A 144,179-nucleotide genomic window follows, 5' to 3' on the forward strand; every position below is an offset into this window, starting at 1 on the left:
AAAGTCCTCATTCCATTCCTCTGATACCAGGTGGAAAGAGCCAGCTCCAGTAGATTACATGATCACACAGCTCACCTTGCACAGATGAGCAGCTGAAATTCGGGTTTTTCCCCAGCGCCAATGTGGATGTGTTCATCTACATTAATTGGAGCTTCTGAGAGTTCTCAGACTTCTGTTCCAGCTCTCACAACTAACTACCCCTGTCTTATTTGTTTGCATATTTAAATCCCTACATCAGTCTGAAGGGAGCATATATGACTTGCTTTATATATGTTGTCCCTGTGTTCAAATAATGTGTTTTGAATGAATGTGTGAATAACCCAAAGTATAAAATGACTACCCAAGGGTCTACACTGATACAAATACAAGGTAGAATAAATAAAGGAGCCTTTGCCACATACGTACCGGAATATTTTATTTCTAGATATCCTGAAGCATTTAACCACCAATATTTCAGTAGATGACTACATAAAATGTTATTATGCCTTCTATACATGTATACCTATTATAAAAGTAAACAATTCATTATGCACATTAAGTAGTATGCTTTTTTCATACACACAAAAAATGTGGTTACAAATACCTTTTGAAGAGAATTGGTCATATTTTGTACCTTTTGTGAGCAAAATGAATGAGGATACTATTAAAAGTTGATGGACTGAGCCTTTCATTAATCAAATAAAATCCTCAGCCTAAAGCCAGGCTCCACAACTAGCTGGGGGGGCTTGTGCAAGGCTGCAAAAATTGCTCACCTATAAAATAGGAATAATAACTTCACAGGGCTGTTGGAAGAACAAAAGATGTGCAAAATGTGTGCCTGAGTGAACATAAGCCTAGTGGCCAGCTCTTTGTTTCTAACAGCATTCTCCTCAGGGTGGGGGAATGGCTGATAACAGGACCTGGGCACCATATATACAAGAGGAGCCTGGAGCCTCATTTAGCTCCAGAAAGTAAGAGAGAGAGAGAGAGAGAGAGAGAGAGAGAGAGAGAGAGAGAGAGAGAGAGAACAATAATAGGGGATAAATCAAAAAAGCACTTCAGCAACTGCAAGAGCTCTCAATGACCAAAGCTAAAACAATTTGAGTAACAAAATTTAAAACTTTGATTTGGATTATAACCCAAAATGTAAAGTAACTATCCATGAGTCTACACGGTTGTGAATAATGGATAGAGTAAATAAATGAGGAAGAAGAGAGAAATCTCCTACTCTGAAGAATCCAAATAATTTATGGACTCACTGCCCGCTCAAGGAGGGTTCCATGGCTCACCCACCCTTAAAGTGTGAGCTGCTTACGGTGACTTCCACCAAAGAATACAGTATGGGGCAGGGGGGTGGGGGGTGGGGAGAGAGGAATAACTTTGCAGTGGAGAAACCTGACAAATACTGTCTTCTGCCTGATGATCAAGGTCAACATCAACAGCGATAAGTCATGTTGACAGCATGAGATAACAGGTTATGTTATGGCACTTTACCCCGGTGATGTTCCTCCTCAAAATGCATAATTTCAGTCTGGTAATGAGAAAAACATCAGACAAAACCCAATAGAGCAGTGGTTCTCAACCTTGGCTGCACATTAGAATCACCTGGGAATCTTTTTAAAATCCTGATTTCTGGGCCTCATCCCCCTGAAATTCTGTTTCTTTGTTATGGGGTGGGGCCACAACATTAGTAACAAAGAAACAATTTCCAGAGGATGAGGCCCAGAAATCAGGATTTTAAAAAGATTCCCAGGTGATTCTAATGTGCAGCCAAGGTTGAGAACCACTGCAATAGAGGACATTGTACAAAATACCTGATTAGTACTCCTCAAAACCGTCAAAGTTGTTAAACACAGGAAAGTCCGAAGAACCGTCACAGCCAGAGCAGCATAAGACATGAAAACTATATATATTGTGGTGTTCTTGGACAAATAAAGAACATTCAGTTAAAACTAAGGATAACTAGAAAAAATATAGACTTTAGTTAATAGTAATTTATCAATATTGGTTCATTAGCTGTGATAAATGCACCATACTAATGCAAGCTGTTAACAATGGGGGAAACTGGATTCAGACATAAGGAAACTCTCTGTATTATTTTCACAATTTGTCTGTAAATCTAAAACTATTCTAAAATAAAAAGTTCATTCTTTCCACAGCAGTGTGAATACAATGTGTTTGTTACAGTAACTGGGAACTACCTGCTTTAATTTTGTAGCATCCCCACCTTTGTTCATCACCTTGTTAAAATGCTAGAAGCCACCTGGATGGCAATGTCAGGATTTAGATCTAGGTTAATGGTATACTGGCCTGGGCTTTTCAGAACCGACCAACCTTGGTTTAGTGAGGTAACTCTGCCCCCTATGGGCATAGTATTTAATCTACACTTAGTGGCAAAGGACAGCCCACGTGCTCCAGTCACTTTTGATGTTTCAAAGTCTGGGCAAGAGTCAAGATACACTTGGAACCCCTGATCTGCTGAGAGCATACCCCACTTTGTTCATATGCACAGAACTTTACCTCCCCAGGGTGTTCTCTAAAGAAAGACGCATCCATGTGAGGGGACCGGCTGATGGAAATGTAAATGGCATGGCTCACTTATGCTAAGTGAAATAAGCCAGTCAGAGAAGACAAATACCATATGATTTCACTTATATGTGGAATCCAATGAACAAACTAAATAAACAAAATAGAAACTGACTCATAGATACAGAAAACAGACTGGCAGCTACTAGAGGGGAGGGTGCTGGGTGAAAAAAGTAAAATGGTTAAGCAAAAACAAACAAACAAACAAAAAACTCATAGACAACGACAACAGTAGGGTGATTATCAGTGGGGAAGGGGATCAAGTAGGAGAGGGTAAAGGGGGGACAAATGGTGAAGGAAGGAGACTCGACTTTGGGTGATGAACACACAATACAATGTACAGATGACGTATCATAGAATTGAACACCTAAACCCTATATAAATTAATTAACCAGTGTCACCCCAATAAATTCAATAAAAAATGTTTAAATGAGATAAAAGAGAATACAGGGTATAATACCTATAAACATAAAACATGTTAATCAACTCTTTATGTTATCGTTGGGTCTCCCAAGCAACAGTAGGCTATTAGTAGTTAAGTTTTGGGGGAGTCAAAGTTATATGTGGATTTTTGAGTGAGCGGAGGATTGGCACCATTAACTATTGTGTTGTTCAAGGGTCAACTGTATACACATAAACAATAATACATATTTCTTAAGTCACCATGTGCAGAAAATGTAACATATTTTTACACTCTACTTAATTTTTTAAAATAATTTTTCCTTATTATTAATCACAGAAAATTAATCTAGTCAACTATAAGGTAGTTCAGTCACTGCAGGATATTTCCACCACTTTCTGTTAAGACAGTCGAGTAAGGATTTCCCCCTTCCCTCTTTCTTCCATTGAATTGGCATCCATGGTCATTGGCTTTGTGCATCACAGAGTGAGGAAAGACTGGCTTTTCCCCATCCTCAGTCCTTTATTGGCAAAAAGTTGAGCTATCACTTGTATTTGCATATCTGGTCATTTGCATTTACTCTGCTGCCATTGAGACATCTGTGGCTCCACCACAGATTTTGTCTTAGCTTTCTCTCAGTCCTTCTCCACCACCTTTGGGGCAAATGAAACTACTACACATTCCCAATCCTCCTGGGTTACGGACAACATGGGGTGTGGTCTCTGGCTAGACTTGCCCCACTTACTCATTTCTTCTCCACTACTACTAGGACATGATAGAACTTCTCTGTCAATATCACTAACCCAGGAATCAAGATACAGTTCTCTGCTGAGGCTCCCCGCCACTCTGGGACTTCTATCATTCCCCAAGATATGGGAGCATCGCTGAGACCTATACCAGCATCGAACCCAATTATATCAAATCTCTCTTTCCTCAGCTGTGAAATTTTTATCAAATCCATGGCAGGACAACTGGCTCTTACACCATTCATGTTGACAAAGCATATTATTTACAAAATAAAAATTGACTTTTGTACACAAAAATCAGAATTTGAGACTCAGAAATCCAATAGTCTCTTCTGTAAATTTCTAGTCTATTTAGAAAACATAAGTGCTGATAATTAACTTATTTCTTTCTTTTTGCATTCCTGCTGTCATCTTATCCTGTGTGCACATGGAAGAGGCTTGAGGGTGAATGAACCATCTGAGGTCAGAGGAGAGTAAAAAGGAATATATACATATATATTCCTGCACTCTCTCACAATCCGGAACCCCTCAGGGGATGTTGGAGAGCTGGTTTCAGCCTGATCCTGCAGGCCAGGCCAAGAGCCCCCACTGGTGCACGAATTTGTGCACCAGGCCTCTAGTATTTATATAAAGAATAGAGAAATCAATAAACAAAGGTTACAGTGTTTATTTATGCATTTTTCTTTTTTATGATTTTTCACATTTTCTAAATTTCTAGAAGGAACATGTTTTATATCATCAGAAAAAGAAAAGTATACGTGTATACACACACATGTATATTTGTATATACATATACATATATAGTCAGATAAAATATATATGTGGATGGTGATGCTGGGAGTCACTATGTATATCAGCATCACTGTAAAGAAGGGAGAGTAGGGAACCCAAGCCTTGTGTTGGCCACACCCAAAGCTGTCTTCTCCTCCAGTCTCTGTGTTACTTGATCTTTGACCCTATTGACCACTCTCTTCTTGAAATCCCCTCTTTCCTTGGCCTCTATATCAACATGATCTCTGAGCTCTTTTTCTAGTTCTCTAATCCATCGAAAATCTAGACCTCAAGTCAGAGTAATACTGTAATGGGAGAGACTTTGGGAGATATGGGGAGGGGAAGAGGGTGACTTGTATGTAGGAGTAATGTCAAAATATGTGGCCAGAGGGAGTTCTGTGGTAATATAAAGACTACAAATGTCTACTTGAATTTGACAGGCTCTGTGATTACTTTGACCATTGTGGCAGAAGTGAGATGAAAGGCTCAGACCTTAAAAGACCACAGCTTTCACTTCCTGTCACATAGACCCTTTCTCTGGGAGTCCTGAGCCACCATACACAAAGTGAGCTAGTCTAAGAATGCCCTCCTGTGAGGACCCTAAGCTAACCATGTGGATATGCCATTTGGTTGTTTTAAGCCAGTGGTTCTCAACTTTCCTAATGCTGCGACCCTTTAATACAGTTCCTCATGTTGTGGTGACCCCCAACCATAAAATTATTTTCGTTGCTACTTCATATCTGTAATTTTGCTACTGTTATGAATCATAATGTAAATATCTGATATGCAGGATGTATTTTCATTGTTACAAATTGAACATAATTAAAGCATAGTGATTAATCACAAAAACAATATGTAATTATATATGTGTTTTTCCGATGGTCTTAGGCGACCCCTGTGAAAGGGTCAGTCGACCCCCAAAGGGGTCGTGACCCACAGGTTGAGAACCACTGTTTTAAGCCACTAGTTTTGAGTAGTTATAGATAATTACAACAGATTCCTCCTGTGAGAGGTGCTTAATACTAACACATCTCTATAGAAGGAGGTGTAGTGAGAATTGCAACAAAACTTTTAATTATCTTCATAATTGGTTCCAGTATTGTTTAGGAAGAGACCTTGATACACCTATTAGGAGTAGAAGGTAAGACCCTAAGGCAGAGGTGGGAAAACTTTTTGACTCGAGGGCCCGAACAAAAGCATGGATGGAGTGTTTGTGTGAACTAATATAAATTCAAAGTAAACATCATTACATTGGTCTTTTTTTTTTTTTTTTAGTTTTATTCATTTCAAACGGGCCAAATCCGGCCCGCGGGCCGTAGTTTGCCCACGGCTGCCCTAAGGGAATGAGTTGGCACAAAGAACTAAAAAAATATAACTAACCCACTTTGAATTGAAATGGGTAGGAATTAGGGAGTAAGATAGAGCAGAGAATAGGAAAGTAAGTAAAGATGAGGGAAAAGAAACAGCACGTGCTAGACCCCAAGTTGCAGAAATGACTGAGAGGCTTTTGAAGAACATCGGCATCGAACAAATTTGATTTGGCTGCATATCCATAATGAAAACGTTCCCATTTCTCTAAAACATCTACCAAATTTCCTATTGGTATAGATCCTTTGGTGGTGTATTTTGTTTTTTATTTTGGAGGAAATTGAGAAAAATGTCTGAGTGCCACACCTCTGTTGACTTGGTTGAGAACGGGAACAGTAGGTACCAATTCCTGCCCTAGATTAATTTAGAACAGCGGTTCCCAACTGGGAGTGATTTTGACCCCCAGACAGCATTTAACAATGTCAGAGACTTTTTGGACTGTCATGACTGGGCAGTTACTGGCATTGAGTGGGCAGAGGCCAGAAATGCTGCCATAATTCCTACAATGTATGAGACAACCATCCACAGTAAAGAATTGATCAGCATAAAATGTCAGTAGTGCCAAAGTTGAGAAATCCTAATTTAGAGAAAGCAAAAGATCTGAGTCAGATGTGTCTGAGAACCTAAGGCTCCTGCAGAATTTGGAGACAGCTTGGATAACACATTGGACTCGCTGCAATCCGTGGAATGTAGTTTGAATCAACCCTATCCAAATCATCAGGTCAGGATGGCTCTCATCAACATCCGGTTGACACATCAAATGAGAAGATGAATCAGTTAAGGTTCTCATTGCAAGTTATAGAAACTAACTCTGAAGAAACTGAGCAGGAAGGAATGTATTAAGTAATAGTGGACAGCTCATAGAATCCATGGGAGGGCAGGAGATAAGCAGTCTCAGCTGCTCTCCATGTGTCCCTCTTTTGAGCTCAGAATGTCTATTGGACTCATTCATGTAGTTACATGTATGAGTAGTTCATTCCTCTTTGTTGTATTACTTTGTGTAAATTTGTGTAGCTGTTTTCTTGTTAATGAGCACTTGGTTTGAGCTACTGTGAATAAAACAGCTACGAGCATTTTTGGAAGAATCTTTTTAAACCTATGTTTTTATTTCTCAAGTAAATCCTTAAGAGTGGACTTGCTGGACCAAAGGGGAAGTGTGTGTTTAACTTTGTAAGAAATGCCAAAAATTTTTCAGTGTTTGTACCATTTTACATTCCCCCCTCTCACATCAGCAGTGTCTGACAGTTCTGGTTGCCCCAGACCCTCACCAAACTTGATATTGTCAGTCTTTTGAATTTTAGCAGTTTTAATGGAGATGTGGTGTATCTCACTGTGGGTTTAATATACATTTCCCTGATGACTAATAACATTGGGCATTTTGCATATGTGTTCTTTGGATATATATATATATATATATATATATATATATATATATATATATAATCTTCCTTTGTGCAATGCTTGTTTGAATTTTTGTGTTCATTTTTAATTGAGTTGTGTCAGTGTATTCAGGCTGCTAGAACAAAATAGCGTAAACTGGGTAGCTAATAAAGAGCAGAAATGTATTTCTCACAGTTCTGGAGACTGGGAAGTCCAAGATCAAGGTGCCAGCACGGCCTCATTCTGGTTAGTGAGAGCCTGCTTCATGGTTCATATATGAACGTTTTCTCTCTGTACCCTCACACGCCAGAAGGGGCTGGGAGCTCTGTGGGGTCTCTTTTATAAGAGCAAAATTCCCAACCTATTTGGCTTTGCTTAATTTTTTTGGTCTTGGTTTCTCTATTCCACTGGTCCAGGAATTTTCCTAGCTTCTTTCTATCACATTACAGTACTATTTTGTAACAGAACTGCTACTCCTTACTTGGTCCTCAGTGTGTATATATCTGTCTCCCCAAACCAGACTATAGTTATGTGAGAGCAGGAAATGGGATGGATATATATATATATATTCCCAGAGCATAATTCATAGGAAATGATTTATAAATGTTTGTTGGTGAGGACAGTGTCATGCATTTCTGAGTGGCGGGGAGAATGTGATAATGATTGTGCCAATATGTATGACTTAGCTAGTTTCCCCTGCCAGGAAACCGCAGAGGAAGGGTGATGTGTCAAGGGACTTGGGCACCTCCCAGGAAGAACTTTGCAAAAACTTCGATTGTAAAAATTTAAATATAAAATTTAAAAACAGCCCGGCCGGTGTGGCTCAGTGGTTGAGCATCGACCTGTGAACCAGGAGGTCAGGGTTCGATTCCCGGTCGGGGCACATGCCCGGGTTTCGGGCTCCATTTCCAGTATGGGGTGTGCAGGAGGCAGCCGATCTGTGATTCTCTCGCATCATGGATATTTCTACCTCTCTCTCCCTCTCCCGTCCATTCGGAAATCAATAAAAACATATTAAAAAAACAAACAAAACTTAAAAACAAATGCATATATTGAAGTTTCCACCAAAATCTCCCGCTATCTTCCTTTCTGAAGATACCTGCTTTATTGAAAACTCTGAAAAGTGTCTCTTTGCAAGTAAAAGTAATATGTTAAGAGTTTTAACTAGTAGACTGCTCAATTCCTAGCTGAACCTGCGAATTTAGTTTAAAATAGTAAAATTACTTCATGACTCCTGGGCCAGAAAAAATATTTTTAACATCCATTTCTTGAAGTAAATAAAAACCATGTTAACAAATTCAGAGTGTACACTACAGGGTTTACAATACAAGTAAGTCTTCCCTCCACTCATGACCCACCATCTTCAAGTTCTTGCCTACTTATCGAAGAAAATCATTCCTCCTGTGTGTCTACTTTCAATACTCTCTGAATACTCTGCTTCATTCTGACTCTTCTGCTCACCAAATGTGTTGGGAGTGGGCTGGGGGATAGATTCCCTCACACCAAGCAACTCTCAGGTTCTCCAGGTACCCATTGTGTGTCCTACAATTCAATTCAATTCCGACACTGTCTGTGCGGGGCTAGCCTCAGATCCCACAGGTTAAGGGCTCGGTTCCACAAGACTGGTCTCCTCCTCTCACTTGAGGCTTCAGTCACAAGTCCAGGCATTCCTGTATTTTTGAATGACTGTCTATTAATCAGAGGTTCCCATGACCCCCCTCCTCAGGTTTGATTAATTTATTGGAGTAACTCACAGAACTCAGGAAAACAGTGTATTCACTAGATTACCAGTTTATTACAAAGGATATTAAATGACATGAATGAATGGCTAGATGAAGACAAACTTGGGTGAGTTCCAGAAGGGTACCAAACATGGGAGCTTCTATCCCCTGAGTGCGGGTGCACAATCCTATCAGCACATGGATGCATTCCTGTTCACCAACCTGGTAGTTCAGTGAATTGCGTCCTTTGGGTTTTTATGAAGGATTTATTACTTAGGCATAATTGATTTAAAAATTGGCCACTTGCCCGGCTGGCGTGGCTCGGTGGTTGAGCATCGACCTATGAACCAGGAGGTCATGGTTTCATTCCTGGTCAGGGAATATGCCTGGGTTGCAGGCTTGATCCCCAGTGTGAGGTGTGCAGGAGGCAACTGATCAATGATTCTGTGTTATCATTGATGTTTCTGTCTCTTTCTCCCTCTCCCTTCTTCTCTGAAATCAATTAAAATATATTTTTAAAAATTAAAGTTGGCCACTGATGATTTATTCAACCTCCTCAGAGGTGAGGGTGGGGTTGATTCAATCCTTTAATCTGGTGATTGGTTGCCCTGGTAACTAGCCCCCATCATTAGTGGCTTTCCAAAAGTTGCCTCATTAATATAAACTCAGATGTTGTTGAAATTATGAATAATAAGACACTTCTTTCACATTTGTCACTTTGAAGATATGTCAGGAGGACAAAAAGCAATGTTATAACAGAAGTCCCTATTGCTCTGGTCACTTCTGAAATACCAAGGGTTTGGGGAGCTGTGAGCCGGGAGGCAGGACTAAGACCAAATACACGTTTCTTGTTATAAATCTCCATATTACTCTGCACTTCACCAGGGTGCATCAATTCAAAACACTTTCCTGATTCAGGCATGTAAGATGAATAATGTCCATGTGTTTGTTGTGTAATACCATCTTAACTTGTATTCTTTCAGCACCACATAACTTATGTGCATAATTTTGTTCTTTAGGTCTGAATAAAAAATGCTCTTTTTTCTTGTTTTGGAAACACCTGACCCTCTCAGTTTTTCACTTTTGATATAAAATAAATAGAGGTTCCCTTTCCTCTGATTTTACTAAAGAAAATAAAAGCACAAGCTTCATGATACATGGCAATTGATGAACTCTTCCATTTCAGGAAGACTTGAGGAAGGAATGTGAACTCCTGGACAGGACATGCATGTCTGAGGACATGCAAGAACTACTACCTGGCTCCTTGTTTCATCTGATTAATATTATTATTATTATTATTATTATTATTATTTTTGCATGTAAGCTTGATGTTGTCAGACCTGATACTTTAAGAAAAAACATATTTTTTTAAAACATGAAATTCCTTGTTTTTTAAATGTTGGCAAGAAACCCAATATTATTTTTAAAATACTGAAAAGGACAACACAAGCCAAATGAAACAGGTCTGCAGGCTGAATTTGGACCGATGGTGGCAGTTTGATTACTAATATTCTACCCTTTTTCCCTCATGTGATACTATATATTAAACACTGTTCCTCATCAGGACAAAGAGGTCTTACCTCACAGGCTTTCTTGGCTAGTGTGAATATAATGTAGGCCAGTGGTCGGCAAACTCATGAGCCAAAAATCAACAGTACAACGACCGAAATTTCTTTTGAGAGCCAAATTTTTTAAACTTAAACTATATAGGTAGGTACATTGTTATTAACTTAATTAGGGTACTCCTACGGCTTAGGAAGAGCCACACTCAAGGGGCCAAAGAGCCGCATGTGGCTCGCGAGCCGCAGTTTGCCGACCACAGATGTGGACGAAAGGGGCCACATGCTGACCTGACAAGCTCAGGGGAGGCCTGCATGGCAGTCTTGCAAACTCAGAGACCTAAAGCAACCACAAAGGATGGGCTGAAATTAAACTAACTAAAAGCAGTGATGGTGGGCAGTTACGGCCTAGGCCGGTATCTTCACTGACAAGGTCAACCTTTACCTTAACCGAGCCTGTCTGTCTTTTTGCATCTATGATAACATACCCTTGATGTGTCTGGGTAACTTGTGACTTCCCTTTTTCTGGACCCCTTGGGGCACAACCTAATGTGCCTGGGCTCCAAGACAGATACCAAATATTCCTTCATTATAATGTTAATTGTTCCTGCACCCACCTAAGTATGTGTCCATCATTTTACTTTTTATCCAATCCCAGGGGTCCCCCCCACCCCTGCTTTGCTTTCTCCCACCTATCTAGTCTATCACCAATGGATTTCATGTAACCTACCTACATCCCTTCCTTTGATTGCAATGTATAAATACAGATGTAACCCGCCATTCTCCGGAGCATTATCTCAATTCGTTGAGGTTCTGCTTCCCAGCATATGTCGACAGTTTGGCTCAAATAAACTCACAAAATTCTTTACAGGTTTCAATTCTTTACAGGTTTTTTTTACGTTAACAATAATTTATAGCTAGCTCTTAGCTATGGACATTTGTGTTGTTAATTAAACAAAGGGGCCGTTAGACAGATTGTTCTAATGCCGTGTCAGTCTACAAAGCATCCCAAAACCTGAGCTTAAAGTTAATAAATCAAAACCTGAGACAACCAATCACGAACAGCCAACTAGGCTTTCCCAAAGAAGGCAACCACTTAAGCTGTAGCCCATCAAATAATTTTCTTGCTTTACTTCCTTGTCATTAGAGAAGTGTTCCACCAGCTCCTGTTGGTGGAGCACTCCCAACCACTTCCAGCTTGTCATTGCCTGACTCAAATCAATACTTGTTTTAATCAAATAAACTCTTAAAGTGTTTAATTTGTCTCAGGGCATCTTTTAACTATTGATTCCAATCTTTTGCTATTTCATGCAATGAAGAAATAAACACCATCATGCATACATCTTTGCACGTACATGGGAGTGCTTCAGTAGGACAGATGCCTAGAGATATAGTCACAAGACAATGGTTTTGTATCATGTAAAGATGACCCATGTATGAAAGGGGTTGGTATTACTTGGTTTCTCTTATTCTTGAAACACACACACACACACACACACACACTCCCACAAACAACTAGAAGTAACAGAAACAAAGAAATGTTTGTGCAGCTCTACAATCCCGGAAAGATCTAGTTTGCACAGGTCATTATAGCAAGTTCCTATCTGGGCCTGTCTTTAACACAGTCACCGCAATAAACATAATAAAGAAAATCCCCCGAGTCCTGCATTTGGGAAGTTTGCTGTGACTGAGTCTATACCGGGTGCAGTTGGGAATGGATAGATACTAACTCAGGATTCTGATCTGAAAGGAAACCGTTTTGTGCTTTGTGTTTGGGGGAGGCGGGAGGGGGATGCCCTTGAAGTGGAGCAGGGACACAGGGCACTTTAATTGTGGCTATGCCACCAACTGCCGTCATTACCTTTCATAGGTCATATTCCTTTAATGGGTCCGTTTTCTCATAAAACCTAAAATGTAAGAGTTGAAGAGGGTAAAAAAAATAATAATCCCCTCAAAGTCTATTTGTGTTATTGCAAATGGCAGGATTTTCCCTTTTTTATGGCTGAATAATCTATTTTGTGTATATAAAAGACGGGTTAAAGCCATAGAACACTCTTAGGTTCCTTAGAAAAAGAATGCAGACAGAAAGGGGAAGGGGGCCCAGGATGCTGAGACCTGGGCCCCTCCACCATGGAGAGGTTTGGGAGAGGAGGACCCAGCAAGGGAGAGTGGGAGAAAAGGAGAAAGTAACGTCCCGGAAACCAAGAAGGGTGCTGACTCCGGAGCGGAACGCAGAGGGTCATGACCACTGACAGCGTGGGATTGTTAGACATCGACACGAACCATTTCCACAAATGGGTGAAATGAAAAACCGGACGGAGGCCGGCTGAAGACTGACTGCACGAAATCATTTCCGATGCCTCTATGAACGGCACAAGCTTATTCCAACCCCGTAACGGGCCTACTTGATCTGAGCCCCTTTCAGACATGACCTGCGGATCCGTCTGTGACTCCTGCCTCCCTGCGACGGTTCTAAGGGTCGGAAAAGGCTTTGTAAGCAAAGGCGCCGAAAGAAAGAAAGCCCGTGGCGAAGGAGCAGCCGCTGGTTTTTATTAGTCTCTTACTGTCCTCATTTGTACTCTGTAGAATTCTCCAGGCTCCCTCAATACCTACGTTTTCTCAAATTGGCACCAACTAGTGAGAATTTATCGATCCCGAGTCCCAGCCCCTCACCATCGTCCACCCCAGCGCAAACACCCACCCCGACTCCCCGCTCCCCAGCGCTAGCCTTCAACCCGCAGGGCTCAGAATTCCAACCCGGAAACCCGGCCGGCGGAGCGGGTTGGGGGAGGGAAAGTAGATGTGCCTGGGCTCCGAGCGCATGCGCGAACCCTGCCCGGACCGTTTGTGCTGCTCTCCCAGAAAGGGTGGGGGGTGGTGCTTTGCCTGACGGACCAAGTACGGGTGCCGGGCGGGCTCTCGCGGAAGTCCATGCGCCATTGGGAGGGCCGCGGTGGCTTCACGGTGTCCTTGTTGCCCAGGGCCCTTTCCTGGGTTATTCCTGGAGCAGGAGCCGGACTGGGACTGACACCCGGCTCCCGCGTGGCCGTCTCAGCGCCGGTGCGACCTCCTCGCTGGAGGGATGTGGCGTCTACGCCGGGCCGCCGTGGCCTGGTAAGTGCAGGCTGCGACCTGGCCCCGTTATTTCTAGGGCCTCTGGAAACCGGGTTTGCCCCATCATACTACCCGGCGTGCAGATGACGCTCAGCACAGGCGGTTGAGGATTCCGGGATGTGCTTGAGGGCCCGGAGGGACTGGAGCCCTCTCGGGGCTGACGGGAACTGCCAGCGCCGGCCCTGTCCTTGTCCCAGCTCCTGTGCCCCTAGAAGCGCTGGGCGCCTTTCCGCCTTGGCCTGTCTCGGTTGCCCCTGCCCTTTTCACCCTTCTGACCTCGCCGTCATCTCTGTCTCCGGTTGCTTCTAGGTTTTGCCCTCTCCCTCCCGGGTCTTTGGTTCCCTCCGTGCGCCACCTTGGCCGCGTCTCTCCTGACTCTCCTCTCTCCACGCCGGGCGCACCTGCTCGCGCGGGTCCTTGCGCTCGCCCCCCGGGTGTTGGGGCCTCTGCCTCTTGCCCCAGGCCCCGGAGGGAACGCGATTTGGGGGTCAGGTCTGCAGCAGTGACGCCGACGGCGGCGGAGATGGAGATGAGAGATGCCCTCTTCATAGCAGCCTTTTTCACAGTTTAGGGAAGGAGTCTTGGTTGGGGGTGCAAGGTGGGAAATGTGGCACCGCCTTTCCAATCACACTGTTACGGTTGCCCTGGCCTGGTTTAATCCCAAGTAGAAAGTCACGGAGGACTGTTCATTGAATGCGTTACTAAATGCATTTTAATGAGATTCAAATGACTATCTTTGCGTGTAGTTGTATTTTATCCTTAGATTCCTTTAGAGTTCACTCATTCTTGCAGGCATTTGATAAAAAGTAATATACTTCAGGCAAGGCTGAAAAAAAACACTTGGTTTTCCCGATTTAACTCAGCCTGTAAACCAGCGGTTCTCAACCTGTGGGTCGCGACCCCTTGGGGGGTCGAACGACCCTTTCACAGGGGTCGCCTAAGACCATCGAAAAACACATATATAATTACATATTGTTTTGTGATTAATCACTATAGTTTAATTATGTTCAATTTGTAACAATGAAATTGGGGGTCATCACAACATGAGGAACTGTATTAAAGGGTCGCGGCTTTAGGAAGGTTGAGAACCACTGCTGTAAACACTTGTCTTGAATTTTTTAAGAACGTGTAAAAATAGTTTAGATAACATAGTATTTATTTATAAAGAATGAAATCCATTTATCTTGTGAAGCTTATCTTGAGTTCAGAACTGGATGGCATACAATAGTTACAGTTTTGTCAAATAGAATAGTTGAATAAATTATTTCCAATTTCATTAAATTTTAATTTCTGAGTAAATCCACAGTCCTCAATACTAAAATTATTTACAACCTTTTTATTTCTACTCAGTATTTACTGGGGAAACATCTAATTTTCTTTAAAAAGAGAAAAGACTGCAGAAAATAGCATACTTGTTGAAGCAATTAATATCTGTAGGAAAAACTTTAAAATTGAATTTAAGAACAAATTGATTAATAACTGATATTTATTTATTCAGTTGCATGCTGTTGGGCTAAATTAATTCTAAAGTTACTGTGGACTCCATAGAGTTTTGGATCAATAATGGCATCTTATGTTGATAACACAATTTCTCTACCTGCAGAAGTAGAGATGTGAAAAGCCGAAACCCCAAGCTCTGGAATTTGTCTTTTGTTATGCAACATGCTTCCTCTGAATGTTATGAAGAAGTACATTCAATTTCCTGTTCTTTAACAGATGGGAACATAAACATTTTTTGAAACATATATCTAAGCACATACTGATGGACATGTAAGGAGATCAATGACCAACATTTATTTAGGTGCAATAAATATTTGTGTAAAATTGTTGAAAAAAATACATATTAGGGAATGATGTACAGATTAGAAGAGATGTCAGATGAGAGAGAACAGATGATTTCAGGGGGGAAACCTTATGTTGGTTCATGTTTGATTTTTAGTTTGGCTGAATATGGAAGTCTGTTCAAAATTCTTCAGGACTGTGAAGGCATTGCTACTTTTCCCCCCCGATCATTCTTTGTTATTAATACAAACTCTCAGGACAATCCCATTTTTGTGTTTGTAGGTATCCTGTTTTTCCCTTCATGGAAGGAAGCTTTTAGGATTTTGGCCTTATCTTAAAATTCTCAAGGCTTTGTCCAGGTGTGGATCTTACCCCTGTCCCACTCTTTACCCTCCCACTCCTAACCCCCAGTCATCTGGTCTGACACTCAGTAGGCCTTTCTGTTAAAAAGATTCTTTCTTCAGTTCTGGGAAATATTTCTTCTTTTGTTTCTTTATTTTTTTCCTTTTATTTTTCCTGGGTTTTTTTCAGCCCATCCATTTATCCATTCAATTAGTTACTCATTCACGCATAAACATTTGAGTATCTGCTTTGTTTTAAAAGTCTATGCTAGGTTGGGAAAAGAGTGTGTGTTTTTTTCTTTTCTTTTTAGATATCTTATTTTGTGAATATTGTTTTTCTTTTTAGACATGTATTATATGCAAATTACTCATGATTTCCAAAACATGATCTGTATCTATCATCTGTTGGAGAAATATGCATGTACCAAAATCTGTGTATATGCACACTTTTAAAAAAATTATAAATATACCTCTGTACTAATTAATTATTTACATTATAAATTGACCCTAATATAGTCTTGAAGGACAAGATACAAACAAAACAAAACAACCTGTATCTAGAAGCTTTGGTACTTTCTTCCTGAATCCCATAGATCATTTTGCAAATACCGGGTGCATTCCACACACACCCCATTTTGGATACCCCTCCCCTGAATCACTTAACTTTTCTCTTATGGTTTCTACTCATTTCTTTATATTCTAAGTTCTGGATAATTTCCTTAAATCATTGTCTGGTGTTGCCGTTCTTTATTTTATATTGGCCTTTACAGCTTTAATTTTCATGAACTCCTTTTTAACATTTATTAAACTCTTAAAAGATATGTAATTCTGTAACTTTTGTATTGTTCTCCAGTTGCTATTTTTAATACAACCTGCTTCTATTTTATGTCTGCAGTATCTTTAGGAAGCCCCCTGAGAATATTATTACAAATTTTTTAAAGGTTTTTTTGTTTTTGTTTTTTAAATATATTTTATTGATTTTTCACAGAGAGGAAGGGATAGGGATAGAGAGCTAGAAACATCAATGGGAGAGAAACATTGATCAGCTGCCTCCTGCACACCCCCCACTGGGGATGTGCCCGCAACCAAGGTACATGCCCTTGACCGGAATCAAACCTGGGACCCTTCAGTCTGCAGGCTGATGCTCCATCCACTGAGCCAAACCAGTTAGGGCTATTATTACAATTTTGTATCTTCACTTTTTCTAAGATTAACAGTGTTGTTTATCTTGGTCCTCATTTTAAGAGTTCCTGATTTTCTATAAGAGCCTAGTTTTCTAATCATATTTAAACATGAAGGACTAATGATGTATATAGATGCCTGTGTGGGTTACATCTGAATGAAAAGGCTGATTTAGCAAACTGTTTTAGGTATGCGATATGTCAGCGAGCAGGCTTCATTTTAGAGTTTTCAGGGAGTGGGCAGGCTATCTGTTGTTGTTACAAATACCAGTATTGTTGGGGCACACTCTGGGAAAACCCCTCCCTCCACTAATACTCTCCACACACCCCCCCCCCCGCCCCCCAAGACACACACACATACTTTCGTGAGTCTTAGCTCTTCCTTGCCAGATTGCTTAGTGCAGAGAAAAGTGTTGCTGTTAATACTCAGCTGTATTGGAATAGGGTGGAGGATGACCCAAACCACCTTTCCCCAGTTGGGGCTTCAGTAAATCTCAATTTCTTTCTCCTGTTTTCATTCTCTTACCCTTATTTCAAAAGGATGAAAAAGTCTTGTGTGCGCATTGATCTTTTAGATCATCCTTATGAATTAGAAGATAACTCTAGAAGTTATCTTTGAGGATGCCTTTTCAAGTACGAGGATTTTGCTTTGCATCAACTATCTCTCCCAGGGGACTAATTGAAGAACATTTTACATGTAGTTCCTGACTTGGACTACCATACACTCTATCTTTGCCCCCACCCATACATATTTCTGCCACCATTGGGAAGTAGGAATTTTAGGGGTTTGGAAATAAAGGATAGAGAAAGTACAGCAAGCTCTTGAATAAAGTCATTGAACAGTGTTGTTTCATTATAACATTGATGAGATGTCGTAGGAACTTAATTCTTGTTTAGTCTGTGGTAAAAACTGGTTTCATTATGCATCATTTGGCTTCAGGTTGCAGAACCAGAACCTATCAATGACATTGAGGACTTACTGTAAAATAAAAAAACATCTTAGGGATATGACTACTCAGTCCTGCGGTTCATCTGTTTTGGTTATATATTTGGACTAACTCTTTTCTAAAAACTGCAAATAATTTTTTAGGTTAAAGAGCTATTCATGCATTCATGGAGGTTAGTGCAATTAATATTGAATTGACATTTATTGAGCACCTTTTCTATGGTCTTTGCTAGGTTCTTTCACCTTTTAAAAAATTTTGCTACTTAATTACCCCAATAACATATTCATTAAGCAGATGTATTGAGTGTCTACTATTTGTGAGGCATTGGGCGAGGCCTAGAAATACAGTGGTAAGCAAAACAGACCTTACGGAGATTGCAGTTTAATGGTAATTCAATAATTATATAATATAAATTTTATAAGCACTGAAGAAAAATAGAGGGAGCCAAGAACTGTAGGAGGGGAACTTGAATAGGAATGAAGTTCAGGGAAAGGGGGAATGCTTGAGGTGAAACCAGTTCTAATAGAAGTAACAGGAGTTAAGTAGAAGAGTTTGCCCAAGAACAGCAGAAATTAAGGCCCTGGTGTGGAAGGAGTATGGCACTATTGAGGAGTATGGCACTAGATGAAAACCTGTCTGGAGATGAGAGGGAGAGAGATGGGCACCAGACCATGGAAGCTTTGATAGACTAGGAGTTTAGATTTTATTCTTAATGCAGGGGGAGGCATTTAAAAGATTTATGCAGGTGAGTGACAGTGATCAGATTTATATTTCAGAAGAGTGTTCTGGTGAAGAGAACACCTTGGTACAGACAATTGTAGTCACTCATGTAAGGAATGATAGTAGTGGAGAGGGGAGAAGGGGGAGATTTGAGATCTATATTGAAGTAGAATTAACAGAACTTGAGGGTGAGGGCGGATTAAGTATGATCCCCAGGTTTGTGGCTTATGTAACTGGATAGGTGCTGCTTATGCCATTTTCTGTGATAAGGAGTACTGGGAGAAGATCAGGGTTTAGTGGGGGTGCGAGGAGGGGGAAAGATAGCAAGGTTTTGGACATCTTGAATTTGAGGTATTTTTTGTATCTAAATAGAAATGTTGAGTAGGCAGTTGGGCAGCAGGATCTGGACCTTAATTATTAGTATTAGGCACAAATTTGAAGAACATGAGTATGTAGATGGTAATTAAGGAAATAGATGTGGAGAAGATTGCCTAGGAAGAATATATACAGTAAGAAGAGAAGTGGGTTTAGATCTTGGCCTTAATAAACTAATATTTAAAAGGTATGGTAGTTGGGGAGGAGGCAAGTGAAAAATAATGACCAGTGAGGTAAGAGTAAAACTACAGACTGCCAAGGAAGAGAGATTCCAACAGTGAGGAGGTGTCAACATTGTCAAATATTGTAGAGAGAATTAAAATGAGAATTGAAAAAACCAGATGTCCAGTGGAAAGCTTTTGGCACACTCTGTAAGTGCCATTTCACTGAAATGATACAAATGAAAATCAGGTTGATTTGATCTTAATGAGTAGCTAGAGAAATGAAATGGAATGGGGTCCTTTCCCACACTCCTTTAAGGCAAGAGAGACTTGACTTTTGATTCCTTAAAAGGCAGGAGAAAGAAAGTTTGAAATAGGGATTCTCTAGGGCAGCAGTTCTCAACCTGTGGGTCGCGACCCCTTTGGAGGTCGAACGACCCTTTCACAGGGGTCGCCTAAGACCATCGGAAAACACATATATAATTACATATTGTTTTTGTGATTAATCACTATGCTTTAATTATGTTCAATTTGTAATAATGAAATTGAGGGTCACCACAACATGAGGAACTGTATTAAAGAGTCGCGGCATTAGGAAGGTTGAGAAGCACTGCTCTAGGAGGCGGAGTGCTTGCTGTAATCTCACAGGGGCTGTAGGGAGCAGGGGAGCTAGAGGGTATAGATGTAGTTGCGGAAGGTGGATAGCATGTTTCCTTCTGATGACTTCCATTTTCTCAGTGCAGTAAGGGGCAAGTCATCTACAGAGAGTTGGAGGAAGTATGGGGAGATGTGGGAGGCTAGAGGAGAGTGGAAAATGTCTGAAATAGTTCTAGCACAGAGTAGAAGAATATGTTGACAAGAGAAATGAAATAAGACTGTCCGACAATCTTGAGAGCCTAGGTGACATGTCTGTCCACTAGGTGGGATATTCTTCAGTAGTGCTTCATTCCCTGGTCAAACAGGTAGAAAAGCTATATAACAAGGATCATTCAGGATTTATATTTTGCCAGTTAAGTAAAACAAAAAGTCAGGTGGCAAGGGAGTCTGGAGTATTTGCACAAGATGTATTGAAACTATGAATTAGGGGATTTAAGATGGGTAAGTCGGTAAATAGATAAGATGGAAACTAGTAGGTAAGAACTGATAGAAGTATCAGTGATTTGGTTGTTCCATAAGGTCAAAGCTTGTTGTAGTGAAAGGGAATTGTGGCCTGAGAATAAGATACTTGAATTAGTGATTATTGACTGCAGCTCTCTGATATAGCTGTTATTTCATTTAAATGGATTGAAAAACAGGCTTGGGTAAATTCATAATTTGCCTTTGATTGTCCAACTAGTAAGCAATGAAGCTCTGATTGGAACCAAAGTTTTATCCAATTCAAAAGAAAAGTGGATGTAGGAGTAGAGTTGAAATAAATTTGAGCTAAATGTTATGGAACCATAAACTATTCCCACAGTTGATTCACTTCTTGAGTTTTTTTATATCTGTTGCTCAGGTAAAACCTCATGGTTATTACTCTTCTTTCCTCTTCTCTTATATCCAGTCTATCCTTCTGGTATCCACCTTTCCCTTTCCATTCTCACTGCTGCTACCTCACTTTAATTTCTTCTTTCTTATATCTGGGCAACTAAAATATGATCATCATGCACCCTGACCGGTTTGGCTCAGTAGATAGTCGGCCTGTGGACTCAAGGGTTCCAGGTTCGATTCTGGTCAAGGGCATGTACCTGGGTTGCAGGCACATCCCCAATAGGGGGTGTGCAGGAGGCAGCTGATCGGTGTTTTTCTCTCATCGATGTTTCTTACTCTCTCTATCCCTCTCCCTTCCTCTCTGTAAAAAATCAATTAAAAAAAATCAATAAAATATGATCATCCTTTCTCTCCACTTCTGATCTAACATTTACTTATCTATCTTCTGATCTTGTATCTTTGTGATTTCGGGCTGCTATAAGAAGTTGCCATACACTGGGTGGTTAAGCACAGATATTTATTTCTCATAGTTCTGGAAGCTGAGAAGATCATGCTGTAGCAAATCTGGTATCGGATGGGGGCCTGCTTCCTGGTTTATAGACAGCCATCGTCTCATAGTTTCCTCACATGGTGTTTGGCCATATGTGCTTGCGTATGCATGTGTGTTTTCCCTTTTGTATATTGTTCTTTTTATCTCATTCCCTTTGCATTGTTACCCTGTCTGATCTTTCTCCCATACCCATTTTTCTTTCAGTGAAGTCTGCCAATCCTTAGTAAGACACAGCTCTGGAATAAAAGGAAGCCTGCCACTACAAAAAGTGCATCTGATTTCACGAAGTATTTACCATTCACATCATCCTACTTCAAAGCTTCAACGAACCCAATTCAGGACATCATTTCATCAGTTTTCCTCTCTATCTAACCATCCTTTACGTAAATTGAAACTTTCTCCCATTAAATATGGCTACCAGCCCCGCAGAAATTTTTGGCCAGCAAGATTAGCTGCAAGACTCTTAAAACTTCGATATCTCGTACTGGGATCTGCTGTTGGGGGTGGTTATACAGCCAAAAAGGTGAGTTTAACTTTCCTAGTGCTTTTCCAATTACTCAGCATGATTATTTTAAGGTTTTATAGCATAAGTAATTTTTCTTTAGACCAAGAAAATATAATTGGATGTTTAAATATTTATTGTGTCTCTACTATATGCCAGATTTTTATTGCTTGATTAATCTTAGAGATGGAGGAAGAAAGAGAAAGAGAAAGAGAGAGAGAGAGAGAGAGAGAGAGAGAGAGAGAGAGAGAAAGAGAAAGAAAGAGAGACATTGATGTGAGAAAGATATAACAGTTGACTATTGACTGCCTCCTGCACAAGCCCTGACCAGGATCAAACTGCAACCCAGGTATGTGCCTGACTCAGAATCAATCCCATGACCTTCCGGTGCACAGGAGGATGCTCCAACCATCACACCGCCAGGATTATGCTGGATTATTTCAATAGGCATTTTCCTATTGCCACCCAGTGTGTAGCAATAGGAAAATGCCTCCCAAATTTTAGTTACAAGTATTGGAGGTAAAAATGGCCCAGTGGAGCTCTGGCTGGTGTGGTTCAGTTGGTTGGAACATAGTGCACCGAAGGAAGCGTTGCGGGTTCGATTGTCTCTCAGGGCACATACCTAGGTTGCTGGTTAGATCCCAGGTCAGGGTGTGTATGGGAAGCAGCCGATGGATGTTTCTCTCTTATATCAATGTTTCTCTCTCTCTCTCAAATCAATTTTTAAAAAACCACATATCCTTGGGTGAGGATTTAAAAAAATAAAAAGCTTAGTAGAAGAAACACTGTGCTGGGAGTGAGAACATTGGTTTGATTTTCAGCTTTGCCATTTAGTGGCACAGATAGGAAACTTAGTGGTATATTCATGCAGCCACTTCTTGGCTGGCACCAGAGACAACATGTCCTGACCCCTGGCCTGTCTTCCTTCTATTCCACAGTGCGGTTTAAAGCCACATCATAAAACCTGTTTGAACGAGAATATATTTTGGATTTTTACATTTTTCTTTAGTGCAGAAAGAAAAGGAACATTTACATTGTTATATGCTTGCCTGCTAATTTGTTTTTAGAAGAGTTGAGGCCACTTCGTTGCTAGAACTTCTGAACATAATGTATCACTCTTAGTAGATTAGCATGTTTTCATTAAAATAGTTTTTCTTATATTTTTATACAGCATGCAGAACATTTGATTGGCATTCTTTCTTATCTTTTAGACTTTTGATCAGTGGAAAGATATGATACCAGACCTTAGTGACTATAAATGGATTGTGCCTGACATTGTTTGGGAAATTGATGATTATATCGATATAGGTTTGTATTGTCAAATTTTTTTTGTCATATCTATAGGACAAAGAACTACTAGTGTTGAGATAGTTTCCTAATTCTTGAATTGAATGTGTAGTAATTTTATTTTAATGATAAAAATAATAGAATAACAAAGAAAAATTTATGAGGAAAAGAAAAGTATCCTCTATCAGCGGTTCTCAACCTGTGGGTCTCGAACAATGAAAATACATCCTGCATATCAGATATTTACATTACGATTCATAACAGTAGCAAAATTATAGTTATGAAGTCGCAACAAAAATAATTTTATGGTTGGGGGTCACCACAACATGAGGAACTGTATTAAAGGGTCGCAGCATTAGGAAGGTTGAGAAACACTGCGTCTAGTTCATCACTTTAACAAAGCTGTCATTGTCTTTATGGAGCATTCTCTTTTAATTGTACCAGTTCTGTGAATATGGTTAATATTTTCGCTTCCTCTTTAAAAATTATAATCATAGTGAACATACACTTTGCTATCTTATCTTTTGCTACCTAACACATTTTATTAGCATTTTCCATACTGCCAATCAGCCTTCTCAAACATCATTTTTAATTTGTATGTTACCCAGAACTGATGCACCATAACCCACTTAACTAGCTCTTTTTGATTGGATACCTTGGTTACCTTTATTTTTGGTAATGAGGTTCTTTGAAAGTCTGCCAGTGTCCAGAGTAATTTCTCCCTGTTGTCAGCCACTGTCCCCCTTCTAACAATAGGTAGGTGAACAAAAGTATATTTGATAGTTGTGATTGTCAGTAAGTCATGGTGATCTTTAAAAAATTTTTGGATTAGGTTATTTTCCTCAGTCTCTTTTGTGAAACTGTTTAATTTCTTAGATTAGGTGTACATGGGAGTGGAATTAATGCCTAACTACACTTACTCACACCACTTCCTCAAAGATAAAATTGTGCTGTGTTGACAAAGGTATTTGCAAAAAAGTACTCTTTCAAGTTATTTTTCTAATATTCATGAGGATTGGTTTTTAACTCGATACATTTGCCAGTACCATGGTGTAGTGTCTGAGAGCCTGGATTCTGAACCTAACTCCTAGACTTAAACCCTGCCTCCCTCCCTTCTTTGCTGTGTGCTTGGGTCTAGTTACATAACCTTCGTACCCCAGTTTCTCATATGTAAAATGGGGTTGCTGATAGCTATTTTGTGAAGTTGCTCTGAAGAGTAAGCAAGTTAATGCTGTTACAGTACTTAGAATACTAGCTGGCATATATTCTTATTTTGAGAATATTTATGTGTTTTGGTCTTCTCCAGAGAAAATGAGAAAAGCCCTTCCTACTTCAGAAGTCTCTGTAAAGTTGTACCAGATTTGGACAAAGTTGTTGAATGTTTTTAAACAAAAATAAATGCTTTGACCATTTCATAAATAAAGCCAACTCAAAGAAAATAAAAGCTTCCCTTGGGCTCTTAATTATTTCCAGTTGGTAACAGGGACTATGAAAAGAGGGAGAGAAGTAATGGAAATTCTGTGCTTGAGCTTGAGCTGGAATGTGGTCACGGTTTTCGTTAGGCCAGGTACTGTCAGAGATGTCTTCCTCTTTTTTCTTTGATTCTTTGCCTCTTTGCTTAGACTTCCTCCCAAAAAGTACTTCTGATTCCAGTCTATTGTTAACATTGTTTATACAGTGCTTCTGTCTCAAGGCATTTAACTTGTAAATTGAAGGTCTCCATCTAAGCCATTTGTTTGGTGAGTCTTTTATTTTAAATTTTATGGCTTGTGGAATATCATTAGAATAACGCATTGTTTCAGATATATGTAGCAGCCATAGGTGTAATAGGGAGAAAATGGGAGTTTAAATTTATATGTGATGATATTTAAATTTTATTAATGTTTTAATAGTTAAATTATTACTTTGAGACTATGAATGAGGTTATTTGTGTGTGTGTGTGTGTCTCCTCCAGAGAAAATTATAAAATCCCTGCCTAATTCAGAGGACCTTGCAAAGTTGGCTCCTGACTTTGACAAGATTGTTGAAAGCCTCAGCCTATTGAAGGACTTTTTCACCACAGGTAAGGAAAGACCTATGTTCGATCTCATTTAAAATGTTAGGAACCACAGAGGAAAGGTGTATTCACTTGTTTATTTCTGTCTTTTAAATGAAAACATTTAGTACAAATGAAACAGTTTTTTGAAAACACAAAGTTTTGTTGTGCAGTGATTTTAATTTTTGTTTAGCCCAACAGAATGGAAGTTTGCAACAACTTAAACAAGCTAGGCCTAGACAGTGAGGGAAAAAATATCACTTGTTCTTGACAAGTAGATGAAACTTCCTATGTGCTTGCTTTTCATAATGGGTTAGAGTCAATTTGGTGATTTTAAAACAAATTTTATTATAATGAACCATAATGAATAGATTTACTAAGGATAATCCTGGTGTATTTGTTCAATTACTACCCTATCTTGATATACACCTGAGATCTCAGACATCTTTGCTTATTCCTGTTAAAGTTTTACATTTCTATTTCCCTTTTTGCTGATTTTTCACAGGTCACAAATTGGTTAGTGAAATCATAGGAGCTTCTGACCTACTTCTCTTGTTAGGTGTGTAAACAGACATTTTTGCTGATCTTAACATGCCTTCTAAATGCTTCTAATAAACTACTTGCAAATAAAATTTTAGACCAAATTTATAATGCTGCTTATGCTGAATTTCAAAACCCCAGAACTGTATTAGGCAAATTCATTCTCCTTCAGGTCAAAATAATAAAATAATTATTTTGTAGTAAAACTAAAATTCCTAAATATATATCTGTATTTTAAGATAAAAGCTATTAGGAAGAGAGTTTGCTGTACCAGAATATTTTCTTGAAATTGATCTGATTGTTTTTGATAATTAAAATGAAAAGTAATTTTAGTTTGTCTCATCTGTCCAGTCCTAGGTGACATTTTAAATTTATTTTTTTATTGTATGTAATCTTTACATAATGGCATTGGTATATGGCTGAACTGTAAGTACACTCATGTACAGTACTTCTTATCAAAGACTGTCTTATTTTTTATTGTAATTTTCAGTGATATTTTTAAAAATAGGGTAAACACATGCTACAATTAAAAAAAATTTTTTTTTCTTGAATGGGTTTCTAGTATTTTCCTTAAAATAAAAACAACCTTCCAAAAAAGGGATACTCTAAAATCCATGTACCATTTAAAAAATATATTTTTTGTTATTGACTGTGACAGCGTGGATGGACCTGGAGAGTATTATGCTAAGCAAAATCAGTTAGAGAAAGATAAATCACATGATCTCCCTTATATGTGGAATCTAATGAACAAAATAAACTGACAAACAAAATGGGTCCAGAAACATGGATGCATAGAACAGAATGACAGATCTCAGAGGGGAATGGTGCAGAGGGGATGGGAAGAGATTAACCAAAGAACATATATTCATATAGGCAAAGCCCCTGGGCACAGACAATATAGTGTGGGGAAGGCCTGGGGTGGGGCAGGGGCTGCGTAGAGGAGGGCAAAGGAGAGGAAGATGGGGACTTCCTAATTAAACATAATTTGGAATTTAGATTATTGACATCATTGGAGAATTTAAAGGACTGTATTTATCTTGAAGGTTCATCTGGAGAAACCACATTTAGAGCAACAGATCATGGACCTGAAAGTGACAAGCATTATAGAAAGGTAAGTATAAGAGAGAATTCTTCATGTAGGTAGTCTTGTAAGATTTTTAAAAAGGTTTTAACTTACCTGCAAGAATTGAAAATGGTAACATTTGAGGAGCAAATATAAAACACCATACTAGAGTATTATTACTAGCCTTGGTACAGAGTGCAAGGTACATACAGCAGTTTTAGGAAAGTAATCGGAGAAGCCTATTTCTTTCAAATACGTTCTGTGAACTATTAGCTTCAACCTAACAAAAGGTTTTGTTGTTATACATGAGTGGGAGAAGCTGATATAAATAAAAAAGAAACAAGCAGGTTTTTTTTCTTTTTTCCTTGATTTCTCTGATCTTAATGGACTCCTGTCCTTTGTGCAGCTCCAGATGTCTGAGTGTGCAGGGTTTTCCAGATTTATTTAGCAGCAGAACCCTTTCCCACAAAATATCTTCTAGGGAACAATGTGTGCTTCTTTTTTTTTTGTTTTGTTTTGTTAATCCTCACCTGAGGATATTTTTCCATTGATTTTTAGAGAGAGTGAAAAGGAGGGGGAGAAACAGAAAGAGAAACATTGATGTGAGAGAGACACATCAATTGGTTGCCTCTCGCACAACCTGGGCCAGGGTTCGATTCTGCAACCCAGGTACGTACCCTTGACCAGAAACAAACCTGTGACCCTTCAGTACACAGGCTGACGCTCTCTTCACTGAGCCAAACCAGCTAGGGCTAGGGACCAGTGTTTTATGTCATACACTTAGGGGAAATAATAAGGTAGTAGGAAGCAGGTTTTAGTAGGGAATAAATTCTGTTATATTGATAGTCAACAAAATTACGTATGTATGGGGCTATTTGGGGTTTGTCGATTTCAAAACATATTAACAAAATCCATATGAAAGTTTTAGAAAATTGCTTATATAGAATAACGTTTCTTTGTATTTATATGCATATGTTAACCTTACATTTTCTTAGTCTTTTTTATATTTTGGAATTGGTAAGATAACTGATTCCTTGCTATTAAAAAAATGTATGTTTAGGCAGATACATATCTGGAAAAAATACTCTGTGAACATTTTAAAATTACATATGGACTATGTAGCTTTGATACTGAAGGTTATGGTTTTAATACATTGAAAAATAAATTATTTTATGTTTATTTGAGAAGCAGGAAGGAAATTTCTACGTTTCTATCACTCTCCCTTTCCTTTAACGTTGAACTTTTTACATACTATTCCAAGTTTTAATTATATTTCAAAATGTGTTTTTTTTTGCCTTATAACTTGATCTTTTGGAGAAAATATTTGAAATACCTGAGTGTGTGTGTGCACCCATGCGTGCACATTTGCCTTTTAACTTGGTGTTTTTGATACCTTTTTCATTGGCTTTATTATAATCAAGGGATACCCTTAACTATTCATGCTACTGGGGAGAAAATTGTAATGAAATTAGCCAATTATGCGCAGCTTATTTTGAGCCAAGGCCTTGGCCCTTAATACAGGTAGACCTACTAGAGAGGAGCTAATTTAATTGGGGAGAAGGAACCTCTTATATGGTAGTGTGTTTTTGAGTGACAAGATTTCTTGTTGCCTAGGACTCAGTGATTGGCAAACTCATTAGTCAACAGAGCCAAATAGCAACAGTACAACGAATGAAATTTCTTTTGAGAGCCAAATTTTTTAAACTTAAACTATATAGGTAGGTACATTGTTATTAACTTAATTAGGGTACTCCTAAGGCTTAGGAAGAGGCACACACAAGGGGCCACAGAGCTGCATGTGGCTCGAGAGCCGCAGTTTGCCGACCACGGGCCTCGGTTAGTTAGTGGATAATCTGTATCTCTGCTTTTCTCTGATATAGCCTAGGATTGCTTTGGTGAATGAGAAACCTGCTTTAGGGCCTAACTCAGATAATTCCCTTAAAATCCTGCTACAGTGATAAATGAATAATCAATAAAAGATCAGGAGCTCTACAACATAGAAGAAGCAAGAATATGGATCTCTTAATTTATGGTAATTATCTTGCCCACTCAAAAACTCACCAGTTATTTTCAGCTGTTGTAAATACTAAATCTGGAGTTGGAATTAAACTGCTTTGTTAAATAAAATGATAGCAAATGCTATTATAAAAATTACAGAAAATGCAGTTTTAGCCTCTAATATAGTGGTTTTAATTCTATTAATATGCAGCATTATGGTTTTAAGGCTTGACGGTTACCTGTGATACTTGAGAATAATCAACTTTCAGACAAGGTGTAGAAAAACTGATTTTAAGAGACCTGGCTACAAATCGATGATTTAAGGTAATGAAGGAGAGACTTAGCTTAGACCTTTTTAGAAATTACTCTAAAACATCAAGTTTGAAAATTTGGGCAATGATTCCTTATGTAAAAGGTGGTAGGATAGCATACAGAGTTTAGCTGATACCCATTTTAATTGGCTTGGTCTGGTGTCTGAGAGCTCCAGATTTAAAATGGTATTCAGGGTTTGGCCATAGTTTAATGGTTGTCTTGTTTATACCTAAGTTTCTGGCTAGACTTCTACTAGAAATGTAGAAGAAAATGTGCATCAGATTTTTTAAAATAGTAGTAATTGAAAACATTTCTATAGCTTAAACTATAAAAAAAGATTTGTGCTTTCTAATAGGAGAAACATCTGGAGAAATGCTGGCAAGTAGAACAGTTAGGACCTTTCAAAGTCAATTGACAAGAAAGTGATGGGGAGTTGAAGGAACACAGATGTCAGATTGTTTGACTTGAGTCTGACAGAATGAACAACGTAGTGATTACCTATAGTTCCCAGTCTGGGGTCACTAGACTTTAGGTGTTCTGGAAAGTTGTAATGGAGGTCTTCAAAAAGTCGACAGAAAGCATATCTTTGCACATAACAATGTATGGGCTAACTAGACATCAGGTTTCTTTGATTTTGCCTGGGTTTATTTCCATTCAGTTTGTGGACAGTAGTTATTTATGTTATGTTGATGAAAAGTGCTGATATGTATTTTTGATAAATAAAAAAAAATGGAGAATACTGAAACCACTTTTCAATAAATGCTTTTTATTAATCAAAAATTTTAAAACTTGTGTCCTCTTTAAAATATTAGAAAGATCCCTTGGTTTGAGCTGAATAATATTTTTGAGACTTGGAGACCTTTAGAACTACCTGAAAACAAAATAGAAATTAGAGCGGTGAGCCTGTTTGAGTGAGTTAATTTATCGGTAGATTTCCATATATTGCTCATAATACATAATGGGTGACAAGACTACTTAGTCTTAGTGTGTTTGCTTTTTAGATTCAGTAAGATTGTTGTGTTCTAGTGAAAATTTGCTAAATGAGACATTATCTGTTGTTTTCTGTCATTTCTGATTGGTCATAAAAATATTGTAGAAATAAGGAATATGGTCATTCTGAAGATTATAAACACAATTATAATTTATAGAAAATATTTAGAGGGCCTTTTAAAAGTCTAAATCATGAAAAGTGATATTAGTGTTTTAAGTATAATTATTAAACAGTAATACATTACTGCTTTTCCTTTCCATATGTTACTTTATTTCTTATTTATGTGGCTTATGTTGTACCTCCGAACTGAAATAGCTCTTTCCTTTCCTTTGGCTAATTGCTCATCATTAAAGCCAAGTTCAGTTATTACATTCATTAAGGCCTCTATAATCATTTTAGTTCCATTGATTATACTCTTAACATTTAGACCACTTGTCATATGTAACACTATCTATTTTGGTTTGCATTCTTACTATTTATGGAATATTTCTACCACAGAGTCTCACCTAGGATAGTGCTGAGCTCTTAGCAAAATCAGTTGATTGATTTAAACTCAGTAGAAGAGAGGCTAATTTAAAGTAATAAATTTGATGCCAACAAGAATGGGACTAAAGATTTTATGTAATATGTCTTTTTGCTGATTACCTGTGAATTTCTCTTGGCCTTCAGTATGTGGCAGCTATTGAGGAATACAGGAATGTTAGGTAGTACATATAGTATTGAATTGTAACAAAGCAGTGTTGCTTAAGTACTACTTACATTTCTGGGATTCCTTATGTAACAGATGTGCTAATAAAATGAAATTCTCACAACCAGCACCATCAACTAACTACAAAGTTAGGAAACTTGCAACTTACGTTTGGTTAAATGGTAATGATGATGATGACTATAATCATTGTTCTCTTATCTTTTAGTACATAAGTAAATAGCATATTTACATTATTTGATTGATTCCCCCCCCCCCCCCAATCTCTGTGGAGTCTGTTCTGAGGATTGGGGAAAATGGGTTGTAGGGTTGATGTGTAGTTTATTTACAGACTAGGCATTTTTTAGTAAACCAGTTGGGATTTTATGCTGGAAACTTTGTGTGCAGTATTAGGTAAAAGTAGGTTGTAATTTGATTCATTTAAGCAACAGATGTGTCAAGTCCTACTCTAGGTGCTAGCTTGAACACATGCAACGTGACAGACATTATTCTAGATGCTGTGTATAAAAACAAATAGGGTAGGGGCCCTGTTTGGCAATACATTTTTAAATAAAAATATGGTATTAAATGTACTCACATATGAATGACTTATAATTTCAAGATTATTTAAAACTTTCTACCAAACTCATCTACTTTTAGGTTTTTGCAGCATTTTCAGTTGATATTTTGGTTTCTGGAATTATCACTGATTTTCTTGATTTGACATAATTTTTTAAAAAACAGAACACTGTACATGAAATGAGACTGTGAGAACTATAGTGTCAAATTGACATAGGTAGGTGTTTAGAGAGTATATCACCTGTAGTTTACACTAATTTTATTAATATGTATAACAATATATTTTATATGTAATATGTATCAGTTAAAAATATGTGCTATTTCTTGAGAGAAAAATATCTGAGCTAGGGAAAATATTTATTGAAAAAATGTGTTTTGTCCATTGAAGGAGTGTGTCTTGCACAGTGGATACACACATTTCTTGCCCTTCCTATTCCACATGGCCTTAACTTAGAAGCTGTATACCCTCTCACTTGGTATTTAGGGTGAGATTTAGTGCCTAAAATTGGACAAGGGTAACACCCTTTAGTCCTCTAGCATAGTGTAAATAGCTTTTTCTGTGTCTAATTCTTGTTTTTTCCTACTTTTTTCAGGAGGTAACAGTTAATTTCAACTATATTCACATAACAGTGCTTCCTTCAGTAACAGACTTGGAAGGAAAGTGAAGTGTCACTAGAAGGAGGGTGTTTCCTTGTAATGTAATAGAAATTAGAGTATTTACCATACAATTTATATATAAATATAAGCAATAAAATAAGGAGGGATGTTTAAGCTATAAATAAAAAAGAATTGTGTGCCTGATAGACCAGCATTTAAGAAATGTGGAATATTTTATCACTGCTTTGGCATTGTATGAATTAGAATACTGATTGGTATTTTAGTTAAAGCACAGGTACACTACTGTATAAGCCAACATGGGAATTTCCTTCTTTAAAAGGAAATTGTTTTGAGAAATCTAAAGACTTGGATGATTAGAAGAAGTAACTCTAATAAATGACAAAATGAATAAAAGTAAGTTGGGTTTGGAATAAAATAAGTTGGATCTTTCTGCTTGATGAAAAGCAATGACACAAAACATTGAAAACATGCCTAAAAAAAATTATGGGAATGATGAGGGTAGTGAATTGGCTTTGTCATTCTTTGCCAGACTTATCAATGACCATAAAATAATTTATTTAAAAGATATATCTTTATAGATAAGGTTTTTAGAAATATATTTTATATTAAATTTGGAAACAAATGTTGACATTTCAGTTATGTTACCACTTTTATTTTTTTCTTCTCATACAGAAATATCAACTAGTTTCATCCTTTGATTTATAGTATAAGTCAGCCAGTGCCATTATTATTGGCAATGATTATAGCTTTATGTATTAAAACTAAGAATCAAACAAAATAAATATCCCCCAAATTATATTCTAATAGTTTCCCTTAATTTAATATGCCTTTTTTGTTTGTATTTGCTTCTTTTTTTTCTAACTTTATTTTTTGTCTTTTTATTGAGATATAATTAACATATAAAATTATATTAGTTTCAGGTGTACAACACAAAGATTCTATATGAATAGAATATATTGTAAAATGACCACCACCATAAATCTAGTTTTAACAGCCATCATCATACATAGGTACAAAGATTTGTTTTTCTTATGATGGAAACTTTTTTTTTTTTTTTAATATATTTTATTGATTTTTTACAGAGAGGAAGGGAGAGTGATAGAGAGTCAGAAACATCGATGAGAGAGAAACATCGATCAGCCGCCTCCTGCACATCCCCACTGGGGATGTGCCCGCAACCCAGGTACATGCCCTTGACCGGAATCAAACCTGGGACCTTTCAGTCCGCAGGCCGACGCTCTATCCACTGAGCCAAACCGGTTTCGGCATGATGGAAACTTTTAAGAGCTCTCTTAGCAACTTAATTTTTTTATGATTGCTTTATTACTATAACTATTATTTTTTTATTTTTTAATATTTTTATTGATTTCAGGGAAGAAGGGAGAGGGAGAGAGTGATAGAAACATCAATGATGAGAAAAAATCTTTAATCTGCTACCTCCTGCACGGCCCCCACTGGGGATCGAGGCCGCAACCAGGGCATGTGCCCCCAACCTGGATTTGAATCATGACCTCCAGGTTCACAGGTCAACACTCAACAACTGAGCTATACTGGCTGGATTATTTTTTATTTTTTAAAATTTATCATTATTGTTGAAAGTACTACAGTTGTCCTCTTTTTTTCCCCATTGACCCCTTCTGACCTGCAACCATCCCCTACCCATTTCTTCTCTGAAAAACTTTTTTTATTTCTTGAAGTCTTTGGATTATATGAGTAAACTGAATTATAAAGCCTCTGGATGAGTCTGCTAATTAAAATTTGAATGTATTTCATTTTAAGAGACTTTCTAATTGCATTAGATAAAATCAAATAATTTTGATAGTTATTTTAAAAAGCTCTGAAGCTATATGAAACTCCTAATTTAGATTATTTTAACAAGTATTAGTTTCCCTAACTCCTTTTATTTTTATAATCTGGTAAATAATGAGCCAGAGCACTATTCATATGCAAATTCCTGATCTCATTCATTGGAATTTAGTCTTTTTAGGGTTTATAATTGAGAAAATATTAGGCTTGTAACATTGTCAACTCTTAGTTTGTCTTTTCTCCCACATTTCTCAAGATCAGTTATCTAATAGGACAGAAATTAAAAATGGTGTACAGAAAATGACATGTATTTTTAGTATCATGCCACATATGAATACATTGTGGTAAAAAAACTGCACCAGATTAACATTTCAGGATTATTAAATGGAATGAATTTTAAACATAGAAATGGTGATTATTTTGTACATAGGGCCAAACTGAGTTTGTTTTATTTAAATTTTTATAATTATTATATTATGTCCATATGTCAGTTGTGTTCTTTTATCGTGCTTTTGCTTTAGTAATTAATATGTACTCTATGTTCTCAGAGGCTATTTTTATTTAATGTCAAAACAACTCATAAAAAGTGAAAATTTAGTCAAATTATTTATTTGACGATATGTAAAGTTAAAACATTATTTTTTAATTTGCAAAAAGAAAAAAGTGCTAAATTTTAGTCAAGTAAGTGTGTGTAGGCATGCAAAATATGTGAATTAATGTAAAGTCTTGAATAACTTGATGCTCAGAAATTCAAATTAATATTTTTGAGAGGCTATAATGTTTAATTGAAGACATCAGATACAGTAGCAAGAAAAAACATTTACTTAAATAATAATTTAATTAGTAAATAAACAATTATGTATCCTCTATTCAGTCCTATGAGAATTGTGGTTGAAAATTAAGAGATTTAGGCCTATAAGGTCAACACTTATTTAAGAACTGTTTCATTTTTCCTCTCATATGAATCAAGTCTAAAGTATACACTAGTTCATATTGGCAATTCAAAAATAAAGGTTGAGGTACTTGTTTTCTTGAGTTTTCTATTACTAAGAAATTTAGTTAATTACAATACCACCTTCCTTGAGCATTCCGGTTAATCTGGGTTTTACTGTAGATTGATATTATATATCTGGTTCATTTTATTCAGTAGTCACTTACTGCATTTTCCTTTTCACTTTTTAAACTATGCTGTTTTATATTTCTGAGACATCTAATTTTACTGAGAGGAAAAAAATGGAAATGTGGTACAGAGCCCAATTATATAGTGGCTCTAAAGGCACATAAATGTTTCCATTTTTTTTTTGTTATATGCTTTCCATTCCTCCCTAACTTACATTTGTTCCTTTCTTGTGCCCTTTGGTTTAACATTGTTCTCCTCCCCAATTTTCCTCTTCTCCTCATTGTAAACTCATGGCAGGGTCTGCTTGGTGAGCTCATTCTCTTACAACAGCAAATTCAAGAACATGAAGAGGAAGCACGCAGAGCTGCTGGCCAATATAGCACGAGCTATGCCCAACAGAAGCGCAAGGTGATGGATGGTTTAAGGGGGCTACTGATGTGTTCACATTAATCAGCCATTTCTACCAAGATCATGTCTCCTTAATCCATTTATGGACTCCAATAATGAGAAATTATTTTTGACAAAGTAAAACTATGAAAGATACATAATACAAATATGTAACTTTCCTGGAGAGGGTAAACATACCCAACATATATATTTTCTAAAAATTAGATTAACTGTGAGGGTCCATGGAAGAATAATAAATTATGGTTTACTTGGTTCAGTTATTTAGTCATCCTAAGTTCTTAGCCAACTTGTCTACTTAATTGTTCTCCAAGTTTTTATTTCTAAAATGAAAAGGATTACTATGAATGACCATGTTAAATTATTTAAAGAATGAAATGTATTTGTTTTAGGTGAAATGGATCATCAGAGAATGGCTTTATTTTTTATAAAAGAAAACAATTTTGATTTAATTTTTGGGCATAGTTATTCTTTTTTTGGGGGGTGGGGGTTAATCCTCACCAAAGGTTATTATTTTTTTCCATTGATTCTTAGAATGAAAGTGTGGGAGGGAGTGGGAGAGAGGAAGAGAGAGAGAAACAGCAATGTGAGAGAGACATGTCGATTGGTTGCCTCCTGCATACACCCAACTGGGGCCCTAGCCCCTTTGGTGAGAGGGCCAATGCTCTAACCCCTGAGCAACACCAGCCAGGGCAGCATAGTTATTCTTATTCAGGTTGATAAACTCATTGCATAAAGTTTAACCACATTCATCAATAAAGTCAGCACAAGAAAGTTTTACCTTGGACCACTGAAAGAACATTAGAAATCAGATCCAATTCTGTTTGCTAAAGAGCAGATTCTAATAAAAGTCAGTGTAAGTCTGTACAAATATTTAGTTATAGGTACAATCAAGAAGTCCTTAAAAATATGCTTTTGGCTGTTAGATGATCGCACAGTGTAGATCCCAAGCTTAATGTTCTAAAAAACCTTTCAAGATGAAATGAATGTAATGATTTAAAGTTATATTCTGATGAAATCAGCTGGTTGTTAAATATCAGAAAAGTTTTAAAGTTATGTACAAATCTTAGGAAGAAAGATTCAGTCATGCATATAATGAGCTTCCTGTAGATTTTAGTATTGGAATCAACCAATATTATGATTTAGTGCAATACTCCTGCTAACTAACCTTGTCTCATTTTGGTGGTTAACACTTAAGAGCACTTATCACAGTTTCCTTTATTTTTTCAGTGTCGCTTCCTGGCTTTTCTCAATTCCATGGCTGTGGAATCACCTATTGTATGTGTTTAGCTTTTAGTGAATGGATAACCTAGGTAGATAATAGAAAATAAATTATTTTTCTACTTTGTTAAATTAAAGCATGTATGTTACCAAAGAAACACTTATGCCATTTTTTAAATAATATCTGTAGTTCTTACAACAACACAGATAAATTATTTTTTTAAAAAGATAAATTTTTTCTTATTTTAAATGGTGCTTTAGCATTCTCTGTTCTATATGCTGTTGAGAGTGCCATTTAAATATTCTAACAAATTGGATGCTAAGGCTGAGCCTTAGCTTTGTTACAGAAGGAAGGGGAAGGTGTTACTCCGTTCTGGTACGTTGTTTAGAAATATGAATATAGTTCTAGTTAAAAGTTATTCTTAAATGTTCATAATGGTAAAATAACTTGAAATGAGTCCTGTAGATCTGACATTTTCAGATTTTAAGATATGGTTTAAGGTTTTTGTTTTTTTAAATCTGATGATTTAAGGGCTATTAGTAGTGAATACTGATTATTTCCTACATTGCCAAAGGTTAATGCTCATTTGAGGCCTACTTGACATTTTTCAGGCATAGTGATGTTCCATTTCAAATATTTATTGGGTTATCCAATAACTTCTATGCCTCACTTTCCTTGTTTGTGGAATAGTGACTGATAGGACTGTACCTTCATCTATTTTATTACATTGCACAGTGGATCGCCAAATCATGGCTGTCCCTGCCCACTGTGAAGTTACCTTGGGTAAAAGTAAATGGGACTCTAAAACCATTTACACTCTTCTGTAGTAAGAGCGCTCTTCATTATTCCCCCTACTTTCCTAAAAAATAGTTTCCTTACTGTACCTTCCATACTTTTCCCTTATAGTTAATACACAGATGACTTTTCAGCCATTCACCATAATCATCAAAATCCTAATTCATAAGATTCCTGTCAATCCAGGCATTTGATGTTTACTTGAGGTACAAAACCACAGCTTTTTGTTACTTTTTAATAATTCTTTAATCCTTACCTTCTTGAAAATATAAGTAAGGCTTCATTTTTTATATCATGCTAGTAGTAGCAGCTATAAAATTCCCCTTGTATCTCCTGAGCAAAGGAGCTCCTGCAGGGAAGGTACATTAAAACTGCCTTTGGTAGTTTTGCCTCCTATGAATATGTACACATACAAAAGCGTTTTTGAGGCTTTGATATATGTGTTTTGGTATTTCAGAATGGCCACAATGGCTTAGTAGGGAAAAATACTTAAAAATTTAAAATCAGGCTTGGTTTTGTGAGGAGCTAGTAAAGGTTTTTGTCTTTCAGCTTTAGCTTGTTTCTGCGGAGGATTCCGCTCTTTCCATCAGTTTCACAGCCCTGGAATTGTAGAAAAGCCCTGGTTTCAAGACCATTGATACCCATTTCTGTCAGGGTGAGTCGTAAATTAACTTCATAATGCAAACTGAATATATTCAACGGGACAAGAACTTATTCTTGTCATAAGGAGTTGAATTTTATCAGTAAAGTTCATCAAAATAAAATATATCCAAATTGCTAGTTAAGACCTTAAATAAGCTAGTCTCTTAAGAAAATATTTATGAGTATCTTCTCATTAATACTTATTTACCTTGTTTCCTAGAAAACATTAGGTGTAATTCTTGACTTCACCATCACTTGTCTTATAATAAAACATTAATTTTTGATGTTTCAGTAAGCTAAACAGATAGAAGGTAAAATGGTGCATGAGTTATTCCTAACAATCATGCCAGAGGGCAAAAGATAAATCTACATACTCCTAAAAATATGAATTTATAAAAATCTTAACAGTCATGGTACTTAATACTGTTAGCATAAAGATTGTGTTTGTAATATTCTAATAACCTTATATCCTTTTAACTTTTTGTATACCCTTTTTATTTTACCAAATTACTAAGATAATCTTTTAAGCCTCTGGCTTATAATAAACAGTCTAACTTTTTGGTCTAATTGTATTTGTTTCTTAATTATTGCCCCATTGTGTAGAGTAATGTTGAATTTTCTATTTAATTTAGGATATATTGCATGAAATCATTAAATATTCACATTCAAACTAAAACAGTTTATACTAATACTGTTTATATATTTCATACTAATTTAGCTGCAGTTGGATGAATATTTAATGGAACAAAATAAATCAAAGTACCTTTTCAAATGAATTGGGAATTTAATCTGCATAAAAAAAATTTTTATGACCACATTGTTACAGTGTGATGGCATGCCTTATGATCGAAATGTGGAATTATTTATTTCTCTTTCGGCCTTCAATATTTTGTTCTTTGGGTTATGGGCTCCTCTCCAGCTTTCTTGTTTCCTCACATTTTAGGAGACTATTAATAATTCTTGCCCATGCTACACAAACACACAGTCAAATGAAAAGAGTTTCTATCCGTAAGTCTCTACTTGCTATACAGGAATGAGAAAACAACAAAAAAGTTTGCTTTATATTACCTTTTTTCTAATTAAAACATAGTTAGAGATTTTTAGGCATAGGCTTTTAAGGAAAAAATAATATGTACCTATTACTTCTAACAAGCATTGACATTTATAAAAAATATTTTTAATTGATTACAGAGAGGAAAGGAGAGGGAGAGAGAGATAGAAACATCAGTGATGAGAATCATTGATGGGCTGCCTCCTGCATGCCCCCCACTGGGGATCGAGCCCACAACCCAGGCATGTGCCCTGACCAGGAATCGAACCGTGACCTCCTTGTTCATAGTTCCATGTTCAACCACTGAGCCATGCCGGTTGGGCGTCATTTTTATTTAAAAGAAGTATTTGGAGAAAACTTTGAGAAAGTATTTGGGAATAGGAATTAAAATCTCAAATTTATTGCATGGATTAGAATTATTAATGCCTTCTTGAACAAATCATTTAAAATTTGTTCATATACATTTGCTATCATGATGTCTTGATTGCTTAAATAGCCAATGAATAACAAGGTTTTACATGAATTTTAATCAGATTTTTGTGTCCTATGAAATAAATTCATGTTTGCAAATTTTGATGATCAGAAATTAGATATTTATTTTGAAAGACTGAGAATAACAACTCTGTACCTCACCAAGGAGTCAAAACACAGTTACGTGGATTTGTCATAAATGACATCATTTTGATTAAAATTAATCATTGTGTTTGATATTTAGAATTGTATTGTGACAACTTTGAAGCCTGTTACACAATAAAGTTCTTTGTTGTTTTGGATATTTTACTTTAGAACTATTAATATTAATAACAATTTGAAGTAGTTTCTGCAATACCTGTGGATCTTGTCCTACTTTTGTTTTATGTCCAAATTAATTTTAGTTGCTTTACTTGACTTCATTGCTACTGATGCATTTGCTATATTATGTGTTAACAGATCTTGCACTAGAACTAAATTTAAAAACAATCATCTGGCTCCACTTATAGCTCTGAAAATGCAAGTAGTTCTTTGCATTTATTAAATACTTCCCTACTTACAGAATGGAAATGGATAATATTTGCTTAAAATATACACTATGATCAATGAACTTTTTCAGTAGCTGTAAATGATAACATGTATCTAACTTCCCAAAACACTTTTCTGTAGGGCTGTCAATGCTTTATTTCTCCATGCATCCAAGTGCCTGTACTTGAGCACAAAACAAGCTGTGAAGAACATAGTAACCATATATGTCTAATTTTTCTAACAAGCCATTCATAAGAAATGACTAGAATGGCAACAGGAAATGATTGCTTTTTAAGGTTTTTATTTAATATGAAATTTAATGAGTTCTTCTTATTGATGAATATAATTTTTTTTACTTTCTTAAATATCATTTGATTTAAAATTGCTTTGATTATGCATATAAAATCAGTTTTTACTCTTAAAATACTTAAAAAAAAACATTTAACTTATAGTGCATCCTATATAAACCTAATTCTATTCAAAATTAATTTCTTTTAAACATTTAGGTGACAGACAAAGAGAAAATTGACCAACTTCAAGAAGAACTTCTACATACCCAGGTAATTCTGATGTGTAAGAATAGCCAAGGACTTTTTCTTATCTACACTAATAAAAGAGAAAAATGGTAATTGGTGTACGGCGATACCGTTTTCATTGGCTAATCAGGGCTATATGCAAATTAACTGCCAACTAAGATTGGCAGTTAACTGCCAACAAGATGGCGGCTAATTTGCATATGTAGGCACAATGCAGGGAGGCGAAAGGGAAAGCAGGAAGAAGCCCCCTGCCACTGACAGTGATCTGAAACCCAGGGGGGATATGATGGTCCCCTTGCCCAGGCCTGAAGCCTGGGTCAGAGGCGTCAGGCTTGGGCGGGGGGTGGAGCAAGCGATCAGAGGGAGATGGGGGTCCCCTGCCCAGGCATGATTCCTGGGCCAGAGGCCTCAGGCCTGGACGGGGGCCAGAGCCAGTGATTGTGGGGAGATGGGGGTCCCCTGTCCAAGCCTGACACTTCTGGCGGAGGCGTCAGGCCTGGGCAAGGGGCCGATCAGGCGATCGGAGGGTGATGGGGGTCAACGCCTGAGGGCTCCCAGTATGTGAGAGGGGGCAGGCTGGGCTGAGGGACACTCCCCCCCCCCCCCCACACACACACCCAGTGCATGAATTTTGTGCACCGGGCCCCTAGTCCTATATAATAAAAGGCTGGCCACTGGTCACTGTCTGCAGAGTGATCAGTGGGGTAATTGGGCCTCTGCTCACACCCGCCTTGGCCTGGCACCGCCCACTCACCTCCATCATCCCGCCACGGTCTGCTCTCATTGGGGCCCATTGGGGCCGGCAGTGCCTCCAATGTCGCCCTCTGCCAGCAACAGGTCACTGACACCTGCCATGTTCCATGCCGCCCCCTGGTGGTCAGAGCATGTCATAGTGAGCCGTCTAACTCCCAGTCGAGGGGACAATTTGCATATTAGGATTTTATTATATAGGATACTATTATAGACTATTACTACATATAAATGAATAATTCTATAAAAAATGTTTATAGTGGAATCTAACCTATGGGATGGACCGGCTTCTGGCATGGTTCTACCTGTTTCATACTACATAGTTGAACTAAATATTATGCTTTTCTTTAATTTGGCTTACTGTGGACATTCTCTGAGGAGTGAACCATGAGTTCCTGTTATTTTCTATGTTCTTGGAAGATTGACTACAACTTAAAAAATATTCTAGGATATTTTCCATTATAAAAGGCATGATATTATAGATTGAACATAAACATTCTGCTGGTTGTAGGATTGAGTAATTCTTTTTTTCTTTTTTTTTTTAAATATATTTTATTGATTTTTCACAGAGAGGAAGGGAGAGAGATAGAGAGTCAGAAACATCGATGAAAGAGAAACATCGACCAGCCGCCTCCTGCACATCCCCCACCGGGGATGTGCCCGCAACCCAGGTACACGCCCTTGACCGGAATCGAACCTGGGACCTTTCAGTCCGCAGGCCGACGCTCTATCCACTGAGCCAAACCAGTTTCGGCAGATTGAGTAATTCTTAATAGTTTTTCAAACCTTGTAATGCTTAGAGAAGAAATTATAGTGTAAAAACTGAGAGGACCAGTTAGAAAAGGATCACAATTATTTAAGAAGAGTATGTAGCCAAGCATTTATTTTTGACAAAACAACCTGTCTAAATGCTTTGTCTTCTTAAAATCTGTTTTTATATCAGTATTTTAAAAATTAATGTGTCATCTCTGACCACAGAAACTTATCAGAAGTGGGAAGAGTTTGAGCCCTTGACTCATACCTTTCTATATACTCAAAACTCGGACCTTGGATAGGCTACCAGGTATCCTTAATCTCAGATTCCTAACCTGTTTAGCCTTTGCCTGACGTGAAGGCTTAAGGAAATTAATGCAGGTGCAACATTAACTAAAGGGCTTATCACATAATACATGCTCAGGCACTGTTAACTATTATTATTTTACTAGAGGCCTGGTGCACGAATTCATACACCAGTGGGGTCCCTGGGCCTGGCCTGGGATGGCTGAAACTGGCTCTCCGACATCCCCTGAAGGGTCCCAGATTGCGAGAGGGTGCAGGCTAGGCTGAGGGACCCCACTGGAGCACGCTCGGGGCCGGGGAGGGACACGGGAGGTTGGCCAGCTGGGGAGGGACCGCGAAAGGGCTCCTGGGCATGTTGAGTCCATCGTGCTCAGTCCCAATCAGCCGGACTCCAGCAGCAAACTAACCTATGGATTGGAGCATCTGCCCCCTGGTGGTCAGTGCACATCATAGTGACTGGTTAACTGGTCGACTGTCTGCCTCCTGGTGGTCAGTGCACATCATTGCAACTGGTCGACTGGTCAGCTGTCTGCCCCCTGGTTGTCAGTGCACGTCATAGCGAGTGGTTGAGCATCCTTAGCATATCGTTAGCATATTATGCTTTGATTGGTTGAACAGATGACTGGACACTTAGCATATTAGGCTTTTATTATATAGGATATCATTTCAATTAAAACACAAAATAATGTGGGGAATGGGAAGAATTTGAATTTTTGCCAATTTGTCCCTATAATGAAGACTTAAAAATTTTTGATGTAATAGGAAATATTGCTTCATGGAATGTACTTAAGGACTGGCTTCTTTAAATGCTTACATTTTTAAATAATTTAATTTCTTCATTGTAAATACCAAAGAATTTTTCAAATAAAATGCCAAATTATAATAGAAAACTATAATAAAATTTATTGTTTGAGATTTTCATAATTTATTCTCTCAACATTTTCATAGGAGCTTTTTAAATGAAATAATTTATTTTGAATAGTCAGGAGATATGACTTCAGGATTTTGGAAGCCTTTAATTTAGACTTACTGTTATTAACCCATCTTTTTCTAATGTAGTTATGGTATTATTTTGTTTCAGTTAAAGTACCAGAGAATCTTGGAACGGTTGGAAAAGGAGAACAAAGAACTGAGAAAATTATTGTTGCAGAAAGATGACAAAGGCATCCATCATAGAAAGCTTAAGGTATTTTAATTTTATCTTAATTTGTTGGTTCTCAGAACTTTGCGTGTTCATCAATACTAGTGTGTAAGGGACCATAACTATACATGTTCTATCCTCCTTTGTCACCTGCTATCCTTCAGGGATAGGAAGTTCGCTTCCTATATTAGCACATTTTATAAAGTGTAGTTTCCAGACATTGATTTTAAACTATGCCCTTAAAATCTTCATACTTTTACCAGCCATTTCTCATGAATCAGTTTATTTTTCTGAAATACCTAGTATATCTTTAGGCCTATTTTGTTTCTACAGCGATAAAACCAGAATTCTGAGTTGATGGATGTTTATATATGACTTACCATCATTGCCTTATGTTTCCAGTGAATGATTAGGCTACTTTCTTCAGTTTTAAGAAAGTTAACATTTTCTTCTGGAAAGTTCCTTAGGCATTTTATTTTATTTTATTTTTTTAAATATATTTCACTGACCCTTTACAGAGAGGAAGGGAGAGAGACAGAGAGCCAGAAACATCGATGAGAGAGAAACATCGATCAGCTGCCTCCTGCACATCCCGTACTGGGGATGTGCCCACAACCCAGGTACATGCCCCCGACCGGAATCGAACCTGGGACCTTTCAGTCCACAGGCCGACGCTCCATCCACGAGCCAAACCGGTTTTGGCTCCTTAGGCATTTTAAAGAATTTTTGAAAAAGTATATGCTGGTATTGTTATCAGCATATTGGTAATTACCATTATCAATAAAGTAAATCTTATTTCCTACTAAACCAAGTTGTATGTATTAAATTAAATTGGAGTAATTCTTCTAACTTGTATCCCCTATAAATAAACTGAATTTGGGTGTAGCAAAACTTCAATAAGTCATGGCACAGACATTTGGTACCATGGTCCAAAGATATGTAATTGTAGTTTAAGCAACATGTATTAGTAGTTCTGCTCTAAATCAGGATTGTATAAAACAAATAAATAGCATGGCTTTATTTACAGGTTACACAGAGCAATTGAGAAAAGTTATGTCCAAGTGTTAATATATTTTGAAAGTTTATGTCAGAAAAAGTATATTCTGTCATAGAATAAAATGTCAATGAAAATTTAAAGAATTTTTTGTTTATTTCTTAGTGGAGGGATAGCAGTTGCTTCACATTTATTATTTCTAGCTGTTAAGAGATGAGGGGAACTGTAGGCCCTTATGTTGTTTCTACTGTAGGGTTAAAACTTACCTTTAATTATTAAATGCTTGATAGCAGAACTTTTTTCCCAGCCAGTGTATTTGTTCATTTATTCATCAAATACTTACTTGAATCTTGTTATTTGTCAGGTACTGTTTCCACTTACAGAGAGAAACAATACAGGGTGTCTGCCCCTGGTGCTCTCACTTGTTAGCTGTGCAGTTGTCGAAGTATACTTAATCATGCTTACTGGCTTACCCATCTTTTTCGTCATTCTTTCTCCACTTTAATCTTCTTTTCAGTCATTCTTTCCCCGCCCCCCACCTCCTATCTATTTCTATCTCTATCTCTATATCTGACACACCAAATTTGGTAGAAGATGATTTCCTTTCAGTTGGTCATCTAGCACCTTATTTGGCCTTTATGCTATTAATGGTTTTCTTTGTTGGGCATTTAATATTAACTCTTCAATATTAAATAATAACTTCCCTCTTTTACCATTTAGTTAGAAAGTTAGGAAATCCTAAATTAATGTACTTTAATTATCAGTGTATCTCTAAATAAAATAAATTGGATAAATTAGATAAGAAGAAATGAAATTTTATTATATACTGTTTTACTATGACTATGTATTTGCATAATTAGAAAAAAACAATACCATGATTATGAAAAAACATTATGAATTTATCAGCTTTTTTTTCCCTCTTGACACGTCTATGGTATTTTTTTAAATGTTTTCACTATTTAATTAATATAATTTTTTTACTTTTGTAGAAATCTTTGATTGACATGTATTCTGAAGTTCTTGATGTTCTATCTGATTATGATGCCAGTTATAATACACAAGATCATTTGCCAAGGGTAAGTGAAAACTTAATAGTGAAATGGCCCCTTAGCAAAAATTTAGGTTTTAAAAAAGTTATGTGTATGTACACACACACAATACATACACATTCATATATACATATACATACAGATTAAACCAGAGACATATACTTTTTTAAGTATTGAATGTTATTTGAGTACTTTGATCCATTGGTCGACTTACATTTATCTATAACAAAGGAAGGCTGTTACATATTTGGCATTACATATTCATAATATCCATTATATTAAAGTAACTGAACAGTGGATTAAATTCAGCACATGAGTGAAATTTAACCTGATAGAATTGAAAATGTCTTTGTAAAGAGTAAACTAGCTATGAGAAAGACTTGTGGAACTTGAATGATCTGGTTTTAGAAATAGTGGTTTAAATTAACACAAGTTTTTAATAAAATTTTGATTCTACTAGTAAATGGGTCCGATTCATGTTTTGCTATTTATATTTTCAGTATGCATACACGTATCAACTATCAATTTTTTCATGAATGATATTTTTTAAATCATTTAACTGTAGATACTTGAAAAGACTAAAAAATTCTTGGCATTTCAAGTATGTTTAAATATAAGTTGGTATTGAATAATATAAATAAATGTTATTGTTTTTGCCGCAAGGTTGTTGTAGTTGGAGATCAGAGTGCTGGGAAAACTAGTGTGTTGGAAATGATTGCTCAAGCACGAATATTCCCACGAGGATCTGGGGAGATGATGACACGCTCTCCAGTTAAGGTAAGAAAATAGGCCATCTGAATGAAGTTCCTTAGAGCTTTGTTTATTATGTTGAAATGAAGAGTTTTAACTAAAGAAAGAATTGACACGGAGCATTTGGAATTATTCCTATTAGAAATAAGTAGGAGGCACAGTCAGGAAGCCAGTGTAACAGGAGCTTAATAAGGGGAGAGGAGGACAAGGGTGCAGTGGGAGGCCAGGCTATCCTGTTATTAGGCTTTGGAGTTTAGTCTGAGTAAGAGAATAGAATCTTGGAAGTGGAGTCAATAAATAGAGATAATTATCTGTCTTTAATGTAAAAAAAAAGTAGAAAATGGGACAGTAGCAGTTGAAATATGTTGGGTCAAGGGAGTATTTTAAAGATATTTATATGCTACTAGAGGCCCGGTGCACGAAATTTGTGCACAGGTGGAGTCCCTAGGCCTGGCCAGTAATCAGGGCCGATTGGGGCTAGGCCGATCAGGGCCGGGCTGGAGAGGAGGCAATGGTTGCTGGGTCGGGCGCTGAAGGAACAGATGCCGGACACCAATGCTGCCATTGTTGGTGCCCCACCACTGTGCGATTCCCACCTCCCCCCCACCCCCCTTCCCTCACCACCGTGCCGCCACCACGGCGGGCGGGCAGCAGGACGATCGGGGCCTGCTGGCCGGGGGAAAGGACGGCATGGGAGGTTGGCCGCACCCACCTCTGGTTCTCCATCCCAGCCCAGGGGCCAGGTGGAGGGACTGTGGGAGGTTGGCTGGTGGGGGAGGTTGGCTGTGGGAGCACACTGACCACCAGGGGGCAGCTCCTGAATTGAGCGTCTGCCACCTGGTGGTCAGTGCACATCATAGCAACCAGTCATTCCGGTTGCTTAGGCTTTTATATATAGATATAGATGTAGATGTAGATGTAGATGTAGATGTAGATGTAGATATAGATATAGGTATGTTATGATCTGGTTGAGAAAAAAAATGATGCAAGAGAGAGGGAGCAAAGTCATTGAGGTAAGAGTCTGGGACTCAGTGTACAAGTTGCCCATATAGAGCAATACTGACAATTCATCCATGGTTACAGGAAGGAAGTCTATGGCTTCAGAGTCTCTCATTCCAAAAATATTCATTAGGTGCTTAATATGTGCCAGCACTGTTCTAGGCAGTGTGTTGGTAAACAAAACAAAGGTCTTTGACATAATGGGGGATATGGTCTAGTAAGAGAGAGACAGATAATAATCTATTCTAATAAAAGGGTAATATGCTAATTAGGGTGGATGTCTTCTGGATGACCTTCCGGACAAAGCTGCAGTAGCTGCGAGGGCCAAGGCGCAGCTGCAAAGGGCCCAGGCTCAGGCCAGCAGTGGCAGCAGCAGCGGGGTAATGGGGGCAGCGCCTTCCCCTGATCTGCCGGGTCGCCTCCCGCAGAGGGAGGCCAGACTGCAGCTTAGGCCAGGGACCGGGGCCGAGGCAGAGGCAGTTAGGGGCGATCAGGCAGGCAGAGGAGCAAGTTAGGGGTGATCAAGCCAGCAGGGGAGCAAGTTAGAGGCGATCAGGCGGCAGGGGGGCAAGGTAGGAGCGATCAGGCCAGCAGGGGAGCAAGTTAGGGTCGATCAGGCTGGCAGGGGGGCAAAGTAGGGGCGATCAGGCCAGCAGGCAGAGGCAGTTAGGGGTGATCAGGCAGGCAGGCAAGCAGTTAGGAAGCAGTGGTCCCGGATTACGAGAGGGATGTCCCAGATTGGAGAGGGTGCAGACTGGGGTGAGGGACCCCCGTCTTGTGCATGAATTTCATACACCGGGCCTCTAGTAGACATAGTAAGTAACTAAGTTACATAGTATGCTAGGAGGTGGTAAGTGTGCACAGAAGGAAACAGTGGAGCCGGGCAACGGGAATGGTGGTACCAGGGTACTGGTAAGCTGCATGAGGAGGTGACAGCTGAAGATTTGCAGAAAGTGAGGGGGGGATTCTGTGGGTATCCTGTTCAAGAGTGTTTCGTGCAGAGAGAACATTACTGCACAGCTCCTGAGATAGGTAGCTGCTTAGTGTGTTCCAGGCCAGTGTGGCGAGAGCAGAGTGAAGAGCAGCCAGGTGATGAGGTCAGAGGGATACTGGGGAGAACAGATTATTGGAGCCTTGTAGGTTATCATGCAAACTTTGGTTTTTGTTTTGAATAAAATGGAAGCCAGTGCAGTGTTTTGAGCAGAATAATGACATACTTTTTAAAAGGCTCACTCTGGCTGCTCTGTTGAAATAGACATTGGCAAGAGGTGTAGAACCAAGGAGACCAGGTGGGAAGCTATTGGAGTACCCAGGTGATTCTTGTACCAGAGAAGTAGCAGTGAAATTGGTAAAAAATGGTTGAATCTGTGATGGAAGTAGGATCTACATGATTTTTTTACATATTTGATATGGAGAGAGAGGAAGTCAGTTGTCAGGATGACGAGGTTTTGGCCTGAATAAATTAAAGCATGCGATTGGCATGGGGGAGTCTGGATTAGAATGAATTAGCTTTGGGGAAGAAAATCAGGGGTTTGGGACTTGTTAACAAACAAGAAATTGGATATACAAGTTTGTAGAGCGGTCTGGGCAAGCTAGAGACTTAAATTTAGGAGTCATAATCAAATATCTAAAGGTAATATAGAGAGCCCTGGTCTTCCTGGGTAAGATCACCATGGGAGTGAGTAGAGAGAGAGAAGACAGAATGGAGGCTTGTGTCCTGGGCACTCCCAACATTAGAGATTGAGGGAAATAGAAGCAATGAAGGAGTTTGTGAAGGAGCAACCAGTGTGTTAGGAGGGAAATCAGAGCACTGTGGTCTGTGTCCTGAAAGTCAGGAAGAAAATACCCAGGAGGAAGGAGTGGCGTGCAAGGTCAGTGCTGCTGGTAACCAAGGAAGGTGGAGACTAAGAACTGATTATTGAATTTACAGTGGAGGCAAGTAAGTGGCATTGTGGACACATTTCCTTCTGATTGCTTCTACTCCCTCAGAGACATAAGCTAGATTATCAGCTGTTAAGTAGAGAGAGGGGAGAGGGTATTGAAGATTGAATAAGTGGGGAGTGTGAAGTCTTTTCTAGGCGAGTGATGAGTCCAGGAATGAGTTGATGAGGGAAGTCAAGAAATATTAGGATTGCTGAGTGGTACTGATGTCCCCATTAAGGTCTGGACACAACTTTAAAGGGACACTGTATGGTTGTGTGTGTGTGGTTTTTTTTTCTTTTAGTTCAGCTGGTGGTGTATTATAGAATAGTTGGAGAATTGGAGACTTGAAATCACCAAGGATGAAGGCCAGAATAGTGGTAGAAAATGAGACAGTGAGGCTGATGCTAAAATCTTTTAGAAATGGAGTTTTTTTATAATGGCAACAAGCAGTTTGGTGTGATTCATACAGAGTGCACTGGGGTCTGGCTGCAAATTCAACCATGTTGTGTCAAGCTAGTTTCTTTTTCATTGCTCCATAGCAGTGATTTTTAAACTGTATGCCGCAAGAATTTTTAAAGCATGCTGTACCTGACTATTTAGTCAGGGGCACTGACCTCTTTTCTCTTACATTGTCAAATAAAAAAAGTACAATAGCCAACACAATAGCCATTTGGTATGAATGAATCAAAATTATACCTATTTTTTGCTGTTCTTGTTAGACCAATAGAAGATATATTTTTTGGTGTGTTGAAGAATTATAGTAATTAACCTCATGGTGTGCCATGAGATGAAAAGGTTAAAAATCACTGTTCTGTGGCATTGTTTGGCTGTACCACACTTTACGGATCTATTTGGAATACTTCTAATTTAGGAAGAAAATGAACCGACTACACCTCATATCATGCTCTGTAATTGACTGTAAAAACATTTTAACCTACCTTTTACATTGTTAGCAGCACCCTAATTGTAGTGGCTATCGATGATGTTACATTTTAGGGGTTCACTTTCTTCTGTCAGGCTGATCCAGCATGAACACATTTCCTTGAAACCAACAAGACTGGTCTCTCTCCAGTGTGCCCTTCCTCCTGTAGTATTTACCAGGATTTCTCCTGGGTTGACTCTGAACTCCAGATTTTTGTGTCACCTGAAGAGTGGGATCTCCAGAATCTTGAATCTTGACTTAGTGTGTTAGTCTCGTTAGAAGCTTCTTTCTGCTTTGTTTCTTAATGTGTAAATGCCTCAAAGGGAAATTGTACGCAGAATATTCTGGAGGGCTCAGAATTTGGAGATTCATCACTGCTGTGAATTTTTCTCTGGAACTTTGGCAACCTGAATAGTGGCTGCCTGGGCTTCTCAGTCCAGTAAAATTGTTACAAAGTTTTAAGCTTTTCTCTCAGGCCACAAATTAGCAGATGCCCTGGGGAAAATACCTGCAGGAATATCCCCCACAAATTCTTTAGGGTCTTGGACTCAGTCCAGGTTGCTCTCTGATGCCTTCAAACAGCTGGTTTTGTTTTCTAGCCTGTTAATCTAACCTCAGTAGAAGGAATTGTATTTTAAAAGTGAAATTGGATCATTATAGTGAAGCTTGAAAAGTTACACTTAAAAAATCAAGGAATGTGAAGTTGAGAAGTTGAAACCATTGATGGTTAACCTATAAGTTGTTAGAGAATTTCTTGCACATATGGCACTGTTTGGGGAAAGGCTGTCTTAGCTCTTCGAGTCAATTCTTCATACTATCCCACCTACAACAGTTGATACAGTTAGCTCTCAATAAGTAGGTGTTAAATAAGTGAATTGTCCTTTATCTGAATTTACCTGTGAAGTTAAAGGCAAGGTTTTCTTTTAGTTTTACAGGTTTTAAATTGGTGGTTTTGTGCTCAGTACTCTATATAATGACTATGAGACAAAAAGGGCAGTAGTATTTTAGGTCATGAAAGATACAAAGTAGCTATAGATCTTGTTGGGCAATCACAATACATGTGATAGGTGTATGAACAATACAGATAAAGAACTCTGTGGTCTCCACATTGCTGTGTTGACAGTCCCCAGGGATCCTCCTGATGTGTATGTAGTATGAAGGGACACTTGGATTTGTGCGATGCAGGGGCCCTGTCTAGACCATGTAAGTGCTGTGGGAATTAATATGAACTGTAAGTGCATTATTACATTTCAATTTTCTATTAATTCCAGGTGACACTGAGTGAAGGTCCTCACCACGTAGCATTGTTTAAAGATAGTTCTCGAGAGTTTGATCTTACCAAGGAGGAAGATGTAAGTAGCATTCATGTGAGGTTAATGTGTGTAACTTTATAACCTGCGTAAGCTTATGAAAGACAACTACAGGGAATATTTGTTAACTGAAGGTTTTCTCAGGACTTCGTTGTTTTCCGTTCATAGCTTGCAGCATTAAGACATGAAATAGAACTACGAATGAGGAAAAATGTGAAAGAAGGCTGTACTGTTAGCCCTGAGGTGAGTGTGCAATTCATTTCATCAGTGTTTTGTGGAATCTAATGATCATGATATGAAATAAATCATGATATTGACATTGATATTTAGATTGCTGCTATTCCAAGATAACAGATATTTTTAATATTCCTAATAATATATCATTTTGTAGGAAATTGTCTTAGAATAATTACTTTTAGGATCAGAAAAAGAATAACATTTTTCTGAGCACCATATCTGAATGGGATGAGATATAGACTTTTCAGACTATATATCACCAAAGAGTTCCTAACAGATTTCCCCCCCAATATTTTTTGTTTTGTTTTGTCCCCTGAGTAGACCATATCCTTAAATGTAAAAGGCCCTGGACTGCAGAGGATGGTGCTTGTTGACTTACCAGGTGTGATTAATGTAAGTATATATAAAACTTGTATTTTGTCGTATTCCTTTGTGGAAAACATTTATAATGACATTTAAAACCTTTTTCTTTAAGACTGTGACATCAGGCATGGCTCCTGACACAAAGGAAACTATTTTCAGTATGAGCAAAGCTTATATGCAGAATCCTAATGCCATCATCCTATGCATTCAAGGTAAATATATCACAAGATTTTAATTGCACTGATACGCTTCCTTTAGCAATCCAGGCTTTGCTCTAAATATGCATGTTACATAAACATGCAAGATAAATACGTTTCACCCTCTTTTATTTGTTTTATTGGTAAATAGAATTGAAGTTGGGAATAATTTTGTAAATTTTACTGTAGGCATCATAGAAATTTTTATTGGCTAGAATATCTTTTCATAACAAAAGATGTATTAAGAAAATTTTTCTTACTATAATGTAGACACAACAGTGTAGCTTGTAGAAATTTTAAAAATCCATTTTGCAATTATTACAGTGTCATATTTTTATTTTATTTTTCAGATGGATCTGTGGATGCCGAACGCAGCATTGTTACAGACTTGGTCAGTCAAATGGATCCTCATGGAAGAAGGACAATATTTGTTTTGACCAAAGTAGACCTGGCAGAGAAAAATGTGGCTAGCCCAAGCAGGGTGAGGTTCTTTATTATGAGACAAAAGATTCTTTGTACAAAAACTTGTATTTTACCTTATTCCTGTGTGGAAACCATTTATAATGATATGACAGGAACTGTGTGTAAAAAAAAAAAAAAAATTCTTATGGAATACTTTATCAGAGAGTAGTAGAGGGGTTTTTTTGGTTTTCTGTAAAAACAAAGTATTGGAAAGTTATAGTAAATTATTTAAGTGCAATTTTGAGGTATAAATAAAATTCCATAATTATAGTTTGCTAATGTTGTATACTCTACTTTAAACAATTGTGTATGCTGACATACTGTCATTAACCTCATTCGTGATGTTTCTTTTTAAATTGATGTTCATAAATTAGTATAACACTAGTGACAGTAAAGATTCCTTTTGGACCCTATGTATACCTTTTTTTTTTTTTTTTTTTTTTTGCAGAAAAACATTGTCTTTCCTAACATCAAAGACTGTATTTGATCATATAGCAGATTTTTATAATAGAGAAGGCATTAGATTGGGTGTTAGCAGTCTTATCTGTGCCCCACCACCAACTGGTGTGCCCTTGGGCAGATTTTGTTACTTTTCTGTATCTAGTCAATGCACAATCCGGCCTAGTAGTGTAGTTCAGTGATTTTCAACCGGTGTGCTGCAAAAAATTTTAAAACGTGCAATTCCTGAGTATTTAGTCAGGAGCCCGATCTCTTTTCTCTTAGATTCAAATAAAAAAAATAACAACAGCCAACACAACAATAGCTATCTAGAGTAAATGAATCAAAATAGTACCTACTTTTTTGTTGGATCGGCAAAAAATATATTTTTTGGTGTGCCGCAGAATTTTAGTAATTAGTTTATGTGTACCATGAGATGAAAAAGGTTAAAAATAGTTGGTCTAGTTGATCTCTAGGGTCATTTCATTCTGAAATTCTGTGACTTCAACTTCTTATACACGTTGCTCAGTGTCCCTAAAGGAAAGAGGTTTATTTCAAGGTAACATTATGTGTGTTATTGGGGTTCAGGTCTTGACTTAGGTCATGCTCTCTACTTAATTGTAAAGGTGTAAGGTATCCTCATTAAGAGTGAAGAATATGTAGCCAGATTGCTTGGTTTCAAATCCTGGCCCTACTGTTTGATAGCTTTGTAAACTGGGAAAAGTTATTTAAGTTTTTTAGTGCTTTAGGCTTCCTCATCTGTTGGAAATGAAGGTACTAATGGTACTAGCTCATAAGTTGTGAAGGTTTAATGAGTTCAATACTTGTTTTAAAAGTGGTTGAAATAGTGCTTGGCACAAAAGTATTATACACAGGGTGGCTGTCATCTGTTATTATTTTATTATTATTATATTCTTATTCCCCATGGAACAACAACTTCAGATATAACCTATCCCTGCCTAGAATTTCTCTCCTTTCCACCTGAAGCTTTCTGGAACTGGGCCTCTCTGTCAGGTTCCCAAGACAGATCCCTCTTATGTTCACTGATTGGTGGACTCACAGGACTCAAGCACATAGTTATACTTACACATAAGATTTATTTCAATGAAAGGAGACAAAGCAAAATCACAAAGGGAAAAGGGACAAGAGATGATATGATGTCTGGAGGAAACCAGGCTCACGTTTTCAAGAGTCCTCTCCCAGCAGAGTCACGGAGGACATGCTTAATCCCTCCAGCAACAGGGTGCTCATTAGAGACTCAGCACCTAAGGTTTTTATAGGGACCTGGTTATTAGGCACCCTCAGGTACCAAAATACAGGCGCCCAAAGGAAAGCAGACGTTCAGCATAAGCCACATTGCTTGCACAATTGAGCTACTGTTATTTAGGGAAAGTTTTATATCATTGTAGGGAATTGTTTACTAGTTTAGTTCCCAGATGCCAGCGTAGGACAAGAAGGCCTTTCTGAGGACTGTGTTAACTCTTTAATCTGACCTTGGCTTTGCCTTATTTTATGGGTGAGGCATGCTGTGGCAGTATTTGTCCAAAAATGGAGAGAGGGGGAGAAGTAGGTGAAAGCAAATTTCTGTGCTTTCTTCCCATCTCTCTCCATTATTTTCATTTCTTTTTCCTCTTGTCTAGAATAGTGAGTTTGCATTTCTTTTGAAATGTAATTTAAGCTCATAGCAGTCCTTTTTTATGCCAGAGTCAGCGTTAGCTTAGGAATGTGGCCTATCTTAGAGCAGGGATTCTTACCTCAGTAAGTCTTCAACTGGAGGGCCTTCTGGGAGTAGGAACTCTTTTACACTGTGTGAATGATAGATCTCTGTACAAATGTGCATTTTTCTAGGGCCAGAGACTGTAGTTTTGGTTATATATTTAGAAAAAGATTTTTGACCCTAAAAGAGTTGAGAACCAATGGGTACAAATATTTTTTTTACAAAGAGTATAAAAAGACAGTCCAACTTGGTTAGAATTTAGATATTTGCAGAAGAATATGGAGAAATAATAGCAGGTACCATTCATTGAATATTCTGCATTCCTGGCACTGTGCTAAGTATCATTATCATATATAGAGGCCTGGTACATGAATTTGTGCACCAGTGGGGTCCCTCTGCCTGTCTTGTGGGATCGGGCTGAAACCGGCTTTCTGACATCCCCTGAGGGGTCCCGAATTGTGAGAGGGCGCAGGCCAGGCCAAGGGACCCCACTGTTGCTCGATCAGGGCCGGGGAGCGACATGGGAGGTTGGCCAGCCAGAGAGGTACTGCAGAAGGGCTCCAGGACATGCCCAGCCCATCTTGCTCAGTCCCAATCAGCCAGACCCCAACAGCAAGCTAATCTGTGGATTGGAGCATCTGCCCCCTGGTGGTCAGTGCATGTCATAGTGATCGGTTGAGTGACCTTAGCATATCATTAGCATATTATGCTTTGATTGGTTGAATGGCTGACTGGTCGACTGGACACTTAGCATATTATGGCCAGAGGGAAGCCCGGGTCCCTGGTGCCTGTCAGTGGCTAGAGGGAAGCCTGGGTCCCAGGTGCCAGAGGGAAGCCGGTGCCAGAAGCTGGGGGAAGGAAGGCCTACTCTTGCACAAATTTCGTGCATCCGGTCTCTAGTATAGGATAATTTTCTTAACAACCATTTTGAAAAAGTTGGAGTATACTTAAGGCCACATAGCTAGTAAGTGGCAGAGCAGAAATTCAAACAGAGGCCTGACTCCAAAGCAGTACACATCATTCTAAGTTTTAGTTTTGATACTTGTGTTTTAATAAAACATTTTTAATATACTAAAATTAAATGTATTTATTTTTCCCTCAAATAGAAATTGAAATACATTTTACTCCTTTTGTATAGGTTTACATATTTAAATTAACTGTACATATACAGCATTGTTAATTTTCCTTTCTAAATGGTATATAATGCTCTTTAAAATTATGTAAACCTTTATCTCACATTTATTTTTCTCACTTTTAAAAATAGATTCAGCAGATAATTGAAGGAAAACTCTTCCCAATGAAAGCTCTAGGTTATTTTGCTGTTGTAACAGGAAAAGGTATGCAAAGGTGGATTACTGTAATTGAAGTGTTTGTTGTTTTCAAGTGATAAACATTTTCTCAGCGAGAACTTCACCATCATCTTTCCCTAGGAAACAGCTCCGAAAGCATAGAAGCAATAAGAGAATATGAAGAAGAATTTTTTCAGAATTCAAAACTCCTAAAGTAGGTATCTTGTTTAAACATTTACAGATTTGATAGTGAGGGAGTAGCTTGAACTAGTAGTTTTCACTTAAAAGTTTCTTTATAGCTGTTAGTTTAACATTGACTTTTCAGAATTTTTCCCAGATGGTACCTACTAAATAAGTCCTCCAGCTACCCTGACAGAACTCAGAGCAGTTTATCACATGGTGCAATACATGCTGATATAGCAAACTGCCCCTGGGGTGTGGGCAATGAATGACAGCATGGACACCTGAAGTTGTGTTACTTATAAAGTGATTTTTAAAAACCAACACTTACATTTTTAAATGCATGTATCTATTTCTCTTTCAGTGTTGGGGAAAATTGAAGTGGGCTGGGGATGTCAAAGGGGTATCCCTAAATACTAGTAGATATTGACAGAAATTATCAGAAAATATGATACTAAAGAAAAGCAAAAAGGAAGAGCTAAAGGGCAACTGAGTTATAATAAAACTTTATAAGTAGAGAGTCTCTTGAAGTGGAAAAGTATGTTTGCCTCCATATTAGTATAGTAAATCAATATCGTTCTCAGACATACTATTGAGTATTTTCCAAAGGGATAGGAGCTTACAGGTGTATAGAACTGTGCTGTCCAATACAGTAGTCACTAGCTTTGTGGGGTTATTTAAATTTAAAGTAGTTAACATCAAATAAAATTAAAACTTCATTTCTTAATCACACTAGCCACATATTTCAAGGACTCAATAACCCCATGAGGCTAGTAGTAACTACCATATTGGTTAATTTAGATATAGAATAGTTTCTTCATCACAGAAAATGTTATTGGACAGTGTTGCTATAAAAATGTATACGTGGGCTGTTCTCATTAGGTTATCATAACAAGCACATTCTCAAACTTAGTGATGGTATTGTCCTTTTGTTATTTTAGTATACTTTAACTCTTGTTACTTTTAATAGGGCCAGCATGCTAAAGGCACACCAGGTGACTACAAGGAATTTAAGCCTTGCTGTATCGGACTGCTTCTGGAAAATGGTACGAGAGTCAGTTGAACAACAGGCTGATAGTTTTAAAGGTAAGTTGGGTTTTTGAAATAAGGCAGCACATTTAGACATTGTATTAGCTGGCAATCTCAGGCATCCATGAGGTTCTTTACTCCCTTTAACAGTTGCTTTTCAGTTCATTTACTCTTAGATAGTATGTGGAAAATGCAGTATTACAAGAACGGGGTGTTTCCTCTCAGAGGAAACATTGCTGGGAGCACATTGCGAGCTTCAGCAGATTAGAAGGTGTTCAGTAGTATTTGGGAGAAAGAGCTTAGTAAACTGCAGTGAAGTCAGAGTCCCCCTTTGGGGGTTGAGGGGAGAGGAAATGTGTTAGGAATCAGAGCATTCTGCGCCTCGGCTAGTTCATGAATTCCATACTTTTCCTGCTCCATGGCTTTGCATCCATAGTTTCATTTGGTGATAGTACACATTTCTTCCTTTTTTTCATTTGGCAATCCTACCTGTTTATTCCATTTAGTTCCCAAGCAACCTTATAAGTATTAGTATTAGTCCCATTTTACAGAAGAGAAAACTGAGGACAGAGTACTTTGCCTAAGTAATACAACCAGCGTCATACAGCAGTAGACACAGCATTTGAATCTCGGTATAAATGCAGAGTCCATGCTCTTAACCACTGTACTAAACTCTTTTGTGGGCTGGATGTAGAAACTAGAGGCAAGGAGATTAGTTTGAAAAACTTGCAATATGAGATTCAGAAATGTTGAGAGCCCAGAGTACTCAGGAGGCATAGGTGCACACTTAAATTCAGTTAATGAAGAAGATATGCATGGTAGCCTTTAGCCACTGCCTGTGGAAAGAAAGAAAGTCCTCTAACTTGAACACCTGTCCTTCCTCAGCAACACGTTTCAACCTTGAAACTGAGTGGAAGAATAACTATCCTCGCCTGCGGGAGCTTGACCGGGTAATGTTTGTGCACCTCATGTATTTTGCATATATCTAATCCAGCGATTTTCAAACAGTGTGCTGCAAGGTATTTTAAAACATGCAGCACCTGGCTATTTAGTCAGGGGCACTGACCTCTTTTCCCTTAGATTGTCAAATGAAAAATAACAGTCAACACAATAGCTGTCTGATGTGAATGAGTTAAAATCACAACTATTTTTTTTTTTGTCAAATCAGCAAAAACTACAATATATTTTTTGGTGTGCACAGAATTTTAGTGATTAGTTTACGTGTGCCATCAGATGAAAAAGGTTGAAAATCGCTCATGTAATCTAATATTGCACTCTAACAAAATGTATGTTAATGAGCGAAATTTGGTAAGCTACATTGTTCTGGTTTTTACCATGATTACTAATTTAAAGCTGCAAGAATGCATTCCCAGGAACAGTTATTTTTCTACAATAATTTAAATTATTTTTAAAACATAACTAGGGTCATGGGATCTCAAAACAAGTATTTAAAAGTATTTTCTGAGATGAAGAATTTTTTAAAGGCATTATAGAATTAGTTGTATTTATGTAACGTAAACTTATACACCAACTTTTTTACCTTTTCAGCATTTACTGTTGAAGAATATACTCTAATTTGATGGGATTTAAATACTAGTTTTCCTTGATTTTAAAAATACCATTGGTTGTAAAATAGCATCAGTTTACTAATACACTAAGTTAATATGTATTACTACTTTCATATAACATTTGGTATGTGAAAAATTTATCTGAACAAATGTTATGTAAAAAACTGCATTCAGAATTAAGTGAGTAAGGTAGACATTTGTGTCAGTTTATTTGTCCTTGTCTGGATATTGCCATTTCTACAAAAGCTATTAGAAGAGAAGAGTGTTATTTGCTGGTCATGCATGCTTCAAACCTGAGCTCATCCTACTAGCCTGTCAGAGGCCTTCTTTTTAGTTATTTCTGAAAATCATGACAGGGCAAATGGACTCTCTTATGAAAATCTTATTTCTTGTATCTATATTGCCTAGAATGAACTATTTGAAAAGGCTAAAAATGAAATCCTCGATGAAGTTATCAGTCTGAGTCAGGTTACGCCAAAACATTGGTGAGTATTTGACCTTTCTTCAAAAACTCTACTCTATGAATTATAATTAAATACTAAAATTTAGATTGGTAAAGCTGTGATTTATTGTAGCTGTGACTCAATCCTCAAAATATAGGCAGAAACATAAATGTATCTACATACATAAACATAAATGTTCTAATCTACCTATTTAAGTAGAATAATTGTGTATTTATTAAGTATCTTGCTTTTTACTCTTTTTTGGAAGGATGGGGGCGGGTTGTAATTGCTAGAATGATTAATTTAAAACGGGGTGGGGAGGTAGGATGTCCGGGCTGTGGGCCATTTAACGCCCATGAAATCATGTGGATTGGCCCTGCCAATGCATTAGGGGTGAGTTAATTAAATGTTTCACCAAATAAAGCAGGCTAATTTTTAAGTTGATAATTTTTATATGGTCTGCAAATTATGTTATATATATCCAAATGGTCCTTGGCAGAAAAAAGGTTCCCCACACCTGATTTAAAAAGTTATCTCACTCCCATCTCAAAACCTGTAATGGCTTCATAGCACACATCCAAAGTTCCCTAAGTGGCCCTCAGAGGCCTGCATGACCTGGCCCCAGCTGCCTTTTCACCCTCTTCCACTCTGCCCTTTATTTGAGAACTCTAATGACCTGGCTGTCTTGCAGTTCTTTAGGCAGCTCTATATTCTTTGAAAATCTGATTGCTTTGGGCCTTTTTTTACCTTTAGTATGTTTTGTACAAATCACTATTCAAATTGAATCCTATTTGAAATTTTTCTTAAATAGCAAGTAAATACATCCTTTTGAAAAATACTCATGCAAGTGTTTCAAGGCAAGCTATCACCTTCAACTTACGCTTTTTGTAAATTTGGGTGCTCTTAAATTTGTTGGAGTGGGCACTGTAACCAAAGTGGGTTCTATATACCTCAAGTAAGCTATGTCTAAATAGCCCTTAGATTTTTTGCAATCATCTGTTAATTATCAAATTCCTGGTGCATATCTTATCTAATGAAATCTGTGGTATCTTAAAGAATTTATCACTCTTGGAGCAGAACTATTCTTACTGCCATGCATTATAAATAGTTTCTGTACCTCTCCTGTTTGCTCAGTTTAAAATTATCAAAATTGACCCTACATAGTAGTGTCCAATGCTTGAGTTTGAATTCAGTATTACTAGTTTCCCCATCCTAGTGACCTTTCTTCTTCAGTAGTGAACACTTTTCTCTCTTTAAGCCGTCAAAGTTTACCTGTTTTTAATCTCCCCTATTAAAAACAAAAACAAAAAAAAGGGTTTTGGTCTATACTTATTAATTATATACAACACAACTTATCTTTGTTATTCTTTGTATTTTAAGCCAGTTCTATGGCTTTATGTAAGCCAATTCATTTTTTAATTTACAAGGGATAGCTATATGTGCATGCATGTGTGTATGTACACAGGGAATGAATATAATACTACTCATACTAGGTTGTATGAGGATAATGAACATAAAAGATGATTTGTAAACTGTAATAACTAATAATGCCATTTATGGCAGAAAAATTTGATGTTTCTGTAAGTTCAGGGCATCATCAAATGGCATGGTTGGTTTTGTTTGAGCAGAGCAAGTCTGTAATCAAAGTTACCAGCAAGAAAACGAGCCTTAATGGTAAATCTCATTTATTTAGCACACAAGTGGCTGAGGAGAATTGTGCAGGGACAGAGAAGGCAAGGGGGAGAGAGCTGGGACAGTTCGCTGCTAGACATTTACTCTGTGCTGCTGGAGCAGATGATTTTGTATATTTTCATCATTTTTTTTTTTTTAGGCATTATAGCTTAACACAAATATAGATCAAAATAGCAGGTCCTAATTTTAACTGTTCATACCACATTGAATTCACCTGCAATGTACCCCAAACATTTTTTAAAAATATATTTCATTGATTTCAGAGAGGAAGGGAGAGGGAGAGAGAGAGAGAAACATCAATGATGAGAAAGATTCATTGATTGATCGGCTGCTTCTTGCACGCCTCCTACTGGGGATCAAGCCCGCAACTTGGGCATGTGCCCTTGACTAGAATTGAACCTTGGACCCTTCAGTCCACAGGCTGATGTTCTATCCACTAAGCCAAACCAGCTAGAGCTGTACCCCAAACATTTTATATTTGTGACATATTGATGTCTTAGGTAGTTTCTTTTTACTGCATAATGCTTTATGTGATATTTTAGAATGTGTGCTTAAGATCCTTATAATTGTTAAGGTCATAGGACTGTTTGATCTATATATGTGCTCTGGAAGCAGTGTTATAAGCATTTCATGTCCTAAAATAATTGTTTGTTATTCAGTTATAGACATTCTACTATACTTTAATTATATTTTAAGAAAGTTATTGGGGGTTTAGGCTTGACATATGGTACATTATAGTGAGAAATAGGCTCTCAACATTTTCACACAATATACCTGATCATCAAGAATCAATTACTGACATTAAGCTGGAGATACTGGTATATCATTAACATGATCTGACCATCATCATAGATATTTTTTTCCATATGTCATTTGGAAGAATAGCTGGCTAGATTTATAGAAACACACTTTTTAAAAGAAATGGTACCATGGTATAGATACAATTTTTGCTGAAGGATATTAAGTTTATTTTGTTGAAGTTAGAAGAATGAAAGGAAAATGGGAATGCACAGTTGAGACCTCTAACTCAAATTTAAGGAATCAAAAAGGATTTCTGATATAATCTGAGATGTAAAGGTCATAGGTAAAGGCAGTTTGTGATATTGCAGAACCAGGAGGTGAAAGCAAGAAAGGTGAAGCAGGTAGCTGAAGACCGTCACCCCTAGTTTTAGCATAGAAGGAGGAAGGAGGCGGGAGATAAAACAATGAATATAAGCAAGACATAGATTATTCTGGGCCTTACAAGCCAAGTTCAGAAGACTGGAATTTATCCTATGAGCAGTGAAGGCCATTGAGGAGGTTTAGGTCAGATTTGCATTTTAGAAATATCTTTGTAGTTGAGAAAGTGGAAAACAGGTGGAGAAAATTGTAGGCAAGGAGGCAGTTGTTGTAGTAATCTAGACAAGACATCAAAGTGGATTGAGTTTGAATGGTGGTTGTGCAAGTGGAGAAGTGGAGACATTCTGAGATATTTAATAGGTTACCTAGAAGATAGAATATACAGGATTTAGTGATTGGATGCAAAAGTAATGGAGAAGAGGCAATTAAACAGAGAGTACATCGACATACAGTAATTACTTTGTTAGGAGTCTATGGAATCAAGATAAATTTGACAAAGATGAGCACATAAGAATATTTACCATGGTTTTGTTTATAAGTGTAAAAAAATTGAAGTGTAAAAAAACTTGTTCACTATTTGGAATCATGTAATATTTGATGTATCCATAGATAGATTACTGTAGAGCCATTGAAAAATATAGGATGTTGACATGGAAAACTGTATGATGTACTTTTAAGTTTAAAAAAGTATTTATAAAGCAGTATGTGTAATGATCTACTTCTGTAAATATACATATACACAAGCATTAACTTTTTAAAATGACAACTTAAGCTGTAAATAGTGGTTGTCTACTGAAAGAGGAATTGTGGATGGGTGTTTACTTTTTCTGTGTTGGTTGAAATTAGTATATGGAATAAGTCCTCTGCATTAAAAGAAAAAATTTCCATTTTAAAAATTTATTAAAATCGAGAGTAGGGAAAGTTCCTGGAGATAAAGAGGATAGTAAATATGACTGTAATTTGAGTTGTATTTTGTATATTTGTGGGATTTATCCTGTATGTTGGCAAAACTTAGTATAAAGAAGTCTGCAGTCACGTGGAACATATGCTGGGAAAAGTGTTCGATGTGAGTAGGGATACAAGTAAGCATAGTGGATGGTATAAGAGGCTGTGTTTTTTTACATGAGAATTGGGAACTAATGGTCCAGAAGAGAAATGGTGGGGGGAGGAAAACATAGCTTCTGCTTCCTAACTCTGAAGCACAGTCAACTAATTAATGAGCAGCTTCCACTCAGCAGAATTTGAGGATGATTACTGTCCATAGGAAGAGTCAAGAGAGGTTTGAAGATGCAAGGAAAAGGGAAAGTGTGAGAATGTAAAATGATTTATGTGTTGTGGAGCAGAGTCTTGCATCACAGTAAATCACAATAAAAATTACTGTAATGGTGGGGGCAGGGGAGTCTAGACAGATGACAGCAGCTTGGTGACAAAAGAGCCAGTGGGGGAAGAGGAGGCGGGAGGGGGAAGAACCAGTGAGGCTTGGGTTGGATAGGTGACATAGCTACCCAGGGTGGGTTGGAAAGCAGTAGGCTCCATTGAGAATGTGGCATTATGCTTGTGAGGATTTGGTGGTCTGAATTTTTGCTATAATCTCCTTGAAATGGTGTCTGGGATGTAGATTCCTGACCCAGAAATTGCTGGGAAGAAATAACAGACCAGGTCTGTTCTGAGGCAGGAGCAGCAGAAAGCTTTAGCAGTCAGAAACTCAGTCATGATCTTTTGTTTATTTTTTCAGAAATTTTCTTAAGTTTGTGTTTAAAATGGCATGTGAATAGGGAGGCCCTGACAAGCTTCTTTTCTTTCTTTTTTTTTAATGTCTTTATTGTTCAGATTATTACATTTGTTTATTACATTTTTTCTTCTTTTTCCCCCCATAGCTCCTCTCCACCCGGTTCCCACCCTCCCCTGGCTTTACCCCCCCACCCCGCCACTATCCTCGTCCGTAGGTGTATGATTTTTGTCCAGTCTCTTCCCGCACCCCCCACACTCCTTTCCCCCCAAGAATTGTCAGTTCACTCCCTTTCTAAGCCCCTGTTCTATTCTATTCACCAGTTTATTCTGTTTGTCAGATTTTTTATTCACTTGATTTTTAGAATCACTTGTTGATAAATATGTATTTGTTGTTACTTTGTTGTTCATAATTTTTATCTTTACCTTTTTCTTCTTCCTTCTCTTAAAGAATACCCTTCAGTATTTCATATGATACTGGTTTGGTGGTGATGAACTCCTTTAGCTTTTTCTTGTCTGTGAAGTTCTTTATCTGACCTTCAATTCTAAATGATAGCTTTGCTGGGTAGAGTAATCTTGGCTGTAGGTTCTTGCTATTCATCACTTTGCATATTTCTTGCCACTCCCTTCTGGCCAGCCTAGTTTCTGTTGAGAAATCAGCTGACAGTCATATAGGTACTCCCTTGTAGGTAACTAACTGTTTTTCTCTTGTTGCTTTTAATCTCTCTTTGTCTTTTGCCCTTGGCATTTTAATTATGATGTGTCTTGGTGTGGTCCTCTTTGGATTCCTTTTGTTTGGGGTTCTCTGCGCTTCCTGGACTTGTAAGTCTATTTCTTTCACCAGGTAGGGGAAGTTTTCTGTCATTATTTCTTCAAATAGGTTTTCAATATCTTGCTCTCTCTCTTCTTCTGGCACCCCTATAATTGGGATGTTGGTACGCTTGAAGTTGTCCCAGAGGCTCCTTGCGCTATCTTCATATTTTTGTATTTTTTTTTCCTTTTGCTTTTCAGGTTGGGTGTTTTTTGCTTCTTCGTATTTCAAATCTTTGACTTGATTCTTGGGATCCCCTAGTCTGCTGTTGGATCTCTGTATATTATTCTTTATTTCAGTCAGTGTATGTTTCATTTCTAATTGGTCCTTTTTCATATCCTTGAGGGTCTCACTATATTTCTCAGAGGTTTCTAGAAGATTCTTGAGTAACCTTATAACCGTGGTTTTGAACTCTATATCCAGTAGTTTACTTTCCTCCATTTCTGTCATTTGTGACCTATTTCTTTGTCACTGCATTTTGGCTGCTTTCCTGTGTTGATAGAATGGCTTTCTGTGCTAGGTGTCCTGTAGGGCCCAGTGGTTCAGCCTCCCTAATTACCTGAGGTGGACACTCTTGGTGCACCCTTTGATGGGCTGTGTGCACAGTCTTGTTATAGTTAAGCCTTGATTACTGTTGGTATCACTGGGAGGAATTGACCTCCAGGCCAATTGGCTGTGAGGACCAGTTGTGTCTACAGTGGGAGAACTTCTGTGTTGGAAACACCCTTATGGGGCGGGACTTGCTTCATTGGGGCTTTGGTGCTCACTGAGTCTGCCCCCTGAGTGTGTCTCTTATGGATGTGAAGAGTTGTAATCTGGATGGTCTCCCTCTGACCACTGGGTAGACTGGCTCTTGGATCTCCAAGGAGGTGCAAAGTCAACCACTGCCTGAGGCCACCCTGCAGAAGCTACAGAGAGATCTGCAGATTCCTCTTCTTTGTTTGTGGTTTGGAGGTGCCCAGATGAGGTGTAGCTGTGAAGTAATGCAGGCTGCTGAGGAGCTGAGGGCCTTCTTTTGGAATCTCTGGGTTTCTCTGACCCAGCTACAGTTTGACAGGTTTTTAGGCAGAGAAAGGCCAGGCCATTAGTATGCAAAAGCCTCTGTGCACAGCTTGGGTGGGGTTATAAATTGGGTGGGGCGGGGTCTCAGGGAATCACCAGGGTGGAGCAAACCGCAATGGCTGCCAGTCTGCTTTGCCTCAGGGACGTCCTGGGGTCTGTGTCCCTCCGCCCCCTGCAGGAACAATGAACGCTGTAAGCACTTCTGCCAGGAAGCCACCCTCACGTTCCAGCCCAATGCCAGACAGCACAGTTTCTCTCCATATGAGTCTGGGTCCCCAAATTTTTGCCCGCAGCTGGAGTTCAGAGCAGTCAGGAGCTTGCATCTCCCTCCCGATTGAAAAAGACAGCAGCATACCCAGCAACCAGCCCCTTTCACGTGCGCCTCCATACCTCCACACTTCCACCTCCTGCCGAACTCAATGCACTTTTCTCTTTCCTTCTAGTTGTAGAATTTCCATTCAGCCAGCCTTCGCGTGGTTCTGGATGATATTCGTTTTGTCTTTTAGTTGTAGTTTTAATGTGGTTGTACGCGGCAGCAAGTTCAGGTGTTTACCTATGCCACCATCTTGGTTCTCCTCACAAGCTTCTTTTCTTCAGCTTGCTTCTAGCATTCTCCCATTATTTGTCATGGACAGCATGACTAAATTGACTTTGTCCTCTGGCCCACAGTGGTGTATCCTCTCCTCATATTCTTTTTTTTTTTTTAATTGTATTGATTTCAGAGAAGGAGAGATGGAAAGAAACATCAGTGATCAGAGAGAATCATAGATTGGCTGCTACTTGCACATCCCCCACTGGGGATTGAGCCTGCAACCCAGGCATGTGCCCTAACCAGGAATCAAACCATGACCTCCTGGTTCATAGGTCGTTGCTCAGCCACAGAGCCATACCAGCCAGGCCTCATATTCTTTTCTTTACCTGAAAGTTAACAGGAGAAAACCACCAGCTAAGCTCAATAAACTTAATTTTACACAAAATATTAAGTATGAGTAGTCTCGGATAAGAGGGAGTGTTGATCCAAGAAAATTAAGCCTGGCTTTTAGACAGCTGGGATATCTGTTTTTACTACCCTCGGCTTTGTGGCTGCATCCTAGAGGTTGAGGTTACTTTTATGACAGACCACTTGATAAGCAGAATATTTTTGTATATTACATATTTTAGCAGTATGTAGTAGTAGAAATTAGTTTGGAACAAATCAAATAAATATTTGCTTGAGATTTCAGGGGTTTTTTTCTTGATAGAAATAGTTGACATTAGGGAGGTGAGGGCATATGCTGGGGGGTGGGAGCATCTGGGGAGAGCAGTAAGGAATTTAAATTAAAATAAAAAAATAAATAAGTAAATAAAAATAAAATATTAAAAAAAGGAAAGAAATAGTTCTCTTTTTCTTATTTAGAGATCTGTATTCATGTAAAATATCTTTCAAGGCAGAATTTTCAACTTGATTGTACATCCTTTATATCTATTGTTTCTTTAATTATGAAATGTGGAACAATATTACTTAGCAATATTCCATAACATCTCTGTGCTTCATCCTGTGGTCTGATAAATTGTTAAAATTATACCAAGTTTTCAGACTTAGACTCTGGTTCACAGTCAATGTACATAATGTATGTATTAATATTAGGCAAATAAGCCAATGAAAATATACTTAGAATTATTAGTCATTATGGAAATACAAATTCAAATCACAATGAGATAAACTATAAATCTATTAAAAATGACTGACATTAAAAGAACTAATCATACCAAGTGTTGGCAAGATGGAGGATCTAGAGTTCTCATACTCTGTTGATGGGAACATAAAATGGTCTGACCATTTTGGAAAACAGTTTGGCATTATCTTAAAAAATTAAATATATAATTACCATATGAATCACCATTCCACTTATAGAATATTTGCTCAAGAGGAACAAAAGCGTATGTCCATGCAAAGACTTGTACAGGAATGTTCATCGCAGCTTTATTTGTAATGGACAAAAACTGGAAACAACCCAAATGGTCATCTGCAAGTGAATGGGTAAACAGGTTCATATGATGGAATATTACTCATCAGTAAAAAGGAGTGAAGTATTGTTATACATGCCATAGATAAATCTCAAAATAATTATGCTGAGTGAAAAAGACAAAAAATAAGAGTACATGCTGTATGAATGCATTTATATAAAATTATGGGAAATATAAACTAATCTGTAGTGACAAAAAGCAGATCCAGTGGTGACAACTTTTGGGAATGATGGCTAGTTCATTATCTTTTTTTTTTTTTTTTTTAAATATATTCCATTGACTTTCCACAGAGAGGAAGGGAGAGAGACAGAGAGCTAGAAACATCGACGAGAGAGAAACATCGATCAGCTGCCTCCCGCACATCTCCCACTGGGGACGTGCCCGCAACCCAGGCACATGCCCTTTACCGGAATCGAACCCAGGACCCCCCAGTCCGCAGGCCGACGCTCCATCCACCGAGCCAAACCGGTTTCAGCTAGTTCATTATCTTGATTGTTGTTATGCACAGGTGTGTACATATGTCAACACTTTAAACATGTGCGATTTATTGTAAGTTAATTGTACTGCGATAAAGCTGTTTTAATAACTTAATATTATACTTAAATTTGGTGTTCTTGAAATGTTTTCTTTTTAAATTCCAGGGAGGAAATCCTTCAGCAGTCTTTGTGGGAAAGAGTATCAACTCATGTGATTGAAAACATCTATCTTCCAGCTGCACAGACCATGAATTCAGGGACTTTTAATACCACAGTGGACATCAAGCTCAAACAGTGGACTGATAAACAGCTTCCTAATAAAGCAGTAGAGGTTAGGATATAATTTAATTAAATGGGTAAGAAGCATTATCTGAAGGGAGTAGGAGCTGTGAATTTTAAATTTTATTCCCATCACAGCCACTATATTTCTTTTTGTCTTTATACTCCATTCTTTATTCCTCATATCTGTGTTGGGATTAACCTTAATGCTGCTACCAATTACTGCTGTTATAAATCTTTACTAATTGGTATGGTGTTGGTCTGAGGGTATTATTGTTTTCCTCCCCAAAGATAGCATTTAACAAAACTGCCAAAATTTGCAAATATTTCAAATGTGAAACATTTTTAACTTCTTTCATGGATAAAGATTCCATAAGGAAAATATTTAATGGATAAAACATTTCATGTCTTGATTTTCTGCAAGGCTCAATTATACTTAAATAATTCTTTAGTTTGGATCTTGCCAGAAGGTTAGACCAGAAATTATAAGAAAGTACCTTAAAAAATTTGCATTTCTGTTACTCTACCACTTACTAGCTGTGTGATCCTTGGGCTAGTAGCTTAAGGTTTCTGATTCCTCATCTATAAAAATAGGGCTGATAATGTTGCCTATCTCACCGATTGTTACAGGAGTAAATGAGTTAATGTATGCAAAATACTTAGACAATGCCTGGCCCATAGTAACTGTTCAGTAAATGCCAGTGCTGTTATGATGGCGATGATGATGACCGCCATTCAAGGTGATCAGCCATGCATATCACTCTGAAGAACGATTGTTCCAGCTAACAGTCTGCCTCCGGTACTTCTGTTTGAGGATGCTCATGAAATTAGAATCAGTGTTAAGAATAATTTTGTTTTTCATACCTACCTTAGAAACAAAATGTCAGTCTCTGATTATTCAGGTGTATTTCACCCCTTTCCTATCCTGTTCCAGATATAGCTTCTTCACCGCTCTTCTCAGTTTCCTTATGCCTCCCTTTCTAAGAACACTTGTGGTCATACTGCCCCAGCTATGTGCTGCTGACCCCTGCCCACTTCTCTGCCCACTTACCCCTGATAATTAGCGCTGGTGCCACCACTTCACTAGCTGTCCTCACTACCAGCCCTGACGTTTTTCTGGGCCCTACCTCATGATAGGATATTTTTATATCCTACGGTTCAAGCAGTGGAAGTGGTCATAGAAATGGCAATGATTCTGTCTCCTGCCAGCTCTGCCCCTTCACACCTGGGTGTGGTAAAAGATGCGGATCTGGTGAAGGTCAGGAAACACTGATTTTAATACTTCACTATGTATTTTTGTACAGGCACCTTTCTTCATGCCATAATTTCATAATGTTTGAAATGAAGAGGGCTAAATATAAAATGCTGTTTTGACACTGCTCTTTTCTTTCACTATTCATCTTTCACTCTCGATTTTTAAATATTAGATACTAATTTTTAAAAACTTAAAGCCCTGTGTATGTCTGTCAACACATGCCAGGAATTCAAATCTATCCCACCAGCTGCCAGTGTAGATGTCTAGGCCAGAGTTTATATTTGTTGATGATTGTCTTAATGCAGTTTCATAATGTCTTTTCTGATAAGCTGACGTATCACATCTGACTTAAGTTCATGTGTGTATTTTTCATGTTATAAATTAAATAAAAGTATGTAGTATAATTTTTTTCTTTTAAATAATTCTAGGTTGCTTGGGAGACACTACAAGAAGAATTTTCCCGCTTCATGACAGAACCAAAAGGAAAAGAGCATGATGACATATTTGATAAACTGAAAGAGGCTGTTAAGGAAGAAAGTATCAAACGCCACAAGTGGAATGACTTTGCAGAGGACAGTTTGGTATGTTGTTTGTATATTAGGGTGTCAGCCTCATATGTTTATGTAATTTCTCAAATTGATACTTTTATAAGAAATGTTTTATATGACTAAATTAGATTCTGAATTTAAAATAATGAAGGAAAGAAATAGATTTACGATCTGTAATTGACCCTTTGACATTTCTCTGCCCTTCTGTAATTGCCTTCTGTTATTTCTTGCTTGGTTATCATTTTAGAAAAAAAGCGAACTTCTCAGTAAACAGGCTTCTATAAACTTCAACAGGTTGTTATCCATTAGCCTGAACTAACAGAGGTTAGCTGCTTCTCGGTTTACTTTCTGGTAAGGAATTAGATGCATTGATTTTCAGTGGATTTGAGTCATAAAATGTTAGACTCCTAAATCATAATGCTAACTACCATGTGTTGAATGCTTACCAGGTACCAGAAACTGCTGTGTATTTTGTAAGCATTCTTTTATTTCATTCTTTTTTTTTTTTTTTCAGAGACTAAACCAACTTTATTTTATAACAGTATTACTAAAAGCAAAATATCATTTAAAAGAACTTGAAGCTGCCATAAATCTAATCTTGCATCCTAACTATACATAAGATCAAAAGCAAAAGAAAAAAAATGTTCAATACAGTTAATAGTCCCTATCAGGTCTCTGGTGTCAGCCTTAAATGGTCTGGTTTCCTGTAACCATCAAAAAACCACCACAGTCCCTACCAACTCCTCTCCCCAGTGTCCTCAAACCTGTGTGAATCATCAGGCTATCTGAAAGAGATAGACCTACTCAATAACACAAGGTCGGCTTTACATGCAGATAAGGAGCTTTAGTACAAAGCAAGTGTTCTGCACAAATGTTCAAACAATGGAAAGAACTGAAATTTGGACATGTTGAGAAAGGAAGCACCAAGGTTTTAAGCTGCCTGAATACTTTATTAGAAAGGAAGAAATTGTTTTCTCTTTCTCCTCCCTCCTGTTTCTGGAATGCTGCTGAAGAGCGCGTGTGTGTCTGAGAAGAGTTGGCACTGTGGTGCGGTGGGGTCTCTACACACAGTGCGTGGTCAGTGAGCTTCTTCACAATTCTCCAGTCTGGAGACCCTCTGACTTTCTAGTTCTACTAAGAGTAAAAAGTTGAAGGACAGGAAAGTCAAAAGGGTTCAGTATAAAAAATATCCCCAATGAATTGGTCAAACATTAGGAAAGTTTCAAGATGTAAGAAATGCTTTTAATCTGTATTAATAATTTCTCATACAGTATATTTACTGCAGTCTGAAAACTCTGTAAATATTTACTGTAATTCAGTGGGAACTCTATGGGAGGAACCTGGAAGAAGGAAAACCATGATTCAAATTAGTCACATAGTTTCCTTTGTGTACAACAGTACCTGTTCCATTGAACAGCATTTGCCAGCTGGGCTGCTCTGTTCACCAGCATTTGGATCAAATGAGTCATATAATGCAGGTAGTAAACAGGAAATAAAACAAAACTCCCTGATTAAAAAAAAGAAATAGAAAGAACCAAGAATATTTAGAAGTAGTTATAAAATAAAATACATATTGAATGTGAGGGAACAGTGTAGACCAGAGCTGTTAAGGTAAGGTTTGGCATTGGTATTTTAATTCTTCAGGCTTCTGGTCATTACCAGCTGTGGTATAAATTCAGTGAATTATCGGTGTGGCATTACAACCTGAAATGGTCAGAAGTCTTCTGGTTCACTAAGTTGAATGTTGTTCAGTAATGAATTTCTTACCGTACTTTTCCCTTTCCTCCGCCTCCCTTTCTTTGAGCACCACCACTCTCATGACCGATGTGTCGGGTTCTGCTCTCAGGCTTGCCTGGGCCTGGGCCTGCGCCTGGTCCTGATCACTATCTGCATCTCCGGAGATCATGATGTTTTTCTCAATTCTTGTTTCAGATAGTCCATCTTTTATAGTCGTGGTGATGTGTGTGGTGGTTGTTGTCAATAAGGAATCAAATGTGATGGCTGTGCAGTCAGTAACATTCCCAAGTCACCAGCAGCCCCACCATCAATCTGGGGAGACTTCAATGTGATGGTTTTGGTCAAAGTTTGGACTTCCTTGGTGGAGATTTCTGTCCTTTGTGAGGCATCAGAAATTGTTACCATCTCTGTTTTTACCACGGTGGCTTTGAACAACAAATAATTTGTGGTAAACATCATTGTCACCATGAGATACCTTTCTGTTAACTTTATGTTGCTCATCTTGCTTAATAGCACCTTCGTGAACACTCTCTCTACAGATCTCTTTGGGACAACTACATGTTCCTGGATCACTGTTACTGCCTACACTGGCTCCTCACTCCACCATCTGAAAAATCTTTTGTTATATGTAACAGTCTCCTCACCATAATCCAAACCTAACTAAATAACTGCTCTGCTCAGACAAAGGCACTGTCTTCCAGGAAAATGCGTATTTGACTGTGGGCTGGTTGTAATTATAATTTTTAGAATAAATAATATTTATCTTCATATTTGAAAACTATTTATTCTTGTTAGCTGCCTTATTAAGATTGGCTTTCTGAGAGAATAGTGCCATTTTCATTCATTCAACAATTAAAAAATTTGAAAACTAGTTTTTTTATGATAAATAACATTTGCTTATGATTGTTTAGACCTTTTAAGCTTCCCTCCATTACATTTTTCAGGGCTGTTACTAGTGAGATAATGGTTATTATTTTTATCCTCTCTTTTTGAAAATGCTAACACATAGGTCATATGATAAAAAGGAGAGGTAGAGATGATCTGAATCATTAACTCCTAAATACTAGGGTTCTAGGTGTTAGATTTTATGTAGTTAAATGTGTACTATGCCCCTCTCCAGCCCCCACAATGATCTTAGAGATGGTCAGTTCATTTAATTTGGGCTAGGAGAAATTCTCCACTGTTGTTTTTTTAGACAGAAAGCTGACAAATAGGCAGATACTAGGAACTCCTGCATTTGTGTGGAAGGGACATGCTTTATGTCATTTTAGATATTTGCTAAGCTATCGATTTGAATAAAATTACCAAATGATAAGACACAAATCATATTAGCTGTTTTTCTTCCCTTGTTGTTTCAGAGGGTTATTCAACATAACGCTTTAGAAGACCGGTCCATATCTGATAAACAGCAGTGGGACGCAGCTATTTACTTCATGGAAGAGGCTCTTCAGGCTCGTCTCAAGGACAGTAAGTAGGGACAGGGGTTATGGAGTTTTGAGTAGTTTCTGATGAAGGAATCATCCAACTTCAGAGAACATTTGTAATTTTTTAAAAATTAATATTTCCAGGTCTTTGTTATTAATACTGTAGTTGAAGATTACTTCTGGGATTTTTTTTAGTGGACTGCTTAGTTACTACTAAAAATATTAAGTAAATTAGACATAAGTACTGATAATCTAAAAAGCTGTATTCAAACTATTCTAGTGTTTGCTGCTATACTTATGAGAACTTTACAAGAACTTTACAATGAATTGTACTTTTCATTGGTTGTAAACATATATAATTAAATTATTTCTTATATATGCATCCTATTAATCATATAACTTTTTCTTCATCTGACTTTATATTGCTATATCACTTTGAAGTGGTTATGAAAGCAAGAATATTAGTTGTAATTTCTGTACTTGGTAAATGACAAAATTCATCATGAATTTAAATTTTTCTTTCAATCGTTTAGCTGAAAATGCAATTGAAAACATGGTGGGTCCAGATTGGAAAAAGAGGTGGCTGTACTGGAAGAATCGGACCCAAGAACAGGTAAAAACAAACAAATCTGCCCTTATGATGATATAATTTTGGTCATTTTAGTTCAGGCAGTAAAATATAACCTATGCATGCCTCTACACCAGTCTTAATAATTTCAAATGTTTATGTCAGCCTTTCTAAAATCTTTAGAATAAACAGTAAATTATGAATGAAAGTATTTATAAGTAAAGTAGCTGTGTTAGTAAAAGAAAGAATTGAAGCATGTCCCTTTTGTGGTTGATTGCTTTGTTCATTTCAATTCCCTAAATTGAAGATTATAGTTATGAAAAAAAGGAAAAGAATGACAAAGGTTTCAGAGGATGTAGAATGAATATGATTAGAATAAGAAATATAATAACTTTTTTAACCTTATTCTATTATATTATCTCTGGATTTTTTTGTTAGTTGTCTATTCAAATTATTATATTCTTTTACTTTTTTGCTCCTATGTTCACAAAATAAGTATAAAAATTCAGACAGGAAACAAACAGAATTATAGAATTCATTTATTTACATTTAATGAGCACTTCAGAAGAACAAACTGGTAAAGACAAGTGTAAATACCTTTACCAATGAGTAAAAGAGGGAAAATGGGTAAATTATTAAGTATCTAACCCCCACCCTTTTTATTCCTTCCTTATTGTTGTGGCTTCTTTTCCTGTCTAGCATTCAGTCTCACCCCACTGTCTCATTCTTGTTCATTGCTTAAATAAACGAGTGTAAATAGAATACATGAATGAAGGCAGTAACGAATCAGAAAAAGAGGTGGCGTGTAACCCACTTTCTTGTTCCTGAATCCCTGTGATTAGAGAAGGGAGATGAAGATACCTATCAGATGTGAGTTCCAATTTGTCTTAAAATAGTGAAGGGACAGTTCCTCTTTTTTTCTGGGATGAATTTGGGGGGCAAGGAGTCATTAAGAGACTGAAGAGACGCTGAAGAAGTGGTCAGAGTGCCTGGCTGGATGATGCCTGTGCTCAGGGTGCATCAGTCTTCTCTGCGTGCGCATGGACTGAGGAGGGTCTGTCCGGAAAGAACCCCTGGGGACCAGCAGAGGTTTCTGACTCTGAGATGGGGGTGGAGGGGAGAGGGGTTATTGACTGGAAAAAACAGGTGTAAGGCCAATAAACACCAAAGAAAAACGATGTCCGACCTTCAAGTCCTAGTGAAATAGACCTAGAGTCTCCAGAACAATTAATGCAGCAACTTGTGGTAAATATGCTTTGGCCAAACACTCTTAGAGAGAAATGATTCCTGTATGTAAGTGTTTTTTCCTCAGGAACTTCAACCCATAGGGAATCTCTTCAAGAGAAGCTGAGGAATTAGTTTTAAGGGCAGGGCAAGGATCTGCAACCCAGAGGAAGAATATAGAAACCCTTCAGAGAAGAGGGTTTCAGGGCAGCAGGTATAGGACTCAGAGTGACTTTAGAACAGCGGTTCTCAACCTGTGGGTCGCGACCCCTTTGGGGGTCGAACGACCCTTTCACAAGGGTAGCCTAAGACCATCGGAAAACACATATATAATTACATATTGTTTTGTGATTAATCACTATGGTTTAATTATGTTCAATTTGTAACAATGAAATTGGGTGTCACCACAACATGAGGAACTGTATTAAAGGGTCTCGGCATTAGGAAGGTTGAGAACCACTGCTTTAGAATAAAGGCCATAATTTAAAGTGTAGAGGGGAGGGGCATCAGAATCACCTGGGAAGTGTTTGTGTATGTTTGTTTATTCTTTCAAAACAAAGCCTCCTGTCAGACTCCTGTCAAATTCTCCTCTAATCTTGCTAACCCTCTCACTCCCACTTTAAAAACACTGTTTTGGCCGAAACCGGTTTGGCTCAGTGGATAGAGCGTCGGCCTGCGGACTGAGGGGTCCCAGGTTCGATTCCGGTCAGGGGCATGTACCTGGGTTGCGGGCATATTCCCAGTGGGAGATGTGCAGGAGGCAGCTGATCGATGATTCTCTCTCATCGATGTTTCTGACTCTCTATCCCTCTCCCTTCCTCTCTGTAAAAAATCAATAAAATATATTTAAAAAAACAAACAAACAAACAAAAAAAACACACTGTTTTGGACCTCATACCTGGAAATTAGGGTGAGAAACATTATAAAGGAGATTAATAATGTCTCCGGGCCTCACATTGCAAGTTTAAGGCAGCTGTCTACAATCCTTTGTCTTTTTGAGTGACCAGATTTAGCAGGAAAAGAAACTCAAGATTGTTCTGTGTTAAAGATGATAAATCCATGCTCTGAAAACTATTTGGTGGTGTTACTTCTGAAAATTCTCACCTCACCTCAGCTGAACTAATGCAGATCTTGGTCAGGATAGGTGGGAGAGGAGTGTTGTCCTGAAGACCAGGTGAAGTGGGGACAAATGGACAGGTGAAAGTGAAAACAGAACAGGAAAAGTTGAGGAAAATCATATTTAGAGATTTCCTTCCTACCTCAGACCAAATAGCAGATATTTAAGGAAATAGTGAAATTTCTCTTTATTAAATAATATTTCTTCTAAAATGTCATATTTTCAGAGACTATTAGTTCTGTTTAAAAGTAAATTTTTTGTATGTAAGTGTTATTTTTGTACAAATGCTCAGATTCTGTAGCTTAGTATAGTTTGGGCTAAGTGCTGTGGTAGTGACTTGTTTAATCAGTGAATTTGAAGCTTTTTTACACATTCAATTTTAAAAGAAGGATTGAAAAATGAAGAGATAGGCCCTAGCGGGGTAGCTCAGTTGGTTAGAGCATCGTCCCAATACGCCAAGGTTGAGGGTTCAGTCCCTGGTCAGGGTACATACAAGAATCAACCAATGAATGCATAAATAAGTAGAATAACAAATTGATGTTTCTCTCTCCTTCCCTTCTCTCTCCTTCCCTCCTATTTTCCCTCCCTCCCTCCCTTCCTTCCTCTCTCTCTCTCTCTCAAATCAATCAATAAATTATTTTGAATGAAAAATGAAAAGAAAAATTTAATTTCACACTGTGAAATTAAGAGTCATATTTTCAAACTTATCACCTGTATGTATATTTTTCCTCCGTTGATGAAGAGATTGTGAACAATTATAGAGAAGAAACAAAATGAATCTAAGAATAATGGGTACCTTACAGAAGCAATCTAAAGCAAGATATTTTAATGAAAAGACTATTTAAAAGTTTCACTATGAATTTTGTATTTAATTTATTGGAAAAAAAACATGTCAAGAGGTGTAAGTCATTACAGTCATCTAATTATTAGATATAAAGCATTTATAGATTATCTCTTTCTGTGTAAAATATTTCAGCAAAAGTAAAATACAACAAATAGGGCTAAAATTTTTTTTTCTTTTTTGGCTGTCATAATTCCAAGTTGTCCCTGCATGCATAAACCAGGGAACTGTGTATGTTCTTATTTGTTGTGATTAAACTTGTGTCATTGTGCAATAGCAATATATTTATTAAAATTGGAACTCTGTTTTTATAAGTGTGCCAAATCATGAACCAACTAAATACTGTTGTCTTTGAAACATTTTAAAGTGTGTTCACAACGAAACCAAGAGTGAATTGGAGAAGATGTTGAAATGTAATGAGGAACACCCAGCCTATCTTGCAAGTGATGAGATAACTACAGTCCGAAAGAACCTCGAATCCCGAGGAGTAGAAGTAGATCCAAGCTTGGTAATAAATATGCCAAAAAGCATGCACTTGCTTCCTTAATCCTTGTTTCTTGTTGGATAATGCCTTTGGATTCTCTTTTTCCTCACTTATAATAAATATGAGGATAAAAATAATTACAGTTTAGACTACTTTTTGCTTACCTTCATGATGTTTATTTGGGGAAAATAAGAATAAAAATGTTTCTGGGCCTGTGTTTCCTAGTTAGAGTGTAAGGGATCAAAACCTCACTTTAATATTAGCTTAAATTGACTTAAGTGAAACCCAACGAGAAAAGTAATTCTAGTGAGACAGTCATATAAAATTTCAGAGCCACATATAAATTCTTTTAAAGATTATCTGCTATTTATGTTTTCTCATTTGAGAAATGAGTATACAAGAAAACTGACATTCAAAACAGTTATAGCTGCTATATGTAGTAGCTTTATTTATAAACTAGAGGCCCAGTGCATGAAATTTGTGCATGGGTGGGGTCCCTAGGCCTGGCCAGTGATCAGGGCCTATGGGAGCCATCTCACCATCCTGATCAGGGCCGGGCCAGCTGGGGCCTGCCAGCTACTGGCTGCTGAACAGGGCCAGGGGGACAGGGGGGAGAGACTGCAAGAGGTTTGCCGGCCAGGGGGAGGGACTGGGGGAGGTTGGCTGGCCGTGGGAGGTTGGCTGTGGGAGTGCACTGACCACCAGGGGGAAGCTCCTGTGTTGAGCATCTGCCCCCTGGTGGTCAGTGCACATCATAGCGACTGGTTGACTGGTCGTTTCGGTAGTAATGGTCGCTTAGGCTTTTATATATAGAGATTGAAAATGAAATTAAGACTAATGATTACATGAACATAGATTTAATTTACCCACATTGTCCTAGTTCTCATTAATAATTAGTTGTATCCAGTTTGATACTTTTAAGTTTACTGTGGCTATAAGTACAGTGGGAGGAACTTTGTCCATATGTAGGATGTGGATTGGCTGCATATTCTGTGAGCAAGAAAATCTCAGGGTTTTTTTCCAGGAGACACTTTGTTCAGTGCACTTTATGAACCTATAAAAATGGTAAGAAAGTACTCTGACAGGAATAGTGGATGGACTGGATGTCAGGAGATGTGAATTCTAGTACAGTTTCATTCCATTTGCTAGTAATATTACTTTTAGTAATTGATATAATCTCTCTGAGCCCCTTTTTTCACCTGTCAAATGGTGGTGGTGATACTTATTCTACCTACTTAATATTGTTATGCTTTAAAAACAATAGTGGTATGAAAGAACCTTGAACGCTAACGGAGTGTATAGCAATACAATGATGTAGTAACTGAAATTTAATAATCAGAAAGGAAATATTGTTGGGTTGGTTAATGGGCATGGTCTGAAACCACCTTCTAGTCCTAACTCTGTCCAAGGTTCACAACCTCTTGTTGCCTTGGAATCTTTACCTTGAATTAGGGTAAGATAATTTCTACTTTTGCTATTGTACAAGATGATTATTTGACTATAACAGCAATGGTTGTTAAAAAATACTGCAAATTTTGAAGTACATAAGCTGGTAAGGGGGCAGACTAGTAGGAAATCTAATCTTTATCTTGAAAAAATTTAATGGATAAAAAAGGTTGGTAGAATAACACCGTTGCCATTGGTTTTAATTAATTTTTTTAAATATAAATAAGCTTTGTAGATGACTTTTCAGAATGTGTTTGATTAACTTGACAAGTGTATAGTAACTCTGGTGTTTGTATTCTTTTTTCATTAGATTAAGGACACTTGGCACCAAGTTTATAGAAGACATTTCTTAAAAACAGCTCTAAACCACTGTAACCTGTGTCGAAGAGGCTTTTATTATTATCAAAGGCATTTTGTAGATTCTGAGGTAAGGTTTCAAAAAACAAGTAGAAATGTTTTATAGCAATAGTATTTTAGATGTTTAAAAGTAAACTTTAGCATTAATTTTAAGTCTTTTGATCTTCTGGAAAAAATGTGTGATTTATAAAGAGTAATCTAGCCCCTATCTTTTCAAAGATATTTACCACTTTGGTAGTATTTGCACCTTACATGCATATCATCCCAGTGCCTGTAAGATTGTATGGGCATATAATAGGCACTAAACCGCTTTAAAATATTTTTTAAGAATTAACTTCTTCTGTTATAAAATAATACATTCCCATTGTAGAAAACAAATTCAATAAATAAATGTAAAAAATATGCAAAAGGAAATAGTCCCTTTTATAACCCTTCACCTAGAAGTAATTTTAATTAACATTTTTTTATATATTTTTGTTGAACTCTTTCTATGCAAGGTTGTGTGTGTGTGTATGTGTATAAGACAATCATCCATTCAATAGTGGAAATCATACTGTAAAACAGTTTTTATTGTGCTAGTTTCCTATATTAGGCTGTTATTCTCTCAATAAAATCTTACTTTAAATTATTAAAGCACTATAAAGTTTTTGGAATGGACAGTTATAGTTTAACGTCACATTTTACAAAGTAACCTGTAGGTGGCAGCAAACGGACATATTTTGAGCATTTTTTTTTTACAAGCAGAAATGTTTTGAAATATATCCTGAAAATGTTCTATTGATCAGTGATCTTATTTGAGCCCCTAAAATGCTTTCCTTTTGAATTTTCAGCAGCTTAAAATAAATTTACAATTAAATGCACCTATTGTTAAAAAGTTGCAAATTTTTTGCCCTAATTTTAAATGTTGAGAAGACCTCTCTACAGAATAAAATTCTTTTTAAATATATATCATTAATTATTTTCATATACAGCTGAATTTCAAAAATTTCTTGAGTATACACTCAAAGAAAAGAGGTTAACCTAAGGACATACTTTAACATGGTTATGTGTTGAAACTAAATACAAATTAAAGGTCATAATATGCTGTGGATTTCTGCTTGTATAAAACATAATGAAATGCCCTACTTCCCAAGTTTATTTGCTTTCTTATTGGAATTAAAACAAAGTTATATAGGTGTGTGGTAGATAGAACCCAAATTATGCAGAATATGATGGATCCTGTGCAGAAATTATTCAGTAGCTTCTATCTACAATAGGAATATACACTGAGTGGCCAGATTATTATGACCACCCCATTAGTACAATGAAGTGAATTAGTTATGCAAATAATAATAATAATAATAATAATAAAATCTTGAGAGTATTTGCTTAGGAAGTTTTCAATATTCAGTATTTTTGGAAGTGTCAATGAAGTACTGATGGAGTGGTCATAATAATCTGGCCACTCAGTGTATATGTTAGGTAAGTCTGAGTATTTTTAAAGCTTAGGCTAGAGGCACTTATTTAGTAGTTGTCTTGTTTATGATCAAATTTATGTTTAAACTTGCATTTGGTAATCTTAATTACCTGATATTTCAGTTGGAATGCAATGATGTTGTCCTATTTTGGCGAATACAGCGCATGCTTGCAATCACGGCAAATACTTTAAGACAACAACTTACAAACACTGAAGGTAAGTCACAGAGGGACCATTTTCTAATTTTGACATAAAAAATACAGTAATAACATCCATTTATAATAGCATGCCCTAATTCTTCCTTTATGATAGATTTATTTGAAAACCTGAGAATTATTATTTGCCCTTAAAATATTAATGAAAACAAATCATAATTGAAAAGGATGGAGACAAAACATAGCAGGAGTCTCTCTTTATTACAGAAAAACTGTTAGAAAAGGACTCCTAAGCATTACTTAGTTTTTTTGAGAAATCTGCACTTCTGTTAAAGTGTCAGGGCTTGAGAATATGACTCTCTGAGAAAATATATTCGTTTTATGTTGTTAAAAGCACTGAATAGTAGTAAATATTCTCCCTGTAACTGTGAGAAGTCTGATCTTAATAGATCTAATGTGATGAGAAAAATAAGAACTTACTCCACGTATTGTTAATTTCTTATCCTTGTCCATTCATAAAAACAGTGCTCCTCAGGTTTTTTATTTACTTTGAACAGTCAGACGATTAGAGAAAAATGTTAAAGAAGTACTGGAAGATTTCGCTGAAGATGGTGAGAAGAAGGTTAAGTTGCTCACTGGTAAACGAGTCCAACTTGCTGAAGACCTCAGTAAGTACTTCCTCCTGCCTTTCACTTTGCTGCCTTTTCACCGTCCCCAGTTCCATTCCTAGTTCATCCATTTAACCTCAGACTTACAGAAAAGTATATACAAAGAACTTTTCTTCCTGAACTATTTGAGGGAAAGATGCTGACTTGAAGCCCCATCTCTTCTAAATACTTTAATGTTTTTTTTCTTAGAAATAAAGATTTTCTCCTAGCAACCATTAAAATCAGGATGTTGATACTGATTACAACGTCTAATTTCACACCCCATCCAAGTTCCCCTTTTGTCCTAATATTGTCCTTCCATGTCACAAGATGTTCCATGCTCATTCTGTACTCTACCTGACCCAGCTTTTTTTTTTTTTTTTTTGAGAATGGTATATAGAAATCAAGAGCTGGGAACTGATGTGCTCATTATTACTGGAATATTGCTGTTCCCAGACCCTCTCAGTGGAAAGAGCTAGGGAACAAACACTGCATGTGTGCATGCACACTCATAAATACATATACACACATTTGCATCTTATTCCTGGTCCTACATATATGTCTGTATTAAAAACCATAAGTTGACATTAGTACTTACCATTTGAATTCAATAATCCAAGGTTCTCGTTTTCTCTTTTTCCATATTTGTAACTCCTTTTTCTGACAAAGAAATCTGGCTCTAGGTATCATTAATATATTTACTTATTTTGATCAGTGCTCCTTTATGTAACCAAACTTGTCGCTCTCCCCTTCATTGAACGAGCTTTCTCTTCACCCAGCTCAGGTTTTTACACTGACTCCAGGCCACCTCTGCAGTGCCTCACCCTGTGCTGGTACCCTTTTCACCTCATCTGGGCCCTGACATCCCGTGTCAGGATGCCCTCTTCATGGAGTCCTTTTTACCGAGCTCAGGCTCTCTCCCTTTGTGCAGACATCTCCCCCTCTCATTCTCCCTCACCCTGCACTCTACTCAAGGAATCCCTCCTCACCTGAAGTCAGACTATGTTTTTATGGAGATGCCCTCTTCATCCTGCTTGTGCTCCAATGCCCTGCACCAGACTACATTCCTACACAGACATTCTCCTCACCTCTAGGCCAGGCCACCAACTCCCCCTTGTGAACACCCTCTTATACTTGGTCCGGCTTCTCACCTGCACTAGGCAGTGTGGCTTTCCCTTCCCCTCCACCATCCCCACTCCACTTTGTGGAGTTATTTAGTTCCTTCCTGATGCTAGTAGGGTCTTAGCTTTAAGATGTTTTGCTTGCTTATTAAGATTTACTTAGATCCTCAAGAACCTAAGGAAGTCAGTGAAAGATTAATATTATTAAATAAAAATAAAAATACTGGGGATTGGCACTTCTCTTTGAGTCTACCTTGTTATAAGTTTCCCTTACTTAAGCTTCATGAAACAGTATTTTTTCTTTCATTTTATACTTAAATGTATTATCCAGTGAGTTTTCTGATATCTAAAAGAGCATATGCTGACTAGAAAGAAGTTCTTCAAATTTTAAAACAGTTTCTAAGCTGAATTTATATAAGTACAGCACAGTCACTAGAATATCCATGAGAAAGCAGGCAATTTTCCTATTTTATACCCTGAGCCTAAGCAGCATGCTATTTTCCACGGCTTATCTTTTCCTTCTCACTCCATTTCTAAGTTATCTGAACTCTTCATTTCTGTTTTTTCTTTTTCTTTCTTTAATAACCTTTTTTTGAAACATACTTTAACTTTTATTTCCATTTTGTATTGACTTCCTTTTGTTTTTGTTACTCATGTCACTTTGGCAACATAGTTAACTTTGTGCTAACTTAGAGAAGATCTGTTTTAACTCAGAGTTGCCAAAGATTAGCTGTGTTATCTTGGGCAGGTATCTCCCAGAGCCTTAGCTTTTTTGTGAAAATGACTACGTACTAAATAGTTATTGCACAGCATTGTGAAGAGAATTAGTTCAAAACCAGTTGGAAGTCCCTGGCTCATAATTTCACGCTAAATTAATGCTGTTCCAGAAAGAGCTGTGTCATATCACAATGTATACTTATATCTCTTTTTTATTCCTCAGGACATAGTTATCAGACAGTGAAAACTTCCACGTATTTTACCAGCATATACATTTTTAAGTGATTTAGAAAATGATGTGTCTCTTCTCATGTGTGTAACCCCATCGTTTTCCATTCCCAATTTGATTCTTTAAAGGAAGTGAATTACTAACACAAATTTGTGCACTGTCAAGCCAGGTCATATGTTCTGCTGATTTTCCTTGAAATGATTGACTACCTCTCTTCATATAAAATTATGGTCACATTAACGTATCAAATAATGTACTTGGAAGCAAGTGTTTGACTAGTGACTCAGCTTCGTTAGTTCCACTTAGGGAGATGAGCCATGACTTGGTCCATTAGTTGTAAAGAATCTTGAATATATCTCCTTATTGTTTATCTTCAGTCTAACACTTGGGAATCTGGTCATGGATACTTTCAGCGAGAAAAGTTTACACAGATCAAAGTGTCTAGTATAGCACATTCAGTTAGAATATAGCATGTTAGTTAACAATTTAGAGAAGAGAGGCAATCAAGAGAGTTTTTACTGTGATTTTAAAATTGTATAGGGTAGAACATTGTATAGAGATTGGTAAAATTTGATGCATCACATTTATTGCCAGTCTTAAATTTGCTTGATTTTAAATAATTTCACCACTTTACTTTGGAGATTCACCAACTGGTTAGCCTTTAAGATGAGTACATAAGAAGTAGTACAGTATTCTCTCATCTTCTAAAAAAGATATACCATGTTCACTAGTGAAATGAAATCATGAAGCTGGAGTTAGGAAGGTCAAAGAAATGAGAGAGGAGCCCACTTCTTCTAGTCCCCGGAGGCTCCTGGGAAGAGGAGTCATACGTAGAACTAGAACTCTTTGGAGACATGGTAGATTCCATAGCTGGAGCAGGGAAAGGTAGGATGAACCTGGAGCATCTTAAGGTATAGAAAGTAAGGAATTACTTGAAGAATGGTGGGGACATGTCAACAGGATATAGAGCGAGCTTGAAGAGGCTCCAGCTGGCCAAGACTAGGATAATTTGGGTATGAAAATAAATATAGTTGTAAATTATAACCCATTCAGTAAAATAAATCCATGTTAATACTTATATTAATAAATGAATAAAATCAGTGATGAGGAATGGGATGTTTGTATAATCACACAAAATATCTCCATACAAAATAATTAAAAAAAGAAAAAGAGTAATTTTACATTGGAGAAGCCTTGGCAATACCACCTAGTCAAGCAGTCAAAGTTAATATCAGTAATGGTCAAATCAGACCTGTGGACGCCTTATAGAATGCAGTGAGAAGAACCCAGCATCACTTCTAGCGATGTATAACTTAAGTCCCATTATAAAGATACACCAGACAAACCTAAATTAAGGCACAGTCTACAATACATCAATATCATGTGAGACAGGAAAGACTGGGGTCTGTTCTGGTTGAAGGAGACTAAAGAAATGCAATGTGTGTACCTGCACAGGCCCTTTTTGCTCTAAAGGATATTAGTGGTCCAGTTGATAAAATGTGAAGGGGATCTGAGGGTTACAAGGTAGTAGTCCCTCAGTGTTAATTTTTAAACTTTATTTGTTAAATTAGTACTCTTTAGGAAAAGATCCTTGTTTGTAGCTTATACCAATAGAATATTTGGGGCTCCAGGGGCATAATGGCAGTAAATGGTTGAGGGAAAATATGTTCTTTGTAGTATTCTGACAACTTTTCTCTAAGTCTAAGATTATTTGCATTAAAAATGTTTAATTGTGTTTTTATAACTGATAATGGATCAGGCTCATATGAAAATAATTTAAAGAAAACGACACCTTTGAAAATACGTCTTTGAAGATGTCAAAAGACTGTTACCTCAAGAACAGTTTAATAAGATACACAGCTCATCTTTTCACCTTACTTTTTTATTTGCAGTGTCTAGTCACACTTAGACCTGTGTGGTTTGTAAATATGCCCACTTTGACTTTGATAAAATTATTTTGATTTTGTAATGAATTTTATTTCAAAGGATATAAATAGATATTTAAATAGTGTTAACTGGGATAAAATCTATTTGGATTTCCAGCAGAATTTTTAATAATGTTTCCAACCTACATATTCAAACAGACTTCAGTTTTAAAATGCTTTCTTTGGAGAGGGGAAGATTGGTATACCATAACTTAAATCAGAGTTTTTCTTTCTATTATGCTCTGTTTTATTATTTATAAAATTCATAAATAAATTATAAATTCATTTATAAATTGTCATTATATAGAACAAGTGATAGTGCTATCACCTCACAGACTTATTTTTAGAGTTTGTTCTCCATCCACCTCAAGCACTAGTGGTAATTGCTGGCAGTGTTGCTAAACTGAGTTTTATCAGTCCATCTGGGAATTCTCTTATTGTTTGCCGTGAATATGGTGTCAGCTGTTAACTAGGTTATTGTGAGTGTTTGGACCTTAAATTAATTGCTTAGGATTCAGACCTTAGGTTTCTTTTAACTCTTGTTTATGAAAGCTCGAGTTACACTTTTCATTCTCTGTGTACATAACCAAAGAATCAATGATACACAAGAATTAAAGGGGCATTACCAATCCTTTAGATAGCTCTTTCCAATAACTATGGAGTCTTTCCTACTTTACAGTGCATTCCTTTTGATTTTGGTATCAGAACCTGAGCTGTTTATAAAGGTATTTTTCTCTCCTAGATATTAGGCTTTGTGCTTTACATGCATTCTCATAGGTACAGTCATTTTTCTTATTTTATAGATAAAGAAATGGAGGCTTAGAAACACATAGATAATAAGTGGTAAAGCCAAGAATCAACCCCAAGTCTTTTAACTACTGTTCCAAACTAATTTGAGGAAGAAAAAAAAAACAAAACTCAAGCCATTAGAAACTATGATTACATAAAATGGTTCTTTACATTTGGATACTTACATAGTTGACAATATACTTTACGGAGTAGGTCAGAAAGACACACATAATAGTGATGATGATGATCACCCTTTGTACTTCCTACACTATAAAAAACTTTGCAATTTAAACTCAAATGATATGAAAACTGTTAGAATTAGAACATCTGGGTAAGAGATTAGAACATTGAATGCAAGCGAAGCCACAGAACAGATTGGAGGAAGTTCAATCACACCTCGAAGTATACTGTCAAATTCCACCACGGTTAAGTAGTATCTGAGTGCCCCAAACTCAGACACGGCTTTTCAGTGTGACGTGTTCATGCTTAGAGGCTTAAGCTTCAGCTCTAACAAATGCAGAATTTTTATGGAGCAATTGAGGCTTTTTGTTGAGTTGGTCTGTGAGTGTTGAAATGTTTTATAGTAAGCTTCAATTTATTTCTTCATAATTCTTGTACTTCATAGATGTGCTTCAGTCAAAACTGAGTGCTTCATACTTAAATCTCATTTACTTACCAATAACTGTGAAAACAGTGATAAACTCCTGTACTTGGGCTACCAGTGCACAGGCGTATTTTAATGCTATAGTGTGATGTCCTTAATGTTTAAAACAGTGTAACTTAAAGAGGCTGGTAAATTAGAATTTTCCAATATCCGCGCCTTTTTTCTCTGGCAATTAATTTGCTCTGCTGACTCCCTACGCGAGGTGGCAACAGCTGGCCTTTTTACTGGAGCCGGGGATTAGAGAGTAGGAATCTCAGCAGCGTGCTCGGCCTCTTGCCTCTGTTGACTGTTCTTTATTGTTTGATGCCTGAGCATCTCCCAGACAGCAAGCAATTGTTTCCCGAAGCTTAAAGTTTGTTTCTCCTGGGAGAGTACAATACTGGTGGCGCTCGTCTTTGTGTCTCTTCACTTTCCCAGTCTCCTCTTATCCTCCACCCCGTGCTTTCTCTTGATAGTTAGAAATGAGCAAAGACACAAGCTGTGTATCTTAGTGTGCGGGAGATTCAGTTTTGACTTTAGAAACTTAGAAATATAGACTAAAAATGGAAACTTCTTTTTTTTTCTCAGCTACCAGATATTCAGTAACAAATCATTTTTGTAATGAAAACTTTGTTCTCCATAATTAAGGTACATTTTAAAAATTATGATGATAAAAAAGGGAGCGGCAGCAGAATGATTCAGTACCGCCACTTTAAAAGTTAAGATCGAAGAGAAACATTCCACAGCTGCTTAAATCTAAAAAGACCTTTCACTAGCCCTGAAACAATTCTAATTAATAGGCTAGTTAAAAATGTCTTCACGCCACATTAAAAATGGAATAAAGAGTAGTCAGAACATATGTAGATGAAACTCTCAGCCAGTATGATTTTGTTGTTCTTCATGTAGAAAAGGAAAATATCAAGACATTCTTGAATTTGATTTTCATCAGTTACTCCAAATTAATGAGCCTCTCCCATACCCACATGTGCTTGAGGGCCACGATGGGTACAAATAATGGCCATGAAGCAGTGAGAGACTGAATAGAAAGATTATTAGAGTCAGAATTTGGAACTTAAAATTACTATAGAAAGGGAAAGTCAGAGGTTTAAAACTATTTTTCCGTAGCGGGACTCTGGCACACATATTTTGACAAGTCTCCCTCAATAGGTGATTGGTTCCAGGTCACCACCCGCCCTTCTGCCCCTGAACTAGTGCAGTTCTCCCTGTTCGCAGCAGCACAGTTAGCTGTTAATTGTGATCAAATTGACATCTATCTTCTTTTAGTAGAGTCTGGTAAATGTGTGTGACTGTTGAAAATTTGGTAAATTATTTGAACTATAAGTAGCATGTTTGTTTTGTTTCTGTAGATGTAACCATAGAAAATGAATTTTAAAGGGATTTCAAGGAAGAGGGGGTGGAATTAAGTTGTAGAATGCTAGGTAGGCCCAGAGAGCATTCAAACAACAAATAAAAAAAACACAGTCACAGAGAATAGAGTCAGTTGCCCTGGAGAGAAAGCATGAACTGTTAAGGACCTAAGCCCTATAACATCATTTATATCTAAATACTGTTACTGTTTCTTTGGCCAATAATTAAAAGACCTTGGTACTGCTTTTCTCGTCTCTTGGCTTCTAGCACATTTCTAAGCAGTCTTTTCCCTGTGTCTCTCTTTTCTTATGTCTCTCATGTGCCTTCTTCTAGATCATTATCATGGGTCCGAAACCAGTATTTTTCCTCTGCTCTTCTTATTTACCTTCTTTCAGTGATTAAAAACCTTCCCGAGGTACTGCCAATGATATTTAACTGAGCAGACGGCAGGCTTCCCAGTCTAGGCAACCAAAACAACCAATGTCGGGGGTAAAATTTATGCTTACTATGACTGACCTATTCTCCCAAAGTGACTTGGTTCTTTCATAATTTCACCATACCTATATGTTACATAGTGTGTGTGCTCTGACTGTTTGATTGTGAGCTTTTGTACAGACGCTGTCTTTGCCCCCTTCTTTTGACTTCATAAAGAAGCTCTCACTTCGCATCCTAAGGAACTCTTTTCCACTCTGTCATGCCGGAAAGCTACCATCTCCTTTCCCTCCTAGAGCAGCTTGCGTTCGCTACATTCACCCTGGACCCACTCCCTTGCTAACACCTTTGATCTGGCTTTCATCCCTTTTGAAACCACTTCTTTCTGGTCACCAATGATTTGCTAATTGCCAGTTCACCGAATCACTTTCATAATTTTTTTAAGGTTATTAGGAATTTTTTAAGTTGATTGGAATATTTTCATCCTCTTTTACATGTGTGTACTTTTGGAATGGTTATTAGTAGGAATGAGTATAGTTGGAAAGTGGAAAGATTCACTGCAGAGTAAGTAACTTTTTCTATTTTATGTTATCAGTGTTGATGGTCTCTAAGGCATCTTTTCAGGGTAAAAGGGATTAAATTTTTAAATTTTGCCTCTGAAATATTTTTCATAGTAAGCTGAAATTGCTAAACTAAAGCATCTAAGGAAGATAATGAAGATTATTTTTATCATGAGTCTCCATAGGTGAAGTAGACTCTGCTTTGTGCTGTAGCTGAGAGAGAGAGAATATCAAGCCGTCCTCACGGAGAGTTCTGTTAGAAAGTAATTTACAAACAGTATTTCCCACCACGAGCCTGAGTGGTGTGCTTTCCAGGTTATTGATGAGAAAATCCAGACTCTTAGAGGGGCTTTATAAGTCAAGCACATTTTTCATGGCCTAAGTCTATTTTTTAAGGCAGTATTGAAGAGTATTAGGAAATTGGTACAAGGTTAAGGGAATATTTCTCTGGTACTCCATGTCTTACTAGCAAGTATATTCTTTTTGCTTTAAATTCAGGTTTTAACTGATTAAAATAAAAATAAAGATAAGAAAGGTCTCTTTAGTAATTTATGGGTTGAGTTTTTCATTTATCAATTTAAAGTAAGTTTTATTTATGCCTTATTGTGATAGGTGTTTATGTGTATATTATGTATAAAAAGGCCAGTGCATAGAATTAACTCTATGAATTAGGCTGTTTTTTTCTCTTGCTAATAACACCACTTCCTTACTGACTGAGTTACAAATGAAGTAACATTGTTAAACATGGGATTAAACTTTGATTTGTTTTATTTTTAATTATTTATGCATCCTCTTCATGTCTAAGATGGGGAAAAATAGAATCTAGTCATTGAAAACAATCTAATCACAAACAATCCATTCGCCTGTTAAACGGCATATTAAAAAAATAAAATTAAGCAAGACAAGAATAAATTTTTTTTAAAAAAAGAACAATCTTGAAGAACAAATTGATGCACACTAAACTTGTAACCTCTGGGAAGTGAGGTTCTCAGGATAGTTGGAGAGGGGATTAAGAGCAAAAGGTATTGTAATGTTTTACTATTTTATACATTTCTAAACTATTTTCCCAAATGAGCATAATTTCATATTCTTAATTATCATAGTCATGGAAATGATGAAGCTAATTCATGATATGATTAATCTTAAAAGTGATAGAATATTTTCCCAAATAACTTCTTGGTGATTGTGAAACCAGAAGACACTTTATGGGACCACATAGCACTTGCTCATCAAGGCACCCTCCTAAGTGTTAGGATTCACTTTCATTTCATCTCACTTCCAATAACTGCCTGTCATGGGTCTGTCATATATGAGTGAATTGAAATCTGTCTGGAATTAGTGAAGTTTTCAAACTTTTGCAACTCATTTAAGATTCTCTGTGCGTCATTGTTATCTACTGTGTATGAAAAGAGTCCATTTTAATTTCTCTTACAAAGGCTGTTTCATTTTTCCTTAGTTTTAGTATTTTGAATTATAGAAGGAAGTTCAATTAGATCACTTTTTCTGAGCCAAGGAACTCAAGTCTTTTTAGTCTTTCCTTTTGCTGATGTCACTTTTTACTTTGAGTCATATGTACAGACTGTACCTGTCTTCTCCAAGTACACTACCAAATGTTTAGGTGTTTTTGTTTAAATCCTTTTTATTATCACACAACTAGTATATATGTATTGTGGAAAATTAGAAAATATAGATGGCAAAATTTATAAAACAATTGCCACTACCTAGAAGTAACCACTGTAACGTTGTATTCTAAGACAATTTTAATGTGGTCTTAGGGACATCATTTCTGTCACACATATTCACGAAGAGATCTTAGGTTGGCTTTCTCTTACACCTCAAATCTTCAGTTCATCATGCTCCTATTTCTAGTTTCTCAGAGTAGGCTAAATTTTTCTTCATATAAACTTATTTCAAAAAGGTTCACTGAGAGGAAAAGCAGCATTAGTAAAAATAAAATCTATAGTACCAGTTACTTTAAATAGGTCCGGTATACCAAGGCTATTTTGTAGCAGAACATGTACTGAAAATTACCCTCTTTTGAAAGTTAATTCCTGCCTGTATTCAGGACCTGGCTCTTCCTACGTATGCCTGTACCTTCTTTATGTCTCTCCTTTCTTTAAAAATCTTCAAGTCATTCGCAGCTTAAACCTGTTGGATTGATTCTTCTATTTACTCTAGCTACTTTTGATCTTAATTCTCTTTTAAACAGGAAACCTTTGAATGTTTGCCTGCTACTTCCACTTTTAATATCCCTCAATTCTTAATTAACTTTATAATTTTTTATTCTCATTTCTACTTAAATTGTTTCTCTAAGATTGCTGGCAATGAATAGGAAGTGTGTGTGTGTGTATGTATATATATATAAACATACATATATACATGATATGATTAATATTAAAAGATTATATATATATATACATGTATATATATATATATAGCCAATATGCAGAGTGTCCCCTCCAAAGTTCAACCGGGAGACCGGGAGTGTGATCGCTCGCTATGACATGTGCTGATCACCAGGGAACAGCGTGGAACATGGCGGGTGACCAGCTGTGGCTGTGGGGCTCTGAGGGAGCGAGGGAAGGGGAAGGCGGGGAGGAGCGGGAAACTGTGTGGTGGCAGCACACAGGTGGCATGGGAAGGAGGAGGCGGGGAGGCAGGAACCTGATCATCCCTGATCGCAGGCCAGGCCTAGGGACCCTACCCATGCATGCATTTCATGCACCAGGCCTCTGGTTTTCATATAACTGCCTGATTTGGTACTTTGGAATCCAAATCCAGATACAGGACTCAGTATCTGTCCTTTACATTTGTAGAGAGCTGTACACTTGACAAAATGTGTTATGTTTGTCCATGTATGCACCTTGTAGAGGCCTGAGGCTTGTAAGGTATTATCCCTGTTGTTCAGATGGGGAAATTGATACTCATATTTATGTCAAGGCTGGGACTAACCACATGTGTTAGAGATGGTATATTTTTAGATTTGTTTTAGGATTTTGTTCATCTTTAGTCTTTGGGCTTGTTCTTGTGGATGACTGTGGATAACCAAGTTCATATAATTTTGCCTCCTTTCTTATATTATTTTCACTGTGTTAGTTTTAGAGCCTACTCTCCTAGGTAAACTAATTATTAAGTATCTAGGACAATGGATTTGTCTCCTAAAGACATGTAATGGTTTGATTCTTCATAAAGGATAACCCAGATTGATAAATCTATGTATGTATTCTTAATTGCTATTGCAATATTTTTATTTCCCTTTTCTATAGAAAAAAAATAGTGACTTAAAATTTAAAGGTGATTTTCTAAATTAATGAATATGTGGAATTAATTCTGAAGTTATTTTCATTCCTTTGACCCTTATTGTGAAGGCTCTGAAACCAGTATCAGTAATGATACCTCCTTACAAGTTTATTGTGAGAAATAACTGAAAATTTATGAAATCAAGCTCAGAAAACATGAATGCCCGTTAATTTTTGTGATAAGTTTAATAATATTTTGTGCTAATGCAGCATCTTATTTAAAAGATATAATTGTATTTCATTTTTGCTTTTTGTATCACTTAACTTTATTAAAGGCCTATAGTTTTTTAATTCCATATTTTTTCATAAACTTTTAGCTTGGTTCATAAGTCAGAATTACATTCTGTTTTCGTATTATTTTCTTTTACTTTTAAAATTACATTAATGAGTTGACTGTTTAAGAAGCATTCTCATAATTCATTCATCTGTCTCGCCTCCTTTTTAAAGCTTCAGCACTGAAGGCCTTTTGACAAACCAATATTTATAACAGTTTGACAGCGGGATGAGGAACAGCGTTTGTCTTTGTAACAGCTTGAAGAAAGACCCTTTCCAGGACCCAGTCATGCAGTTACAATCTTGACCTCTTTCTTATGCTGGGAACATACATACAGCAGCATGTGTTTTCTTGTCCCATTGACTGTCCATTCACTTCCCATCTGTTTTGCAGCCTTAAAGGAACAGAAGGGGCCCTCTTCTTATAAATCTGTCTTTGCAAGTGATAAATGATGTCCTGTCTCTTTAAGAGCTGCCTGGGTGGTTTTTCTTTTCTTAAAGTATTTCAACTTTTCTAACAAAATTCAGGATAAAATATACTTTTAAGAATAAGAGAAAATAGAAAAGAAAAAATGATGGATTATTTTAAAACCTCGATTGGAACTATTTTACTGGTCATTAGGCTAAAGCTTTCCCAATTAATTACCTTAATCATATTTTAAAAATTGTATTGATACTTAGATTGTTCAACAGGAGCAAAAGAATGTGTTCATTTTGAGATAGTATATTTATTTAAACTTTCATTGAAGAAAATAAAACAATGTATTATTAACGAGTTAGCATGTAAAATATCTTTAAAAGATTTTTTCCCCGCCACATTTTGTGTTAATATATGTAACTAATATGGAGCATTTTATGTACTGGATACAGAATAAAATAATTCACAGTAGACTTACAATCTTAAGGTAGAATCAATCTAACTTTTACATTTAAAAGACAGTCATGAATCCCAATCATGAATCTTCTGTTGCTGAAAATAAATACTTTTAAGTATAGGTACTTATCATTGGTTTCTAAGAATTGAGCAGATAATTATTTTTTCTCCCATGCAGATATATTCATAGAAGATTACATATAACAAATATACCCCCCAAATATTCTTGAATAACTGGCCTAAAAAGGATTACCAATATAAAAAGACCACTTTTAGACTATTAGAGTATATTATATGAATCAGCTGCCTAGTAATATATCTTCCTCAAACTAGCATGATAGTTTATTTATTAATTTCCTGCCTTATCCTAAAAAAGGATTTGAGGCAGCTTACAAAGACCTATCTTGTGCAAAAGGTAAAAATGGAAAAGTTAAATGGAAGGGAAGATAAAATCCAGGCAAGTGAAATTTGGGGTAAGATTGATACCCCCTCAAAATACATGCTCAAGGGTTCTAGATACTGTGCTATAAGTATGCTACAAACTTAGCCCTGCGGTTCCTAGGGACTGAGACAAAAATGGAAAGCAAAGTGGATTACATGACTTATGGTCACTCTCAAACAACAACATAGCAGTTGCGTAGATGAAACAGGTATTCCCAGAACACACACCGGAGAGAAGTTTATCAGTCCTCCTAACACTGAGTTATATGATATAGTGAATCAGATGGCTGTATGTAATCATGGATTTTATGGGGCTCTTTCATGTTCTCAGTGTCAGCAAATAACATAAGCAATTCTGAGCAAAATCAAAATGATGCAGTTCAGATACATAGCTATTTGGTGCGGCTGATCTAAAGATGAAATATATAAATCCTAGAGAAATAGATGAATTATGCATATCCCATCTAATATTCCATAAATCATATTTCTTACAGCTGAGCCTTTTAGAAAGTATCAAGTAGCAGAAAGTTCAAGGTTTTACACTCATTGACATTGACAAACCTGGAATGGTGCTACTCTTTGTCAGTTAAGGGCAGATAAATAAGAATTAATACTATAGTTAGCTGAATGAAATTAGGGTTGCCATCTACTTAGGAAAGTTGAAGGGCCTAACCAATATAAAGGCCTGAGTATTAGGCTACTCTATGTTCATACTGAAATCTTTTGGAGAATTCGACTTAAAAATATTAAGAATGTATCTTAAGAGGTTTTGATTATATTAGCCAAAAGGTGCTTGATAGAAATGCTTACAATTAAAGAGTTAAAAAAAAAAAAGCTAAATTTATTCATAAGTCACTTTGAGCTTTTTATATATTGAGTAGACATAAGTTATACTTCACCTCACAGTCTTTCTTTATGGCAGCTCTTTTTCTTCCCTAAATCCTATTGTTTAGGGGTTTGAAAATAGCAAATTTTTTAAATAATTACCTTTAATGTTTGAATTAAGTACTGGTTAAATCAGATCACTCAACAATGAGTGAATGAACTATGAATATTCATGGGCATCTATTACATAGCAAGTGTTGTGCTAGGCTGAGTGATTTTAAATGGCAGACTTTTTGTAAGTATGTGATTCAGACAAGCAGTCCCACATTGATTTCTCCGAAAGGCAGTATAAAACCGATCTCTCTAAATTGAATTATATAGCCCTGTGAGAATATTGTCATTTGTGATTGCATTTTTCACTAGGAGCTTAACATGAAATTTAAAAAGATACTAAGTAATAAACAAAAGATAATAAACAAGTTTTAAAAGATGCAATTAAAGCATGATCAGTTAGAATAGTACCTGTCAGTTCTAAGTTTGAAAGTAGCATGGGCTTTGGATTCTTCTGACAGATTCCTTCATTTTATAGATAACGAAACTAGGACTGTGACTTGTCTATGGTCATAAAGTTAAAGGCAAAGCTGATACTCGGAACAGTTCTCCTGATCACAGGATTGTATACCTTTTAATACATTGTCTTATCTTTATAAAATCGGTAAAATAACTAACCTTTTTATCATTTGGGGGTGTTAGACCAGGATTTATATAACCTTTTTTCCATCAAATACCTTTCATTATTGTATATGCCTGTAAAGTCTATGTTTTAGAGATTTGTCTACAATAATGAACTTATACCAAATGATTATTATGCAAGTAGATGTAATTCTAGCCCAAACAAAGATTTTCATTTGAACTTTTGAAGCAATGGAAATAACCCAAGAGACTCTGTTACCATTTTCACAGACACCCTATAAGTCTGGGACCCCACCGAACTTTGAAATGACCATCCCAATCTCAAGTAGCTTTCCAGGACATAGGAAATGAAGCCTCCTTCTGTAATAAGCAGTAATCTTGTTTGTCTTCATTAATGAGTCTGTTTAAAAATAAGCGTGTGTGTTTGTAGGGGAAAAAAACTACAGGGCCAAGATTGAGAAGACAAGTGTTAGATTTAGTACACCTTTGACTATCTCTTTGGTTCTTCCTTTCATTCACTGTAAAACGTGCACATTCCTCCTTGTGCTAAATCTAAGATTTTGAGTTAGTTTTGAGAATCTTGGTTCTGATCTCTTATTCACCTTTTGTTTTCTTCCTTTGTTTCCCTGTACCCTATATGATTCCTTTAAATACTGAATTTCTAAAGAGCACTTACTAATACAGCATAATGGTCTAATAAAAAGCAAGCCTTTTCAGGAAGAACATATGGTACATAATAAGAAATGTTCCTTTAATTTTCCATGCTTTTGTGAACAACTTTTCACAGCAGAATCTCACCTACAAGGTGTCCTCAAGCTTGCTACAAAGTGTGTGCAACATGTTATAAAACTGTTGCATTGAGGCACATTAGGATCCTCAGATGTGTGGTTTGCGTAAAGTCCACTGCATCAGTAAGTTTGCAGCTTGTTTCTTTATGCTTTCTTTAAAAACATCAAAAGTTGTAAAAGGTTTACTTCAGTGCATGTAGTAATGTTTTGTGTGTGATTCTTTGTTCCTGTTCTAAACTGTTATTAACCACTGAAGTGAACCTTCTCCTGGGATTGGCCTTTTGGTATTCACAGTGTATTCAAAACCTAATTACAGATTAGTCTATATTTGAGACTCTTGGAACGAATGTCAGAAGACTCAAAAAGAATTTGAGAGTAGCAGTATCATTTCATGTGGCGATAAAGAGACCCAAACCATGAATGAGTGTCAAATCGTGAAGAAAAGAAAAAAGGAAGGAACTTCATTCACTGAGGCTGACGGTTTATGAGTTGGGGATTATAGGAATATTCATGACTCAATCAAGAAGCACAATGAATTGATGTTTGAAATTGTTCATCTTTTAGGTAAACATTGGATAAATTGAAAGTAGACTCTGTATTCACAGCATGTAGAATTGGCTATTTCAGTGAAACAGAAATAGCAGTATCTTAATCCCTTCCTGAGTAGGTTTAATTTATCAAGTAAATCACAAATTTTACAGGAATTCTCCAACTATAAATATTTAGTACAAATATTTAACAGAAAAGGGAGTTTGCTTTATAATTAGTCATGTAAACTGTACACATTTCTGTGGGAAAGTAATTTCTAATGATGAAATAGCTAAATACAATAAGATTTGGGGATTTGAAAACACTAATCACTGAGACATTAATTTAGAAGGATCAGAAAGTAGAAAGTTTTCATTGCTAACATTCAACCTTGATTTTTATGGATAATTCAGTTTTCTGTACAGTGGATAGCATAAGACAGTGCTGAAAACTTAAATCAAAATTTAAAATGAATGAATTCAAATGTGGGGAATAATCCTGCTTCTAATTTGAAGTGGTTTTTTTTTTTCCACTGAGGATTCTGTTTAGTGTTGCTCATGTGATTCAGGTGACCCCCAGCTTGTCCTGCTCTTCATTGTCCATGAGGACTTTGCCTCCTACTCCCAGGCTTGCTCCAGCTCCTGTGGTCATGGCTTCTGCCCTCTTGGTCACTGCTGTAATGTCCAGGAAGCCTGTCAAGTTGTTTTGTTTCTTGATAACCAATAGCCCTTATTTTCTATGGTATATTTTTTTGAAACTGTTATTTATCAGTATCTATTGAGCATGTATACTGAATCAGACATTGCTGTAGATACTGAGGATGCTGAAGTTTTGGGAGTCCAGTTTCCTACACATACTGTTCTCAGGAGTTTCTCCAAATGTGTATAGATCTAATCTGCTCAAGAGGTGACAATATCCCTCAGGGGATGATAATGTTTTATATGGTTTTTTAGCCATCCCTAGCCATAGCACAACCTAGGAGGTGCTCAGTAACTATTCAATTCCATAGTTTTAACTAAAACATGTCTTATTTCACATAAAACACAAACTTATAACAAATACACTGGAAATAACAAATACTCTGTCCCCTGAGGATGGAAGGCATTGGCAGGGCACAGGGATGGCTAGAGCTGGCCTGCAGCTGCCTGATTGTACTCAGATCATGGGGCAAATAGAATCAGAGTTCCTCTCCTCATGCAATCCAGCTTCCCAAGTAGAAACAGTTCTCGGTGAATGCTTAGAGAAGCTGCTGCGGTTCTAAACACCTGTTTTAGATTTCCATGTGTTGTGCTATTGAAGCTACATAATTTTTTTAAAGCCTTCGTACATTTCTAGAATTCTATGAGACAATATGCAAAACACAGTTTTCTCCTACCCTTCCCCCACTTTTTAAAATTCTTTAACTGATGCACTGTACTATGAGGACCTTTCTAAGTATTCATTGAGGAAAATCAGTGACGCTGTTTCTAAGCAACTAGATGAATTCATTTTAAAGATAAGAATGTGGCCTTATTTTGAGAAACGAAGTGTGCTTACTGGTTTGACAATTGGTTAAAAAATAGTACAGACTAACAAAAAATATAGACTAAACTTCCAGGAGATGGGTTGCAATTATTTTTCCTAATTTGTCTAGTTTAATTTTTGTATAAGGAGTTAATGCTGCCTTTGTGAATACTATTATCATATTTTCTCCTTGAATACTTTGATTAAAACAATAGGGGTTTTTTTTCGTATAGGTTTTGTGCTCATCTTAAAATACCAAGAATTAGAACTGTTAAATGACTGGAAAACGACTATGAAGACTATACTCTTTATATGCAGCCATGATAGGCTTTGTTGAGTTTCTCTAATGCTAATAGGAAGTCATATAAAGGACATTTTTTTTTATTGGCTGCTTATCACATGTGCTGCCTCACTAGTAAAAATGAATACTCTCTATCTTTAATGTAAAAATGTAAATGTTGACTATTAATGTTTTATATGATTTTTCTGTAGAGCTAAAGTAGATGCTTTTCCCCTACATCACCAGCTTTGAACAAGTCACTTCACTTGTTAATTCCCACTGATTGGTTAAATTGTAACCTGTATTTTAAAATAAGAGTTGCATGATTAAGTTAGCAGCAAAGTAGAATAAATCACAACTTTTCCATATATAATGCTAGGAGATTGGCATGTTCTGTAAATAGTTTGCATTTGTAAAGGAAATCTTTACACTTCATAGAGAATTTATAGATTTTATTTTGGAAGTCCATGAACATCAAAACAAAACAAAATAAAATAATAAAATATGTAAATCTGTTTTTAGTGGCTCTGTTCTAACCCTTTCTTCAGTCACAGCTCGAATGATACATTTTTGCATGTATTTTAAAGTGTTATTACCCTTTTCATGTTTGTTGCAAATATTTTCTACTATTTCTTTTGTTTTTTAATGTTGGGACATTTTGACATATAGGTGTACATTTTAGTGGATCTTTTTCTTTGTAACTCTTCCCATTACTTTATACCTAGAAAGTCATTTCCCAGTCAAGACCAGTTAAATACCTGTATTCTCTTTTAATTTTTTAAAATAGTTACATTATTTTATATTTTCCTTTGTTCCAGATATTGCTGCCTGTGAGTCTTTGGTCAGACTTCAGAGAATCTGAAAACTTAAAAATGAAATACATGATAATAGCCCGTTTGAAATGAATAAAACTAAAAAAAAAAAAAAAAAGACCGTACCCTGTTATGTAATGATGTTTACTTTGAATTTATATTAGTTCACACAAACACTCCATCCATGCTTTTGTTCCGGCCCTCCGGTCCAGTTTAAGAACCCATTGTGGCCCTCGAGTCAAAAAGTTTGCCCACCCCTGGGCTAGGCCCTCGCAGCTGCAGTGGCTTGCCTCGGCCCTCGCAGCCACGGCTTCGTCCAGAAGGATGTCCAGAAGGTCGTTCAGCTATCTGGTCTAATTAGCATATTACACTTTTATTATTATAGATTTGTTTGTGCATTTTTCTGTGTAAGATTCTATAGCTTTCATTAGAATCTCAAAAGGGTCTTTTATAAACCCCACCTCCCCTTTCCCAAAAGGTGTTGAGAGCTGCTACTACAGGCCATGTGGATATAAGGTGGTGTGTTGTGATAAGGGCATTTTCTCTCCTTTCCCAAACAGTTAAGAGTATCCCAGACCATTTATTGAATGATTATCTTCTATGATTTGTGATGCCTATGAAAGGTAAATTTGTTTCTCAGTTACTATCTCTTTCTATCTCCACAGAGAAAGTTAGAGAAATTCAAGAAAAACTTGATGCTTTCATTGAAGCTCTCCATCAAGAGAAGTGAATTGTAATAAGTGAGTAAAAGTCCTCTTTCTATACTGTACTGACTAAATGCAAAACTTATACTTTAAACTTATTTTAATAGTTTATCATACTTCTCAACTATATCCTACTTGCTCCTTAATAGTAATTTGAATGTTATAATTTAGGAACCTCTAAATTTCATGTGTAATTTTTTTTAATAACTTGATTTCCTTTGAGCTGAACTAAAAATATTCTCTAGACCTGGTTTTGAACAGAACAAAGTGAACAAATTAAGATATTTTATAATAGCAGTTGGCTCATAAATTTTCTGCGTGTAAAGAATTGAACTCTAGCTCTCATTATTTTATTCCCCTTCATTCATATTTGATGGATAATTAAGTATATGTTAACTGCAAATCTCTTTATTTGGCTTGACTAAGGATTTCATTAATTATTCTTAATCTTATTCTCTTATGTTTAAAACATTTAGATAAACCTTTTTCCTGTTTAAAGTAACTTAGAATTTAGTACTCTTTTATATGTGGACTCTCTTAGCTAATTCTGTAGTCTGGCATTATAAGTATGTTCCAATTAAAATATTGTATATCGAAAAACTTTTCTTAGTAGCATAGTCAATTGTTAATTATCACTGAAGAATTATAATTAATAGGTCTTTTGCTTTTTTTTTTTTAAATATATTTTATTGATTTTTTACAGAGAGAAGGGAGAGAGATAGAGTTAGAAACATCGATGAGAGAGAAACATCGATCAGCTGCCTCCTGCACATCCCCCACTGGGGAAGTGCCCGCAACCCAGGTACATGCCCTTGACCAGAATCGAACCCGGGACCCCTCAGTCCGCAGGCCGACGCTCTATCCACTGAGCCAAACCAGTTTTGGCTAGGTCTTTTGCTTTTATGAAGAAGTGGAGAAAGGGAAAATGCTCTGATTAAGAGATTATTATTTATTTAAAATACTAGAGGCCCGGTGCACTTGGTGGGGTCCCTCAGCCCTGCCTGTGCCCTCTCGCAGTCCAGGAACCCTCGGGGGATGTCCTACTGCTGCAGAGGCAGGAGAGGCTCCCACCACCACCGCTGCGCTCGCCAGCTGTGAGCCCGGCTTCTGGCTGTTGGACCACACTGACCACCAGGTGGCAGCTCCTGGGTTAAGTGGGATCAGGCCAAAACCGGCACTCCGACATCCCCCAAGGGATCCCGATTGCGAAAGGGCACAGGTCAGACCAAGGGACCCCATCAGTGCACTATCAGGGCCGGGGAGGGATGTGGGAGGTTGGCCAGCTGGGGAGGGACTGCGGGAGGGCTCCAGGGCATGTCCGGCCCATCTCGCTCAGTCCCGATCAGCCAGACCCCAGCAGCAAGCTAACCTACCGGTCGGAGCATCTGCCCCCCTGGTAGTCAGTGCACATCATAGCAACTGGTCAACCGGTAGACTGCCTCCTGGTGGTCAGTGCACGTCATAGCGAGCGGTTGAGCAGCCATAGCATAACGGACAACCGGACACTTAGCATATTAGGCTTTTATTATCTACTAGTGGCCCGGTGCATGAAATTCGAGTGGGTAGGAGGAGTTCCCTCAGCCCAGCCTGCACCCTCTTCAATCAGGGACCCCTTGGGATGGGGCCTAAACTGGCAGTCGGACATCCCTCTCGCAATCTGGGACCGCTGGCTTCTAACTGCTCACCTGTCTGCCTGGCTGCCTGATTGCCCTTAACTGCCCTCCCCTACCAGCCTGACCTCGCTCCCAACTGCCCTCCCCTGCCAGCCTGGTTGCCCCCAACTGCCCTCCCCTGCTGGCATGATCTCACCCCCAACTGCCCACTCCTGCCAGCCTGATCTTGCCCCCAACTGCCCTCCCCTGCTGGCCTGATCTCATCCCCAACAGCCCTCCCCTGCCAGCCTGATCTTGCCCCCAACTGCCCTCCCCTGTAGGCCTGATATCGCCCCCAACTGCCCTCCTTGGCTGGCCAATTTGGTTCTGATTGGTCAGTTTCTATGCCAGTCAGCATCAAAAGCTCCACCTCCTAGGCAGCCATTGGTTCCTCACACTTCACACAGATTTGGTTCTGATTAGTAGGTTTCTATGCCAGTCAGCGTCTCTAGGCCTATCAGCAGGGCCTGATCAGAAAGGCAGGGCTGATCAGCAGCCCCGTTGGAGGCCTGGAGAGAAATGGAGGTGTGGCTGCTGGCCAGACAGAGAGAAAGAGAGAGGCAAGTGCTGATCAAAAGCTGCCACAGAGGCAACGGATCAGTCCCTGCTTCTCTCTTCAGGCCTTTCTTTGGCCCTGATTTGCAGCCCCCTCAGGAGTCAGTGCTGGGACACCACGCCTGCAGCAGAAGGGCTGACTGCAGGACTCACTTCTGGTTGGTTGAGCCTCGGTCGTGACTGGTTGTTGCAACCTAGGGTTTTTATATATTAGGATACTAATAAAAGGATAATATGCTAATTAGGGCAGATGTCTTCTGGACAAAGCTGCAGCGGCTGCCTGAGGCTCAGGCAAGCTGTGGATGGCAGCTGCTGCTGGGAGGGCCAGCCCAAGGCTCAGGCAAGCCGCCGATGGCGGCTGCCGCTCCCCAGGGCCGGCCTGAGGCTCAGACAGCTGCGCCCGGCTGCGAGGCCCTAGGCTCAGGCAGCCATGGTGGCCACCAGTGGAGGCAGCATCAGGGTGATGGGGATGGCGCCTTCCCCTGATCGGCCAGGTCGCCTCCAACAGAGGGGACTAGACTGCAGCTTAGGCTGGGGGCTGAGGCAAAAGAGTTTAGGGGCGATCAGGCTGGCAAGGGGACAGTTAGGGGCAATCAGACCGGCAGGCAGGCAGAGGCAGTTAGGGGCGGTCAGCCAGGCAGGCAGGCAGGCAGAGTGGTAAGGGACGATTAGGGGTTAGGGGCGATCAGGCAGGCAGGCAGACGAGCGGTTAGGAGCCAGCGGTCCCGGGTTGTGAGAGGTTTAAACCAGCAGTCAGACATCCCCTGAGGGGTCCCAGATTAGAGAGGGTGCAGGCCAAGCTGAGGGACCTCCCACACCCCATGCATGAATTTTGTGCACCGGACCTCTAGTATAGGATATAATCATTTTATTGTGAGCCTTATCCTAAGCAGCCTGTGTAACACAGAGCTGGAAGGAGTACAGAAATGTGAAGGAGTCCCTCCCTAGCTGCTCTCAGTTCAGAAAAGGACCTGCTTTCCTCTGCTGTTGGAGTAACCTGTTTATGAAAGCAGGTGAGAAAGGGAAGTGCAGCTCCGTCCAGCAGTACACCAGCAATGAATGAGAGAGGAAGAAGTTAGAGAGCTTTAGAGTACAGCTTTATTACTTGTTTTGTTGGTCTCATAAGTTAAGACAGATGAGCAGATGTATACAAAGACATATCTAGAAACTAAATACCAATCACCTTTAACACAAGCCAAAAATAATTCATTGTTTTTAAGTGTCTATGTTTTTAAAAGTTTTACACAACTTCAGTGTATGAAAATTTTTTTAAAAAATCATAAAGTGTTATAATATCTCCTTTGTCATCACAATTACTAGCAATAGTTAATGTTAGAGATAAACATTTGACAGCCTTTTTGATTTGGAAATTCTCTTCAGCGCCAAGTTCACTTGATTGTTTTGTTTGTTTGTTTGTTTACAAATTTGTTTTGGGGGGATGGGAAGTCATGTATGTCACAGAAACCCCATTAAAAATATAAGTTACGTTTCTGTCTTTTTTTAATGAAAAGCCAGCCAGTGCTTTACACAGTAGTCTCATCCCTCAGATGGTCAGTGTGACAGCTAGAGTTACTGTTGCTGCTGGAACAAGCCTTTTACTTGCCACAGTGTCTGTCCCAAGTGCAAGCCACTGTAATCCAAAGAGCCAGGCGGCGATAGTATTTGTACACAGAAACCATCCCACTTTCTTTGTTCCCTACTTGTCTGTAGTTTCTAAGGCCCTTCTCATCCCTTGGGAAGTATGACTCTGTGAACTATTACAAATATCTATGAATTAGAAAGATTATAGATTTTAATGTACCTTGCAAATCCATTTAAAAGAATAAATCTGGCAAAACGGTAGCCTTGCTTTATCCTGATCATTTTATAAAAGTTACCAAGCATCTTAAAGAATAGTTTCTCAATGGTAGTTTTAGCATGTGTTGAGTTCCTCTGCTTATTTTAAGTAAATAGCTAATTCTGATATTTGCTGAAAATGTTTATTCCCATCACAATCATACATAGATTCGATTCCTCCTACCGATCAGTTTTAATGTGCTATGTTTTTACTTCTCTAAGAAATGAACTTCAGTATTTTTTTATTCATATATAATGTTTGATGAAATTAATATTCATTATAGTAGGTGATATTTTAAATTTAATAAAACTAGCACATTGCAGCCGAGACCGGTTTGGCTCAGTGGATAGAGCGTCAGCCTGCGGACTGAGGGGTCCCGGGTTCGATTCCGGTCAAGGGCATGTACCTGGGTTGCGGGCATATCCCCAGTGGGGGATGTGCAGGAGGCAGCTGGTCGATGGTTCTCTCTCATCGATGTTTCTAACTCTCTATCTCTCTCCCTTCCTCTCTATAAAAAATCAATAAAATATATTAAAAAAAAAAAAAAACTAGCACATTGCAAACTTAGACAGTTAAGCTTTGGTATTTTTGTGATCATTCAGTAATGTCTCCCCAGACCTAAAATTATCAACTGTGTTTATTTTTACAGAACCCTACTTATTATATCATCACCTTGGCATATATGAAGAAAGAAAACTCCAAAGTCTTTTTCCTGCCTTTTTTCCTTCTGCTATCCCACCTTTCCAAACATAAAATAAAGTCATGGGGTAAAAATCATTCATGTGTGTTAGAGGCACCTAAACCACCAGCTGCCTTTTGAACAGAAGAGAAGGTTAAATGGCATTAGCATCCTATTTTATTGTATTGAAGTGACAAATTGGGGTAATGTAAGTGGTATGACCATTAGGTTCAGTCCTTAAAGATAAGAAACTTGCTCTCCTGCCTGTTGTCTCATTTGTGATGGCACTAGTTCAACTAATTCATCAGCTGATGTTACTCCACGTCAGTTTCTTTCCCAGAAAAAGAATGCTAGGTGTTTTAAATAAAACTTATAGAATTTTCTAAAAGCTATCAACTGTATATAAAATGATGGTAACCCGCTAAGTTGTCTGTATCTGTAATGTTCTATATCCAGAAACTCTTTGACCACAATAATTCAGTTTATATTTGTCACATGGAAGAAAACTAACAAGAGAGCCCCTCAAGTCAGGTGATTTGGATTATAATTCCACGAACATTCAGTGAAAGATTTCAACTCTGCCTTGACAGTTTAGAGCAGTGGTTCTCAACCTTGGCTGCACATTAGAATCACCTGGGAATCTTTTTAAAATCCTGATTTCTGGACCTCATCCTCCGGAAATTGTTTCTTTGTTACTAATGTTGTGGCCCCACCCCATAACAAAGAAACAGAATTTCCGGAGGATGAGGCCCAGAAATCAGGATTTTAAAAAGATTCCCAGGTGATTCTAATGTGCAGCCAAGGTTGAGAACCACTGGTTTAGAGAGCTGCCTGAGAAGCCCAGGCACTAGCAGCTTACCTATTTGATTCAGCTGATGTTTTTGTACTCTCTGTATCTATTTGAAATCCATTCATTTTGGAAGCTGTATACTTAAGCTAGGCTTTCTGTTAACATTGTTTTTTTTTACCTGTTGACAGAGCTATTGGGTTGTGACACAGGATAGGGAAGATTAAGAATAATCAATTGACTAATTACATTTAGACTATTGTCAAACATTTCACCTAGGCATCAGTAAAAGGCCTTCTTTCATCTGACTATTTTAAATAGAAATTATTTCAACAATTAGAATAATGTTGACCATCTCCCTCTTAACTGAACATTTAAAGGAAAATATAAAATTTAATTTATTGCAATTCAATTACAATAACACCCTCACAGCATTTTCATGTTTTATAAATATTTCTTATTGGCTAAAGAGCTTTAAAGCAAAGAAATAAGCCATTTTTTATTTAAAGTGTCTTTCTCATTTAACTCTGCTCTTTGCTGCCATCTCATTACCTTTATTATTCTAATAAAAAGGCCCATTGTGTGACAGTTTTTATTTTACAGTGTACTTAATTTCACAATTTTTTTGGAATTATGTTTTGGTAACAGTTCCTTGCCACCCAGCATTTTTTTTTACATTTAGCATCAATACGTCCTTCATCATGATCTCTCTTAAGATCTGATACTTAATATGTAACTTTGAAGGATAATCACAAAGGACAGAAATGTAGAGTCCAATGAACACTTGTTTTATACTGTTTCCTGAGCGTGGCAGACCCAGCTTTCAGCAGCTGGCAGCATGTGCATTGTCATTTGGTAGGGGGGTGGTCAAGAACATTTCCTGTCTTAGATTTAGGGATCCTGGGTGAAAGGGAAGCGGGCTCCCCTGTGAGATGACCTTCCTAGTTAACTTCCTCCAACTAGTGCTTGCCAGTAGGTAAACCCCGCATTGAAGCTGACATCATGCAATTATTAATTCTTTTGTAGTTGTACAAGAACTTTACAACTACAAATCTATTTCTGAATCAAAAAGGAAATAGGACCATATTTATTTCTAGATAGGAAAAAATGCCCTCATTTGCATTTCCACTGATTTCTCCCAAGAAAAAGGCTGATGTTAAGTAAGTATTTTTAGCCCATCCCCTTGTATAAATTTAAGAAAGGGGGTAGGGTGACCTTATTTCTTTGAGATCAGTATTTGTAATTTAAATATATAAATAGATGATAAAAATGAATATTATTAAAAATCCCATATAGGAGTCCAGACGTTTTTTTCATCCTCCTCAGTAATATGACATATCTCATGGATAATATGTATATTTTCTTTTTTTGCTGATCTCATACTAAGCATGCTTTTTTTTTTTTTTTGGAAGCTAGGTACTTATTAAAAGCAGATGTTAATAAGAAAATAAAATTATGATTCTCAACAGTAAATCCTCTGTGTTGTGTCTGTAGTTCAAAAATTACAAATGATTCCGATTTAAACAAATCACTTCAGAAATCCAATGTACAGAAGTTAAATTCCAACTAGACTAGGAATTATTCGTTTTTCATGTCGGGATTTGCCAGAAAATAGCATGAACAAAGCTGTGTATGGAAGACTGAACAACTGGAAATAAATTATATCATAAATTATATCTAAAATGTACTCAGTCAGGGTCTCGATTTAAACAGTCAGCCTGGAGGCAGTGCACAGTGGGAAACAGGTTCTTGTGCTTTGTGACTGAACCATCTGAGCTGTACTTGTAGGTGGAGCAATCGCCCTTTTTTAGTAGCTTAATTGTCTGCTCTCTTTGTATTATCCCCGTTTTCCAGCCTTTGCTCCAACAGACTCCTTCCCACAACAGCCTCCAAATGCAAATGAATAGAGTAAAAGTGAGTAGGGAACATTGCAGAGAGTGGAGCTTCCTAACCTTAAGATTTGGGAACTTTACATAGGATAACACTCAGGATGTAGCTTTAAAAGATAAACCCCTTATTTAGTTAATCATTTTATATTTATTTATTTTAGATTGATTTGTGTGTGTAAAGAAATATGGTATTTTAGTTTTCCAGTAAAGGGGATCAAAGTAATGCTTTTTATCTCAGTTCTCTAGGCTGAGTATAAGCTATAGTCTCAGGCCCTTTAGCCGCATGGAAATGTGCTTACAAATATGCTTACCTTTTGAACAATCATGACTATGTTTAAATTCTTAAAACAGCCTTGTTTTTACTTGTCACTGTGAGTGAACTTTGTATTTTTTTTTTAAAACCTTCATACTACATGTAGATGTTATTGCAACTTATCTTTTGCCTGTGCCTGTGGCTTTCACCCACAAATGCTGTATGTTGTACCTATTTGAAGGTCATTTGTGTAGATTAGTAATTAAAGATCTTATCCAAAGAGAGCATCTTTTAAGAGTTCTCTGTTTTAATGAGGGAGGGAGGAAGAGAGAGACAGAGACACCTCTGCACCTACAGTCACATTGGACCCCGCAGTATAACCAAATTCACGGTATAGCAAGTCTCAACGCGGCTCTTCTATCTCTGGGTGCATTAATTTCACGGGCCTCACATTTCACAGTTGTAATCGTATGGTCACACAATGCCTTCTTTCCTGTCTTGATACTTGTCAAAACATTTTGGTGTTGTTTTTTAATAAAATATATCAAAAATGTTTTTAAATTACATTTTGCTGCGATTGCCAGCATTTTCACTAATGATGCCAGCATGTTCAGTTAGTTATACATGAGGCTTACTAAAAAGTCATAACTGAGTCTTAACACTGGAAGTAACCTTAAAGATCACTGAGTTCTGTATATCACCTGATTCCCCCATTTCTCATATTCTGTTCCTCCTAGAACTATGTTCATAAATGATGCTTATTAATATTCGTTGATCATTCGATGTGTGAAATGAGGCAGAATGTGGACATGCCTTCTCCGGGATTCGTGTCCATTCGGCTGCTCATGGTTGGAGTGACACAGCAACCTAGCAACAACGTGGAAATGAGAATTTTAGCCACTTGTCAGAAAATACGGTCAGGGTTTACATGATGTGGCGCTTGCCAAAGCTTGTGAAACTGCCAACATTTGTGAATGTATGTAGGGAACAGGTTAACTCCATCTTCTTGTTTTGCTCAAGTTTATCTGTGAATTAGGCTAAACCATCAGAAAGCAAATAGCCTGGAGTTGCCTTTACCTCTTAATTTATCTATCATGCCCAGGGCTTTCACCCACAAATGCTGTATGTTGTACCTATTGGAAAAAAATGCACAGTATCCTTTGGAGAAGTAAAACCCAATGACATGTCTCTGTTATCACTTAAGTTCATTAAAGAACAGATTCCTAGATAATTCAGTGACAGCTAAGTTTCCTGCTCTAGACAAATGTATATGCTGCTTTCCTTCTGTTAAAGAGAACTCAAGACCTTACGTGTTTCTTTCCTTCAGCTGCCAGCAGATGTTGGAATTAATTTACCTCTTAACAGATGAGCCTGTCCATTTTTCTGCTCCCTTAGTTGTGTTTCATTTTTGTTTTTAATCTCTTTCCATGCATCTTCACATAAGTCATTAACGAAGTGCAGTGCTTACTATTTCTCCGTTAAGAAATGTCTTTGTCTATTAGAGGGCTTATGATGAAAGTTCTCACACCTGCAGTCAGTGATGCTCCAGGTGCAACGCAGCCAATACCCTGTGTACTCATCAGTTTATAATATAAAAAACCAGAAGTCACCTAACCTATGCCTTAAGAACACCCCCAGTGACAGTTGTGAACCCGCCTCCTAGCTACCCTGAGGAACACTAACAGGAGAAGGAGGTTCCTGATGTTTGTTGAAAGAAAAGGTACACAGCTAGATGCCTCAACCTGCAGCCATTCCAGGGATAGTAACACACCTAAGGGCCCATTCTAAAGAGAACTCAAAGAAGTTACTGTCACTAACCATTTACATTTTGAGATCCATCTACAAATCTCCCTGGAGCCTTTTTAATGGTCAGTATCATATCTTGCCTAGGATTGAGCCCATGAAACTTTATTTTCCTTTTAAATTTTGAAATTAATGAAATAACTTAAATCTAGAGCAGCAATTTCAACCAGTGTGCCGCAAGATTTTTAAAACATGCAACAGCCGATGATTTAGTCAGGGGCACTGAGGTATTTTCCCTGAGAATGTCAAATTTAAAAAATGACAGCCAACACCACAATAGCCATCCCGTATGAATGAATAGTAATTGTACCTATTTTTTGTCAGATCTGCAAAAAATACATTTTAATAATGAGTTTATGTGTGCCGGGAGATGAAAAAGGTTGAAATTCACTGCTCTAGAGCAAAGGAACCAGTATGTCTTGAGTTTTGCATCATTATCACAGGCAATGTTATCTCCATTATATAGGTGGCGAAATAGGCTTGGCCAAGGTCATTTTATGTAACTTTATGTAACTTGTCCAAGGTCATTCTAGTGAGTAGCAAAATCTAAATTTAATAACAAGTCTGGTTACAAGCCTAGGCACTTTCCAACATATGCTTTCTCTCAAAAATACCTTTAGGAAAATGAATATATTTATGAAAATAAATAGTGCAGCAATACACCTAGAAAACGCAGAATGAGCTAACTGCACAGAAATGGCCCAGGGTGGTTTTCTCTATGAGACTGTGGTGGCATCACTAGAATGGAAATAGCAGGGATGTGAGGTTTCGTGGGGCCCTGGAGGACAAGGCAATAATTGAGATTCAGGGCTCTAATCTATCTACCTCAGACCTCAAGTCGTATGAGTAAAAATGAGGACTTTGCGATTTTTCCTCAACATGTCAATCATGTTACCTTTCCCATCTTACCTCTGCAGATTCTCTAAATCTTTTTTAATTAGCCCAACTATGAAGATACAGAATTATTTTTACTCCAGTGTTTAATACCTTGATTATGTTATTTTCCCAAAATTTGACTGCCTTTTTGTTTCTTATAAATTTAACACATGAAAGCTATGAGGAGAAGCCTTTTTCAACTGAATTTATTTTCAGGAATATCATAATATAGTCTTTAATTGTCTTGCCCTGACAGTTGCTAGTTTCCCAAGACCATTGGAATGGAAATAGGTACTTCCCAGCCTACATTAGCATGAGTGTCTGTTCATGTATGGGAACATCCTAATACGAATGCTTAATTGAACATCCCTGCACTTTGCTGCCTCTACCATATCCAAGACCCTCACCAGCCCAGAGCCACTCCCATTGTCATTCATTTAGATTTCTCGTTTTAAGTATCTGAGGCATTTGCGTGCTTGCTAATTATCCAAATGCTATGGTCATAGCTGAATCGGGATTGTGAGTCCGTAGCGCAGCTCACTTCCAGAGCACTGGGTGGGTGGGTGGAGGAGGCATTTGGATCTCGCTCTCCCTTGGGCGCCCTGTCAGTGCGGTTCGCCAGCTGTGTGCCCTACAGTTGGCTGTGCTTTTGATGTGCAGATACTACAAGTTGGTCACAAACCTATGTACAATGGCCCTGTTCTGGTTCATGTGAAAATCAACATCCTTTTTTGTGTTCCCGGGTGACAGGATGCTACAATACTATTAGCATCTGCAAAGAGTGTGCTCCGTCCAAGGGTGTAACCGCAGAGCGTGTGCTGCTCCGTTTGTGTTTCTCTATTATGTGAGAGGCACAAAGAAGCTGAAGGCAGGCAAAGGCCTGTCAAATCCTGTAATGTAGCGCTCGACCCCCAAACTCCACTTGGCCTCCACGCATCTCTTGTTCCCGGTCCCACCCCTTCCTCTGAATGGGCTCTGAGGTAGGTAAATGAATTCAGGGGCCTGGGGGGCGGGGGATTCCTTTCTGACCTCATTCCTGTACCATTTGTTTGCGGGCTTGTAGGGGGAGAGGAGGACATTTTGGGATCCTTTGTGTCAAATCATTTTCTTGCAGGTTGGGGAGTTAATGGTAACTTTGTCTGAAGCCAGCCGAGCAGAAAGCCTCCACGGACCAGGCGTGGCGCGCTCAACCTCCTCAGACTACAGGATGAGAATGTGGAAACAGGGACATTTCTAGAGCAGATGGGTGCGTGGCACGTCTGCCTGTCCAACATCTGGTGGTGGGAAGCTTAAATCTTCCCGTGTGTATGAGATAGAGTTGTTCTTCCTTTGAAAATAGTTTCCTCTTTCTGAACCACCTTGGCTTTTATGCTGATGCCTGTTGTTCGAACAATCTTTTGTGCAGCCATTTACATACAGTATATTCTGAAGTATTTCTCAAAGCCTTGAACCACCGAAACCGGTTTAGCTCGGTGGATAGAGCGTCGGCCTGCGGACTGAGGGGTCCCAGGTTCGATTCCGGTCAAGGGCATGTACCTGGGTTGCGGGCATATCCTCAGTGGGAGATGTGCAGGAGGCAGCTGATCGATGTTTCTCTCCCATCGATGTTTCTAACTCTCTATCTCTCTACCTTCCTCTCTGTAAAAAATCAATAAAATATATTTTTTAAAAAAGCCTTGAACCACCTGGCTAAGAGTATGGTGTGATTTATAGAGGTGTATTATTTTTTACCCTCAGACTTACTTTGTTCATCTTCTAGACAGTGAATTGGAGTTTTAGAACAATCCTCTGGTTTTGCTAAAAAGAAGGAAAGAGGCCCAGAATAAAGCAGCCGTGTGTTCAATGAGTAGCTAGAACCCTTGCCTTCTGATTCCCAGGCAAGTGCTGTTTCTGCTCCATAAAGATTGAAATCAGGGACCACAAATTCAAAGCTTCCAAAACCAGGCATTTGTTAAAAAAAAAAAAAAAAAAAAAAGGCATGGGGAAGAAGTTATCGTTGGCGAAGGATGCCAGAGAAGTTTGAGAGGTTGTGGGTTCAGAGGGCATTGGGAAGCTGTAGCTAAGAGCATTCCTGCTTCCCCAGGAATGTTTGCAAATAGACGCTTTGCTGGCCCTTTGGGGCACCTCACCACACCCAAGCCTCGGGAACCAGTAAGTCCCGTCCAGGGACACCCCTGACTGCCAGGAATCAGCTCAGATCCAGCAGCTCCTTCCTGCCAAGGGTGAATGAAGGGCATGGGCCTGGGTTCATCTGCACCGGAACAGGGAAGGGCAGAGACAGAAATCCAAAGTAAGCTTTTAAAGAGACGATTGATTGGCTGCCTGGGAGAGGACACAGTGTGAATTGTATGAATTTGGCTTCTGCTCATGGCCAGGCAAAAAAGGGATTGGCTCATTATTTGCTAAGAGTCCTGCTCTCAGACCGTGCTTTATCTACCAGGTGGGTTTTGGATTTTTGGATTTTTAACATCTTTTGTACCAATCCTACTATCTCTGCACACATCCAATGGTCCACGTGTGTCACCTCTGTTAGCGCCACGGCCTTCATCCTCAGCTCTCTCCTATGCAGCCTCCACACTCCTGCCAGAATGAAGTATCTGAAATGCCAGTGTGATTAGGTGATTACAGCTGTCTCCAGGTAGCTTTCAAAATAAAGTTAAAAGTGTTTAGCACATAGCCCTTCGTGATATGGGATCTGCCCATCGTTCTAAGAGCAATCCCAACCATCCCTTTGGCCCCACATCCATATCCAGCACCAGAGACCCTTTCTGATGAGATGGGTGATGATATTCATGAATGGGGCTTTTTTTTATATTGCAAAAAGAAATGCGTTGTAAGGTCTGCATAACCAAGGAAACCAATCCTTTCCAAATGGCTAAGGGGTGATGGGACCAAACCAGGCATGAGGAAAGATCCTTTCAAGGGGAAGGTAGACCAGTGGATTTTACATCACAGAGTGTGACAGGTTCTTTGATACAGTTTCAGAGTCCACATTACAACCAACCTTTGTCAAGTGTTGGTGTAAAACCAAAGACAATTCACAATTACCTGTAAAGACTAATAAATTCTCTTCTAATTATATTACTGTGTGAGGCCAGGTTTTCTTCATATACTCCAACAAAAACAACATATTGCAATTGATTGAATGCAGAAGCAAATATAAGAATCCTATCAATTCAGACAGTAAAGAGAATTGTAAAAAAAAAAAATTTTTTAAAGCTATCTTTACTGCTACATTTTTTGGTTTATCATTTTTTGTTTATCGAAAAAAATGTAATTTATGTTAACAAAAATTATTTTATTTTAAAAATATTTCTTAGTTTCAATTTCTAATATATCATCAAATGGTAAATGAAATTTAAATAGCAATAGAATAATCCACATAAAAGCTCTTTTGGACACTTAGTTTTTAAGCAATTAAATTTTGAAAATCACTGCTTAGCACTATGAGGCCTAGCTATAGGGTCAGACGCTTTGTTTAAAACACCTGACGCAATGCATTCCCCATGAGAATTACCTCTTAGTTTCCTAACCTGAATTCAAGATATATTTTAAATCAATAGCAAGTGTTAGAAGACAGTCTATCCTGTTTCCAGGATGGATGGGTGAGCTGTGTGTTCACATCAGCTGTGCCACTCCACAAGAACTCTCTGTGCCATTTCATCCCTTGCACCGTCTTCCGGCCACATCTCACTTGACCAGTCACTGCATTTTGCACCTGACCACTCCTTTGAAATACTTGCATCTCTTGGCTTCCCCCACAGCACAGGCTTCAGATTTTCTCCTACCTTTCTGGATCTTTGCTTTAGGTTTTCTTTGCCTCTTCTTCTTCCTCCACTCAGCCCTTAAGTGTTGGAATCCCACAGAGCTCTGTGCTGGCCCTCTTCTAAACTGCATCCTCTCCCTAGATTTCATCCACTCCCACAGCTTCGACAGTGATTTCATTGCCAGTGATTCCCAATGCCTATTCAACATTACCCCATGCACTTCTCAAAGGTCTCCTGTAGCTAATCTCATCATCATCTTCCCTAACTTGCAGTCACTCCATTCTGTCCTTTTCACTAAGTGGTAAAACCGCTCACCTGATTGCTCAAGCCAAAAACTAGGAGTCACCCTTGCCTCTTCCTCCTCCCTCAATATCCACATCAAATCATCCAAGGCCTATCAGCTTGACTGTGGCCATCTGTATCCATCCACACCGCTCCATCCCCACTGTCCCTGCCCTTGTCCTAGCCATGATATAATTCATGGCCTTCTTGCTTTCCTCTGGCGTAGTCCCATACTTCCAGATGCTGTCTTTAAATCACACCTATGGTTTTATTTTCCTGCTTAAAACCCTTCCATTGACTGGCACTGTCCGTAGGATAAAGTCCAAAATCACCGATAAGGCTTTCAAGGGTCCTGGGAGATACGCCCCTGCCTTTTTCAGCCTCCTTTCTCCTTGTGTCCCGTCTTTAAATGCATACTATGCTACCCCAAGCCTGTGCGCCTTCTCTCCTCAATCCTCAACTCCCCCGTTTGCCTGACTGACTGCCACTTACACAAAGGGCTCAGTTTGATCATTACCTCCTTCAGGAGCTCTCCCCTGACCTGGCCCCGCCTCAGACCACTGTAGTTGTTGGTATGCCTCCATGCCACCCTGCACTCTGCTTCCTACTACATATCACATTTCTAGTTACTTACTCAGCATCCACTTTCCCCATTTAGACCTCAGATTCTGAGAGAGGAGAGACACCATCTGAATTTCCCACAATAGATTTTTACCGAATGAATGACTGAGTATATCAATGTTGGAGCTGTGCAGTATTTTAGAGACTTCAACCCATTTGAAAATATGGCAGAAATAAATCCCTGAAGGAAAATACAGCAAAGCTAGCTTGTTGTTGCAATGATCTCAGAACCGGAGACGTTAGTTCTGATTTCTAGCATGCCTGCTTCCTCAGGTGGTAGGTATGTTGATGGACACCTTAGGTCCTGCAAACAGAGCTGGGTTAGAATCCTGGCACCGCTACTTGCTAACCGTGTGGTGGCAGACAGACTCTCCTCTGAGCCTTGCTTTTCTCATCTAATTTAAAAAAACAAAAACAAAATGTGCATGTGCGTACACGGTATACCCCATGGAGTTTTTAAAATTAAAATAAGAGAATACATTTAAAGTACTTTTAAAGAGTCCAGCACATGGTGAGTGTTATTATTGTCATATCATGTTGGTTCCATTAAGATCCAATCCATGGTTAATTCCAAACCAGGGACAAGACTGGCATGGGAAATACCGGCAGAATCCTGCCCCTCTCCTGCAGCGCTCACTCACTCACACTGACCCCGAACCTGAACATTGCTCCCCAGGTGCGTTTCTTCCACACACTCTGCAGAGCACAGGGTTACCCTGACCTGTAAGCCCCTGCTTCCCAGGTCTGGCTCCCATAAGGCCATGGAGCTGCCCCAGCCAGTTCTACCCTGAGGGCTCACTCCCCTGCAACTCATAAGCTCCAGCTGAGGTCTCAGCTCAACTTCCCTGGCACCCGTGTGTATCCACAGGCCCCTGAGCATGCTCCCTCTCTTGCTGACTCCGTGGACTGCACTTACAGATTGTGAAGAAGACTGGGTGGCCATAGGGGTCTTCATTTCTCTTGAGAATTTACAGAGATTTTCATTGTACATTATTGTAAAGCACAGCTTAATGACAGTTACATTAGGGGCGATGTTTTTAATGCATCGGACGGTGTTTTTGTTTGTGTGAGGGCCCGTGACCACTGGCAGTCTCAGGCCTGAGGATCAGGGAGAACTGGGTCCCCTGAGTAACTGGCCCTCAACTGACCATGTTTCTCCCGTGTCTTTGGCTCCTGGGAAGCCCAAAACCAAATCCTCAGCTTATCCTTGCTCTCAGATGGAGACTTACATTTACATGTCTATGGTAGTAGATGTTCCCCTGGCTTGATTTTATTTTGCCTCCCCTTCCCCATTTATTTTTCACTAGAGGCCTGATGCGTGAAATTCGTGCAAGAGTAGGCCTTCTTTCCCCGGCTGCCGGCACCGGCTTCTCTCTGGCACCCGGGACCCGGGCTTCCCTGGCAGCCCCAGCTTCGTCCTGAAGGTCATCCGGTCTAATTAGCATATTACACTTTTATTATTATAGATTACTTTATCTGAATTTTTGTGAGCATTTCCAAAAGCTACCTCCAGCTCCTTTGCCAAATGAAGTGAAACATAGACGTGCATGCACCTACCAGGGATGCAGTGTTTGTTCTCTGTGCTGCAACCAACCCTTTCTAAGCTGCAGGCTGTGCGACTGTAACTTCTCTGTGGTTACTTCCTTTACTTCATCTATCAAGTAGGGACGTGGATCAGCGATGGGAAGCAGCACAGCAATGCCTTAAGAAAACAGGTTCTCCATGCAGCTGGAGAGGCCAGCGTGGACCCCGCGCCCGCGCAACAGAAAGGCTGGGGCGAGGAGGGGTGGCCAGCCCCCAGGCCCACAGAGGAATCTGCTTCTCTAATGAAAGGGCCCTTCTTTCCAGGGGATTATAAGAATATTCATGACCCTTGAGATCAGCAGGTGAGGCTCAGCCCTCCCTACTCATCCTTTGGGCAAATAGTCCAGAAAGCCGAGGTTGCCTGCATGAAAAAGGAACAGTGGGAGCCGGGAGCTTTTCCTGCTTCCCTGGGCCCCCCACACCCTTTATTTTCAGAGGAGGGCAGGGTGGGGGGCACTTGTCCTGAGGTGAAGCAAGGACTGTGCCTTTCATTTCTAAAGAGCGGGCTGCAGAGGCCGAGGCAGAAGTCCCGTGACATGACTTGAGACACAAAATGGTATCTTAGCATCGAAGACCCCCTTTGACAAGAAGAAGAAAAGCCCTTTTCTTCCCAGCCCGGATTAGGCGCGGAGGGAATTCTCCGGAACATGTGTGCATTGTGTGGTGGAGGGCAGCCAGGCTGGCCTGGGGCTCGCCTCCCAAAGTCAGCCCAAAGGAGCTTGTCCCCGTGTAATTAAAAGGGAAGGGAAACAGCAGGGAGTCTTGTTCCGCTGCTGCCCACCAAAGTGGGGATCCCGGCGGGGGGATGGTGTGGCCCAGGAAATTGGCTAAATTAATGGTTATTGGAGGTCTCCCTGAATGTGTGAGCCCTGGAGGCAGAGAGAGGGCAGGGCCCGCGTCACACCACAGCTCTTGCGATAACATGGGAGGACGAGGAACGCTCTCAGGGAGCAGAGCTGTCTAAGCTCCTGCCACCCGGCTGGACAGCAGGGCTGTGCTGGGGACAGGCCCCTGCAGCGAGGGGTCAGCCCGCCCCTGGCGCAGCGGGCAGCCCGGGGCAGTTTGTCCAGCTGATGCAGGCTGGCCGCCGGCTCTCTGCAGCGAGGCTGGGAGCCAGGAGGTCACAGGTCATGGCGGGCACTGAGGCCGGAGCTCTGGAAGGGGGAGCAGGGACTTCCTGGCAACTCGAGTTTCTGAAAAGTAGTCTCGTGTTTGTCAGTAGGAAAGAGTCTCACTCAGGAATTATTGGGAGAAGTAAAACCCTGACCTGGAGGGGAGCATATTTAACATTTGTGGGGTTTAACAATGGCGAAGAAGAAAACTTCATGAAGGAAAGCTTTACAATTGCCATTCCCAAAACTTTAGTTCAAGAACGTGAGCTTCAGCCAGGTCAGAGTGGCTCAGCAATTGAGCATCGACCTATGAACCAGGAGGTCACGGTTCGATTCCCAGTCAGGGCACATGCCCAGGTTGTGGGCTCGATCCCCAGTGCAGGGCGTGCAGCAGGCAGCTGATCAATGATTCTCTCTCATCATTGATGTTTCTATCTCTCTCTCCCTCTCCCTTCCTCTCTGAAATCAATAAAAATAGTTAAAAAAAAATGCAAACTTCATTTTGCAAACTGCCTCATTTTGCAGTTCCCTTCTCTGCAAATCCTGCAGGTGGATGTCCTGGGGGACCTCAGGCATGAGAACCTGCAGGCTGCCAAGTCCTGACTCCTCTCCTGAAGCCTGACTCTCTGGGTTGTGGGGACAATAATAGTGACAACAACCAGGTGGGCTGGTTTTCCGTGGCCCTACACATTCTCCCTCAGGCCAGGCACCTCCCAAGGGCCACGCAGCCCGGCAGGCAGGCCTGGGCACTCCGCTCTTCCTGGTAAGTGATGAATCCAAGTCAATATCGCAGAGTAGACGTGGCTCCTCTGGCTCTGCAAATATTGAGCCAAAGACTTGAGCGCAGAGACGCTGTTGACAGTTACGAGATGGTGGCATTGTTGTCTTTGTCGCCATGAAGTGCAGCTCCGTGGAGCCTGGCCTAACACCCTGTGTACACAGAGGAGACAGTGTGCTCGGAGGCCCGTGTGTTTGCTCTGCCAATATTCAAGGGCTGCCGGCCCTCCAACCTCCCCCTCCCTGGGCCAAACGGGAAGTATTAGACACACACCGTCCTCACCCGCATGCCCAGGAGATGGGGTGAGGGGGGCGGGGGGAAGGGTGGGGTGCCGAATGCTGTCTAAGCCACATGCTTCCTTTCCACTCTTTACGGTTCACTTTTTAAATGTGTTTTTCGTGACGTGTAATGTACACATATCATCTGTTCAGCTAGATGAATTTTCACAAACTGTCACACCCGGTATCAAGCCGGTCAAGAACTGGATTGTTTCCAGCATCCCTCAAGCTCTCCTGTGCTCCCTCACAGGGACCACCTCCTGCAAAGGGGACCAGTGTCCGGACTTCTCACACAGACCAGGTTCACCTGCTCTAAGCCTCCTCATTTCAAAACTTTCTCTTATAATTTGAAGCCAATGGGCTGTGTGTCTGTCCAGCAGGGCATGGTGACCGTGCAGCCGGCACAGACTGAGCTCAGCTCTGCCCTGGCTTGGTCAGGCCCCTCCATGCTCCGGCGTCAGGCTGACTCAGTTAAAGGACAGACTTGGTCTCGTGTCTCTGGGGGCCCATCCAGTGCCAACATGCAGTCCCTGCCTCCACTATACTGTCTCAAGCACCAGGGGGCGAATGGGCCAGTCACAAGAGGACTGGCTCTGAGCCTGTGTTCACACACAAGCTCGGGTGTATATCTTAGGAAGGTGGCAGCAGCCCTGCCCACCATGCCTCACTGTACCTCCTCCTTCCAAACCACCATCCAGAAACATCAGAAGACAGGTCACCCCAGCCGGTGTGGCTCGGTGGTTCAGCGTGAACCTATGAACCAGGAGGTGACGGTTTGATTCCTGGTCAGGGCACATGCCCAGGGCTGCAGGCTCCATCCCCAATAAGGAGCATGCAGGAGGCAGCTGATCAATGATTCTCTCTCATCATTGATGTTTCTATCTCCCCCTCTCCCTTCCTCTCTGACATCAACAAAAACACTTAAAAAAAAAAAAAGAAGACAGGTCAGTTCAGAATTCTCTCCACACCACCAGGATTTCCCTGATTTGTTCCAGTCTGGAATCTGGTCCATTCTATCTGAAAACCATTCCAGGCAGACTCAGAAAGGGAGGCTGGACACTTCCCTCTAAATACATTCTCAGCATTTGTCCCACTTCTTTTCTTTCGGCATTCCTGAAGCCTTTTTCTGTTTGTGTGTGTGGTTAAGGGTGGTTGAGGGTGGTTGGGTGGAAGGGAGTGAAAGTGGGAGAAACCATGCCAGAACTGTGGGTTCAACCTCTCATTCCAAAGCACAGCCCTGCCAGTGTTCAGCAAGATGGAGAAGCAGGATGCTACAAAAGCTTATGAAAGGAGATGGAAGAGCTTAAAAAAATTATTTTAAAAAATAATTACAAAGATTAATTATATTTTTTAAATTTTATTTTTAAACTAATTTCCAAGTTACAGAAAAATTACAAGAAAAGTGACAAGAATTCCCATACACTTTTCACCAAGACTCATCAATTGTTAAAAGTCTCAGATATTTGTTTTCTACGTTGCTTTTGAATTCAAAAGTTTAGACCATTTCCATTTATTTATTTTTTAACTTTATTGGCATGACATTAGTCAATATGAACATATAGGTTTCAGGTGTGGGTTTCTATGATCATTTTCATTTAATGTGATTATTGATATGTTGGGCTTAAATCTATCATGTTACTATTTTAAATCTATCATCTTGGTATTTTCTACTTGTCTGATTGATGTTTTGTTTCTTCTTTCCTCCTTTTCTTTTTTCTGTTAAATTAATTGAATATATGTTATGATTTCATGTTATCTCCTTCACTGGCATACTAGAGGCCTGGTGCACAGATTCATGCACCAGTGGGGTCCCTCAGCCTGGCCTGCGGGGATCAGGACAAAACTGGCTCTCTGACATCCCCTGAGGGGGCCCGGATTGTGGTTCTCGGGTGATGCGCACTGGAATCGGGCTCCCTCTTCTCTGGTTCCGGGTGTGTCACCCAAGAACCACAGCTGCCAAGTCACCACAGCTCAGCAGCTCCTGCGTTGAGCATCTGCCCCCTGGTGGTCATTGCACATCATAGCTACCGGTTGGACGGTCGAACAGTCAGATGGTCGCTTAGGCTTTTACATATATATAGGTCTCCCTGTACACCACATTAAGAGTAAAAACACTTTCAGAGTGCTTGACTAATTTCTCTTGTGATGAAGTATTTACAACTTTAACATCACACACTCTTCAAACTCAAGAGAAAGCAACATATAACTGACTATGTCATAAAATGGGTCCAGGTAGGAATATTCCTATTCCGTCTAGAGTTTGTCCTTGTGATTTATTAATAGTCATAGCAAATGCTGGTATCATGGGAAACTGTCTTCAAATTAATTTAAATGGGAGGCCAGTGTCAGACAGGGACAGTTGTGCCAATAGTTGGTCTTCTGACATATTCTGTAGATGACACTGCTTTCTTTCAGCTTCAGAATGTCAACAAAAACAACCAAATTCATGACTGACAATGACAGATCAAAACTCACGTGTGCGATTGGCGTCAGCAAGAGCTTTATATGTATCGCGCATGCACAAGTCAATGTTTATTTTTAAATTGCCAGTGTGTGTTATATGTACTGGACGGTCAGTCAGTCAGACTGTCGGACAGATGGACTGTCAGTCACTTAGCCTTTTATGTATATAGATTAATCACACCTCTTTGTTTTGATTTTTAAAATTAGCTTTGACTTCAGATCTTCAATCAAATAATATACTCCACATCTATAATAATAAAAGTGTAAATGCTAATTAGACCAGACGGCCAAACAGCGGAACAACCGTCTGACAACCTTCTGGACAACCTTCTGGGTGAAGCCGAGGCTGCGAGGTCTGAGGGCAATCATGGTGGCTGCGAGGGCTGAGCCCCTTGCACAAATTGTGTGCATCGGGCCTCTAGTATGATATAAGAACCTTACATATGTACACTTTTATTTTGTGTTCTCTCAACCATTGTGCTATTGCTATCAGACATTTGACTTCAATGTATGTTGTAAATTGCCCCATATATTGTCATTATTATTGCTTCAAACAGGCAAAATTATTTTTAAAAAATTATTTTTGAGAGAGATTCAAATAAGAAAAATCATATGTTCCTACCATGTAGTTACCATTCCTGGTGCTCTCCATTCCTTCTGGCGATCCAGGTTCCCATCTGGTATCATTTTTGATGGATTTCTCATAATATTTCTTATAATATAGGCCTCTGCTGATGAGCTCTTTCAGCCCTTTCAGTCTGAAGAAGTCTTTATTTTGCCTTCATGTTTGAAAGATATTTTCTCTGGATACAGAATTCTAAGTTGGTGTTCCATTTCAAAACTTTAAAGATGTTTCTTTACTGTCTCTGACTAGAACAGTTTTCAGTGTGAAGTCTGCTATATTCTGCTATTTGTTCCTTTGTATATGCTGTGCCTTTCCTCTCTAATTGCTTCTTATATGTTGCTTTCCACCACTGGTTTTAAGCACTTTGATCAGGATATGCCTTGTTGTACTTTTTTTCATATTTCCTATGCTCGGGGGTTTGTTGACCTTCTTGGATCTGTGATTAGTTTTTTAAAAATTAATTTTAAGGTGTTTGTTTAAAAATTGAATTATTTCTTCAGTATTTTCCTGTACATCCCTTCTTCTTCTTCTGTGACCCAATTGCACATATATTAGGCCACTTGGAGCTGTTCCACAGCTGATGGGACAGTTCATTTTTCCTGTTCTCTTTTTATGTTTTGGGGTTTCATTTGGCATTTATTTTGTGTTTCTCTTGCTGTGGCATCAAATTCACTCATCTTCTCTTCTGTAGTCACTAATCTGCTGCTAATCCCACCTGGTATATTTTTCATCTCAGACCCAGGATGATGGGAAATTGGTGTAGTGGGTAGAGAATCTATGCATGCCCGTTGAGGGGATCAGAAATTTTCATGGAAGAGGTGGCATTTGAAATCAACCTCAAATAATGGGGAGTGAGGGTATTTTCAGAAGAAATAGATGCAGACAGAAAAAGGAGAGTCATCACTGGCAGAGGGACTAGCAGAAAGCAGGTCATAGAGGTGAGGAAGGGCCCTGCTGGTGTGGACACAAGTTGCACAGAGAATGGGAAAGGATAGAGAATGGAATGCAGTGGAGAAGAGACTTGAATGTCAGAATGAGTATTTTACATTTTAGAGGCAAAAACATTAGGCTGGCATTGCAATAGAAATCCTGCCATAAAGCTCAAAACCAAACAAAATCACAACCAGAATTCCTAAGAGAAGTGGAGTTACAGAGTCCTTGCGTCAGAGTCGCTGCCTCTTCTTGGCAGTCAGCTCTCACATCTGAAACAAGAGGGTTGAACATTGCTTCTCCACTGTCTAGTATCCATGATTTCCAGGTGTCTTCCTGCTCTGGATGTGCATAACTCCATGAGTCAACTTAATTTTAGTGGCACTGGGGAGTCATTGATTTTGAGCAGGAGAGTGACATGCTTTTTAAGAAGATGAGTATTTAATCATTTGCAAACAAATTTGGTGAATAAATTTTATTATGATAACTAGAGGCCCGGTGCACTAGATTTGTGCACGAGTAGGGTCCCTAGGCCTGGCCAGTGATCAAGACCAATCAGGGTCTTCCAGCTGCCGGCCAGGGCCTTCCTCATTCCACACCACCCCCTGGTGGTCAGCACACATCATAGTGAGTGATCAAACTCCTGGTCTCCCAGTCGAACTCCCGAGGGGACACTTTGCATATTAGCCTTTTATATATATAGATAGTTAGTGAGACTTAGAAGAAAGGTACTATATGCAAAATGAGTGTGTATATTTTTCACATTCACTGAAGAAATGAGGTGAAGAGAGGGCCAGTGAAAGGTTGCCTTAAGGATATGTTTTTGAAGGTCTGTTTTGTGATCAAGTAAACATCAAATGGTGGTTTCAAGTGTTGAACCCCAAACTATCCCAATGGGAAATCCCAGCTGAAAATTGAGACACTATTTATGACCCAATTGGCTCCTCCAAACACTATTGTGTAGTAATAGCAAGAATTACAACAGGCTTGAGTTCAAGTTTTCATTTTCATTAATGAGATTCTGTAACCTCAGTGATTCTTGTTTTTTTCATTTGTAAAATAGTGAGAATAATGCCAAACTCAAAGATTTTTTGGTAGAATTTAAATATGATTAGCATGTAACTAAGGATATGAGCTTTATTGATATTCTAGCAGATTTTTTAGTAGAAATTGAAAAAGTGGTTCTAAAATTCATATAGTGGTACAAAGAACCTAGAAAACCAAAACAACTTTGCAAAGAACAACAAACCAGAACAAGATTAACAATACTTGATTTCAAGGCTTATTATAAAGCTGGAGTGAACAGGACAGTGTGATATTGGCATAAAGATAGACAAATAGATCAATAGGCAAATATATTAGCAGAGAGTAAAGAGGTAGAGAGTACAGAAATAAACCCTTGCATATTTGGACGCCTGATTTGGAGCAAAAGTGCAAAGACAAGTCCATAAAGAAAGGATAGTTCTTTTTCAACCAATGGTGCTGAAACAATTGGTTGGCTATGCAAAACAAAATTCTCTAATTCACCATATATAATCATAAAATGGATCATAGACCTAAATGTAAAAATTATAACTATAAAATTTCTATGCCGAAACCGGTTTGGCTCAGTGGATAGAGCGTCGGCCTGCAGACTGAAAGGTCCCAGGTTCGATTCCGGTCAAGGGCATGTACCTGGGTTGTGGGCACATCCCCAATAGGAGATGTGCAGGAGGCAGCTGATCGATGTTTCTCTCTCATCAGTGTTTCTAACTCTCTATCTCTCTCCCTTCCTCTCTGTAAAAAATCAATAAAATATTTAAAAAAAAATTTCTAAGAGAAATCATAGGGAGAAAAAACACTATTATCTTGAGTTACGCAAATACTTCTTAGATACCACAACTAAAGTACCATCCATACAAGAGGAAATTGATAAATTGGACAGCAAATGATACTGTAAAGAGAATGAAAAGACAAGACACAGACTGGGAGAAAAATAAAAAATCTAATAAAGAATTTGTATTCAGAAGCCTATATAATAAAACCCTAATATACAAATCGACTGATCAGAGGAACAACTGATTGCTATGATGCACGCTGACCACCAGGGGGCAGATGCTCAATGCAGCCGGGCTCACGTCTGGCGAGCGCATTGGCGGTGGCAGGAGCCTCTCCTGATTCCACTGCAGGCGGGTGGTAAGGAGCAAGGGGTTCCAGACTGTGAGAGCCCCGGACTCTGAGAGGGATGTCTGACTGCCACCAGGCCTCTAGTATATAAAAATTCTCAAAACACAATCATAAGAACTCAAACAAACCAATTAAAAACAGGCAATAGATTTGAATAGACATTTTTACCAAATTAGATATGGTATGACAAGTAAGCACATGAAAAGATGAAGTACCACTATACATCTATTATAATGATTAAAATTAAACATTGACCCTACCACATGTTGACAAGAATTTGGAGCAACTGGAATGTTCATACACTGTGGGAATTCAAAATGGTACACCAATTTGGAAAACAGTTCTCAGTTTCTTAAAAAGTTAAACGTATAGTCTACCATGGGACCTAGCCTTTCCATTCCTAGATGCCTGAAATGAAAGCATGCATCTCTACAAAGGCTAGTACACAGATATTCATAAGCATCTTTATTTCTAACAGCCAGAAACTGAACATAACCCAAATGTCCTCCAACAGAGAAATAGGTAAACTCTGATATAGCTGTATAATGAAATACTACTTGGCAATCAAAAGACTAGTGCTATATATAACATGAGTGAATCTCAAAAAGGTTATCCCAAATCAAAGAAGCCAGATTTTTTTAAAAAAATTCATAGTATACGATTCTAGTGATCACATGTTCTAGAAACAACAAATTAATAGATAGTGAAAGCAGATCTGTGGTTGCTTGGGGATGGGATGAAGGTACTACAAAGGGGCACAAGGAACTTTTGGGCTAATGATTGTGCTCACTATATTGACTTTGGTGATGAATTCAGATGTGCTGAAATGTATCAATTGTACACTTTTAACATGTGCATTATGTTGTATGTAAGTTGTCCTATACAATAAAGAACTAATATGCAAATTGTTGTCACGCCATCACACCATAATGGCTCAGACACTCAACACTGGGGAGAGAAGAATGGGGACCAGCCAGGCACAAATGAGCTTGCAAGAGAGGAATGGGGACTAGCCAGGCACAAATGAGCTCATGAGAGAGGAATGGGGACCAACCAGGCTGTGGCCCAGGAGAGAGACAAGCCGCCTGCCCCGCGGTCCCAGGCGCCAGAGGCTGGTCTCCTGTGGCTGTGGCTGGCCCAGGTGAAGCTGGCCCAGGTCCTGGGTGCCTGTGGTTGGCCAGAGGAAGGGAAGCCCAGGTCCCGGGTGCCTGCAACTGGCTGGAGAAGGGAATCCTAGGTCCTGGGTTCAGGGCGAGGCAGAGGCAGTTAAGGGCGATCAGGCCAGTAGGGGAGCACTTAGGGGTGATTAGGCTGGAAGGGGAGCAGTTTGAGGTGATCAGGCAGACAGAGATGGTTAGGGGCGATCAGGCAGGCAGGCGAGCAGTTAGGAGCCAATGGTCCCGGATTGTGAGAGGCAGTCAGATATGCCCCGGATTGGAGAGGGTGCAGGCAGGGCAGAGGGACCCCCCACCCCCGGCAAGAATTTTGTGCACCGGGCCTCTAGTACTTTAATAAAGAAAGAATATAGGCTTCTGTGTTGCACAGACATGAATTGAAATCCTACATGTAAATTCTACTCAACAGTTACAGAATACGGGAACTTAGGCAAATCATGTAACTTCTCTGAACCTCTCAGTATTATAATACTCTACCTTCCTTATAAGACTGTTAGGAACACAGAATGAAATAATACATATAAATTGCTTAACACAATACCTGGGCCATAGTAGGTGCTCAATAAATATTAATTATTAAAGTGTCTCCCATAGCACCTGGCTCCATAAAATTTCACCCTGTCTCCACCCATACCTCCCCCCACTGAACTCTCTCTGTTTGACCATGAAACAGTCTCACACTCTAGGTCAGTGGTTCTCAATCGTCCTAATGCCGCGACCCTTTAATACAGTTCCTCATGTTGTGGTGACCCCCAATTTTGTTGTTACAAATTGAACATAATTAAAGCATAGTGATTAATCACAACAACAATATGTAATTATATATGTGTTTTCCAATGGTCTTAGGCGACCCCTGTGAAAGGGTCGTTCGACCCCCAAAGGGGTCGCAACCCACAGGTTGAGAACCGCTGCTCTAGGTGGAGAAGGGCCATTAGCTGCACCAGGCAGAAAAACCCAGCTGCTGAGTGACCCAGTTCAGCTGGGCCTAGATCTCCCCTCTGGTCCCCACGGGGATGTGGCTGATGTTGGCAGCACCAGAGAGGGCTGGGGGCAGCCTTCCTTGGGGCTGTGACTTGGCCTAAGAGGAGCCTGGCACACGGAGGCCCGAGCCCTTCCTTTCTCCTGAGCCCTCGTGGAACTTTCCATGTCCACAAGTGCTGAGCAGCCCTGCAGTCTGTGGGCCCGAGCCCTCCCTCCAGGGTGGAGCAAGCACTTTGGAGGAGGGTGGCCCTATTGTCCAGGGGATTCTTTGGCCACAAAGGCCCTGCTGAAGGCTCCACGTCCCTGGAACAAAACTGGGACTAGAACTTTCATGAGAGAACAAGGCCTGCCCTGTGTGGCCGCAGCCGTTGAAACTTTAGCAGCGGTGGCTGAGACTGCAGCCCCACCACTGCCTTAGTCTGGCCACAAAGCTGTCCCCCTTTCAGTTAACCTTTCACTTCGAGCTGCTTGACAAAGGGCTGCAGAGTGGGGGCGAGGGGAGTAGGGCTGGGAGGTGTGGTCAGCATGGGGGTGGCGGCTGGGAATAGTGAGCAGGTTTCAGATGCAGCTGAAATAAAGGAGTTTGTTCAGCTTCTCAAGGAAGGATTGCTGTTTGCCTGGTGGCAGGTGATGGTGCCAGTTTTAAGTATCAGATCAGACTCCCAAACGAGCCCTAATGGGAAGTGAGCTGAGCTCTGAAGGCCAAACCTCTCCCGAAAGGATATCGGCAAGCATTGTCTGCGGCCTGGGGTTTGGGGAATTCTGTAAGGAAGGTGCTTAGATATCCCCATGTTTACCAAATATATAGCCAGGACCCATCTGAACCTCACAACCATGAGGGTCATATTTTTTTTCCAGGTGAGCCAAGAAGGCTCAGACTGCATTTAAGCCTTGGAATCTGAAAATCTGGTTTCATTCATCCATTCGTTCATTTATTCATTCATTCATAAGCAGTGAAAATTGCCCACTGTGGGCCGGTGTGGGGAACAGCGTAGTGAACACAATGCAATTCCACCCTCAGGTTGTTCACAGCATAGCGATTTGGGTTCATCACACCTTCTTGTGCGGCCTGGGACAAGGTACTGAACTATTTTGTGCTCCAGTTTTCAGTTCTGGTAAGTGGGATTCTAAGTCTTCTAAAGGACTGCCATCAAGATGAAGTGGAATTAAATGAGTTGATACATGTCACCCCCAGGGCCTGGCACAGAGTACACGCTCCACAAATCTGGCCATGATGGCTATCAGCCATGAGCAGGTTGGGATTCAGGCTGGTCTTGTGTCCTTGTGTCCTCAGATGGGAAGAGCCCAGGCAAAGCCTCATGTCCTCAGATGGGAGGGGGCAGCTGGAAATTTCCCAGAGCCACATCCATCCTGGGATGGGGGAAGACCCAGGGGACCTGCTGTTCAAAATGAAGCTCCCTCATTCACAAGAAGCCCAGGCTTTCACTAAGGGGTTTTCCTGAAGGTGCTGTGTAAGTTTCAGTCACTCATTCATTCCATTCATATACTTGTTAGCATCTTCCAAGGACCAGATGCTGGCATATGATGTTGCTCTGACACCTGTTTCAAGGAGAGTACTGTCCAGTGTGGGAGGTGGACAAGCCATAGGCAGCTACAGCACCATGTATGATGGGGGGGGGGGGTGAGATAACAGATGACCAGCCTTGGTGTCATGGGGCTGCTCCCTCTCCGTTTCTCCCCGCCTGACTAGCCACCTGCAGTATTCCCCTCGAATAATAGGTCTAAACCTGCCCGCTCCTCCCTGTTGCCATAGCCCAGTTCACATCCCACTTGGCTACTATATCACCTGCTCACAGGACTCTGTTTCCAACATCCCCCTCCCCGATTCCACATGACCTGCCACACTAACCAAGCACAGAGCTCACGACACCTCACTTTTTTGCTCAAAAGTCCTCAATAGCTCCACCAGTACACATGTGCGGCCTCTACAAATACAGCCCCAACCTTCATGCCCAAACTGCCCTGTGTCCTCTCGGTTGGTAAAACTGGTTGCCATGCACCTTCAGACCTGTACGGTGCCCGTCCCTAAGGGCCTCCGCCTGCTTCTCCCACCAGGAAGACCATGATTTTTACATAGAGATTCTACCAGCCTTTATGCTGTGAATTCCTAAATCAGTTTCTAACTATTGACAGCAATTGCTTAAGGAGTGCCACTTCCCAGCACAGGGACCTAGCTCCGCAGTCTTTAATGCCTACAACTTGCACGAAGTGCTCTTCACAGATGTTGACTCTTTCTCACAGACCCTCAGGGAGGAAGGCAGGTGGATGTTTTTATTGCTAGTATTCCCATTTTACAGATGAGGAAATAGTAACAGAGCTAGAGTGATACAGCCCAGGTAAAATGCCAATACAAGATCTGTGAGCTCATGTCTATGTCCCCTCCATCCCCGCTCCTATTAGGCCCGAATGAGTTGTTTTTCATTGGGGAGATTCGTGTAATGAATACATGTTTATTTAGTAAGATGGCAGAAGAAGCGTCCAGTCAGCAAGGCCAATATCCTGGTGGGTGCAGGGGTGGCAAGCAGCGGGCTCAGCCTGCCTAGTGACTCAGCCTCACATTCCGTCATCGGCGATTCCGCTCACACACGCTGGATACCTTTTACGCATCAGGCCTGTGGTCGTAGGGGGACACCTCAGACCCACTGCTGCCTTCTAGGAGGGAACAGTCCTGGTAGGAAATGGTATCAGCAGAGACAGACAGGGCTATGGTGACACAGAGGTCGCCCTCAGAGGGGTGGGGGCCAGTACCCAGGATGCTCTGTGGAGGCAGTGGGATCTGAGAGAGCCTGAGGGAGGAACCACAGATTAATGGAGGGACTGAAGGAACAAAGGAAAGGACAGCGTGCTCTGGAATGGGGGCACGATGGGTGGAAGTGAAGGGGAAAAGTGGGGGGACTCCCCATTCCAGAGAAGCCCCTACCTCTCCTACCTGAATCCCCATTCCTAACTCAGGCTGAGGCATCTTAGACACTATAGTTTCAGATTTATTGTACTCTTATTTTTATCAGAAATATTGAAAGTTTAGGATTTTAAAAAAACATATTTTTATTGATTTCAGAGAGGAAGGGAGAGGGAGGGAGAGATAGAAACATCAATGATGAGAGAGAATCATTGATCGACTGCCTCCTGCACGCCCCCCCCTAGGGATCCAGCCAGCAACCTGGACATGTATCCTGACCGGGAACCAGCCATGACCTCCTGGTTCATAGGTCGATGCTCAATCACGGAGCCACCAAGGCCAGGCAAAAGTTTTGGATTTTTTTAAACAGAAAATACCAGATGATTTTGAATGCACATGATCCCGGATGGATCCTTAACGGAAAAGAAAAACCAAATAAACCATTTCCTTGCTCCTGCTATAAACCAACCTAACACTCCAGGCGAACTCCCTCTGCAGCCACATAAAAGGCCAGTGACGCCAGCCGGCTTCGCCTGCCTCCTCCCTGGACGGGCAGTTCTCCCAGCTGGAGCCGGGCTGCTGCATGCCTATGGGCTTCCCTCGGTGAGAGGAGTCAGGCTGTGAGTGTGCAGGAAATAGCCGCGGGGCGGGACCCTCTGGAGAGGAAAGTCTCTCTGAGCCGCTGGAGTGATGGTCCTCACGGGGCAGTCAAGGCCCCACAAAGCCTGGGAAGGAGCTATTGAGATTTAATTGTGCAAACCCACGTGGCTGGTGGGAAGGACATGGGAAGGGCTGGGGGCGGGGGTGGGGTTCTTTCTTCTTTCTTCCCTTTCTTTTCTTTCTCTTACCCCACCGCCACCACTACCACCCGACCCCCGCTGATGGGATAAAAGGAAAAGACTGTGCCTGTCTGTCGCAGGCCAGGGACTTTCTTAGGGTTCTCTGTGTGGTGTTATTTGAAAAAAAAGACAAAACCTCCAAACAAAACACAGTTGTATTAACACAAAAGTCCAACTCCACGGTTGAAATCTCCCTTTCCATTCCCAGGGACAGGTTTCCCAAATGAAGCCCAGCTCATCTGTAGAGACAATGGGGTCCCCGGGGAACTGCATGTGATCGGAGCGGCAAGGGAGGGGTCAGAGGGTCAGTGGGAGGGGACACTCTCCTGGTCTCTGTGACCTGCCCGCGGCTCTGAACAGGGTGTGAGTTTCCTATTTCCAGCCTCTGTCTCCTGTGTTCACACGTGATCCCAAACGCCCAAAGGACCAAGGCACGGGGCAGGCCCACGCTCATGCTGTCAACCTCAAGGGCATTCTCAACTTTCTGTCCTGTCGGCTTCCCCTGGAGACTGGCACCCCAGCACTCAGCGCAGGGCCTGTGCGAGGGCACAGAACACATGGTTGAACAAACACGTATGGGTGTATATACGCTTATATATGCACCGTCTCAAGTATGTTTATAAAGATTCCTAAACAACAACAATAAGAAGATGTCCCTCCGCTGCTAGAATCTGGCAAACAGGGAGAAATCTGGCACCGGGACCTACATGGGCCCTTTCAGACCCTGAGAGATCTCTGGGATGCTCCAGGCAACACTTTGGCTGAATTAAAGGAAAGATGTAGGATCTCTTATGTAAATGATTATGTTAGCCAGGTAACTGAGTGAAGCAGAATGAGATTGTCAGAAAAATGGAATACTTTTTTGGTTTGGATGCTGGGAACCCCCCGTAAGAGAGGCCTCTCTCCGGGATAAAATCTTGTGTGTTCCCTTGGGGAATATTGCATCCAGGAACACAGGCCTTTGGGAAACCAAGGCATGGAGTTTGCAGGGTCACAGGAGAGCAGAGCTGAGGGAAATGGAAAGTTCCTACAGCCCCTTGTTCTACAGATTCAAACATGAAGGCTCCGGAAGAAACCCTGCTTAGAAGTAGAGCAGATTGTAACCCTCTGCCTTCTCAGCCCAGGGGTTTATCCCAGAAGGTCCCGGGCCCCCACCTCAGACCCAGAGAGTCCGCTGTGCGGGTGCTTTCAGTCAGGAAGTGTAGCCTGTGGGGCAAATGCTTTTCCCATTCGCAGGCTTGCCCAGGGCTGCAGCCACAGTGACATGCTTCAGGGGAGACAGTCCCACTGGGGTCTCCTCTCCACAGTGTAAGATGACATCCTCAGCCCTCGGTGCCGGCTGAAGCCACATCCCCACATGGCCTCCAGCCCACATTGTGCAGTGGCACCCGCCAGTGTAACCACAGGTGGAGACTGCAGGATGAGTCCCAGCTGGCAGGGTGGATGCTGAGGCCAGCCTGGCCTCACACTCACCAGCACAGTGTAGCCACAGGGACTGTCTACAGGCTCTCTCTCTCTCTCTCTCTCTCTCTCTCTCTCTCTCTCTCTTTCTCTCTCTCTGTATTTCTTACAAATGCTGCTGCTGTGTGAGGCTGCCCTGGTCGTGGTGGCCATGACTTTGCCTCCTTCATCTGGCTGCATCCCTGCCCTTCTTCAAAGTACAGCTTAAGGCTCTAAAGCTCTGTGTGGGCCTGGCAGGAGCACGCGGGCCCAGGGCAGGCCTGACCAGCGCTTTGTCCTCCCTCTCATCCCACACTGTGCAGCCTCATTAGCCGGCCTCGGTTAAGCCGTGAGCCCAGTGACCAGTTCACAGCCGTCAGGAGGACCTTCGCTTTACTCTCGGTCAGACCCTCAGAAGCGGCTTCGATAATCCGGGGCTTTCAGAGGATGAACAAGCCTCATGCTTGTATTTGCTGCTGCTGCTCGCCGGGCTTCCCGTCGCTTTCTGCTCTGTCATGCTTTTCGTTTACCCTCCTCCTCCTAAAATAAGACTCCTCTTATTGGTATCGAAGGATGGTAGATATTGGAAGGAGGTAGCAGAACTGGCTCAGGAACAGAGGCCGGAGGAAATGAGGACGACACTCAGGGGCCAGTGGGACCGGGGAGAACGTGCAGAGAGAAGCTGGGAGAGCAGGGGTAACCCGGTCTCTGCACCGGCGACTCAGCACAGATTAGGCAAGTTCCCTCCCTGTCCTCGCCTCAGTGTCCTTACTGTAGAACAGGGATCAAATAGGCCCACAACATAGGTCTACTGTAACATTGAATAAAATAGTGAATATGAGGAAGCTTCGCATAGTCTCGTGGCCCAGGTCTGCTGACTTCCATCGACCCACAGAAACTTCTCTGGCAGAAGTGAAACTAACAGACAAGGTGGCATTCTCTCTATGCTAATGGAGTAGTTACATAATACTCCTCCCAGCCTCCCCAGGTGTGGTGGTGGCAGAGAGGAAATCTGATTCCCCGGGTGGCAGGTGCAGTGGGTGGGTCTGGGCCAGGTCCCAGGATGACAGGAGGCACGCAGGGAGGCTCGGGGAGTGTCCTGAAAGAGGGTGGTTTGGGATTGCCCTGATTTCCCTGCCTTGTTTTGTGTAAGAGATGCTTGGCCAACTCTCGAGTGTTTAGGGAATTTTTAAAATGATAGATACGGGAATTCCCATCAATTCTGAGCTTCATTTAAAAAATGTTCTGAACCACTTCTTGAGACTAATAATGTTCCTTTGGTCAAGCTCTGGGCCTGGCCCTATCTGAGACCGAATTAGCAGGCAGCCAGGTGATGTGATCAGCAGGAAGCTCCCATCTAAACTCCTCTCTACGACCTGTCAGCCTGCCCTGCTGCCTAAAACCACCACGACAGGGCAGTACCTCTGGTTCCTTCCAGAAGCCAACCACCCAGACACACGGGTCAATATCTGTTATCAGTCAGTGAGCTGTCTTAGGGCAGAGCAGGGCAAATCCTATTTTTTTTTTATATATGTATTGCTCTGCAACTTGATCATTTTCATTGACTGTATCTTGGGTACCTTTCATTCCAGTGTATGCAGGCTTCGCACATGCACTCTTTAATTGCTCCATAGGGAAGGAAGGAACACCCAACAATCAGAGTTGTCTGGCAACAGTAGAGCAGCCTGGGGAGGCAATGAGCTTCCTGTCACTGGAAGTGGTCAAGTAGATGCTAACTGCACAGTTAGTCCCAGTGAGGATCCTGCACTGGGTGAGCGGGTTACAAGAAGAAGAATAAGTAGTTGACAATTGCTGGACAATTGCTATGACCTAAGCACCACTCTAAATGCCGTACATGGGTTCTCTCAGGTAATACTCACAGAACTCTATTAAGTAGGCACCCTTATTACTCCCATTAGTACCGATAAGGGAGTGGAGGCACAGGGGAGTTAAGAAACATGCCCAAGATCACAGAGCTGATATGTGGCAGAGCCTGGACCCACACCTGGGGAGGATGCCTCCAGAGGCCAGGGTCCCAACCTCAATACTGAAACATTAACCCTTATAGGAGATCTCCAGGCAAACACTCTTCCACCTCTGGGGTTCAGGGATAACCACTTTGCCAAGAGCTGGTGTTCCTGTGAAGGTGGACCTGGCTGGCTGGCACCTTCCTTTGCTAACCAGGCAGCAAGGCAAACAAAAGATGTGTGGTGACAGGCTTGCCCTAGAGCAGCGGTTCTCAACCTGTGGGTCGCGACCCCTTTGGCGGTCGAACGACCCTTTCACAGGGGTCGCCTAAGACCATCCTGCATATCAGATATTTACATTATGATTCATAACAGTAGCAACATTACAGTTATGAAGTAGCAACGAAAATAATTTTATGGTTGGGTCACAACATGAGGAACTGTATTTAAAGGGCCAGAAGGTTGAGAACCACTGCCCTAGAGGAAGGATGCAGAAGGAACGTCCCCTCTGGTGCATGGCTCACCTGGGAGGGGCAGGAGGCCAGCAGGGTGTGTCCTCCAGTTGACATCCAGGCCCAGGCCCAGGACAATAGCGGCCCGCTGGGGCTTCTGCGGTCCTCCAGGGGCTCCCCAGCTGCCCCATGGGTATTTTGACCTGATACCCAATCTGGCTTGTGTGCACATGACTTAGCCTCAGGCCTGGAAAGAGATGAAACCATCTGGGGCCTGGCACATGTTGACTTGGCAGCTCCCTGAGTGGAAGCAGCCAAGGCCAGAACTCCTGCCCGCTGGGAACTGGCTCGCCACGGCCAGAGCGCCTTCCGTGGCTCCACAGGAATGCTTCCTGCTGATCGGATTTCCCCACAAGGATTCCTGGATCTCTTTTAAAGAAAGGGTAGGAAGAGTAGAAAACAAATTCCCCAGCACAGACTCTTCAGCCTATTAATAGTCCTATAAGCTACATTTATTGAGCACCTACCACAAACCAAGCCCTTGACCAAATGCAGTTTCTTCTGTGGCTTCTGGTGGTGCCTCTACTCTTGCTGGGTGATGTGAATGGAGCATCGTCAGGCACTGGGCCGCACAGGAAGTAGAGTGCGGTGGAATGCACCAATCCTGGCTTTTCCACTTACTGATGTGTGACCTTGGGCAATTCACTGGAACTTTTTGTGTCACACTTTTTTCATCTATAATGTGGGGATAAGGATAGTAGGTTGTCCAGAGATTGAGATATAAGATAGAAAGCACTTAGTATAATATCTAGCACTGAATAAACATTATCTCCTATTATTATTAGCGTCTCACTTGTTATTAGCAATTATTAGGTCAGTATTGTTATTATCCCCATTTTATAGATGAAAAAAGTAAGGAACAGGGAGGTTCAGTAAATAGCCGAAAATTACGTAGCTAATAAATGACAGAGACAGAATACAAACCCAGGTTTTTCTGGCTACAGAACAATCACTCCTATCTGTCAAATGAACTGTCCCCAGCAACTCCTAGAATGTTATCATCAACTTTCAGGAGTGTTCCTTAAATTGTTTCTAGTCACTGATGTGATGAGGAATGTTAGATATTCCCATTTATACCAGTAGGCTGCTCAGTTGGAGAAATTGCTTATATTGATCAAAAGGCCGAGGACCTTTCGCAAGGAATTCAATTAATACACCTTCCAGTGAGAAAGCTGTGACAGATGTGAGGTGAAAGGCAGTGTAGTCTGCTGGACGGACCCCTGGGCTGGGTCAGGAGACCCGTGTGTCCTTTCTGGCCTGTCACTAATTTGCCATATGAACCAGCATGCTATTGGCCTTCTGTGGGGGTACGTTTCATTACTTGTACAGGGAGGGTTGAGTCTCCATGCCCTTCAAGAGGTGTTCTGATTTGATGAACATTTTTACTCATTCATTCAGCAAGTTTTACTAAGCATCTACTATGTGCCAGGAGCCATTCTAGGAGCTGGAAATGCAAGAGCAAACAATACTGTCGGTAAGGTCCTTGCCTTCACAGAGCTTGGAGGTTGTTAGAGAGAAGCAAACAGATAATGAGCACAAATGGTGGGTCACCTGAAAGCCCAGGGCTGGAGCACCCCACAAGAAGGCTCTCCATCCAGCTTGAGGAATGAGGCAGGTTTTCCTGCCAGAGGGATGTTTCTGCTGAGACCCGGAGGTTGAGCAGATGCTAAAGTGGTGGGGGTAGCGGGAGGTTTCTGAGAAAAAGTCACAGATTTGTCAGTTATGAACATGGCACATTTGAAGAAGGGAGTAGAGTGTAGCATGACTAGGTCTCAGAGAGGGAGGGGCAGGAAGTGGCTGGAGAGGGGTCTGGGCAGGAAGGCAAGGCCCTGAGATCATGCCAGACCTCAGCAACTGGGTTAAGGATTTTGATTGTATCTATATATATATATATATATATATATATATATATATATATATACATATACATATATATATATATATATATATATAACTGATATTTTATATCAGTTTTTATGAGCTATAATTTACATAGAACATCCATCCATTTCAAGTGTACAGTTTGATGGGTTTGGACAAATGCATACACTCATGTCATTATTACCACAATTGAGACAGAAAACATTTCCATCACGCCCAAAAGTTTCCTCCTGCCCCTTTGGAACCAATTCCCTCCTCTTGCGGCAAAGACTGATCCGCTTTCTATCACTATGCTTTTGCCTTTTCTAGAATTTCATATAAACGGAATCATACACTTTGTAGGCTTTTACTCTGTATCGTTCCCAGTTTAGTAGATGTGCTGCAGAAGTGAGCACTGATTTATCTTCGTAGGCTGATTTGCAATTTAGAAAGATCACCCTGGCTCCACCACAGGGGCAACGAAATCAGAGGAGATGAGAATGGAAGTGGGCAGACCTGGGGGGGGTGGCGGGGGGGGGGGGGGGGCGGGCTGCAGAGGCCACGGTGCCCTGGCGCTGACAGCAGGCTCTGGAGTAGGAAATCAGGATGTGAGGGCAACTCAGAAGGTGGAATAGGCAGGACTCGGCCTCTGGTGACTAGAGGTGGTGCAAGAATGGGGTGGGGTTCGGGGGATGGAGGTGGGCGAGAATCAGGTTAAGTCGAGTGATAGCAGAACCAGGCAGGGAAGCTGGGTAGTCAGTGGGTGCTGACCTGCAGCTCCCACACCTGGGGCCTCTGTTCTTTGCTGTCAACACCAGCTTTCCTGGATGATCCTGCCCCCACTCTAGGCTCTCAGCTCCAGACCAGACCTGAGCTTCCCATCCGTCCAACCAGTTGCGAAGTGGCTGCTCTTTCTTGGCGTCTCTGAGCCCCACTGTGCCAGTGTGCTCAGCCAGAACCATTCATCTCTCCCACCCTCACCTCCGCCTCTTTTTGGGGGGGAACCCCCATTTCTGCAAATGGCACCACCCTCCATCCAGCCCACTTTCAGACATAAGCCATCCACAGCCACAGGGAGCAGTGCGTGCCTGCAAAATCAATGCACAGCTCTGAAACTTTGGGTTTGGCTGAGCAGGCTGTTGTGAGGGGCTGGAGGGAGAGAGCAATTATCGGCCTTCAAGAAGCAGCCTGCGCTGTTGGCAGGCATTTTTTTTTTCCTGGGTGTCAATACAAGCCCAGGGTCATTTTTCAGTTTGCCAATGGCTGTAATTGCGTAAGGCTGAGTGGCTCTCCAGAGAATCCCCACCGTTCCCCATTCTCTCCTCCCGGACACTGCTCTATAGACACGCCCCAGGCCATGGATCATGTTTTCCACATAACCCGTTAATTACTAAATAAAACAACCCAGCTTTCAACCTGATTAGCCCAGATTAATGGCCAGCGGCGGGTTTCACGCGCCCGCACAATTTATCACTGAAAAGAACTGTGTCTTTAATGATTTAGCTACCTGGCCTAGCAAGGCCTGCCCAGGACCACAGGCCTCCGAGAGCAGTTAATTGCTGTTCTTCGTTTCTGACCTGGAAAGGCCCAGGTGACAGTTCCCATTAGCCAGGCTTGGCCTGCTTGATGACAAAGGATGGCAGGAAGCCCTTCCCTCCCACTTTGTGCAGAAGATATATCGAGGTCAAGTGTCCCCAGCTCCACCACGCCAGCTGCCAGATGGAACAGGTTGAGTCAACTTGTAAATTTATATGCTTTTCTCCTTTCCCCTGCCCACCCCCTGCCCTTTCTTCCTTTCTCAAAATGTTGAAAGAGTGAATCATTTTTGTTTGCAATTGTGACATTTCACCAAGAAGTCTAGGACCATTCATAAAAATGAGAAAAAAAGTTATTTCCCGGGGTTCCTTTTTTCTGCACTTTAGCATGATCTGGCCCTGCTGTGGGGTAGAGTGAGAACATTTCTTTAATCATTTATCATTGAAAGATCCTTTGATTGAAAGGCTCTTCAAAGGTCAGAACAGATCTCAAGCATCTGGTCTTGCATTTTTCAGACAAGGGCGCCGAGGCCCGAGGTAGGGGAAATAAGTTAATCCAAGGTAACACGGCGAGGTATCGAGAGATGGAAACTATCCCCATTTTTCAAGGGAGGACAATGAGCCCTTGTTTTGTCCAATAGAACTTCCTGCGACGATGGGAATGTCTGTATCTTTGCTCTGTCACAGAGTGGCCACTAGTCACCTGTGGCTGGAGAAGGACTGAATTATGGCTGCAGTGACTTACTTTTCAGATTGTTCATTGCTATTGCATAGAAATACAATTCACTTTTTTTATGTTGATCTTTTATCCTGTAAACTTGCTGAACTCATCTATTAGTTCTCACAGTTTTTTTAATCGAGGTTTTTCAGAGTAGTTTTAACTTTACAGAAGAATTGGGGAGAAAGTACAGATAATTCCCACATACCCACTCCCCTACCTCCCCCACATTGCACACAGCTCCTTTCTCCTATTGACATCTTACATTAGGCTGGTATGTTTGTTATAACTGATGAACCAATACTGATACATTATTATTAGCTATAGTTTAGTGTTCACTCTTTGTGTTGTCAGGACTATGGGTTTTGAAAAATGCATAGTGTCATGTATCCATCATTAAAGTATCATAGAGCCGAAACCGGTTTGGCTCAGTGGATAGAGCATCGGCCTGCGGACTGAAGGGTCCCAGGTTCGATTCCGGTCAAGGGCATGTACCTGGGTTGTGGGCATATCCCCAGTAGGAGATGTGCAGGAGGCAGCTGATCGATGTTTCTCTCTCATCGATGTTTCTAACTCTCTATCTCTCTCCCTTCCTCTCTGTAAAAAAAAATCAATAAAATATATTAAAAAAAAAATAAAGTATCATAGAGATAGTTTCACTGCCCTAAAAATCCTATTCATACCTTCCTCTCTCTCCCAGACCCCTGGCAACCCCTCATTTTTTTTACTGTCTTTATAGTTGTGCCTTTCCCACAACTATAGTTGGAATCATCCTATATAATAAAAGGCTAACATGCAAATTGTCCTCTCAACCGGGAGTTCAACCAGGAGTTCAACTGGGAGTTTGACCAGCCTGCCAACTGCCCAAGGTCCCTCCCCAAGGCTGGCCCCGCCCCTGATTGGCCCCGGCACCCCAATTGTGGGCGGGGCCAGCCGGCCAACCACCTGTGGCCCCTTCCCCTGGCTGACCCCACCCCCCCAATCAGCCCCCCCACCCTGATCAGGGGCAGGGCCGGCCCACCAACCACCTTCGGACCCTCCCCCCAATTGGCCCTGATCAGGGTGGGTGGGCTGGACCCCACCTGTGCATGAATTCGTGCACTGGGCCTCTAATATAACATGTATAGCCTTTTCAGACTGGCTTTTTTCACTTAGCAACATTCCATCATGTCTTTTCACAGCTCCATAGCTCTTTTTATCACTAACGAGCATTCCACTGTGTACAAAGACTTGAGTATATGACAGTTCGTTTGTCTAGTCACCCACTGAATAATATCTTGGTTGCTCCCAAGTTTTGGCAGTTATGAATAGGGTTACTATAAACATTAGTGTGCAGATTTTGGGGTGAACATAAATTTTTCACTTATTTGGGAAAATTGTACCAAGGAGTGCACTTACAAGATTGTATGGTAAAATTGTGTTTAGCTGTATAAGAAACTGCTAATTTGTCTTCCAAAGTGACTGTGCCATTTTGCACTTTCACCAGTGATGAATGAGAGTTTCTGTGGCTCCACATCTTCACCAACCTTGGTGTTGTGTTTTCAATTTTTACCATTCTTTAGATAAGTAGTGGAATCTCACTGTTGTTTTAATGAGCATCCCCTAGTGACATATGGTGTTGAGTATCTTTTCATTTGCTTATTTGCTATTTGTATATCTTCTTTGGTGAGGTGTCTGTTCAGATCTTTGGCCCATTTTTTAACTGGCTTGTTTGTTTTCTTATTGTTGAGTTTTCAGAATGCTTTGTATATTTTGAATAATAGCTCTTGTTGGATATATCTTTTGCAAATATTTTCTTCAGGCCTGTGGCTTTTATCTTCACATCTTTTGACAGTGTCTTTTGTGGAAAAGAAGTTTTTGATTCAAATAAAGCCCAACTTATCAATTATTTGTTTCATGGATCATGCCTTTGGTGTAGTATCTAAAAAGTTATCAAATCCAAGGTCAACAAGATGTTCTCTTATGTTGTTTTTGTTTGTTTGTTTTTTAAATATATCTTTTTATTGATTTCAGAGAGGAAGAGAGAAGGAAAGAGAGATAGAAACATCAATGATGAGAGAGAATTACCAATCAGTTGCCTCCTGCACGCCCCCTACAGGGGATTGAGCCCGCAACCCAGGCATGTGCCCTGACCAGGAATCAAACCATGACTTACTGGTTTGTAGGTCAATGCTCAACCACTGAGCCATGCCAGCCAGGCCTTTTATGTTATTTTTAAGGAGTTTTGTAGTTTTGCCTTTAACATTTGGGCTTATGGTCCATTTTGTCAAAGATCATCTGACCATATTTCTGGGAGTCTATTTCTAGGTTTCTATTTTATTCCATTGATCTGTTTGTCTGTTCTTTCATTAATACCACACTGACCTGATGACTGTAAATTTATAGTAAATCTTGGAATTAGTCAATGTCATCCTCTGAATTTGTTTTTCTTCTTCAATATTATGCAGGCTGGTTCTTTTGCCTCTTCGTATAAACATTAAAATCAATTTGTTAACAGCTAGAAAATACTTCCTTGGATTTTGACTGGGATTTCATTGAATCTGTGTATCAAGTTGGGAAGAACTGACATCTTAACAATACTGAGTCTTCCTACCCATAAACTATCTTCAGTTATTTAGTTTTCTTTGATTTTTTTGTTTCAGGATTTTGTAATTTTCTTCACATATATATTGTACATATTTTGTTAGATTCATACCTAAGTATTTTAATATTATAGGTGCCAATGTGAATATTATGTACATACTTTATTTACATATATATACACACTTTAACAGCTGGTAGCTCAAATTTTTTGTTGTTGTTGCTAATCCTTACCAGAGGACATTTTTCCATTGATTTTTAGGGAGAGTGGAAGAGAGAGGGAAAAACAGAGAGAAACAATAATGTGAGAGAAACATATCGATTGGTTGCCTCCTGCACAAGCTCTGACCAGGGCCCCAGGCCGGGAAGGAATCTGCAACCAAGGTATGTGCCCTTGACTGGAATCAAACCAGGGACCCTTTGGTCTATAGGCTATGCTCTAGCCACTGAGTTAACAGGCTAGGGCTGAAAGCTCAATTTTGAAAATGAAATGTATTTTAATAATTTTTTGGGGGAGGACACTGATTATATATATATATATATATATATATATATATATATATATATATCCTATCTAATAAAAGAGAAACATGGTAATTAGCGTACGACCGCTACCCTTCCCATTGGCTAATCAGGGTGATATGCAAATTAACTGCCAGCCAAGATGGCGGCCGGCAGCCAGGCACCTGGAAGCTAACATGAGGCTTGCTTGCTTCAGTGATGGAGGACTCCAACGTTCCCCGCCTGCCTTGCCGGCCTCTGAGCCTGCAGGTTGAAACATTGTTAAAAATATAGAAGCTAAACAAAATCCCAGAAACCTGCTTTCAGCCAGCCAGGATCTCAGAGCTGGAGTTGATACAGTGTTTCGATTATAGAACCCAAACAAACCAGATACCTGCTTTCAGCAGCAGAGGCCTCAGAGCTGGAGCCAGAGCTAAAGCTGGCCCAGAATAAAAAAAAAAAGAAAAAAAGGAGCAGTTGGGAGCTTCCATCACCCGCCAGCCTGAAAACAGCCCTCAGCCCCTCACCCAGACTGGCCAGGCACCCCAGTGGGGACCCCCACCCTGAAGGGTGTGTGACCAGCTGCAAACAGCCATCATCCCCTCATCCAGGCTGGCCAGGCACCCCAGTGGGGACCCCCACCCTGATCCAGGACACCCTTCAGGGCAAACCAGCCAGCCCCACCCATGCACCAGGTCTCTATCCTATATAGTAAAAGGGTAATATGCCTCCCAGCACCAGGATCAATGTGACAGGGGGCAGTGCCCAAACCCCCTGATCACCCTGCAGCTCTGTTCGGGATGGGAAAGGCGCCCCAACCCCCTGATCAGCCCTGTTCTGTGCCTGATAGGGGGGAGCTTCCCAACCCCCTGATCGCCCTGCAGCTCTGTGTGTGACAGGGTGCGGCACCCCAACCCCCTGATTGGCGCTGCTCTGTGGGTGATAGAGGGTGGTGCCCCAACCCCCCCCCCCCCGCCCCAAGGGCCCTGCTCTGTGTGTGATGGGGTAGAGCCATAACCTCCCCATCAGCCCTGTCCTGAGTGTGACAGTGGCGGCGCCCCAACCCCCTGATCGGCCCTGCTCTGTGGGTGACAGGGGGAGGTGCCCCAACTCCCCTATCGGCCCTACTCTGTGAGTGACAGGGGGGAGCTCCTCAACCCCCTGATGGGCCCTGCTCTGTGTATGATAGGGGGCAGCGCCCCAACCCCCTGATTGGCCCTGCTCTGTGCATGACAGGAGGTGGCGCCGCAACCTCCCCATCAACCCTGCCTTGAATGTGACAGAGGGCGGTGCCCCAACCCCCCAATCTGCCCTACCCTGAGCGTGACTGAGGGTGGCATCGCAACCTCCCAATCTGCCCCGCTCTGTGCATGACGGGGCGGCGCCCCAACTCCCCAATCGGCCCTGCTCTGAGCCCAACCAGGGGCTGCACCTAGGGATTGGGCCTGCCCTCTGCCACCCGGGAGCAGGCCTAAGCCAGCAGATCGTTATCTCCCAAGGGGTCCCAGACTGTGAGAGGGCACAGGCCAGGCTGAGGGACCCCCCTCCCCAACGAGTGCACAAATTTTTGTGCACCGGGCCTCTAGTATATATATAATTGATTTTATATATAAAATTTTATATAAATTATATATATATAATTGATTTTTTAGAGAGAGGAATGGAGAGAGAGAGATTGATATGAGAGAGAAACATTGATTGGCTACCTCCTGCCCAGGGATCTAACCCACAACTTGGGTATGTGCCCTGGCCAGGAGTCAAACCTGCAACCTTTTGGTGTGTGGGATGCTACTCCAACCAGCTGAGCCACACTGGCCAGG

General features: G+C 39.7%; 1 protein-coding gene across 2 annotated transcripts; it reads left to right on the plus strand.

The window, feature by feature from the left end:
• The first annotated feature begins 13,401 nt into the window (after positions 1–13,401).
• Positions 13,402–105,215, plus strand: OPA1 (OPA1 mitochondrial dynamin like GTPase). 2 transcript variants are annotated; one of them, XM_081087875.1, is made up of 31 exons: positions 13,402–13,624; positions 21,356–21,674; positions 22,865–22,961; positions 24,895–25,002; positions 25,481–25,534; positions 26,559–26,626; positions 34,985–35,095; positions 40,308–40,361; positions 43,228–43,332; positions 45,271–45,357; positions 45,994–46,107; positions 51,196–51,276; positions 51,403–51,477; positions 51,793–51,864; positions 51,947–52,046; positions 52,382–52,512; positions 55,913–55,985; positions 56,079–56,151; positions 57,088–57,203; positions 58,032–58,096; positions 59,123–59,199; positions 68,218–68,383; positions 70,015–70,167; positions 73,230–73,338; positions 73,829–73,908; positions 77,413–77,553; positions 79,286–79,402; positions 80,911–81,004; positions 81,501–81,611; positions 100,356–100,430; positions 105,088–105,215. In XM_081087875.1, the coding sequence occupies exons 1-30, from the start codon at positions 13,593–13,595 to the stop codon at positions 100,418–100,420; spliced, it is 3,048 nt and encodes a 1,015-aa protein (XP_080944001.1). In that variant the 5' UTR covers positions 13,402–13,592; the 3' UTR covers positions 100,421–100,430; positions 105,088–105,215. The 2 variants fall into 2 exon arrangements, with proteins under 2 accessions (XP_080944001.1, XP_080944002.1); XM_081087876.1 differs by lacking the exons at positions 25,481–25,534; positions 34,985–35,095 and having other exon boundaries at positions 13,411–13,624.
• The last annotated feature ends 38,964 nt before the right edge of the window (positions 105,216–144,179 follow it).

This window comes from Myotis nattereri (genome assembly GCF_964212035.1).
Source record: "Myotis nattereri genome assembly, chromosome: 3".
Taxonomy (NCBI): Eukaryota; Metazoa; Chordata; class Mammalia; order Chiroptera; family Vespertilionidae; genus Myotis; species Myotis nattereri.

Bases quoted from the DNA above. Each gene is read 5' to 3' on its own strand.
- OPA1 (XM_081087875.1), top strand. From the start codon at position 13,593: ATGTGGCGTCTACGCCGGGCCGCCGTGGCCTG. The intron at 52,047-52,381 runs GTAAATATATCA...TTTATTTTTCAG, and splicing joins CATCATCCTATGCATTCAAG to ATGGATCTGTGGATGCCGAA. The intron at 73,339-73,828 runs GTAAGTAGGGAC...TCAATCGTTTAG, and splicing joins TCAGGCTCGTCTCAAGGACA to CTGAAAATGCAATTGAAAAC.